This window comes from Carassius carassius, chromosome 10, assembly GCF_963082965.1.
Source record: "Carassius carassius chromosome 10, fCarCar2.1, whole genome shotgun sequence".
Classification (NCBI taxonomy): domain Eukaryota; kingdom Metazoa; phylum Chordata; class Actinopteri; order Cypriniformes; family Cyprinidae; genus Carassius; species Carassius carassius.
Window position 1 is genome coordinate 28,236,209 of NC_081764.1, and position 144,179 is coordinate 28,380,387.

The 144,179-nt window shown below is 38.5% G+C and overlaps 6 protein-coding genes and 1 non-coding gene across 10 annotated transcripts in view; 4 read left to right on the forward strand and 3 right to left on the reverse strand.

Annotated features, from left to right (window-relative positions):
- LOC132152071 (collagen alpha-2(V) chain-like) overlaps positions 1-889 on the reverse strand; it is a 19,113-nt gene extending 18,224 nt beyond the window's left edge. Inside the window, exons 1-4 of the mRNA XM_059560746.1 lie at positions 790-889; positions 607-639; positions 432-485; positions 117-206 (exon numbers count right to left, since the gene is read on the reverse strand). Coding sequence (XP_059416729.1) covers positions 117-206; positions 432-485; positions 607-609 — 147 coding nt within the window. The 5' untranslated portion in view covers positions 610-639; positions 790-889. The remainder of the gene's footprint in view (positions 1-116; positions 207-431; positions 486-606; positions 640-789) is intronic.
- A 12,998-nt stretch (positions 890-13,887) lies between these two features.
- On the forward strand, positions 13,888-29,667 carry LOC132151357 (pejvakin-like). Of its 2 annotated transcripts, XM_059559456.1 has the most exons (6): positions 13,888-14,098; positions 14,403-14,598; positions 24,756-24,897; positions 25,284-25,401; positions 28,647-28,790; positions 28,893-29,667. In XM_059559456.1, the coding sequence occupies exons 1-6, from the start codon at positions 13,888-13,890 to the stop codon at positions 29,192-29,194; spliced, it is 1,113 nt and encodes a 370-aa protein (XP_059415439.1). In that variant the 3' UTR covers positions 29,195-29,667. The 2 variants fall into 2 exon arrangements, with proteins under 2 accessions (XP_059415439.1, XP_059415440.1); XM_059559457.1 differs by lacking the exon at positions 28,647-28,790.
- An 850-nt stretch (positions 29,668-30,517) lies between these two features.
- Positions 30,518-49,019, reverse strand: LOC132152072 (sentrin-specific protease 2-like). Of its 3 annotated transcripts, none has more exons than XM_059560748.1 (18): positions 48,691-48,829; positions 47,563-47,882; positions 47,379-47,434; positions 47,178-47,284; positions 46,984-47,062; positions 46,358-46,442; positions 45,497-45,653; positions 45,316-45,425; positions 45,143-45,231; positions 40,650-40,701; positions 40,463-40,541; positions 39,372-39,521; positions 38,920-39,051; positions 33,255-33,461; positions 32,943-33,022; positions 32,667-32,751; positions 31,991-32,086; positions 30,518-31,894 (listed from the first exon to the last, which is right to left on the reverse strand). In XM_059560748.1, exons 5-18 carry the CDS (start codon positions 47,042-47,044, stop codon positions 31,829-31,831), a joined length of 1,449 nt encoding a protein of 482 aa, XP_059416731.1. In that variant the 5' UTR covers positions 47,045-47,062; positions 47,178-47,284; positions 47,379-47,434; positions 47,563-47,882; positions 48,691-48,829; the 3' UTR covers positions 30,518-31,828. The 3 variants fall into 3 exon arrangements, with proteins under 3 accessions (XP_059416731.1, XP_059416732.1, XP_059416730.1); XM_059560749.1 differs by having other exon boundaries at positions 47,563-47,593; positions 48,691-48,825; XM_059560747.1 differs by lacking the exon at positions 47,563-47,882 and having other exon boundaries at positions 48,691-49,019.
- A 3,115-nt stretch (positions 49,020-52,134) lies between these two features.
- On the forward strand, positions 52,135-95,296 carry LOC132152074 (pericentrin-like). The gene is made up of 53 exons (XM_059560750.1): positions 52,135-52,360; positions 54,745-54,918; positions 55,882-56,076; positions 57,038-57,187; positions 57,594-57,689; positions 57,778-59,754; positions 59,950-60,138; positions 60,263-60,358; positions 60,476-60,619; positions 61,153-61,408; positions 61,527-61,606; positions 62,513-62,747; positions 66,642-66,742; positions 66,828-66,939; positions 67,138-67,384; positions 67,730-67,808; positions 68,054-68,270; positions 68,742-68,941; positions 69,171-69,604; positions 70,513-71,116; positions 71,225-71,434; positions 71,575-71,727; positions 73,177-73,323; positions 74,187-74,347; positions 74,462-74,652; positions 75,243-75,460; positions 75,754-75,916; positions 76,017-76,208; positions 77,849-78,081; positions 78,184-78,303; positions 79,650-79,886; positions 80,064-80,231; positions 80,340-80,492; positions 80,672-80,833; positions 83,726-84,721; positions 85,478-85,648; positions 85,998-86,498; positions 87,053-87,155; positions 87,268-87,440; positions 87,522-87,716; positions 87,849-88,019; positions 88,107-88,302; positions 88,403-88,625; positions 88,720-88,870; positions 90,635-91,324; positions 91,669-91,839; positions 92,636-92,794; positions 93,101-93,265; positions 93,798-94,024; positions 94,198-94,286; positions 94,394-94,541; positions 94,676-94,806; positions 95,001-95,296. The coding sequence occupies exons 1-53, from the start codon at positions 52,313-52,315 to the stop codon at positions 95,042-95,044; spliced, it is 12,846 nt and encodes a 4,281-aa protein (XP_059416733.1). The 5' UTR covers positions 52,135-52,312; the 3' UTR covers positions 95,045-95,296.
- A 764-nt stretch (positions 95,297-96,060) lies between these two features.
- Positions 96,061-96,133, forward strand: trnak-uuu (transfer RNA lysine (anticodon UUU)). Its single transcript has one exon. It is a non-coding gene; the product is annotated as a tRNA-Lys (tRNA).
- Positions 96,134-97,051: 918 nt separating this feature from the next.
- LOC132152075 (autophagy-related protein 9A-like) lies at positions 97,052-103,976 on the reverse strand. Its single transcript, XM_059560751.1, has 16 exons — positions 103,858-103,976; positions 103,512-103,763; positions 102,900-103,052; positions 102,668-102,710; positions 102,457-102,522; positions 102,179-102,328; positions 101,924-102,065; positions 100,970-101,718; positions 100,702-100,855; positions 100,111-100,290; positions 99,748-99,987; positions 99,251-99,486; positions 98,327-98,444; positions 97,855-98,053; positions 97,620-97,762; positions 97,052-97,533 (listed from the first exon to the last, which is right to left on the reverse strand). Exons 3-16 carry the CDS (start codon positions 103,000-103,002, stop codon positions 97,525-97,527), a joined length of 2,532 nt encoding a protein of 843 aa, XP_059416734.1. The 5' UTR covers positions 103,003-103,052; positions 103,512-103,763; positions 103,858-103,976; the 3' UTR covers positions 97,052-97,524.
- A 10,391-nt stretch (positions 103,977-114,367) lies between these two features.
- Positions 114,368-144,179, forward strand: part of LOC132151427 (unconventional myosin-X-like) — a 64,405-nt gene continuing 34,593 nt past the window's right edge. The window contains exons 1-2 of the mRNA XM_059559533.1: positions 114,368-114,718; positions 134,729-134,827. Coding sequence (XP_059415516.1) covers positions 114,698-114,718; positions 134,729-134,827 — 120 coding nt within the window. The 5' untranslated portion in view covers positions 114,368-114,697. The remainder of the gene's footprint in view (positions 114,719-134,728; positions 134,828-144,179) is intronic.

Genomic DNA, 144,179 nt, shown 5'->3' on the forward strand with positions numbered 1-144,179 from the left:
TAAATAATGAAATTAATTATATATTTAGTAATTAGGAACAGGTTTTACAATTCAATCACTGATTAGGGATGTAACAAATACAGGAAAACAAAACCTTGAAAGATTATATTACTTACCCCAGGCAGTTGAGTGCCTGCAGGACCGGGCTCACCTGGCATGCCTGGGACACCTGGCTCTCCTTCAAACCCAGGCGGACCTGGGACACCCTTTACGAAAAATATTGTATGACACGATTTACCAATTTAGCTGTCATTTACTACATTATGACTCTCCAGTCACTCAAAGTAACATTGATGAGCCATAATTTACAGTACATTCCATGCATCAAAAAGAAAGAAAGCCACTCTTTGTACTTGAATGTGTTTCTGAGATTAAACAGTCACATAACAGAATATAAATTACTATAGAGGCTATTGGTTTATGCCACATACTCTTCTTCCTTTGCTTCCTGGATATCCTGGTCGGCCATCTGTTCCTGGGGGACCCTGTATGATGTGACACACAAGATAATGGACTTCACTTTGACTGACATTTCAAAGAATTGGGATTCTGGGAAAAAATAATAGGTAAGAGGTATATATCTGTGTGTGCGCATTATTTTTTTACCATTGGTCCTGGGCTTCCAGGTATTCCCACAATCTAAAAAAAAAAAGAAATAGAGTATATAAATTAAAAGTAATAAAATATGAATCTGTATATAACATGATTAACACTAATGACATATTCTCACGTGTGGCATAAAATATTGCAAATACGATAGACAGAAGCACAATAAGGAATGCCACTCACATAAGGAATGTCACCAGGTTCACCTTTTTGGCCCTGAAAAACAAAACAAAAAAAACGTGCAGGACTAATCAACTTCACTCATATAAACATCCCCTGTTTTTGTTTTTTTTTATCCACTGGGTGTAGAAAAGGGGAGAGAAGGGGGAAGCAAAGGAGGAAGGAAAGAAAGGGGAAAGAAAAAAAGAGAAAAATATTGTGTCAACTGATATGTTAAATGTATGATCGTAATATGAAAAGTACCACAATAAAAAGTAGATATAAACAAACAAACAAAACTTCACATATTAATTTGTGGGGTGAAAATTATGTATTTAAAAAAATGTCAATCTGTATACCTAATTTTTAAAAGCATTCACGTACCTTAAACACAAATGTTTCTGAAAAAGAAACACAAAATAGAATTGAAATGGGTTCAGGTTAAATTATAATACATGTGTAAAATAAAAAGATAAATAAGCTATGACTCCCACTCATCTAAATTAATTGCCTTTCTGATATTAGTCACGTCTGCCCTCTAGCGGCCGTAGCGTGTGTGTCAGTCTCACCGATCCTTCCACGCGCGCTGGCGAAGGTTTGACAGACAGGGCAGCACTCTCCCTCCGGGATCACGAGTTCTTCGCACCCCTTCAGATCCTCACAGCGGATCTCCTCACAGATCACCTGGCCGTTATCACATACACACATTCTGCACGGCTCTGGCTTCCAAATCTCATTTTCTGAATAATTCTGATCACCATCTTTACAGCTTTTCGTTTCCTCTGTTCCAAGATGAAAATGAAAACAAGCATAAATATATACATAGAATAAGGCATGTATTGCCTAACATGCACAAATATTAAATTCACATTTATCACAAAATAAAAAAATAGCTTATTTATTTATTTATTTTTGTGAGGTGACTCAGGTGAGATTTGTCAGATATATTTTTACAGTTACAGTGGGAAACACAGAAAAGTACCGTCTGTACAAATATAATCCACCAGCAGAGGTCATGCTAGCGTCATTAATTATTTGTTCCAAAGCAAAAGAGCTAGTGATTATGTTTGTTTTCACTCTAAAATGCCACTCGTCTGCATGCTTACTGCCAAGAAAATGCTACATATCTTAATGTGTGCTGTGCTTAAGTGTAACAGTACTCACAAAAACTTACTAAGTTAACCATAATTCCCACTAACACACTACAGTTGCTACAGATATTGTTTTTACAACTGTCACAACGTGGTACCACCACTATCATCAAAGGGTTAACAATCTCGAAGAGAAGTTTCTTAAATTGTTTGAATGAGATGCCAAACTAGAGCTGCTGTGACAACAAAACCCTCCCAATTTCTGCTCAGAAATAGCCAAATTGCCATTAGAGGGGTAGAATACACATTTTTGGCAGGGTTCCCCGATAAATCCTTCGAATAGTGGCAATAGTGTTAAAGTAGCCCAATTCCGTGGGAAAACCGCAGACTTGGCAACACTAGATGTGATGGTTCTGGTTCCCTCTTGAGGCGGTAACTCAACATTATGTCAGCTGGGGACAGCTGGCCAATTGACGCGAAGCATGCAAATACTGACAGGTCAGTGGGCAATATAAAATGCATGGGCGCGAATCTCTTTTTTCACGCTAGAAGTCTTATCTAAGTCATTGTGGAAGTTGCAATGGAACGTTTCTCAGAGAAAGCGCGCCAAGGCGATGAGCCACGTGATGCCCCGTCGCTCACTCCAGTCATCATCTGCGAGGTTCCGCTCTTCTGCACCTCGTCAGGCTCTAAGACCAGCTAAAACAGCCCGCCGTGGCACCCCGCTCCGAACCGGATGCTCGTTTCGGCCGAAACCAGCAGTGGTAAGAGCCTGGGAGGAAACGTAAGGGTCAGCTGTGGACCCCACAACGCGAGAGAGCCAGCGCGCCATCCTTGGCCACCAAGCCGTCTCCCTGACGGACCGATAAAGTGAAAGAGTGAGTACGCGTGAGGCCCCGCCCCCAAGCGCCATGTTCAAATGCATCATGTCCCCCATGTTCCTTCGGGCGACGAATGCTATGTGTGTTTAAATGCTGTTTGTGTGAGTTCCACAATAGAAGCATGTACACAATCAACAAAAGAGCTTTTTCTTTCTCTTACACTCAACACTGTGTCACTCGCCCTGTCTCATAGCAGCGCTGAGCCACAACCCATTGATTATAATGGCCTCGCGAGAGTGCCAACACCACAAAAACACGGTGTCACTCTCCCTGTTCAGATGCATCATGTCCCCCATGTTACTACGGGCGACGATTGCTATGTCTGTTTAAATGCTGTTTGTGTGAGTTCCACAATAAAAGCATGTATACAATCAACAAAAGAGCTTTACTTCCTCTTACACTCAAGACTGTGTCACTCGCCCTGTCTCAGAACAGTGCAGAGCCACAACCCATGATTATAATGGCCTCGCGAGGGCGCGAGAGTGCCAACACCAAAAAAAAACATGCAACATGCATCATGTCCCCCATGTCACTACGGGTGATGATTGCTATATGTGTTTAAATGCTAATTGCGTGAGTAAAATTTTACAATAGAAGCATGTATCCAAATTCTTGCACCCAACACTGTGTCACTTGCCCTGTCTCAAACAGCGCAGAGCCACAACCCATGATTATAATGGCCTCTCGAGGGCGCAAGAGTGCCACACCATTTCATAGCCGCAGCGAACCGCCCTCCCGCCAGTGCTTCTAGCCTCGCGGTGGCGGGGCCCTGGTCAAAACAAGCCATCAGTGGCTGTAGAGCTAACGCGTCCGCGGTGTCATTTCATGGATGGTAGGAAGGCTATCCCGGGCGTTTCACCGTGGATACTGGGAATAATTCACGACGGATAGTCTCTCCAATTCAAACGCAGATCTCCCCGCTTCAATGGCGTGGTCCCGTCACTGACTTTGCCCCAAAACCATCCTGTTCTGCGACAGGAAGTTCTCAGTCTGCTCGAGAGGGAGCGATAGAGCGAAATTTCCCCTCAGATCGAGCGGAATGCGCATGTTGAATTATCTGGACGATTGGCTGATTTTAGCCAACTCAAGAGATGTGCTAAACAGTCACGTGGAAACAATGCTTCGCCGTTTGGATACGCTGGGACTGCGTGTGAATATGCAGAAGAGCGTGTTTTTACCGAGTCGGACTGTAACATATCTGGGAATATGTTTGGACTCGATGGCGATGCAAGCCCATCTCTCTCTAGAGCATTTCATCGACTCTGCGCTGTTTCCGACCGGGCAGGTACGTTTTCACTGAGGGAATTTTAGAGGCTTCTGGGACTGATGGCGGCGGCTTCTTCAGTGTGCCATCTGGGTCTGCTACATTTGCGGCCGCTACAGTTTGGCTGTAACTCGAGTTCCGCTGAGGGCGTGGTCTTCGGTCCACAAGCACATAACGGTCATTCACAGTTGCGTCAGCACTCTGAGACCGTGGAACAGCCCGGATATGTTCAGCCCAGGAGTTCTTTTCTCTACGATCGCGTCTACTTCAGGCTGGGGAGCAGTGCGTCTGGGCGTACCTGCCTCAGGCCTGTGGTCGGAGCCACAGAGAAGGTGGCAAATAAACCATTTGGAATTGGAAGCGGTGTCCTTAGCTCTTAGTCCTTAGACCGACACTTAATCTCCATAAGAGCGTCGCACATCCCCGGCATTCTGAACAGTGGAGTGAACATGCTTTCGAGGAACGGGATTCCTCAAGGAGATGGAGGCTTCACCCAGGATCAGATCAAATGATTTGGGAGGGAGGAAGTGGATTTGTTTGCCACGAGCGAGAACACGCACTGTAAGACGTTCTTCTCGCTATCTCACTCCCCCCTGCCGGGAGATGCTCTGACATCGCGTTGGCCGGAAGCCAGGCTTACACGTTCCCTCCGGTGAAGATTCTGCCTGTGTTGTGCAAAATCAGGGAGGAGAGAGCGTCAGTTATACTCGTAGCCCCGAACTGGCCGAATCAGCCCTGGTTCGCGGACCTTAGAGAGTTAGTGATGGCTCCCCCATGGCAACTCCCCCTCAGGAAGGACCTGCTGTCTCAGCCGAATGGCACGATATGGCACCCCAGCCCCGAGCTGTGGAACCTTCATGTGAGGCCGCTGCGGGGACCCTAATGAGCTGGACGCTCTGCACTCACGAGTGCTAAACACACTTACGAAGACGCGCGCACCATCCACCAGTCGCTGCTACGCTCTGAAGTGGGGAGTTTTCACAAAATGGTACGAAGACATTAATATTGACCCGGGGACCTATTCCGTGTCGGTTGTTTTGCACTTTCTACAAGCACAGTATGGATAGTGGGAGTTTGCCATCCACGCTGAATGTGTGTGCGACTGCTATTGCCGCTTTTCGTTCCCCGGTTGACGGGCAAACGATCGGTAAGCACGATCTGGTAATCAGTTTTCTGAGGGGAGCAAGGAGATTGAGTACTTCATGGCCGCCCTCCGTGCTGCCGTGGGATTTAGCTCTAGTTTTGAGGGCTCTATCTCTACTACCGTTCGAGCCCTTAGCTTTGATTGCGGTTTAGGAGCTTCCCTGAAGTCTGCTTTGCTTCTTGCTCTCGCCTCGGCGAAACGCCTTGGAGACTTTCATGAGTTTTTGGTGAATGATATTGCATCTGTTTCGGACCTGGCGACTGTAATGTCACTCTCCGGCCGAGACCGGGTTTCGTTCCGAAGTCACTCAATACACCGTTTTGTTTCCCTGCCCGCCTTATCTGCTGAGCCGTCAGCCTCGCGTGACGCTAATGCTCAGAGCACCGGGACCCTGTTAGGTTTTTACGGATGTATATGGATCGCTCGGCCGCCTTTCGTCAGTCGGACCAGCTGTTCGTGTGCTTGGTGGATGTAATAAGGGACGTGCTGTTTCTAAACAGAGACTTTCTCACTGGATCGTGGACGCTATCGAATGCCAGGGGAAGGATTATCCCCTCAACATCAGAGCTCATTCTGCGAGGACAAAATAAATGCTTCCTCATGGGACTGGTCTAGAGGTATGTCTATCCAGTATTTATGTTTTGCTGCTGGCTGGTCTTCCCAGAACACATTCACCAGGTTTTACAAGCTGGATGTACCCTCTGTAGCGTCACATGTACTTTTCGGGGACCCTAATGAGCTGGACGCTCTGCACTCACGAGTGCTAAACACACTTACAAAGACGCGCGCACCATCCACCAGTCGCTGCTACGCTCTGAAGTGGGGAGTTTTCACAAAATGGTACGAAGACATTTATATTGACCCGGGGACCTATTCCGTGTCGGTTGTTTTGCGCTTTCTACAAGCACAGTATGGATAGTGGGAGTTTGCCATCCACGCTGAAGGTGTGTGTGACCGATATTGCCGCTTTTCGTTCCCCGGTTGACGGGCAAACGATCGGTAAGCACGCTCTGGTAATCAGTTTTCTGAGGGGAGCAAGGAGATTGAGTACTTCATGGCCGCCCTCCGTGCTGCCGTGGGATTTAGCTCTAGTTTTGAGGGCTCTATCTCTACTACCGTTCGAGCCCTTAGCTTTGATTGCGGTTTAGGAGCTTCCCTGAAGTCTGCTTTGCTTCTTGCTCTCACCTCGGCGAAGCGCCTTGGAGACTTTCATGAGTTTTTGGTGAACGATATTGCATCTGTTTCGGACCTGGCGACTGTAATGTCACTCTCCGGCTGAGACCGGGTTTCGTTTCGAAGTCACTCAATACACCGTTTTGTTTCCCTGCCCGCCTTATCTGCTGAGCCGTCAGCCTCGCGTGACGCTAATGCTCAGAGCGCCGGGAGCCTGTTAGGGTTTTACGGATGTATATGGATCGCTCGGCCGCCTTTCGTCAGTTGGACCAGCTGTTCGTGTGCTTGGTGGATGTAATAAGGGACGTGCTGTTTCTAAACAGAGACTTTCTCACTGGATCGTGGACGCTATCGAATGCCAGGGGAAGGATTATCCCCTCAACATCAGAGCTCATTCTGCGAGGACAAAATAAATGCTTCCTCATGGGACTGGTCTAGAGGTATGTCTATCCAGTATTTATGTTTTGCTGCTGGCTGGTCTTACCAGAACACATTCACCAGGTTTTACAAGCTGGATGTACCCTCTGTAGCGTCACATGTACTTTCGGTGAGTTAAGTTTTATTCATTCTGTTTTAACCAGCTATACAGTAGTTACCATGGCTGCTAACTATGTGTTATGGTTATATGGTTTATGCAGTTGTCACCGCAAACGCCGTCGACTCTGTTTAACTCTCATGCTTTGAGTGCTTATTGCGTTGTGTCTGCCCTGGTTAGTGCAGACTTCGATTTATTGCTTGAAGTTATGCAAATTTTGTTAGGGTCGGAGCAGATGTCTCATTGGTCTAGTTCCGCCTATCAGATGCAAGCACTCTTAGCGACACGGCCATTGGCTAGAACTGTCCTGCTTATGTGTGGGGGTGATTGACTCAGGGCTTCAGGGACTTCAGGGCTTATCTTCACTGCTCTCATGGCGGGATTTTATACAGTTCCCATATACATCTTAGCTGACGTAATGTTGAGTTACCGCCTCGAGAGGGAACGTCTCCGGTTACTATCATAACCTCGGTTCCCTGAGAGGCGGGAACGAGACATTACGTTAGCCGCCGTGGTCGCTGTTTGATCAGCTGTGCTAGCGTTCAGTTGTGATTCTGACGTAATTTTCGCGCCTATGCATTTTATACTGCCCGCTGACCTGTCAGTATTTGCATGCTTCGCGTCAACTGTCCAGCTGTCCCCAGCTGGCGTTAGCCAATAAGATTTCAGCGAAAGTGGAGAAGGGAGGAGTTCCCATATACGTCTTAGCTTACGTAATGTCTCGTTCCCGCTTCTCAGGTAACCGAGGTTACGATAGTAACCGGAGACGATTTCTGCACCACCAGCAGATGGTCCCGCACTATAGACTATATAAAAACAGTCCCGCACCAAACTCCCGCCATTGGCGCGGAACAGTTTCAAGATTTCTGATTGGATAACACACGCGGGCGACAGATTTGAGTTGATGTGACAGACGTTTTTCTTTCTTTTTTTCTTTTTCTTTTACTTTATTGTGTTTACAGAGACAATAAAGCAAATAGAGAAAATGTGGATGTCTCAAAACACATTTCAATTATATCGTTCAGGTACCGTAATAGGAACATGTATGCATAGTAGCCTATTTTAACATATTGCTTACAGCAGGTTTTATTATTTTATAGCCGTAATAACCAATAATTACAATAAAACTTTATGATAATCTATGGTTACCATGCTAATATTTTCAAAGGATTTTTTTTCTCAGTTGCTTAAAACAATGTCCAAACAAGAAATGACACCATATTTATGTAAAACATTTCTAAAGAGATAATAATTTACTATGACTAATATAAAACATAAAAAAAACTGATCAAAGATGTTCAGAAGGCACTTTTAGTGCTGAGTGAAATGCAGAGAATGGATAAAATTATTGATTTCTCTATTTATTTCACATTGTGGCAACAGAGCTGTGTTTGTCCGTCTATGTCAGCTTTACATATAAAGCAACAAGTGTCTACACCGCAAACCCCTCAGATGAGGACCATTGATAATGCACTGGTACTTTCGGCCTGGTCCATAATCTGCACCTGACAAGGACATGTAAGTAACCATAATTATAAGTCAAAGTATAAAAATGAGAGCTAGAGCAAGGCCACCATTCATCCAGTGCTGCTTGCTCTCGTAGCTGGAGATCACTTCATGTGCCACACCCTGTAATTGAGGTCTGCAGCTAGAGCCTTCAGACATCACTCAGTCCACTGAGGATTCACCTCTTGTGTACCAAGCCTTAAGACTTAATTTGGGGGCCGGGGGTGGGGGTCTACCTTCTTGAAACTTTTTTTTCTTCTTTTTAATATAAAATATTGTTACTTGGTTTGCGAGTCAGGGTGGACTGAAGGGAAATGTCGCATTACATCCAGAATAAAATGTATTTATATTCTCTACATTTCAATACAATAATTAAACAAAAACAAGAAAAACTTTAAGGAATGCTTCAATGCCGTGTTTTTTTTTATCCTCCTCACTATTGTGATATGGTATGGCAGGCAAAATCAAAGGTCATCAAAGTAACCAACAGGGTCCATCAAGGCCATCATCTCTGGTCTGTACAGGACATCTTTCTATCTGCCCAACATTCTTTTCTTTAAAATTTTTTGCTGTGCTTGAATGGTTTAAAAATATTCTTCACTACTTTATTATATCTTATCCTGTCAGTTTCTTCTTGATACAAACATTACGTATATTACAGTATGTAAAAAGAAATTAAATTGCATCTTTCTTTTGTACATTTTCCTCATGTCATAAGGAAACTACAGGAGGTTGCTGATAGTATTACAGTAGGAAGCTTGTAGAAATGTGGTGTTAAACTGCATGCTTAAGACTTTACTTAATACTTTAATATAATTGTAGAGTAATGCATGAGAAAATACCTGATATCACCAGTTAGAATAATCTGATGGTAAACACACCCAAGGATGAAAATGCCAATCCATTTTATTTGATGTCTATTTTTAAAAGCTCTCATGTTGTCTGTTATGTTTGTCTCTCAGCGATAGCTCCAGGCTGTGATAACTCTTGATTAGATGCTGTAGCATGACAATGGAGGCAGACAGAGTAAATAGCACTTCTGATGCTCAAAGTCTGCGGCATCAGAGACTATCCTGAGGGCTAGTATTGCTTCCACTGCTGTAATCTGAAAGCCTTTAATGCAGTGCTCTAGTGCAAGAACACAGTGGAAATGCAGACAGCTTTATGCAAGGTAAGCATTATTTTAGGAGACATTTGTCGCTCTTTTTTTTTCATCAAAAGCGCTTGTGATTGCTGTAATTGTTTCAGTAAAGGTCCAAATTATGTCATAACGACATTCCAAGCAATTAAGAAGACAGTAAAAATTCTCTTCACTTTTTCTTTTCAAAATATAGACTTTGTGAGACAAATTAACCAAATATAATTTCTAAATATTTAAAATATAAATGTATAACTTAAGAATAAATAACAATGGTAACGACATTAGAATTCTGTTGAGAATTCAATCACTGATACAGCAACTAATGAGTGCTGAAACTGATTATTTTAATTGGTTTTGCACCAAATTTGTAAATGGACATTTAAAATGAAATACCTAAATATTTGGCTTGGTATCATGAGCATGATGAAAATTGAATTGTGTAACAGGGCCACTCAGTGTGCTTAATGTCTGTCTAGACTTCAATATTTAATAGCAATGAGTCTTACACTCAAAATATTAAATGAAACCCTAGAATAATATTAATTGCACATTATTTTCAGTATTGTCAAAGGAATTGAAGCAGTAAAACTACTAGCAGCAGGACACCTGCTACTGCTCATCTGCATGAAACTGGCCTTTTTTAAAGCACGATTCTGAAAAGAAAGGAAGTACCAATTTAGTGGAAAAGCACATTCGTTATTTGGGGAAACCACAGCGGCCTCTATTATAGGTTATGCTTAACTTTAAGCAAGTCTGTGGGTAACTTTTATTTCTGTCAAAGTAAAAAGGCACACCCTTTGTCTTAAGTTTTTAACAAAAATATCCTCTTTGGAATGTACATTTACTTATTATATACTCATGTATAAAATGCACTTTGTATTTGTCATTGGTGCAGACAAACAATGTTTCTCTACATGTGATCCTGTATTTCAGACCCTGTGAAAACATTACAAGTTGGCTCTCATAAGGGTCATGATGTGTCCCCATGTGGGATAATTACTGTGAGAAGGTCACACAAGTTGTTTTATGTATATTAGTCCATACTGATGTACATTAAAGGGATAGTTCACCTTAAAATGAAATTCTCACTTTTTTCTCACTCTCAAGTTGTTACACACCTGTATGAGCTTCTTTCTTCTATTTAAAGTAGGTATTTGAATAATGTTGGTAACAAAAATTTTACTGTTGTCATCGTCTTCTGTAGTATTTTTTTTCCCCTACTAAGAAAGTCTACCGGCAGCTGTGTGATTACCAACATTCTCCAAAATATATTTTATTTACAACAGAAGAAAGAAAAACATAGTTTGAAACAAATTAAGGGTGAGCAAATGATAATAGAATTTTTATTTTTGGGTGAGCTATCCCTTTTGTTGAGTGTGATTGCATGAATTCACTATGCAAAAGTTCTGAATTTAATGTCATTTTAGACTCTTGAGTCGATTCTATCCAGCAATGCTGATCAATAACTTCACCTGAACTGTATAGTGTAACTAACCTAAATGAATGTGAAAATGTCACTGTTGGATTTCAAGCATTTGCCACATAATTGGGTGTATCTAGCATCTCTTTTGGCAAGAACCTTGACCACAATTGGTGGCCTGCTTTGGTCCAAGAAAACATCACATCCAAACACACAAAGCCATGAATTTATGTCTCCAACTCAGACAGAGCTGAAAAAGCAGAAGATCAGGATAATTCCGCTTACCAGTTAGTTGTGCTAGATAGTAAGTAAGGATGCTATCTGAGTAAAACCTGCTATGAAGGTCTTTCTTAAGAGTATTAACTTGCCTCATATCACCTCATATCCTTTTTCAGAGCTGTTCATAACATAAATAGGTCTAAAACAAAATCTTTACTATGGTGTGTTTCTAACATCCATTATTACTGATCACATTTCATAGGATGAACTGGGAGAAGTTTAACCAAAAATGAAAATTCTGTTATCATTTACTCACACTAATGAGGCTTTTCAAAAAATTAAAGTGCATAGAGACTGAGTCATACAAGTTTAAAACAACATGAAATGAGTAAACGATGACAATCACCTATCATTATAGACATCTTATGAACCACCTATAAACAGTTTGGGCAAAAAAAAAAAAAAAGTTCTCCCTTAAAATCTATAAATAATTTCCACAGACACCCAAGTTGAATGTTTAAGTATCTTGGAGAGAAAAGAAAAAAAAAACAAGAAAGAAAAAAAAAAATGATGTGGTCTTGTTCTCCCAGATATAAAAGTAAAAGGTCAGAACAGCCATTATATTTTAGATTTTTCAGATGTAAACCAGATAAATGGAATTGTTCACCTTTTCCAAGCACATCTTACATATTTATATCTAATACCACTGGTGCGCAAACTGATATACAAAGCATCACTCTTCACCTGTTGTGTCAGGTTGTAAAGTATGAGATGAATTACTCACCGGTCTTGACATCCTGGCATGTGATCAATAACACCTGGGCCAAACAGATCCCCAGCCATACAGGTATCCTGAAGCGATGAGCTGCAGTCATCTTCACAACAGGGAGGCGCAGGCCTTGCCCGTGTCTGCCACGAGTGGTAGACTATGAAAAAAATCACAGCTTCACCATACGCTCCACAAGATGCCCACGCTACCCGAGCCTCTGTTCAGATGCTCCCTGAATGAAGACTCCAGGCAGCCTGTTCGCCCCCGCCCTGTGGTTCTCCAGCCTGTCATCTAGCTGAAGCAAAAATAACTCTAGTCTCTAGTCTGCTTTCAGATGATGCACACTTATGAATTGTGAAGCAGAATGCATCATGTATCACAACACTCAGCAGCATCATTCACCAGACAACAATGGCATTAATTATAGGATAACCACACTGTAATTGATTTGAAGTTGTACATAAAACCAAGATTATTTTAGTAGGTTTTACATGAAAGTGTTATTTCTCTCTCTCTCTCTCTCTCTCTCTCTCTCTCTCACACACACACACACGCGCGATGCGACGCAGAAAATTCAGCATTTGAACATTCAATAGCAAATACTTAAACTAATTTTTAAAAAAAACATAATAACAGTAGATAATTCAGAAGCTCCAGATTGTCATAGCAATGTCCTTTATAAAATGCGTTGCTGTTCTGTTGTAAGTAATCTTAAAGATTTCTAAAATGCATCTACTTTTGGAAGGACAAATAAAGTGCTTTTGCTTTCACCTAGATACACACAGCATATCCCTGACATGGCTGCTTCAACACTCACTGCAGTTACTGAAACCACACCTTCTTTCTTTGCATGGACATTTGGGCGGCTTTACGCAAATATTTCAACATAGTGACGTAGTTATGTGGGGGCGTGTTTGAATAAGTGATCTTCATTATGCACCGAGTTTGTAACACTCCAAAGAGAAAGAAAGAATTTAAATTTCATCATATGACCCCTTTAAATATGTTTATTATTTCTCTGGCTAAAGTTGACCTGGTCAAAATTTAACAAGAAATACCTGAAAACTAAAACAAAATAAAGCAAAACAAAGCAAAACTAAAAAAAAAAAAAAAAACTAAGCTAAAAATAAAATAGTAACACTTTTAAAAATAGTAACACTTTTTATTAAATAGTAAAAAAGTTAAATAGTAAAAGTAAAATATTAAAAAAGTAAAATTTTATTAAAAAAGTGCATTAATGCATTAAGGTTTTTATCAATAATTGTTTACATTGGGTATTTAAAATACAATTGTTCATTGTAAGTTCATGTTAACATTAAATAATGCTAACAAATATAACTTTTAATTGTAAAAATGTTTTAGTACATACTTAAATTAACATTAACTAAGAATAAAAATATCTATATTTATTTCATATTGTTAGCTCATATTAACTATAATGCAGTTAACCAATGTTAACAAATGTAACCTTATTGCAATGTGTTACCAATAAAATAAAATGTATGTCATACAATTAATCCCAAATATTATTAATGCAAACTAGGTTGATCTTATTATGCTATTAAAAAAGGTCATCAGATCTGCAGTGCTGTATACATTAAAAACTTAATGTAAACTAGGTAATTACAGAACAATCAAGCTAATTATAAAATAAAATGAAACAATACTTTTGAGCATTAACGGTAATTATACTCACTATAAACTCAATCAAATAAATGTTGGAGTGAATCACACATAACAGATGTGATGGTGTCTGGCCTATTTATTTGAACCCGATAAGACACTACACATATGGCAGAGAACACCCTGATCAGCTTACACGCACTTTATTATTGATGATCTGGTTGGACAAACCCTAGCAGCACTTCTGCTTCTCATTTAGCCTCGAACAAGTAGCGATGTCATCACAGTCAGTACCAACTCAAATTCAAACTACTTTGAATGAACATACACAGTAACAATACTCTCAAGCTTCAGTGATGTTTGCGGCAGCAACCAAGAATTTTGTGAAGCAGGTAGGGGACACTGGACGCCTCGTCCATGTGTCTAGTCTAAGTGAAGCGGACCGATATCAACCACTCAGCCTGGTGACGACGAAGAGGAGACGACACTTCTGGAAGAAGACCAAATATGCCACAACCCCCTTCTCACTAAAAGACATACTCGTGGGAGAGAAAGAGATTACAGCAGGTGAGTTAGGATAAATAATAATTAGAAAAAAAAATATAGAATATAGAAAAGTATAGATGAACAAACACTTGGTTCTCATGCCTTCAATCAAACATACTTGTAGAACTGTACGTGCATGTTCAATTTTTACTTAAAAATGCATGATAACAGCTGTATATACAATTTTTTTAATATATTTTTTTGCAAACATTAGTGTTATGTTATAACACATAATGTTATAAAAATAAACTATTTTTATTATGAATTAAGTACATATTGTAAGTGGTATCAGCAGAGTGTGTCTGTATTTTCCTCTGGTTGACAGGGGTCTCCTCATATCAGCTCCTAAACTATGAAGACAAGTCGGATGTTGCCCTAAATGGGCGTTTGGGCAACCATCTGATCCACGAGGTGGGGGTAAATGTGAGTGGTTCTGACTCTGTGGCGGTGAAGGCCTCGTTTGGAATTGTGACCAAGCATGAGGTGGAGGTTCCTACACTACTGAGGGAACTCAATTCAAGGTAGAGAACACTGTGTACAATTTTTTTTTCTATATTTTTCTTCAAAACTGTCTGAGAACTGGAATTTTTCCAGCAGCACCAGGACTTTTCACTGTTTGTTTCACTCCACTTTTTGCATTTTACAGACAGGTTGCATTAGTGGTGGACGAAGTACAGAAATCAAGTACTTGAATAAAAGTACAGATTCGTATAATAAAATATTACTCCAGTAAAAGTAAAAGTACTGCTTTTTCAATTTTACTCAAGTGAAAGTACAAAAGTACTTAATTTTTTATGTACTTAAGTAAAAAGTACTGAAAGATAAATGTTTGCAATTTTATATAGGCTTCTTAATTTAATTTTATATTAGCACATATTTTTTTTATAATCCTACTGCTCAAAATACCTGGGATTTTTTCCAAAATAACCACTATATGGAGTCAAGATATATGTTTGTTGTTGATATGGACTATTTTGATGAGAGTAATGTTCACTGTGAAGCTTACACTGTGATGTACCTGAGAGAAAGCGGAGTTGACCATCTGATTTTCACCAGTAAGAAAAAAGTATTTGAAAGTTTGTTGTTTTACAGAACATCAGAGTTATATATGACATGATAATAAGGCCTGAAGTTAGGAAGAACGTTTTAAGGAAAATATAATTATATTTTCATAATGATTTTTTCCTTCTCAAACCTTGTCTGTTGTGTAAAAACACCCCTGGCCAAACAGGGTGCATCTCTTCCCACTTTTGCCGCGTTTCCACCGCAGGAACTTTACCCAGGAACTAGGGACTTTGGCCTGGTACTCGGTGTGTTTCCACTGCAGGAACCAGGAACTAAATAAAGTTCCGGGTAAAAAAATGCCCCTCAGAAAGTCCCAGCTGGCGAGGTGGTACTTTTTCAAAGTTCTGGAACTTTCGGGGGCGGGACTTGGCCCCTAAACATCCTGATTGGTTGAGTTCACGCAGCATTGGTTGAGTTCAACCACCATTTATTCGGATCAACATTTTCAAAATATTACTGTTATTGTGTCATGAAATGTAATTTTAAAAGTATTTCAGACGAGAATGTAGTTGTTTAAAACTCAAATCTGTGGTTTATTTATGAAGACAGCGCCTATTTAAAAATGTGTTTCGCCGATCTCAGAGACGGTCAGCTCCACGCGACCAGCGGGAGATCAGTGATCATCTATCCGCCGAGAAGCAGCCTCACCTCGGCTAGACCTTCTGATGTGTGCCGCTGGCTCTGATGTCTCTTTAGTGGTTAAACATAAAATATAATCCAGCTGCGGGGTAAATCTAACAGGTTTTCTTTGGTCTGTATTCAATTTATCTATGTTAAAATGAAAATAAAAAGGCAAATCTATATAATATTTCATTTCATTGTAATGGCTGTATATATACACATATCCCTGAACTAAGTACATTTCTGCAGCTGTTATTATGCTTAAATGAAAACGAAAGGAGGCAGTGGTATTTGATATCCTATTTCGTTTTATTGTAAATATACAGAGAGGAAAATAGCAGTAACTATGGTCAGCTGACTGAAGTTATCAAGTACGCTGCTGTTTGCAGATTTACTGGACTTGCGTCGTCGTGGACATCACACTCCGGAGTCGAATGCACAAAGTCTGAACTACAAAGAATGCACGTCCAAAATCAGCGTACTTTGTATTGAGAAACGCGGTCAGACCTACGTCACCAGTCTATTTGCCTAATCTTCCCGGTACTTTACACCGTGGTAGAAACGCAGAAAGCAACAGGTCTGGGGGGAAAAAATTTCCTGGGAAAAAAGTTCCTTGTACAAATGTTCCGGGTAATTTCGGTGGAAACGCGGCATTTGATAATTACTGTAGTTACCATGTTCTGAACATCACATCCTTTCTTTTCTACCCAGATATAATCTATATATATAGGGATTGAATAAAAATATTTTGACATTATTTATAAAAATTACCTCAAGTTAGCACCAGCAAGCTTGTTAGCTAGACAGTTAGCATCAGCTAACAATATTTACTTATTTTCAGTATGGTTATGAATAAACATTCATGTCTGTCTACTCGTCTAGTTAATCCAAACAATATAACGTTACTGTTGATAAACAATATAAAAACAGATGTCACATAGGACATGGTAGCATTTTAATAAAACTGTTAATATTACGGCAGCGGGGAATTTGAACATGCATTAGTTATTATATTTAATCTGTGTTAGTTTAATGGTTTTTTTTTTTTACCTAAAACACAGAGACGCTGATTGATGTGTCTGCATCGTCTGCATCGTCTGCACTCGAGCATTTCAGTGGGCTTAAATAGATCACTCTTTACAGCGGATTTAGTTCCCAAACAACGAACAATTTTGACCTAAATAGGATTTTCAGCTACAATAATTAATCCTAAATTTCGACATTAACAACTTACTTTTAGCAACATCAGACGAACGCGCGCTCACAAGATCTCCCAGTTCTTACTTCTGTAGACTCGCACTAAACGGTTCATTTGAATCAGTGAGTGGTCGACTCCAGAACAGCTGTAATCGGATAATTCTAATTCGTAAACGAATCCTTTGGTGCGATTTGCGATCTGATTTAAAAGTTTATTTTGAAAAGACTCAGTTCGTTCATGATGAATCAGACACCGCTTCTGCGTGTCGGAGCACGTGATATATTATAGGGAGTAACGATATGTTATATGAAATGTAGTGAAGTAAAAAGTACGATCTTATGCTTTGGAATGTAGTGAAGTAAAAGTAAAAGTTACTCAAAATAAAACTACTTCAGTAAAGTACAGATACTTGAAAAATGTACTTAAATACAGTAACGAAGTAAATCTACTCCGTTACTGTCCACCACTGAGAACAGAAGGTTCTGTAGGTGACTGTATTTAAGAGATTGATGAATAGAGATTTCTCTAAACAGAGCCCAAGAAATAGCCATGCCTCTAGTAGAGTGTGCTCGTGGTCCTATTGGGGGCTCCAAATTCGAATTATTGTAACATAATACGAGAGCCACCACCACCCAATGAGAAAGGTGTTGATGGGAGATCTGTACAGAGTCCTCTTCCTCTGTAAGATTCAGCCCAAGAGACAAACAGCTGATTGCTCTTACGAAGTGTATGTGTTCTCTGAACATACATATGCAGAGTACGAACAGGACATAAACTGTGTAACCTCTCCTCCTCTGGGGATGCAAAGGGTGGTGGATCAAAAGTTAGCAGGTCCACTGATTGAACTTCACCAGCGTGATCAAACACTTTGTGTATGAACACCGGGTTAGCTCTAAAAGTGACTTTTAGCGAACAACATACATGAGGAGTGAACTGCTAAAGCATGAAGTTTACTCATCCTTTTTGCTGAAATGAGATCGAGTAACAGAGCCATCTTTAGAGCTAGTAGCTTCAAGGCAATTTTACCAATGGGCTCAAAAGGGGCTTTTGAGAGCGCGTTCAGAACCAGGTACCAGGACGGGACCAGTGACTTCAACACTGGGTGTAAGCGACGTGCACCTCTCATAGATTGACAGACGAGAGGGTGCTGGCCAATAGTACCCGAGTTAATACTCACATGACATGCCGAGATAGCGGACAGATAAACCTTAACCGTAGAAAAGGCTCTGCCCTTATCTAGAAGGTCCTGTAAAAAAACAGCACATCCGAAACTGAACACAGGAAAGGAACTATGTTCCTATCTGCCCACCAACCCTCCATTTGAGATTATATAAAGAGCGAGTTGAGGCAGCCCTCGCGTTCTGAATTGTCTCAATCACTTTCGGAGGTAACCCAGCTGCATTCCGATTTAGCCTCTCATGGGCCAGGCACAGAGAGCTGGTTTCTGAGGGGAGGGATGAAATATATCCCCCCGTGCTTGTGAGAGGAGATCCCTGCGTGCTGGTAACGGCCATGGCTGGTCGTAGAGCAGTTGCGCTATCTTCACAACCCAAAGTCTCCCCGGCCTGTATGGTGCGATCAGAATCATTACATGCTTTCGTTCCCGAACCCTTCGTAGTGTCAGCTCGATCAGGCTCAGCGGAGGGAAAGCGTAAAGTAACACGTCTGGCCTCTCGTGGACTAGAGCATCCACACCCAACGATGCATCGTTGCCCACCAGAGAGAAGAGCAGGGGTCATTGCGCATCTTCGCGCGATGCAAAGAGATCTACGGCGGCCTGGCCGAATCTCTGCCACACCATGAGCATAACTATCTTTTCTCAGGAAAGGATGTCCCCTGGGTCCTGTACTATTGAGAAAAGTGGTGACAACAGATGCATCTCTCACGGGCTGGGGGGCATTGTTCGAGGGCAGAACAGTGAGGGGAGTTTGGTCTTCGGCACTGAGAGAGAAGCACATACATTTTCTAGAACTAATGACAGTGTTACTAGTTCTGAGACATTTTGTGCATTTTCTCAAGAATCATCATGTATTGGTCAGGACAGACAATACAACGGTGATAGCCTATATAAACAGACAGGGAGAAGTGCGTTCTCACAAGCTTCACTTGTTGGCAATCCAATGACAGAGAGTACTCGTGCATTCTGGTAAAACACTAACTCTGTGGCTGAGACGGCTCGTGGGGCAAATGCCCTGTGACGCTGTCCAGTTCTGAAAATCCTTCATTCTCAGCAGTCCCAGGGGAACCACTGACACTGTTGAGGCCATCAGACCCAGTAGACGAAGACATAGACTCCAAAAGAGACTAAACTCCCTCGTTGAAAGAGGGAGAGGCAGGTGAGAAATGTTTTGATGCGTTCTTCTGATAGGAACGCTCGAAACCTCACTGAATTCAACCTGAGACCCCAGTAGACTATTTCCTGTGAAGGAATTAGACAACTCTTCATTTGGTTTATCTTGAAACCTAATCTCTCTCTGCTTGATGCGGAGACGGTGTGCAGATGAGCAGATTGTCCAGATATTATGAAACACTGACTCCTCCGTTCCTTAACTGTGTCAGAGCCACTTCCACACATTTTGGCACCCTGGGTGCCAAAGCCATGCCAAAGGGGATCCTCATACACTCGTATGCTGTGCCCTGATAAGCGAACCTCAGATATTTCATATGAGCAGGAAAAATATCTATGTGAAAATATGCATCCTGGAGGTCCACTGAGGTGAACCAATACCCTTGATGAATACTTTGACACAAAGTTCTGAGTGAAAGCATTTTGAATTTGTATTTTCTGAGGGGTTTGCTGAGGACCCTTAAATCTAAAATGGGACAGAGACCTTCCCCTCGTTTGGGAATCACAAAATAATGGGAGTAGAAGCCCGTCTGGCTTTCCTCTGTTGGAATCATTGTTATCACTCATTTTCTCATTAAAGAGGATATTTCTTCCTCTAAAACCTGAGCTGCTTCCCTTGGGCCACTGAAATTACCACTCCATTGAACACAGGAGGTTTTACAGCGAATTGAAGTCTGTATCCTCTGTCTATTGTGGTTAAAACCCAGGGATGAACTGCAATGCGTGCCAGTTCTCTGTTTGAGTAGCGAGTGTGCCCTTACAAGCTTCGGTCTAGTGGCGAAGGGGGGGGAATAATGCTCTGTTGAAGGAGTTATATTCATAATTTTTTGTGATTGTTTTACTTTTTTGTGATATCTTTTTATATGTATCCTGCTCTGTGCCCCCAGCCCTTGGCTTGGATGCAACAGAGAAAACTTTATTTGTGATGGGATCCTTATGTCTTTCATCCCCCAGAACAAACCTCGTAAGTGGATGGAGAGACAATTCTTTGGGGGGCGCCAAGGCAAAAATGGGCCATTTTCCCACGAACACTGGACTTTGAACTGCCCACACGAACACTTTGTACACTTAAATTCCTTCTCCGTTTACCCGTGGGAGGGAGAAAGGAATCGTTTTGAAGGGATGGGACAGAGAAACCCGGAGTGCTGTCTCCAAACCCTTTTTGTTGCCAAACTGATGTCTCAGGTCGACCGCCTCTTTCTGTTCCCTTGAGGGGGGGCCGACTGGTGTTTTACTGCTGCGGCTGCGAATTATTGTTTCGGTTTTATGAAAGCAGGCTTTGACTGAGGGCCGCGCTTCCCGGCTGTTGTGGCGGAGCAGGACGGAAGGTTGACCTCCTCTACCTGAAGGGCTGAAATTCGGACGGCTTGGGTGATAAGGACGAGCTGCCGGCTTTCTGGGGAGACAGACCTTGAATCTTCTCCCTCTTTTTTCCACAGGTCACATTGCTGACACATAGCTGTTACCGTCGTGCCGAACATGGCCTTTGGATCGATAGGGCCATCCAAAAACTCCACTTTTTCTTTGTCAGAGAGGCCTGACAAACCCAGCCATAGTGATCTCTCTCCCACAACCGCTAAGCCCATACCCCGAACACAGCTTTGAACTGCTCCGCGGGACGTGCACAGGTTTAAATCTGCAATGATGCATATCTCCTCCCAGAGCGCTGGGTTGGGAGAACCGGAGTCCAGCTGATGCCCCATCTCCGCTAATAACTCCGCTTGATAGGCTGTAAGGAGGGACGTCGCATTCAAAGTACATACGGCCAGTGCAGAAGATTTATAAATCTTTTGAAAAACGGAGCCGGCAAAGCACTCTGTTTTCCCTGGCAATGAGGCCCCAGTTGAAGAGATCACTGCCCTGTGGCTCGGCTTCAAATGATTCGCCACAGATGATTCTACAGGGCCTCCCTGTCATCTGCCATCCCCAAATCCTCCATTCCCTGGACATCTAGCCTGGAGAAGCCCTTAACAGGTACTCGGTGGGAAAAAGGCTTATCCCAAAACCTCTTCATTTCAGCCACACAAGCCAGGACGACTGGAATAAACTGCCTCACTGGAGGGAGACGTGACGGAAGTCTCTTTCCGCTCCTTTGTCTGCTGATTGGGATGGCCAGTCGATCGACAGTCTAGCCTTGGCCCTGTGACAGACCTCGAGAAGATCTGTATCCGTCTGCATCTGGGAGGGTGAGCTCTCATCCTGTGCACTCGGTGGCGCGACTGCATCGGGGGAAGAATAGCATCTTCAACATCATCATCATCATCCTCGTCCTCGATGATGGCCGATAACACTTCATCGTCATCTTCCTCTCCCACTAACAGATCTTCAAACAGCGGGGGAAGGACGGGTGACACCTTCTCCATTATCTCACCCCAGGAGCTGGAGGCCTGTGGACAATCCATCATTTCCACTCTGGGTTGAGCAGAGAGGCATGGGTCTGACTTCCCAGCTACTGCAACGCTAAGCTTTCACTCTCGGGTTTTGACCGAGAACGTCGCACAGTGGGGACAGCCCTCGGGGTTGGACAACGCTGCCTGAGCATGTTTAGCACCCAAGCAGGAGATGCAGAGACTGTGTGAATCTTTTGCAGAAATCCACATTCCACACGCACACTGATGAGGAGGACGGTCCTTTCCTCCGGGGCTCTCCGGCTCTTTTGCAGTGGCCATGAAGCCTGCACTCTCTTCGTACGGTAAGCCCACCACAACGTGACAACTAGTACGGAGCTGTGCTGCGACAGAGAGCTCTTTTTCCTACTTTTTGGTGCGTGGTGACAGCGCCCAAAACTTGGGAAAAGAAAAACAAAAACTTCAAGTAGAAAACTCGCCTTAACAAGTTAGTTATCTTTGCAAGTCACTCGACAAATGTTAAGAATCTACTGCATTTGGGATGTTACCTTGCGGCTCCGTTGATAAACTGTTTAGCAATTATTCCCAAAGTCTGCTGAGGACAGCTTCCGAAACCTTCACAGGGAAGAGAGCGAGAATGACGAAATGGCAGGTAGCTGCGGTTTATATACATATATATAGGTAGGACTCCCTGATCACTGCAGCGATTGGTCTTGCCATGGTTGGCAGACGTGGTGTTATTGGTGCTTCCACGATCGGCCACGCCCTGAGGCAGTCCCATAGTGAGATACTGAACGAATGTTAGAAAGAGAACTTTGTGTTCACTCGCAAAAACTTTGGGTTTGCTTGCTTAAATTTTACATTCCTTTGATTCCCAATAAGTTTTTGCATTCATACACAAAAATTTTGTGGGGTGCGGGGGGGGCCCTCTAGGGGTCAGCCAGCTGTTTTTTTCATTGTTTTTGTTTTCCATATATATATATATATATATATATATATATATATATATATATATATATATATATATACAGAAACTGAATTAAAATGTGTTTGATTTAAGCCTACATTTCAAAATTTTGTGTCATAAAATTATTTCGCGCATACAGCTCAACTAACGCGATCGTTAGAAAGGTGTTTATACAACAATAAACTTCCACTTGCATGTTCCAAAATGTTGTGAAAATAGAACCGCTCGCCCTCGTTCATTTCAGGGGTTCTATTTAATTACCATTTGTGCATTTCATTCATTGTGCCTTGACACCAGTTCAAAACTGAGTCCCAAAAGTCTGCGTAAGAAGCATAACATGTACAGACTCCATGTAGGCCTATGATTCGCTCTTTTGTTTTTCTGTTTTCTTTCAGGATAAAAAATACAACAAATGAAAGCATTTATCTGTATTTCCGACTGATGAGAAGTATGTATATAGTACATTCATAAATCAGTCAATTTTGTATTTTATTTTGAGATATTTTATTCTAATGCGATCAGTGACTCAAGCACTGATGGACCAAAGAGCACGCATTTCGACATTTGCAGTAAAAACTTAACATTTAGGTAGCAAAATATTTTTTTGTAATTCTGTCAATTACACTAAGGTTATTACATTGTCTGCTATATATTTGCTTCTTATTTATTAAATACGGGCAATTGATTGATAAAACATTGATCAAAATTAAGATACAATTTATACAAAATGAATATCTTTTAAAAAGAGTTTTCTATAAAACAAAACTTAATGAAGTCGTCAAAATCATGTTTTACCAAAAACAGTGCCGTTGCTAGGAGGGCCCAGCGCCTCTGCCTCGCGAGTGGATGATAGCCCTGAAGATGCCTAGCAATGATATACCTTTAGTGGTAGTATACCTTTAGTTAAGTTATACCTTAAGAGTCTTCGTAGCGTTCTAAGAGACAATGTTATCGGGAAACGCAACCCAGGTATGATGCGTTTCATGCGTAATGGAGATTCCAAAGCGCTCTTCTTTGGTCAGAACCATGGAGAGCGATCGCGGATAGGTCTGTCCTAATTCACAGAAACTTTTAACAGTGCAACAAAATATTTAAAGCAAGCTATTAAAATCTATATTATGTATATGTACAGATAATATAACAGTAGGCTATATTAGTCAATATTTTTTTATTAGGTTAAGCAGTGATTGGATAACGATTGGTCCCACCCACAATTGGTCTGGCCCATCCAAAACTGGAATCCTGGCACCGTGCCTGGGCCACACCAAAGTCCTTTAGGCAAGCCACTTAACTGCCATCTTGGCAACGCCTCCGGGCAGCTATTTCGGACTAACAAGACCAGGCTCCTATCTAAATGAATGGGCAGAGAGTCAGAACTGCACTTTCACTGGTCACCTGGACATAAAAACTGCATGTATAGAAACAGGAGTAAAATATGATAAAAAATCGCTGAAAAATTTTCATGACTTTGCCCAAAAATTTATACTTTTACTATGCATGCGCAAGGGTTCACGACACCAACTTCATTTACGTCTATATCCAGAATGCCGGTGTTGGGCCAAGCACTGAAACAAATGCTCAATGTCATTTGTTTTATTAGTGTACAGTACAATATTTTGAATTATTCTTTTCTTGTGTCTTGTTCTTCTTGTGCGTCAGTGGAACCAGACGATAGGCTTAAATGTTTCCCGGCTCGACTGTTAAAAGCAGATGATTGGCTTTCCAGCGGAAGGGGGGGGACATGTGCATACAACCGCCATCTTTGACGTTACAGGTTTTCCTTATATAGTTGTATTGAGGATTGAGGAAGTGGCATGTGTCTTATAAATTGTCTCTGGCCACACTGAGCTGTGCGTAACGCCCACAGGCGTGAAGTGAATGACACAGAGGCTGTCCTGTACTGTCTGAAATGGTTAACTCTGTGGCGATGCATGTGCAAAACAGATTTAACTAATCATAAAGTCAATCAGGATTCATAACACAGCCTACTATAGGTCTACACTAACACCCCCCCTCCCCCAAGAATCCCGCCTCCCCTCTCACAATATGTTCCCACGTCCCTGACTGAATTATCTCGTTCTTTTTCTCACAAATCTTTCCATCTATTCTCCTCTCACTTCTTTTTCTATCAGGAAAGTAGATCTGGATCACTGTTTGATCCGTCAGTCCAAAGAGAGTAGGCGGACTGTCCTGTGTGTTGTCATGGAGAGCATCCGCACCACACGACAGTGTTCACTCACCGTCCACGCTGGAGTGCGAGGAACTACCATGAGGGTAAATAAATGCAAGTGTGTGTGTGTGTGTCATTTCAGGTGACTACCTCTGGAAGCTCATCAAGAGAATGCCAAGAGTGTGCAAAGCAGTAATCAAAACAAAAGGTGGCTACTTTGAAGAACCTAGAATATGACATATTTTCAGTTGTTTCACACTTTTTTGTTATGTATATATGTATATCATTCCACGTGTGTTAATTCATAGTTTTGATGCCTTCAGTGTGAAAATACAATTTTCATAGTCATGAAAATAAAAAAAGCTCTTTGAATGAGAAGGTGTGTCCAAACATTTGGCCTGTACTGTATATATATATATATATATATATATACATATATATATACAGTATATCTGATATATTCTCTGATACTCTTTATCATCCCACACAGTTCCAGATAGATGATGGTCGAAACCCTAAAGGTCGAGATAAAGCCATTGTAATTCCAGCTCACACGACCATAGCATTCAGTTTGCTAGAGCTTTATGTGCGTCTTGATGGACGTCTCGGTAAGCCTCCAATAATACAGTATTCTGTCATGGGCTCAGAAATATATATATAGAAGAGTTCATTTATTTCATTAATTTAATTCAAATTGTGAAACTTGTGTATTAAATAAATTCAACGCACAAAGATTGAAGTAGTTTAAGTCTTTGGTTATTTTAATTGTGATGATTTTGGCTCACATTTAACAAAAACAGACCAATTCACTATCTCACCAAAAAAGAATATGGTGACATGCCAATCAGCTAATCAACTCAAAACACCTGCAAAGGTTTCCTGAGCCTTCAAAATGGTCTCTCGGTTTGGTTCACTAGGCTACACATGGGGAAGGCTGCTGATTTGACAGTTGTCCAGAAGACCATTATTGACACCCTTCACAAGGAGGGTAAGCCACAAACATTCATTTCCAAAGAAGCTGGCTGTTCACAGAGTGCTGTATCCAAGCATGTTAACAAAAAGTTGAGTGGAAGGGAAAAGTGTGGAAGAAAAAGATGCACAACCAACCGAGAGAACCGGAGCCTTATGAGGATTGTCAAGCAAAACTGATTTAAGAATTTGAGTGAACTTTACAAGGAATGGAATGAGGCTGGGGTCAAGGCATACAGACGTGTCAAGGAATTTGGCTACAGTTGTCGTATTCCTCTTGTTAAGCCACTCCTGAACCACAGACAAAGTCAGAGGCGTCTTACCTGGGCTAAGGAGAAGAAGAACTGGACTGTTGCCCAGGTCCAAAGCCCTCCTTCAGATGAGAGCAAGTTTTGTATATCTTTTGGAAACCAAGGTCCTAGAGTCTGGATGAAGGGTGGAGAAGCTCATAGCCCAAGTTGCTTGAAGTCCAGTGTTAAGTTTCCAGAGTCTGTGATCATTTGAGGTGCAATGTCATCTGCTGGTGTTGGTCCATTGTGTTTTTTGAAAACCAAAGTCACTGCACCCGTTTACCAAGAAATTTAGGAGCACTTCATGCTTCCTTCTGCTGACCAGCTTTTTGAAGATGCTGATTTTATTTTCCAGCAGGATTTGGCACCTGCCCACACTGCCAAAAGTGGGTTAAATGACTATGCTGTTGGTGTGCTTGACTGGCCAGCAAACTCACCAGACCTGAACCCCATAGAGAACCAATGGGGTATTGTCAAGAGGAAAATGAGAAACAAGAGACTAAAAAATGCATATGAACTAAAGGCCACTGTCAAAGAAACCTGGGCTTCCATACCACCTCAGCAGTGCCACAAACTGATCTCCTCCATGCCAGGCCGAATTGAGGCAGTAATTAAAGCAAAACAAGCCCCTACCAAGTATTGAGTAAATTAACATACTTTCCAGAAGGCCAAAAATTCACTAAAAAGTTTTTTTTTTCTATTCTAATTCTATTCTAAGTATTCTAATTTGTTGAGATGGTGGGTTAAATGTGAGCCAAAATCAACACAATTAAAAGAACAGTCTGTGTGCATTGAATTTATTTAATACACAAGTTTCATAAATTGAGTTGAATTACTGAAACAAATGAACTTTTCCACATTATTATTTATTTAGATGCACCACTATGTATATATATAGATATATATACACATATATGTATATATATATATATATATATATATATATATATATGTGTGTGTGTGTGTGTGTGTGTGTGTATATATATATTTTTTTTTTTTTTTTTTTTTTTTTTAAGAAATGTATATTTTTCAGCGTTGGATACAATAAATTGATCAAAAGTAACAGTAAAGACATTTATAATGTTACAAAAATTTCTATTTCAAAAATAAATGCTGTTCTTTTGAACTTTTTATTCATCAAAGAATAAAAAAAAATGCGTATTGCCGCTTCCACGAACATATTAAGCAGCACAATGGTTTTTAGCATTATTAATGTTTCTTGAACACCAAATCAACATATTAAAGGGATTTCTGAAGGATCATGTTACACTGAAGACAGGAGTAATGGCTGCTGAAAATTCTGCGTTATTACAGAAATAAATTACATTTGGAAATATATTAAAATTGAAATTTTAAACTTTAAATCAAATTTTAAATCAAACTCAATCAGAAGAGCCACACAGGAACAAATAAATATAGACCTTTTTTTCTTCAAGTCAGAATTTAAGCACTTTTTGATCCTGCATTTCTGGATGGAGAGAGGAATATTGCAGAAATTAACCACTGAAATGTCCGTTTGGCACTACTTCACTGTTCCACATTTCCAGTTCAGTATGAACATCTAATACAGCCATTGGGATTATGAATATTTCATTCAGAACCTAAAAAAAGACCAATGCATCCCCCTCCCTGTCACCCAACTCTGGTTTTACTTTAAGCTCTTTTGCTTTCCTACACAGACAACTATAAAACAAGCATGTCAGATGCTCCAGAAACAGGTGTGAAGCCATAACATTCAACATATTTTAATGGCTTTAAAATATGAGATGTTCTCGGATCAAGGCACTTGGAGGCCAGGATTATTTAGACAGAGAAGAAACAAGCGACCCACTGAATACTGTTGCTTTTAGTGCAAGTATACCATCATTGCCATGCACATCAAACCTCACCATTGATGCTCTGAGACTAATGGGTAACATTGGAGGTTTTAAAACGCACAAGTCTTGACATATAAGCTGACATCACTGCATCTCATTCAAACAAAATAAATATGTATATTATTCCTTATTAATGCATTTAAGAAATGTATATTTTTCAGCGTTGGATACAATAAATTGATCAAAAGTAACAGTAAAGACATTTATAATGTTACAAAAATTTCTATTTCAAAAATAAATGCTGTTCTTTTGAACTTTTTATTCATCAAAGAATACAAAAAAATGCGTATTGCTGCTTCCACGAACATATTAAGCAGCACAATGGTTTTTAGCATTATTAATGTTTCTTGAACACCAAATCAACATATTAAAGGGATTTCTGAAGGATCATGTTACACTGAAGACAGGAGTAATGGCTGCTGAAAATTCTGCGTTATTACAGAAATAAATTACATTTGGAAATATATTCAAATTGATTATTTTAAAATAATGAATAATAATAATAATTTCACAATATTAGTTTTTTTTTATCAAATAAATGCAGCCTTGGTAAGCATAAGATCCTTTTTTAAAATATATAAAAAAATCATTAACTCCACACTTCTAACAGTATAGCCTATATATCTATATCTATGGTGTTATATATGGAGCCAATTTTTTTAAGATTTGAAAATGTTTACTGTTTTATCTAATGACCTTTGGTTGAACTTTGGTCAGACATATGTGTGGCACCAGAGTCAGTAGGAGGGTTTGAGAGGGAACAGATCCGTGAGCAGCTTGGGGGATTCATTGGCCGTTTTTCCTTTGGAAGACTCAGGAGATTCCTGTCGGGAATCATCTATGGAAATCCTTTCAGAGCAGGTGATTTAAATTCTGTTGTCATCGCTGTATCTGCAATATTTAAAATGATCTTGAAGAAATATTCCAAATATGACTTGACATGTCACTCTGTGCTTGCTGTAGATGACAGGACATTTGAAGAGCTCACTCACTCGGATATGTACATGAATGATGTTGTGACGGACTACTATGAGAAGGCTGCCAGCATGACTGACCTGTCCACAGCCTACCTGCGAGATGAAAAGCATGCACGTGTAAATCTGCTCAACCATAACATACCTAAAGGACCGTGTGCTTTGTGTGGCATGGGCCACCAGAAGCGTGAGACTGTCTATGGCTGCCTGGAATGCTCTTCAGGGGGAAACAAATATGTCCGTCTCCATGCTGTTCCATGTTTTGACCTCTGGCATAAAACTATGAGGTGAGGAATGGCCTGGAGGAACTCTCAGGGTGATTTTCGTGCAAATGTTGTGCAATATGACCGCAATATGTAAAACCCTCCGCTTTCATTTTGGCAAACACACATTTTTATGAAAGAAAGAATCTTCTCTGCTCATTCAAAAACATAATAAAAAAATCTAAATAATTCCCAACTTTTTATTGGTGTACACATTGAGACTCTCTTAATTGGTGCTAATTGTGTATTGCCCTGTTTACATATTTGTACATAATGTTCATTTATATCAGTTTTAAGATTGTGTTTCTTACCTATCCAGATACAAATGGACAAAATAACATACATTAGGGCAAAAAGCTAGAGCAGATATTTATTTCATCATGTGAAGACCAGCTGATGTTTACGAACACACTGTGCAGTCTGAATAATTCAGGCCTATCAATAAATTAGCCTGTAGATCACATGATGGCAGAGCAGGAAGTGCTCCGCTGACTGATGTCTCCTGTGAACAGTACACCATGGAACTGTTTCCAGACAATGTGTGAACCGAAGGCCAGCATAGTGCAAGGTTACATTTGTATGCTTATTTGACACCTGTTGGCCCCAGTGCATTCAGAATAGTGAATGGATAATGAATGGAAAAAAATATATCTTAAACTGTTGATGTGTAGCATGGAATGTCAAGAGCTTGAATGACAAATATTTGAATGTCAAGAGCAAAAATTTAAAGATTTGCCTTCACAAATTCATGGACTGACTTAAATATTTTCCCATGATTATAAATTAAAAAAATATCCATTTTAAAGTTTTGAATATTACAGCAATTTAATTTACAGTATAATTTAGGGCTAGTAAGATTTTTTTTAATGTTTTTGGAAGATTTGACCAAATTCAGTATAAACAGTAATATTGTGAAATATTATTATATATACACACAACCAAATTGTTAATCAAATATATATAATTTATTTCTTTATTTGCTGCATATGGTCCTTTTGGGGAAGTTGTGGCCTAGAGGTAAGAGAGTTTGACTCCTAACCCTAGGGTTGTGAGTTCGAGTCCCTTGAGCAAGGCACTGAACCCCAAACTGCTCCCCGGGCACTGCAGCATAAATGGCTGCCCACTGCTCCGGGTGTGTGTTCACTGCTGTGTGTGTGCACTTTGGATGGGATAAATGCAGAGCACGAATTCTGAGTATGGGTCACCATACTTGGCTGAATGTTACTTCACTTTCACTTTTTTTAATTACTATCAATTAAACATATGTTTCACAACTTCTTGTCACAAGAATTTGACCTTAGTTACTGTATTAGTGGGTACAGTAACTTCTCACTGGAAGACAGAAGACATGTTTCTTATTCACATTTTTATTAATTACAAAAATAATGACCAACATTCTGCATTTAATGACAAAAACAGCTCATTTGCAGTGGGCCTTTTCATCTTCTGCATTAAAGCTTGTATCAGAACTCAGCCAGCTCATCCACTGCCAATCCAAACACTCTCCATTCTCACAATAACAACAAAACAAATATCCACTCCAGGATATGCACTCAAGCTCAAACTCAATCAGAAGAGCCACATAGGAACAAATAAATATAGACCTTTTTTTCTTCAAGTCAGAATTTAAGCACTTTTTGATCCTGCATTTCTGGATGGAGAGAGGAATATTGCAGAAATTAACCACTGAAATGTCCGTTTGGCACTACTTCACTGTTCCACATTTCCAGTTCAGTATGAACATCTAATACAGCAATTGGGATTATGAATATTTCATTCAGAACCTAAAAAAAGACCAATGCATCCCCCTCCCTGTCACCCAACTCTGGTTTTACTTTAAGCTCTTTTGCTTTCCTACACAGACAACTATAAAACAAGCATGTCATATGCTCCAGAAACAGGTGTGAAGCCATAACATTCAACATATTTTAATGGCTTTAAAATATGAGATGTTCTCGGATCAAGGCACTTGGAGGCCAGGATTATTTAGACAGAGAAGAAACAAGCGACCCACTGAATACTGTTGCTTTTAGTGCAAGTATACCATCATTGCCATGCACATCAAACCTCACCATTGATGCTCTGAGACTAATGGGTAACATTGGAGGTTTTAAAACGCACAAGTCTTGACATATAAGCTGACATCACTGCATCTCATTCAAACAAAATAAATATGTATATTATTCCTTATTAATGCAAATATGATGTAAAAAGAGATACGTAACTGCTAAAACATCCCCACTCTTACTGAAAATAAGATCCATTTTGTAACTTTAGTCCCCCAGAGTAACTAACCACGGGAACATCAACAGCTGCTTCTGTGAGTTGGGAAAGGCTCACATTATAACCAGTAGGGGTCAATAAGACTACATTCCTGGAATAAGAATGATTCCAGCTTCACAATGAATGCTAATGAGGCTTCCACCTGCTCAAATCTATTCACACCCCAGTCCAGTGTTCTGCTCATATTTGAGCTTTTAGTGTTTGGATTCATACAGTAGGGATTGGATATTTGTGCAAACAAACCCAGCCTGGAACCAGCAATCCACTGTCTGTTAGGAAAATTGGGTGGAATTTTGCAACAGTCAAATATAAAGCCAAATGTCTCTAGAAAAGAATGGTGGTCCTGTGCTTTGGTCAGTCTGACTTCCCAACGGTCCTACTACAGCAGCAGCTTTTGGTTGAGGATCTCCCAGATCATAGCTTTCCTGAAGTATGGCATATGATTCTAGAGAAAGAGATAGGGATATGCATGCATTATTGAAACATGTATGATTCTGCCTGTATTAGAGTGTGTGTGTGTGTGTGTATACACACAACGTACCTGTCTGAATGTGAGGCTGCGTCCTCGGGATATATAATCAGCATATTTGCATACGAACACACCACAATCACTACCATTCTTCTGCTGAGGGATCTCCTACAAATAATAATTAGAACTGAGCTGAGCTCTTAGACAAAATGAAACTCTCCTATAGCAGTAAAATGTAAAATTTGAATTAGGAATTTTGGTTGGATTTCATTTAAAAAAAATGCAATTAAATGCAGAGAAGTGCTTGGCATCAGTCATATTTAACTAAAACTAAAAGAACAAACAAAAACGCTATAATCTGTTACTTGAAATAAAATAGCCATTAACTAAAATAGAAAAAATACCTTGAAGAAAATAAAACAAAAAAAAATCAGACAAAAGCAACAAAATTACTAAAACTAAAATTAAAGTAGAAAGAGAAAACCAATAAATAAAATCTAATTCAAAATACACATCTAAAACCGAATGCAGACTTCTACTTGTTATTTGCAAAACAACATGGTTTCATTTATACTTATTTGTTGCGCCCTCTTGTGGACTTAAAAATCTGGTGACCACTGAGGTCTTTTGAGCTTTTACTCTGAAATAATAAATCCATTTAGAATTTTGGTAATACTGAAAACATTGAATGGAATTTCTCAGTCCTGCTGACCTTGTAAGATATTTTTATAATTATACATGTGCTTACAGAAGGCCGTAGACTGCTCAAGGTCCACTTCGACGTGTCCAAATCTTTGTCTTTCTTCACCTTGAACTCCTCTTTCAGATAAAGCCTAATGGACAGATGGAATCATTAGTTAATAATATAAACAAATAGAAAAAGAAACGCATTGAAAAACAAACCATGAGCACAAACTTAACCTAATCAGCACAAAAATCTAAATTAAACATCCCCTTTTTGCTACACAGTACATTCAGTATGATCATTATTATACATATTTAGGTATATAACATTATCACTTACAAAATCATGTTGCAGATGTCATCATGCCGTTGACCCATAGAGTCGTATGACCGTACAGACTTGGATTTGAAGTCAACAACCTACCATGGTAAAAGAAAGAAACATATCCAAACCTCATAACACATACACTAAATTTATTATAAAATAAACTTGTTTTTAATATGCTAATGAAAGCCAATAAACAATCCAATAGCTATTCATCAGACACCAAACAATACATGCTTGTTTGCCTTTTTCATTGTGCTAACAGACTGCTAAAATTATGAGGGTTTCTAATGTTTGAACTCATAATACATGGAGTTAATTACTCACAGCAAGGGACCAGTGAACGCCCAGGTGAAGGGGGACCAGAATGATGTCATACAGGAAGAGGTCTACAGCCTTTGTCCACCGCCGTACTGCAGCATGTCCACCGCTATGCAACTTGGGAAAGAGGAAGGTACTGAAAGAGTAGACCTTCCTGCCGCCTACTTCCTGCTCACTGCGGGACATTACGAGATTCATGTAGAAGTTGATCACCTGAGAACGACAGGGTTAACATGATCAATCAAATGTAATGTGAATACTCATGCATATTTTTTGTCTGAGAAAAAAAATAATAATTTGAAGGAAAATGATAATTATTGGATTAGAGAAGTCACACCTGACATGCATTCTGATTTTTGACTTTGAAAAACAAAAATAAAGGAAACAACAATAATTCTATGTTATGACCCAGGGGTAGGCAAGTTCGGTCCTAGAGAGTGTGTATTGTAGACCTGCAGAGTTCAGCTTCAACCTTAATCAAACACACCTGAACAAGATTATCAATCCACTCAGGATTACTACGGTACAGGCAGGTGAGGATTTTCTTTTTTCAGGGTTGGAGCTGAACTGTGCAGGACTGCTGCTCTCTAGGACCGAACTTGCCTACCCCTGTTATGACCAATAACTGATAAAATGGTTGATTAAAAATCTTAACCTTAGTTAAAACTTTTTTTGCCTAAATAAATAAAAAAAAAATGCTAAAAATGCAATATTTTAAAAACAGAGAAAAAAATAATGAGTAAACAAATATTATAATGCACACTTTCAGAGCTCCGGACTCATTCTTGCCATAGGTCGCTCTTTTGCGACTTACTTTCTCAGTTTTCGGGTGCGTTCACTTTCGAATTCGCAATCTTGTCACTTTTACAAGAAAAGATAATTGTCGGTCTTGCTTACATACATCTACACAACTTTCACTGTTTAAGACTAAATCAAAAGATGGATGAATTGTTATTTCTAAATTAAAAAGCACAACAACAATAAAACAGTAAAATACAATGACAAACTAGCTTAACTAGTTATTAAGAAAAATGAATAAGATGAGGCATGGCATACACTGCATGCTGTATTATATATGGACTAATAAATTACAGAACATTTAGCAAACACTGAGGAATCAGATAAAAAAAAATTAAAGAGCCTCCACAGCGTAACGCGAGGTCGCAGCATAGATAAGCTTTTCAAAATGTAAACAAAAAGAAAAGTAAAACTACACTTGCTGTTGGTGACAGTAATGCATGTTTTCCCCCAGAAAACCAATTTAGGGATGGGCAAAAATATTGATTTTTCGAATTATCGATTCTTAAATGACGTTGATTAGATATCAATTCTCAAAAGTCACGAATCGATATTTTCCGGTATTTATTTCAGCAAACATTTAAAACAAGATCTGATTAATGTGAAACTCATAATTCATTTTCTCCACTAGATGTTACCCTCTTATTTACTTTGTGTGATGTTACAACAGAAAGCCTGTCATTCATTCATTCAATACCTATCATGGCAGAGATACCATTGTCAAGAACAAAGCAATATGCGTCATTTGCAATGCTCAGGTAAAATTCTAAGTAATACTGCAGATTTCCAGAAGCATGACATCACAGGTAAAGGCAAAATGATTTCAACAATGAATTAATGAATGGCGTATTGCGCAGAATTTTTGTTTACTACACATACTAAAGCACAGACGATGCTTGCAGTGTTTTCCCACGGTAACCCGCGGGTCGGGTCGGGTTAAGAAATTGGCACTTTATTGTGGGGCGGGTTGGAGCAGGCCACTAAAAACAAATTTTTTTTAAATCCATTTATGTTGCATGGAATTTAGTGGTGGAAATTTTGATTCTTTCAAGAGCTTTGTTGATTTTCAGTTCTTTCACCAAAATGATTCGTTCAGTGACCATTTCTTATTATTACACAAATACGCCAGCATTTGGTGAAAAGGAGTGTCTTATGTGTTGTCTTAAGTCAACGAACGTATTTACTAGTGACAAAAACTGATTTGGCTTTATTAAAGTGTGTGCATGATCGCATTAAATAGTCTTAATAAATTGTTCAGATTAACAAAGCACGAGGTTTTATCGGGGTTTAAAAACCCCTAAAAAAAACGGGACCCGCGCATCACTAGTGTACAAGCCTACACTGTGGGTGGGTGGGGGGTTTGGGGGGCCGCGATAACCTACCCATGCTGGGTTGCATCGTATCATGTGTCGACTATAGCCAGAGATATTGAGTGCATTTATGTGCACGTTCTTAAGCCGATTATGCTCAATAAATCAGAAAAGCACTTGGTCATGTAACCGCGGTAACCCATTTTCTTTTATTGGAGTAAGGTCATAAACAGTGTAAACATAAACCGGTCGCAACAGGTAGTGTTTGCCTCTTACTCCGATGTCGCACGCCATTTAAACGCAATAACCCGCTTTCTGTTGGCTTATTGGCTAATTGCCTTATTTTCAGTGAGAGTGGGGATGTTTTAGCAGTTATGCATCTCTTTTTACATCATATTTGCATTAAGGAATAATATACAGATTTATTTTGTTTGAATGAGATGCAGTGATGTCAGCTTAGTATGTCAAGACTTGTGCGTTTTAAAACCTCCAATGTTACCCCTCAGTCTCAGAGCATCAATGGTGAGGTTTGGCAATGATGGTATACTTGCACTAAAAGCAACAGTATTCAGTGGGTCGCTTGTTTCTTCTCTCTCTAAATAATCCTGGCCTCCAAGTGCCTTGATCCGAGAACATCTCATATTTATTGGCTTAGTGCGCATGTGTGATACGTGACAGGAACGCATCGTTACTGCAGATTTAAGTGCATCTAGACCGAGCAAACATCTTGCAGTAAAGAAGGAAGGAAATACACCAAAGACTTTTTCCATGACTAAGAAAATGATAAAATTGTGTTCTCATCTCGTGCAGCAGAAGTGGTTCAGTAATGCGGTGTTTATAACTGCATGAGAGGATAATACACGAGTTGTAAATTTCCCGACATGTTGCAAGTTTAATTTAACATCAACAACTGACAAATGTATGGAAATACTCTGAGTCAGATATGCATGATTACAATGATTATATTTTGATGTCACTACAGGAAAATAACCCGATTTATTAATGAAGTCATGTAAACACACCTTACTTTTGTTTTCAGGTTACTGATGTGCATGTAAACTAGGGCTGAACGATATGGACAAAATTTCATATCTCGATTTTCATGCCAGATATCTCGATATCGATACAATACGATATGACTACGTGTTCTTTTGCTAAGCACGACCTGCACAACACGTCACTCTGGTTTACATCGTCCTTTCTGAATCCAAAATACTTCCAAATTATGGAAGATGATTTATGGTTTGGTACCAAGTCAGATTCTGCATAAGTAAGTAAATAAATAAGTTTTTATTTATTTATATATATATATATAAATAAATACAGAATCTGAATTAAAATGTGTTCGAGTTAAGCCTACAATTCAAAATTTTGTGTCAGAAAATGTATTGTTTTTAAGCCTTTCGCACGTATGATCACACACGTGTGTACTCAGTCTAGGCTGGTCCCTGGAGCGTACGATCAAGTGCATCACATGATCAACTGCTAAATTCAAATGTTGAATTTAGCCAGAGACAGGCGCGCTCAGAGCTGTCATATATCACAACTTTACAGTGTTTTCAACCACATACTGTTTATTTTAGGTTTCAAACATATAAATTCACATAAGTACTAAAAAAACAATACATTTACTCACACATTGTGTAAGTAACTTCAATGTTTACTCTATTCTATTCCCAGTTCACCAGCCACTTACTTTTAAGTATTTCGGGAGAAGTGGATGAATTCACGTGTTGTAAACATAGAGGTTGTAAATCCAACAGATCCGATTCTCTGAACTGCGTCTGCGGCACAAACTAACACGGCGGCGCCCATCGCGCATAGAGCTCAACTAACGCGATCATTATAAAGGTGTTTAAACAACAATATACTTCCACTTGCATGTATTTGACAATCGGAATATCAGATATTATGGCATAAAAGCAGATCATCATTCATTCAGCACTGTTGCTGCTGTGGTGTGTCATGTGACAAGCAATGACGCGTCACCATGGAAACGCCGCCCCCCTTCTCACAATATAGTTCCCACGTCCCTGGTAGTGTGTGCGCACTGGCTTTAGCAGTGCATTCAAGGGCACTCGTAAAACTGATGTTTGTTGTGACTGCCAGAGTTGTATGCAGGGCGAGAGCGGAAAGGGGAAATCTATATCGTCTATATCGTTGCTTATTTCGATAGTAATATCTTGAAAGTTCATATCTAGATATAGATACGATAACGATATATCGTTCAGCCCTAATGTAAACAAGGATATTTATGAGTTATCAGCTTACTAGTGTGCATGTAAACGTGCTCGCTCTCAAAAGCAACAGATATTGGCAATATGAAGAGGATTTGGCTTTTCCAATTAATGTAGGCCTGTTACATTCTTATCATTATTGGGCTTGTTATTAGGTTTCCGTATTTCCCGCATTATAAGGCGCACCGGATTATAAGGAGCACCTTAAATGAATGGCCTATTTTAGAACTGTTTTCATATATAGGGCGCACCGGATTATAAGGCGCATAGAATAGAAGATACTGCAGTCAAATGTTTGACTGGGTTTTCAACATTTTGACAGAGCGCCTTGATCCATATACAAGGCGCTCCAGATTATAAAGCGCACTGCCGTTTTTTGAGAAAATTAAAGGCTTTTAAGTGCGCCTTGTAGTGCGGAAAATACGGTACTTTTATTATAAAATTACAATTATTTGCCCCCCAATAATTTCACAGCGCATCACCACATAACTGACACATTGTGAGGATAATAAAAGATTAGGCTATAAGCTTACTCCTCACTGAAAATGTTTTTAAAGAGGGATTTTAAAACAGGTTTATTAATTTATACAAAGATGTATAGGACCGTAATTAAAATTACATTAATACTGCAGCAACTCTTGCACAAAGTTTGCACGTTGCCTAACAATAATGCTAGTAATCTGATATTTTTTAGTAACACAAATAGACCCAAGCAAAAACCAGGCTTGAGTATGACTATTTATATATAAACTAAAGATGAAGCAATAATTGGCTCAAATAAAATATCAAAACCAATTACATGGTTTTATTGAACACTGTTAAAATACTTAATGTAAAATTCCTGTACATAATATGAAGATAACCAACTTAAAGGATTAGTTCACCCAAAAATGGAAATTAGCCCACAAATGACTCAACCTCAATTTATAATGGTAAATTACCATTAAGAGATCATGTGTGAACAGGACCTCTTCAAAAATCCCAGTAAATTTGCTCTGGCGATCATTTTCGTTCTTATGGGAATGACATGATTACTCGGAGCCGTTTACAAAGCTCCGCTGCTTTTTCATTTGTTTTCCTATATAAATATGCCTATAAGTCCCACTAATATAAGCATTCATGTTTTAAAACACAAATATTTTCAATATTGTGGAATAACAAACAGCATAGTAAAAGTATCATTAAAAAAACAAGAAAAAGCAAAAAAAAAGAAAAGTGAACTAAATACCCAATACCAGCCAATACTGAGAAAAAAAAAAAAAAGGGTTATCAAATATGGTATCAATATATTGTGCATTCCTAAAAAGCCTTTTCAAATGATGCTACCTCATCGTTGAGCCAGCTGCCCTCTTGCAGGGTTGCCAAATCCCTCTGTGTGATACGCAGTTTGAAAGCACTGCACAGAACCAGGTTTGGATCAATTTGAGCAAGAGCAGCACTCACTTCCTGCTGCATCTCCTGTTACATGATACAAAGACAACACTGTTACTCAAACCACATGAAAATGAACCAACTGTAAGTGGAAATGAATAAGCAAGTTTACATAGACATCATTGTTCATACTCTGATCAAATCTTTATTCCAAAATAGAGGTTTACACTAATATATTCACTAATATTAAAGCAAACAGGACATTATTTCATCCTCATCCTTCATCCCCTTATTTCAATGTGTTTGTGACATTTGTAATCAGAATATTCCAAATGAATACAGAAATATTTCTGTGCACGTAACAACCAGACAGTTAAGGACCTGATTTTTGTTTTTGAGACACTGACCTTGGTCAGTCTGGGAATCTCTTCCTCACTGCGCCTCACTGTATCTATAATCGGTTCAGATCTGGATGGTAGCGAGGATCCTGCAGCCGTCTCTTTCTCCTTAAGATTCAACCTTGCTTCAACCTCAGCTGACAGATCCACATCTAAAGGCTGGACAGAGTGTGAGGATGAAAAGAAAAGAACTTTCAAAACAAAATAATAATAATACATACATACAATAATAGTATACAAGCAGTTAAAAAAATAATAAATTCCATCTTGGATTTAAAAAAAACTAAACTTCATAAATCTCCAGATTAAGGAAATGGTTAAACCAAAATGGAAAAATTACCCCATAATTTAATCACCCTAAAGTCATCATCGGTGTATTTAACTTTCTTCTTTCAGACAAATCCAGTCGGAGTTATATTAAGAAATATCCTGGCTTTTCCAACCAAACTTTATAATGGCAGTGAGTGGGTGTTTTTTGTCAATAGTCCAAATAAAGTGCATCCATCCACAATAAAAAGTGCCTCACATGGCTCTGGGGTGTGGGTGAATAAAGGCCTTCTATAGTGAATCAATGTTGTTTTTTTTGAGAAAAGTATCCATATTAAAAAACTTTATAAACAGTTATCTCTAGTTTCCACTAGCTGTCATATGCATGTTCACTCCAGCGGATGATGTAGGACATAGTGTAAGGTCCAGTGAGAAGTCACAAATGCACAAGCGCAGCGGTAAGAGCAAAACAAAACACTGGTCATGAATTAGATGTTCTTTTAAATATGCATATTTTTCTTACAAAAATGCATCAATTCACTACAGTAGGACTTTATTCACCCCCAGAGCTGTGTGGGACACTTTTTATGATGATGGATGCTTTATTGGACTACTGACAAAAAACACCCTTGGTAGAGCCTGGATATTTTTCAATATAACTCCGATTGGATTCGTCTGAAAGAAAAAAGTCATATACACCTAGGATGACTTGGGGGTGAGTAAATCATGAAGTAATTTTCATTTATGGCTGAACTATCCCTTTAATATTTTAATACTCTTTCATCTGTAGACATCAAGACTTCCATGACATGAAAAAGGCAATAAGCACTTACGATTTTTCTTGCAGTCTGATTATCCAAGGCTCCTTCCTTGACATAACTTGCTGGTGTGCTTCGATTAACATCTACAGTTCTACAGCAGATTTAAAAATAAATAAATATATATGTAAAAAAAAATATCAATAAATGCAGATAATAATTTATTAATCAATAATGCTTATGAATCATGCTGAAGTGTTACTTGTCTTTAGTCTGCATTAGAGGATCCCGCCACACAGATATATTAGGTATGGCTGGAGGCAAAAACAGAAAATTTTATTTGACTGTTAAAAATTATCATGGAAGCTATTTATCAAAAGTTCATTATTTCAGATAGTTTAAGACATAGTTCACCCAAAAACAAAATTCTGTCATTACTTACTCACCCTCATTTTGTTCCAAACCCGCAAGACCTCCGTTCGTCTTTGGAACACAAATTAAGTTATTTTCGATGGAATCTGAGAGCTCTCTGACCCTCCCATAGACAGCAAGGATAACTTGATCAACATTCAGAAACATAGCAAGGAGATTGGTAAAATAATACATGTGACATCAGGCTTCTACCATCATATTACGAAGCTATTATAGATGTCACATGGATTATTTTACCAGTCTCCATGCTACGTTTCTGGATGCTGATTGTGTAAGGACCATTGCTGTCTATGGAAGGATCAGAGAGCTGTCAGAATTAAAGGTCGACCGATATGGGTTTTTCACTGGCCGATGATCATATTTAGAAATCAGGGTAGCCGATGGCTGATATATGATGCCGATTTTTTGGCTGATATGTTTGGCCGATCTTCTTTTTTATTTCTTTTAATTAATCTCAAAAGTGAGTTTGAGCAAATTACTATTGCAGGGTACAAGATAGTAATATTAGTAGTAGCCCAATTTAGAGTAATAATACATGGCTCGATGAAATCAACCAGTTTCACCGGAAAGATGAAATCAAAATGACAAAGCTTTTCTGAAGACAGTCGTTTTTTTCAACGATACTTTCATATAAAAACACCCGTGCTGCATTTTAATTTTGAAACGTGAAGCGCTCGTTTTATCCAACGAAGTATAAGCCATTTGGAAAAATTATTTGTGGCTGTCACAAATAATTATAATGTAATGGGCAACACTGGAGACTGCTAGAAGTCAAATGGCCATAGTGATAACAAAAATAAAAGATTTCACACATATTACACAGCCTGCTGCTCATAACTGCTTAAGAGTGCACTGACCATGAGCGATGACATCATGAAGGATGTATTTGGACCTACAAACACATTTCATGAGGAAAGTTAACATGCACGTTATAATCAGCTAGGGCTGGAGGATTATGGCCTAAAATCAAAACCTCGATTAATTTAACATTTTACCTCGATTACGATTAATGAACGATTATTGTGTTTCGTTTTTTTTTTTTGCCCTCATAGTTCACTGACAAGGTTTGTACTGTAAATATGATTGACTATCAGCGGTTATTTTATCTATGTTCGTAAAATTTCTTACTAGGATTGGGTATCGTTTGAATTTTATCGATTCCGATTCGTATCGATTCATAGTTTCAATTCCAATAAGATAAAAAATCCAATATAAAAAAAATTAAGTCAAACATTTAGATGTTAACATTTTTACAAAGTATTATGTTGCAGCTGAATAACATGAGCAAAAATAAGCAGCCTACAAAACACTGCAAGAGGAATTTTGCCTGTGATTAAAATCATAGCAAAAACAACTAGATTAATATAAATTTCAAATATTAAAGTGTTAAAGACAAGTAATAAGATATGTCAGTAATAAGAAAGGAACAAACAAATCAATTAGCAATATCATAAATAAAATACAACTAAACTACATTTCAGGCACAGAAACTAATTAAAAGTTTAAAAACACTGCATAGTTTTCTTTTTATAAATAAAATAAAGATTAATCAAGTAAAGTTATTAAATATATTCAGTCAAGATCAGTGAATGATTGATTTTCTTTTGTTCTTTGATTAACATTAATGACAGGTAGCGAGTTTATTAGGCTGTTGTCTCTTAAAGCAAAGAAACTGCACGTGTGTTTTCTTTCTCATCTGTTTATGTTCACGTAAGACAAAAACGTCTGCGTTTATGATGATATACTGATGTAGTTTTCTGTATCGTAGTTTTGACTCGGAACAACCTTTTCTACAGTAAAAATACACAGAACAGTCCGAGAACGGACACAAACCAGTCAGGGAACCCGCAGCGCAACTGCAGACTGCTGCTCTTGATGCACGCGCTCGTGCTTCATGTGCACTGCACACAAACGTGCTATAATAAGTTTTGAGATTCTAAGCTAATTTAGTGATAAATCACAGGACAGCGCTGACAACAAGTTTCTGTGTTCCTCTGTGCGCGATGTTTATAGTAGGGCTGGACGATTATGGCCTAAAGTCAAAACCTCGATTAATTAAACATTTTACCTCGATTACGATTAATGAACGATTATTTTATGTTTTTTTTTTTGCCCTCATAGTTCACTTACAAGGTTTGTACTGTAAACAGGGCCATAGTTGGGGTTTGCGGGGCCCCGGTTCAGGTTGTACCAGTGGGCCCTGTTTGAAAGTGTTTAATTTGTATGTTCGTTCTGTTTATTTGTTCATCAACATGCCCGCCACATCCCAGAATGCAACGCGCCGCCCAAGCCCTATTAGGCACGGTCACTTTAAGAGACAATGTATGCATCCAATATAATACACATACATACCCTGAACACCAGAACACCGCGGTGCTGAAGTGGGCTCTTACACATCCTTTTCGGTTTGTTTAAACTGCGATTTGTTTTTGTTCGTTGAGGTGCAGGAGTAACTTAAAGGAGAACTTTGCAAACGAGAGGTCGGTTCAGTGTTGCTGTCTGTGAGACGCGGCTCTCTCTCCGGGTGTGCACCGAGCACAGCGTGGGAGTAACCAGATACTCAGTTCAGCTTTTCCGCGTCTTGTGTTTTAAACATCTGAATGATTTAAACATCTTTTGAATGGTTACATTTGCAAGTGGCAAGGCTTAATAACACGTGAAAATATGCTTTCGTGTCGACACGCAGCAGCGTTCTGTCAACTCTCCTGAAATCTTTTTAGACTGACCTCAGCCAGACGGTTGAAATCGACTATTAAAGGTGGGATATTTTTTCCTATTGAAAGAGCGATCATAGCTCACTATCAGCAGTTATTTTATCTATGTTTGTAACATTTCTTACATATTATTGCTCGGTGTAAGAGATAAATAAAGATTAAAGGTAAACAGTACCTGTACGAGTGACTGCGTGTGTGAATTAGTCATACCGTGAAGCTGGGGGTTGTAAATAGCCTAGTTCCTTCAAAAGTAGAAAAATATCCTATAATAAATTTTGAGATTAAGTGATAAATCACAGGACAGCGCTGACAACTGCGTTCCTCTGTGCGCGCGATCTTCACAGCTATGAGTTTTCATGCCACAATGCAGCTGCGTGAACGATGGTAGCGCGATATAATAATACACATCCGATCGTCTAATCGCTTGAACGTCTAAACCATAAAACAAATAAAACTGACAAAGTTTAGTGAAGACTCTAGGCTCAGCGCTCGTGCGCCATCACTATGTGTTGAACCAGCGTTCACGTCCGTGTTTTGCTTTTATGACACTGACTGGCAGAATCATGTGGCTACACACGCTTTTAAGGGGGAAGTATTAACAGGAAATAACCGAAATAACCGACATGGGAAAATTACGCCGGTTAGAGGTTCTAAATTTCGGTTCCGATTACTTTTCAATTAATCGTCCAGCCCTACTTCATAGCTACTGTTTATATGAGTGTTCGTGCCACAATGCAGCTGCACTAACATGGTAGCTCGATATAAGAATACACATCCATTCATCTAATCGCTTGAATGTCCAAACCATAAAACAAATACAACTGACAAAGTTTAGTGAAGACGCAAGGCTCACCGCTCACGCGCCATCAGTATGTGTTGAACCGGCGTTCACCTTCTTGTTTTGCTTTTATGCCACTGACTGGAGAGCAGAGTCATGTGGCTACACACGCGCTAGTATGCTTTTAAGGGGGAAGTATTAGGATTAAAAAAACGAAATAACCGACATGGGAAAATTATGTCGGTTAGAGGTTATGAATTTCGGTTTTGATTATTTTTTGATTAATCGTCCAGCCCTATAATCAGTACAGAAGTTTCATCTGAATCCAACGTGTTTCTACTTTCACATGCAAATTACTTGTTGGACTTACAGTATGAATATGATTTCTGGCATCAATTCTAGTAGGGTAAAACGTAATTACGCTTTGGAAACAGGCTGTGTTGCCCTGCTATTAGCTGAAGCTGTGTGTGAACAAGCCGCTGCTGCAGAGTATGAGCTGCTCCGTGTCTCATTCAGCTTCAGAGAGAGCTCAGCTACAACGCTTAGCTACCCCCATGCGCCAGCCTATTAATTGGCCTAATCTGCAGCACAATCAGCCGATGGCGATTAACTAAAAAAATGCCAAAAATAGTCTGCTTAATTGGCCGGCCAATCAATTGGTCGATCTCCAGTCAGAATGCATCAAAAATATCTTAATTTGTGTTCGAAGGTCTAACGGGTTTGGAACGACATAAGGGCGAGTAATTAATGACAGAATTTTCCTTTTTGGGTGAACTAACCCTTTAAAGGAAAACAAAAGCAGTGGGTGCAGCTGGGTGTAATTAAGCTCACCTCTGACTGGAGCAGGTCTGCTTATGTCAGTAGTGCGACTGACTGAGGCGTGCCCTTTTACCTTGGGTCCATCAAGCAAGAAAGTTGTGCTAAAAAAATTATGAACACAGCATTAACATCCTCCAGCCACGCTACACTGATTTCAAAAAAGTTCTAAGGACTCATGCACTTACATTGGAGGCTTCATTCGTCCAAATGGCAATGGTTTGCTCTTTCCTGAGTATTTCCCTGATGCCATCTCTACAAGCTTCCTGTAATGCTCTCGGTCGCGCTCTCTCAGTGCCTACTCAAAAGAGAGATGGTCAGGAAATCACAGACATAAAAGGTATTAAGTTTCCAGTACAGTTTCCCTACCTCCTCCACAGTCAGGCAAGATTTGTGTGTGCGGCTTGGATGCTCCATCTCAGCTGGTTTTGCGCTTGGCCCGTGGGTGGTGCAAAACGGCACTAGCTTCAGTGATCTGCACATCTCCCTGCCTTTGTCCTGACTTCCCCTGTACAGCATTGCATCACTGCTCAAGAGATAAATACACACTGTTATACAATTTCTAAAGGACAAATCATTTTATTATCACCAACCACCCAAAACATGGTTTACAGTTACAAAATAGAAGTACATATCCCTGGTACTGGTTATAATACAGTTACAATACTGGTTACAATGGTTACAGTAGTTACTGTACAGTATATTTTGTTTGATACTTTATTTAATAGGCAAGTTTCATTTGCTTATTAAAGTCAGAAATAAATGCTTTTTGATTATTTATTTGTAAAGATGCATTTATAAAATGAATTTCAGCTAATCATTAAAAAAAAGGTTTAGAGGCAGTTCAATCTTTGCTTACTGGCAGAAATGTACAAACTAGTAAACAAGTTAACAAAGAAAGATGCTGCTGTTAGTATTTTTGGACCAGTTTGTTTCCTTCATAAAACTGATAGAGAAGAACACTAAATGTTGTGGAGGTTTCATGAACATTTCCTATTGTTTGCATAAAGCATGATTATCCATAATCGCTGAGTGTTTGTTGCTTGGCTGAAGTTAAGTCCATATTCTGTGCATCATGGGATGTGGGAATATTGAGGATCATGTGTTGCTCTTTTTAAAAGAACAGATATTTACAATCTCTCCTTTAATCACATAAAAATGTAAAGTCATTACAACTTTATAATTTACAACTTTACAAAACAGTGAAAAATATGCCTAAACGATACTTACTCTGGTTTCCATAAAGCCTGGGGGTTGTGGTGGACATTAGCTGCTGTTCTTTCTTTATTTTTAACTCCCAGTTCTATCTGTTTATCTGAAGAGAGATAATTGTAAACCATTACTAAACTGACAGGGTGTAGATGGGTATAAAATAAGCTTTATGCACAGTGCTCTACCATTCAAAAGTTTAGGGTTGGTAAATTTAAAAAAAAAAATCAAATTATCTTATGCTCACCACGGCAGTTTTTATTTAATCAAAAATACAATAAAAATTTTAATATTGTGAACTATTATTATTATTATTATTATTTAAAATTTTAAGATATTTCAATATGTAATTTATTCTTTTGATGACAATCTGTATTTTTAGCAGCCATTACTCCAGTATCATATGACCCATTGGAAATCATAGTAAAACGCTGATTTGGTGCTTGAGAAACATTTCTAATTATTACAAATGTTGAAAAAAAAATGCTTAATATTTTTCTGGAAACAAATATTTTTGTTCAGGATCCTTCGATGAATATAAAGTCCCAAAGAACAAACAAATTAGAATTGAGTGTTGAGTGGTAACGCATGTCTGTCAAATTATTTGCCAGATCAGAGACACGTGGGGACAGTTAGATCACACTCACCCATTCCGTCACTCTCAATCCATGACCTCAGGCTGTTGCTGTGTATGTCATCAATACCCATAAAAGCAACCCTGCTAATCTAAACCACCAGTGATCAAAACAAGAAACAAGACAATGTACACAATGCATGAAACCAAGGCTGCACAAGCAATGCATGTTTTTGCAATCACTTACTGGTGATTTTATGAACATACCTCCGTAAAGGCTTTCTGCTTTTCATGTTCTGCCTTTCTGTGTTGTCTGGATCGGAACAGCCCTACAATCCCTGCAAAAGTCTTCTTGACAACCCTGGTGATTACATCTGTAGAAAGATGAATAAAAGCCTTGATGATAGGTGACTGAGCACGTCAATACGGCACTGTTGTTTACGTGAAAGTGCTCATCTAAATATTCACCATGTCTTGCTCTTTTGACCTCTGGATATTCTGGCACACACTCAGCGGAGTACACACTGCAACCCAGCAGAAAATGAAACACTTCAGGTCAGTTCATCAGATGCATCAAAGGAGTAGTCCACTCAAAATTAAAAAAATTTTAATAAAAAAAAAAAGAAATGAAAATAAACATAAATTTACTCACCCTCAGGCCATCCAAGATGTAGTTTGTTTATCTGAACAAATTTTGAGAAATTTAGCATTACATCACTTACTAACCAATGGATCCTTTGCAGTGAATGGGTGCCGTCAGAATGAGAGTCAAAACGGTTCATAAAAATATCACAGTAATCCACAAGTAATCCACACCACTCAAGCCCATCAATTAATTTCTTGTTAAGTGAAAAGCTGTGTGTTTGTAAGAAACAAATCCATCAAGACACTTTCAACGTCAAACTCTTGCTTCTAGGTAACACAAGTCCTCTGTCCATAGTACTGCTTTCTCCAGTGAAAACGTCATCTCGCCTGAATCAGGAGAGAAATATGCACAGATAAAGCAACATTTACAAGTTAAAACAGTCCTAAATAAATATGTCTGTATTTTGATGTGAGAGGACAACAGGGGATGGATTTTTTTTCCACTGGAGGAAGCGTTATTATGGACTCCTTTTCTGGCCAGAAGCAACAGTTTAAAGTTAAAACGTCTTGATGATGAATTTGTTTCTTACAAACACAGCTTCTCACTTCACAAGACATTAAGATGGACACAAGATGAACAAGTGATGTAACCCTAAATTTCTTCCAATGAAGAAACAAATTCATCTACATATTGGATGGTCTGAAGGTGATTACATTTTCAGCTTTTTTTAAAACTAAACTATGCCTTTAATTACAAAATAAATAAAAATAAAAGCAATAAAATGAAAATCACTAAACCTTTAGACTCAGAGGTAAACTGAAAACACCACGTCTTTGTTAAAGAAAGAACATTATCTATACTTTCCATTTAACGACATCTTATCTGTAATAATTCTAAATCACAACAAACATTTCATAAATTATGTTAGACAGTATCCTATTAATGTAATGTCAAAGATGGTGACTGATTGATTGCTGTTAAGTAACGTTTGTCTATTGACGAATTGTTTACATTGGACTGATTCCTGCCCCTGAAGACAAATGTAATGTACTACACTGCCTATTGTTTATGTAACGTTAAATGAACAAGGAACAAACTGACATCAGACAAAACAAGGCACTGTGTTAATTGAAACAGAAACCAATAGTAATTAGTTTTTTTTTCATAAACGAGGGATACAGACTAATACCACACCTCTGATAGTTGCGTTTGGCGGGCCTGCTGTTCTCCAGCCGCTGCGCGTCTGTGCCCGCGGCTCGCGCTACTCCGTTACCGTTCTCACTAGGCCAGGCTGCGTATTTCTCACCAGAAAAAGGCACGAAGAGCGACGATAATCCGTCAACTATCCATTCATACATCACAAACCACCACGATGAATAAGACTCCGCTATGTATTTTAGTGCCAGGTCTAAATTGCAGATTTTTAAACCCAAAATGTGGCCGACTCTTCTTTCAAAAGCCTTCCGTGGCCGTACGTTTTACAGCGTCACTGATAGGTCAACTGCGTCAAGCTCCACTGCTCGTCGGTTAGGCCCCCCCCACTCTCCACTGCCGCCGCCAGTTAAGGCGCTGCAGAGCAGCAAATATAAAGTACTTGGCTATGGTACTTGGTAATAATCTGGGTTCAGTGGAAGAAACAGTTTATAAAATGGAACAAACAAAACGAAATAATGTTTTATTAAAAACTGCACACAATTTAATTAACGTTACTTAAATTTTAATCCGTATATTCTGTGTATATTCATACCAGGTGATAAAAAACCCATTAATATTAAACTGAGCACTTATTTTGCTATTTAATATTATAATATTTAAGTAATCCTTCCGTAAATACAACAAAATTAAAAATCCCTATGAATAACAAAATGATTAAAATTTTTAATTAATGTCAGACATAAACAAATAAGTTAAACAAATAGTGTTTAAGTTATGTGTTTAAGTTTTACGGGACCGATCAAATGCTGCACTGTTGGCTGATGAGTCCCGCCTTGTCCTGCTGGCATCAAAGAGGGTCAAAAAGAGTAGCCTATTGGAGGAAGAGTTGGTACATGGGAGTAATGGTGGTGATGATGGACAGCCCCTCCCCTCACTATTGAATGAAGTTCAACAACATCAAATTAGCATTTGATGAAAACGTATTTCTACATATTGTAAAACGTACAAGTATCAACTTGGTTTATGCTGAACACAACATCTCTTGATGGTTAACTGCCCTGAATGTGAGGCTAGAGGTGTGATTTGACTGTTGCTTCTTCCAGGGACCACAGCCGTTGGCGGAAAAGCCTTCAGCTTCATATCGTGCATGATGATCTGATGCATCTGTGAATTCTGCATGAGCATCAACTCCACCATGTCTGTTATCAGAATAATAAAGTAGAGAACTTTTGTCCTAGCTTAAATCTTGAAGTGTTGTTAAAAGTCTATGTAGTACTTTATTCTTATTGGCTATGTTTCAGGCATGCAACCTGAACCACTAGCTACACTACTGTTCAAAAGTGTGGGGTCAGTAAAAATGGCTGTTTTAAAAAAAAAGATTTTTATTTTCACTAAGGCTACATTTATTAAAAATAATTTATTCTAAAAATGCAGTTAAAATAGTAATACTGTCAAATATAATTGTAAAAAAATATGGAAAATATGATTATATTTTAATCATAACAAACTATTATCAATAAAAAATATTTTAATAATTTGCTAAAAAAAAACTTCCTTGCTAATTATATAATTATATATAATTATAAAATATATATAATTATCTTTCTGACCCCAACACTTTGACCAGCAGTGTATTTGTTAAAAAAACAAAATACAATCTTATGAAAGTGATGTGCCATACAGCCAAGTATGGTGACCCATACTGCTCTGCATTTAACCCATCCAAAGTGCACACACACAGCAGTGAACACACACACACCCAGAGCAGCACCCGGGGAGCAGTTGGGGGTTCGGTGCCTTGCTTACCCACAACCCCAGGGTTTAGAGTCAAACTCACTAACCACAATAGGCCTGTACCTGTAGGCAAGTTTAAATGTCCTAATATCACTATTACTAATTGCTTTTTTTGGCTTAGTATACAACAACAGTTTTTCTTTTTCTGTATTTGATATACCTTCTTTAATACTTCCTGTTCTGTAGGGAACGGTTTGTGGGGGTGTAATTTGTGCCATGAGAGGCTGTTGCTGTGGTAACTGTAGAGGAACCTTGTTGAAGGAGAAATATAAGTTATCAGAAGAGGGCCAGCAACATATCATTGTAACAGACACATGCACACACAAATTATTTACTAAAATAAATTATTTTTTATGTACTATATTTTAGAACCGCTATAAAGCCATTATTTGAACTGGAATAGTAATATGTAGATATTCTGTGTATGATCAAACCAGTATAACTAAAGGTGTGTACTTTTCATACAGTGTGTTGGATGATTTGATGGGGCTGGGGGCCAGGAGGAGGTGGAGGTGGTGCATTTTGGTGGATATGAAGGCACAGGCTGGAGTGGCCATAAGGTCCAGCCCATGTGTGTGGCCTTCCCAGATCCTCCATCATATGCTGATCCTGTTGCACACTCATAAACATACTCAAATGCACACAAATATTTGTGATTAAAGTGCTAAAAAGTTTTACTATTTACATGACACTTCAAGATTGCCTTTGTTTTAATAATTTTAATAAGATACTCTTCTTAGAGTGCAAAGAAAAATCATTTTAATAATCTCTGTGAAACACTACCCTCAATCTCTGTAAGAGGTTCCTCTTCCGTCTCAGAGCTCTGTGTAATGCATCTGCTTGCCCATCATAACTTCCGTGGAATCACAATATAAGCAATCAGTCATATATGCTGTATTCTGTATTTTCAGTAACCTCGTCTGCTTTTGTTTTTATTCTATGATAGTTTTTTTTAGGCTTGGAATAATCCGACATTATGTCTGGCAACTTTTATTTTTCAGGACAGAATTTTAGTCAGAGAGACAAAACACAGATAATTTCAATCATGTAATATTGTACCTAAACTACCTTAAATTTTCTAAAAATACAACAGCGCAGTACACACACACACACACACACACACACAAAACAATTACTGTCTGTGTACTTGTGGAAAATGCAACAATTATAATAATTACTTTTTATGTAGAATTGAAATGTCAATTTTATACCTTTATACTCAAAATAAAAGGTAATGATTATATTTTTCATCTTTGTTTATTATTCCATACTTATAATATTATATTCTCAAAGTGTGTTATATTACACTGGCATAACATTTACAATTTCTGAGACTGGGCCTTATTAGTGGTTAACTGGTTAATCTAAAATATTCACCCGGGCTTTTACCCGCGTCTCTCATTTGTCAATCACAACCACTATCGGAAACACTACTACCACAACAAATACACAGCCTACGGAGGATGGCGTTTCTGTCTATCCTGCACCGCAATAGGCTCTAGACGCTGTCAATCAAAGGGTCATGCTTGCACTCGATTTCTAATTGGTCATTCAGGCCCAATGCATTAAAAGGAGGGAGTTTTAAAAAGAGCAGGTGTATTTCTGCAACAAGAAATGTCATTGGCTGACAGGTTCACATCCTTTGTTTTAATAGGTTCTCGCTGACTGTCAATCTGATAAGGGCGGGGATAAACACTCGCCGCGGCCATGTTGAAAATTACACTGACAGTTACTCCTTAGGAAGATCTCTGAACTCACAAAACATTGCGAAAAATTCGTTTAAGGAGTTTTAGAGAAACGCAGTTTCAGTCTGACTGGCGTCCCTTGAGTGTTTCCTTCACTCCCATGAAATTCCTCGATCCAGGAAATGGATCAGGATGAAAGGCAGAGAAAATTAGAGGCCGGACGAGCAAAGGTAAGCGCTAACATTAGCAGAATAACTTTACATAGGCTAGTTGTGAATTTGAATATTATTTTGTTATCCTTTTTGTCTGTAATTATAAGAACTACCACATTTATTTTGATGTTTTTTCTTGCTTCTATTTGAGATTGGCTTGTATTTCAGATTGTGCCACAGATATCATAGCCACTCCCATTGTTCATGGTGCACAATGTCTTAATATAAAACTTAAGCCATAACCTACTCAATTTATCAGTGTATCTGTGCCCACTGTGCTGAGTTTTTAATTAATGTCATGCCATAGTCATAATGGACAAAATGAAGCATGTAACGTTATGTCGTTTCGTTTGCACTGGTTTACAAAATCAGAACGATTTTCCTCAGCTGAAATGTTTGCACTTTGCGCTTATGTATTTTTGATTGTGTGTTTAGTTTGTTTAAATTTGGGGTAAATGTGTGTTTGCGTTCCAGCAAATGCTTTCTTTTATGCTTATGATGCTGTCTTATGTTGCAAATAAAGTTCAATTTGCTGAGGGGAACGGATACAGCTCTGTCTCTAGGCAGGATCAGTGCAGCTCACAGGTACATATTCAGCCCTTTACGGGAACTTCACTTTGAGAGGACAACAAAAATTAAGTGGCATCTTCTCGTTTTTGTTAGGCGTTTCTTTGCCTCATTTTGAAGGACAAACGCTTCAAATGATGTTAACAACACGATATCGGCTACAGTCATTAATCAAATACTATCTCATTGTTGGATGATTATATTCAGTCCCTAGGAGAATATTGCTTGTTATTTATAAAGAGACCTGCAGGAGGCACCACACGATTAAAGTCTCAACATTGCAAGGATGCATTTCAGGACTCAAAAATGAATTTTGTAGTCATTCGCTCACCCCAATGTTGTTTTATGCCCATATTGTATTTATTTTGTGTGGGGCACACTGCACACAAAAATTTACTTTTAATCTTTTATGGTCTATGGAAGTCAGTCATTACTTATTTGTAGTATGTACTTGAGTATTGACAAAATTCAAATCTTGTTTTACTGCAGCTTTTTTTTTGTCACTTTTTTTTTTAAGTTTATTTTAATGTAATGAAACACTACTTGTTTCTTTTTAATATTCAACTCCGCTTTAAACCAAACTGTCTCTTGCAATTTCAACATCTTGCACTTGCAATACTCGGCATACAGTCAAACTCTGAATTTCATCTTGTAACTTCAGCCACATGAAGTGGATTAATATTCAAGCATTTAACATTTATTAATGGGAACTTTCTGGATTGTTGTGTGTTGGTGGATTAAGACAAAGATTAACCAGTTCTAGAATGGCTAGCTGGTTGCCATGACTTTTGTTAACTGGTCAGCAATCAACTGCCCATAACACAGCTTTGCTAACTTCAGTTACGAATTTCTTTTAAAGTTGACACAAAAATCGATATTCTATTTAGATCATATTTAATTCTGATATGCTCACCATTTTAGTTACCAGTGGATGCTGCATAGAGTTGCCCGAATATTGCATGTTAGCTGCTGTTCTAGATGCCATTTGTGGCTTGTGGTCCCCCAGGCTCTCTTCATATCAACATCTGATGTGATTTGACAGTGGGCGCAACACAAACTGATTCCCTACACGTTTTTGAAAGCAGGTCAAATATAATCTAGTGGAATAGCTTGCTCTAGTGTTTTTTCAGGTTTATTCATACTGCGATCTGGGTTAGAGGGTTAGTCCAGAGGGCAGCTTCAAGTTTGCTCACGGTATACATTTGTGCATTCGCTCCTCCTACTTAATTTTTTACTTGGTTTTCAATGGCTTCTGCAGAGCACATCTCTCCACTTGGTGGTCTTAATGTTTTCGTAGTTGTAGACCTGCTCAGGAATCATATGGCGTTCTGTTTGGTTGATGGATTGCTGTCATGTGACTTATTTAACAGCCTTAGGGGTTGTGCTGATGCTTGTTCATGGAAGCACTATTGTCATATTTGGTCCAGCAGGGCTCGTTTGAGCTTGCTTTTAATCTGGTATAAGCTTCTTAAGGCAGCTGTGAGAAGCATCTCTTGCAGTATTGTGCGTGTTTCAAGCATCACCATGTTTCCACGCTCGACGATCATGAATTCTCCCCAAAAAATGAAGAGGATGATGAAGAACCCATCGTTTTGGATGTCAGCTTTTTAAACCTGTTTTTCTTCCTGTTGTCTTTCACATTTATGGACTAAGATGAAGATGAATTTGCCTTATTTGGTTTGGATTAATTGTGAGATGTCAGTCATGCAGGAGACGCATCCATTTGACTTCTGACATGGCTCATGTTTAAAGTCCAGCACAATGCTGATTCTATGTTCTTGCTATCTCATCCTGATGTACGTTTCCCTCTACCTGTCTCTCAACCTCTGGCGCAGCTTGCTCACTTTAGACAGCGCCGGGCAAAAAGCGAAAGTTCGAGCACGCAGAAAAAGACGCCGAAGAGGAAGGGCCAAACTGTCCAGACGAATGACCTGTCAGCGCATGAGCGCCACCTAGAGGAACCAGAGACAGTCGATCGTCATGGAGAGATCAACAAGGAATACTCAGAGGTTTGCTTTTAATTTTAAAGAGTCTATATCTAAGAATTATGTCTTAATCACTAAATCTTAATTAAATTTTGCCAGTGTGTGAACTACTTGTAACAAAACTTAAACAAGACCTTAAACAGGATTTTACAGGGAAAAATCTAAACGTTTTGACATGTACAAGCACATCGGAGAGCCTCTCTTCTGTTCTGACATATTATTTAAATATTTATATGATGATCAGATTACTGCCAAAAATGGTTTTCTATGCAAAGACTATAGTCTCACGTAACCACATCTAAATAGTCTGTATTCTTAAGTATACTTTGATAAAACTATCATAAGTGTAATTTTATTTACCTCATCTGTCGACATGATGCTGGTGAATTGTGTAAACATTGTCATCGATATGATCAGATGCTTTCTTAACCACAGTTTTCTCACCGCTGTCATTTTCATTAACAATTTATATAAGTAATTTCTGACCACTTTTTTTTTTTTTTTTTTTACTTTCCTTCACTTTCTTTACATTTACTAAGCTGCAAAAGCTTCTGTAGCATTGTGGCACCAGTCAGATGCAACAAGGAGGAAATATTAAAATTTCTGAGTTTATTTTTTTTTTTATCAAGGTTTATGATCTTTGAAAAACTGTTTATTTATAAGGGTTTTAGAGATGTAGAAAACGGTCATTATAAACCGAAATATGGCACACATTTTACTAGCATACATGTACGATATGTCTTCTATTAGAAATGGGTCAGTTTATGCTTTCACTTCATTGATTTGAAGGGCTTGGCTGCTTCTTTACATGCCATTTAGACATTACAAAGTCACATGCAAATAGCATGTGAATACAACTACAGCAAATTTCTAATCTATAGCATGTATATCTGTGTTCCCACCCCATCTGGAAATAGGCCATAACATGGCTGGGGCAATGTAGTCATGGTAACTGTAGAAAATCTGCATTTTTGTCTGAATGTTTAGGCATCACTCAGACCTGATGGCACAGAGAGCAGTATTTCAGAGGTCCATCAGTGCAGCAGAGAGGATGATGAAACTGATGCCCCTGAACAGAGGTCCTCTTCTGAGTCTCTGGCAGAGTCGGAGCTGCCCGATCAAGCAGAGGATGAACTTGCAGAAATGAATATAGTTGCACATACTGGCAAAGAACAACTGAAAGTAAGTGCACCACACATAGAGTTGTCAACATGATGTTTATATTAAACGCATGGAACTTTGTCACTCTGAATGTACAAGAAGTGTTCGAAGGCTGGGTACTGAGCTACTGCCATTTATATCCTCGTGGCTAGGTCTGTGTCATGATGCGACACATTTTCTCGACCTATCTAGCTGATACTGTGATTATCCACTAGTGCTTAGTTCATCTGGAATTCACAGAACCACAGTTGCATATGTAACTAGCATTTTCCATTGCTTTTATGCACGTTTATTACATTTCTGCACATCCATGAGATCAGAAGCTGAACAGACATAGCCAAAGATAAAAAAAAAAATATTTTTTTTGGCAATATGTATTTTTGTTTGCCAGTAATTTAGTTATTTATTTGTAGTAATCCCAGCTGTGTTGCGACCATGTCTAACACTCTTTTCTCAGGTAATGTTGTATTGAATGGTTCACTTGAAATGTAAAGTGTGTGTGTCTGTGTTTGCAGCAATATGCTTTTTTTTTTCTTTTCTTTTTTCATGAAACTGCCATTATGCTGAAATAGAACGGAGAAAGATTCTCTCCAAACTGGGTTGCTTCTGTCCGTTTGAATGGACTAATTCTTGGTCATGTTTACACATACATCTAGAAACCTGAGGCAGAGTTCTGCTTTCTGGAGCGTAGTATTTATCATAATTGGTTTGCTTGAATGTTCGAGAATTCATTTTTTAAAGCCTCTTTTGATGGTGCAGAGGGAAAGGTAAAACCAATTAGATTTCTGGTTAAACGTATCTTATGGATTTAAAAATTATGATTTTGTGCTCCAAGAAGCCTAGATTTTTAAATCGCAAAAAGTATTTGCACTTATTCAGTATAGTGTAACTCATTGGCTGGAGTCCAGTTTAAAAATATTGTTTATTAATAGATGCTTATAATGATTTCAATAATGTTGAAATTACTTAATTTATCACACAGCAATTACAGGCGGCAGTAGAAAAACGGAATGAGATCATATCACAGCTTAGTAAGAACCTGCAGGTGGCGCTGCAGAGCAGAGACCAGGTACAGCTGGAGGCACAGCAGCTCACGGGTCAGATTCAGGAACTACAACAGCAACTACAGCAGGTAAAAGAAAAGTCTGTCAGTTTCTCAGTCTTGCCTGAAGTCCTCAGCAGTGATTCATTCAAACAGACACGGTTTAATTTTAATGGAGCGCTTTATAATTTAAAGTGATTGTCAGATTTGTGTTCTTAAGAATGTATAATGTTTAGGTTGTAAAGATTAAAATGGAAAAATGCTGGTCCTTGTTAGACATGAAAAATGATGACTTATTATTGACTTCTGCTAACAATACTTTTGATCCTCTTAATATGGAGACTCTAAAATGACTTGGCCTCCCTAGTGGTCAGATGAACAAATCCTGTTATTCATAGTCGCCAATGTGCAACAAATTAGTTATTTTAGTTCTTGTTGTGCATAATTGAATACAACAGTAGGTGTCTAAATGAATGAAATGTAATACTACTTGCAGGCTAAAGAATATCTACGTAGTAAAAGTCAAGGCTGTGTGGATCTGACCCAGGCTGTTCAAAATCAGCTGCATGTACAATTGGAGGAGTCGCAACAGGTTAGTGTCTTTTTAAGAGTCAAGCTTGTCATTGAAGCAACATGCAGTTTTGCTTTATCAACATGTATGTGTTCCATTTGTTTTATAGATGACTAAGGAGCAACAGTACCTTTTGGCCCAAAAAGAAACTGAGATCACAAACCTGCAGCAGAAATTGTGTGTCATGGAAGAATCCCTCTCTCAGCTTCAACATGCCTTTACACAGAGAAGTGGTGATCAAAAAGATCTAAGACTTCACCAACATGGTAGTTTAGAGTTATCCACTGTCAGCTCTCTATTTCCAGATAACAGTCCTGACTCAGACTCTGAAACTTTAACGCAAAGCCTAAGAGCTGAGCTAGAGGAAGAGCGTAAGAACAGCCAGCGAGCTCAAGAACAAGTAGAAGCATTTCAGAAAACGATACGGAGTCTGGAGAGTGAGAAGACCCTGATGGAAGCTCATCTGGCTGCAGTAAATGAAACACAAGCCCAGGAAGCCCAGAAATATAAAGCAGAGAAAGATGAACTGAATCAAGAAACGGTTAGATTAGATAACCTTGTAAAGGAGCTTCAAAATCGTCTTCATGAAGAGGAGGAGACGGGACGCCATATGCGTTCCAAATATGAAGCCGATATTTCCAATTATGATCTCAGGCTTCAGACTCTTGAGGAGGAAAGGGAATTGAATGTAGTCCAGCTAACCGAAGCTCATGAGGCTGCTCTTATTCACCTGCGGAAGGAGCACTCTGATGAGATCCATCGCATACAGGAGCTACTGAACCAGGCCCAGAGTCAGCATACTAATTCTCATCATAATGTTTCCAAAAACTTTGGTGCAGACGTATCCTGGAAAAAAGTCTCCAAAGAGCAATACAATGAGGAGACAGCCACTGAGAGTGCAGTCAGAGACGCCTATAGTTTTGACGTCTCTGCAGGGGGTTTCCAGGATGTTCTGATGGAACGTTACTTGGCCTCTGAAGGGCCTCAAGAAAGCTGGTTAATTGAAGGGAGTATGGAGGAACAACATAGCCTGATGGAAAACTCTGAGACGTCTAGGTTTGAGCTAGACAGTGAGATCATATTTCACACTACAGATTTCCCTAACAATGTCACATCTGACGGTGATAAGTCCGATCCAGGACTGTCTGTGGTTCATAGCATTGATGTGCCCCAACCTGATGAAATGTCCTTCACTGATGCCCAGTGGCAAAACTCAACCTCAGTTGTTGAAGAGCTGAATGAGAGCGCTGGCACTGTGGACTTGGCGAAGGAGCTGCTAATCCAGCAGTGCCGAGACCTGGCAGAACAGTTAGAAGAGCGGGAACGTCAGCTTGAGGTTCTTCAAGAGGAGGTTCGACAATCTGCTGAAGAGGTTGAGGAGGCACGGGAGCGTTGGAGCAAAGCTTCAGAGGAGCTTGAGGAAGCTAAGTGGGAGCTGGAGATGGAACGTGAGAAAAGAATTCAGCATGAGGAAGTTATCAGCCAGAAAATGCATGAAGAAGACAACCTCAAGAACATTCTAAGTCACCTGCAGATCCAGAAACAGCCGCAGCTTCAGGACAATGAAAGGTTAGTGTCTGACAACATGGACTCCAATAAGACCTCAATATTTTCATCTATTGAAGAGTTGTTAAAGGAACTAAAGGAGGAAAATGTCCAATTGCTGCTACAGCTCAAATGTCCGGAGCAGCTAGTGAAGGATGTCCATGAGCAGAAACCAGCACAGGACTCTATAAATAGTGAGCTGTCCTCTTTGGAAGCTGAGAGAGATGAATTTCTACTTCGGCTGGAGCAACAAAGGGAAAAAAACCAAGCTACTTCAGTGCTGCTTGGTCAAAGGACCTTGCAGGTGGAACAAGCCAATAGAGAGCTTCAGCAGCTTAAAGCTGAAGTGGAAGAGAAGGTTGGAAGGTTGCAGAACTTGGAGAAAGAGAAGACCGACCTGGAAACTAAGCTAATGTGCCTTAAAGAGAACCTCAACAACATGGAAGAGGAGAAAGCTGCCCTTGAAAGACGTCTCCAAGCTTTGGAGGATGAAACAAAAAGCATGGAGATGGTTCTAGAATCAGAACTGAGGAACTTTGAGGTTTGAAGCTTAATTGCTCTTTTGAAATGAAGTTTATATTTAATGTATAAACCACAGTATGTGCTGCTGGTTCAAGTATAGTAATAAGAACTAACAAATGCATACACTTGTGTGCCCTGTTTGTGGAAAACCTGAAAAATGTTTTATGTATTTGACACACAATTATGGTCCTCAAAGTAGCACTTTTCTCTCTAGCACCAACTTGAATCAAAGGATGCAGAGCTCAAGGAAGTTAGGGAAGCACAAGAGAAGGCAGAAGAGGAATACATGGAAAAGCAAAGCTCCTTAAAAAAAGAACTCATCACAGTCAAGCAGGATCTAGAAGAAAGACAGAAGCAACACAAGGAGGAGAAGAGAATTCTGGAAGAGAAACACCAGAAAGAGGCGAGAACCATTTATTGAAAGTGACTGGGAAGAATGTCCATTTTAAAAGGAAAACATGTGAAAAAGACAAGTTGAGTAAAGACGGTTGAAAAATAAACTAACATCTCATGTTTCCTACCTTTAGGTTAAATACTTGAATGTGCGTTTTGAGCGGGAACTTTCTGAACAGTCTGCTCATCTGGAAGATGAGCAGAAAAGACAGATCAGCTTGATTAAACAGGTTAAACAGCCTATTTAACTTTATTTACCATAGCAATGTGTATTCCGCACTTTTATGTGAATCATGTGGCTCTCTTAAGTTGTGTACACTGGTCTTTTTCAATTCTGCTGGTCTTAGGTCTATGAACGAGAGCACGAGAGGGAGCTGATGCAGCTGGCAGCCCAACATAGTGAGGAAATCTGCAGACTTAAAGATGAGCTCTCCAGGGAGCTGCAAGACGGCCTGGAGACTGCACACCAGGCTGAGATGCTCCAAACACAGGTACGTGTTTAATCTCAGAATTTTCAAAGTCCTTGGGTATGTTTTGGAATGTAATGCTGACATGCTCCTCAATACATATAAAGTTAAAAAGTAAGATTTTGAAAGAAAGAAATTAATACTTTTTTTTTTCAGCAAGTATGCATTAACTTGAAGGAAAGTGAAAGGAAAGAAATGTTTCAGAAGATTTCTATTTCAAATAGATACCATTCTTTTGAACTTTCTATTCACTAAAAGTCCTAAAAAAAAAGGTTCATGTCCCACTGAAGACCGGACTAATAGCTGCTGAAAATGTAGCTTTGCCAAGCATTTTTAACATTTATTAAAATGGAGTACAGATTTCTTATTGTGTTGTGATAATATTTCACAATTTAACATGTTTTTATTGTATTTTTGATCAAATAAATGCCTTGGTGTAATAGCAGTACAGCAATATGCCATTCTAAACATACCCATATTTTAACTGCTTTCCTTCTGTTAACCCTTGACAATAATTCCTGTTAGTCATGTTGGTTGATTTTACTGTTTTTAATCAGAGTCACCACAACCTGGAGCTGGAAGCCTTGCGTCTGAGCTTGACCAACTTGCACACTGCTCAGCTGGAGCTTTCTCAAACCAACATGCAGAAAGATAAGGAAGTGGCCCTCAGCGAGCTGCAGACCATGTTACGAGAGAAATGGGCACAGGAAAGTGCCATGCTGCAGACACGCCAACAGTTTGAGCTGCAGAGAATCCGGGAGCAGAGCCAAGAGCAGGAACAAAGAAACCAGCAACTGCACCAACAAGAGATTGGTGAGGGTTTGGCCTGTGGTTTAAAATCAAAACGTTATTCTTTGTAATATTATTTTAGTACTGTGTCAGTGCAGTGGGATGTGTGTTTGCTTGAAGTATATGTTCTGTCACTGTATAGATGATCTGAACCGAGAATGGGAGAAGAGAGTTTTGGAAGAGAAGAGCACAGTGGAACAGTTGCAGGCCCTTAAACTAGAGGTAAACTAGAACTTTTTTTCCTTTTTTCTTCAGTGAACAAACATCTTGACCCACTGAAATATTGTTTGCCTGGGATTAGCAGGGATGTGATTCTTCAGGATTTTTCTCCGGGTTTACAGCATGATGATTGAAATTGTGCAAATGAACTAGATAAACTTCAAAAAGATTGATTTCTGAAAGATCATGGCCAAAATGGTCCTGAGAGCGCTGAACAAGCTTGCGTCACCATCTGCAGGATCGTTAAAAGGATTTAAAGCACCAAATGAGAGTAGAAGCAGTGCTGAAAGGTGTTACTTGCACAGAAACTTTTATGAATGGTGGTGAGAATTTTAGATTGCTTAGTACAGTCATAAAATTTGCAACATTCTGCTTTGCATCACAGGAATAAATTACTTTTTATTTTATATATATATAATTGGTAGAGCATTGCGCTATCAAGCGCAAGGTTGGGGGTTCGATTCCCCGGGAACACATGATAGGTAAAAATTTATAGCCTGAATGCACTGTAAGACGCTTTGGATAAAATACATTTTTAATATTTCACAATATTGCTGTTTTCACTTTATTTTCATCAAATAAATGCATGAGCAGAGGAATTTTATTTCAAAATGATTTATTATTGTAATGTTTCCAAACATTTAGGAGATATTTTAATGATAACAATTCTATTAATACTTATATTATATTATTTACTGCTGCATTTTATTTTACAGGATAATAGTATGTGTTATTACAATATAAGAGATTTCTTTTAATGTGAATAAATATATATATTTTTAAATAATAAGTTCTGGGGGGGGGGTGTCTTGGGGGTGCTCAGATTTTCTGCCTTTTTGTCTCTAGCTGATCACATGCCTAGATTAGGTGTGAAACGGGCTTCTGCAGTTTGTTTTCTTTTCTCCATAGGATCTAAAGGCTGAGTTGCTCTTGGAGGCTGAAAAGGTCAAGACAGAACTCCAGAGTCAGTTAAATGATGCACATCATAAACTGAGTGAGACCCAGGCAGCTTTCACTGAGGCTAAAGTAGCACTGTCTGAGACACAGGGTAGGCTAGAAGAACTGCAGCGTTCCAGAGATCAAGACCTCAAGAATCTGGAGAAAGAGCTCAAACAGGCCTTGACTGACAGAGATGCTTCTGCACGTGAGTGTCATTTAAACAGCTGTGTGAGCTAAGCCATATTGACAGTGATCTAGTTTACTGGGTGTTTTCACACCTGGATTGTTTGGAGTGATTGCTTTAGAACCTGGTGCATTTTCTCTCTTAGTTCGGTTTAAACGTATACAGTATGAATACACCACTATAACAGTTGGCTCGAGTTCACCTGAACGATGTGGTCTTGGCTCATTTGAAAACTCTGTAGTGGTTCAGATGTGGTGAAAGCATTGCAACCCAACAGACCAATAAACCAGTCGGCATTATATTCCATATAGGCAGCTGCATATATGAAAATAAAACACCTAACCCTAAAAAATTCTAACAAAAGGTTTCTCAGCTGTTTTTTGTAGTATTAGGTGTCCTTAATAACATACTAAATGTTTACCAAAGTTTGACCACTAGAAAGGTGTAATTTTCAAGATTGTCTCCAAGATGGGCAGGAAGTCCTTAAAATATCCTAACTCTTTCATTATTTGACTTAGTAAAGTAATCTTGGTGTCTAACCTCATGTTTTCTGGTTCTATGAATCCATTGGACTTGTCTAAATTGCACTGACATGATTACATACTTATGGAATACATGATTTTGTGAGAATACTGTAAGGTTTTATCATTGTTTGGGGTGAACCAGAGATGTAAACAATTTAGCCTGTCATGTAACTCCTACTCAGTACCTGTTTTTTTGCTAAAACAGACTTTACATTCGATGTAAAAGTTATTGCACCCAAAAGTAACTTAAATTGGGAGTTTTATAACTTTGATCATATCTTTGATCATAAACAACCCTGAATTAGCCCGAACAGAGGCCTGTGTGTGAAACCTCTAAATTGGCCAATCATTTCAACGGTAATAAGGTAATACATATGTAATGCATCCTCTATATATGTTTGAGTATAAAGGTGGCATTATACGAAACCCAACAAAACTAAATTCACAATTTTCAGCAATTCAGAAGATGGTAGAAGAGAATATTGAAATTTGATTTTGCTTATTGTAATGTTGTTGGCAGCACAGTGTATACCATTTAGCTCAAACAAAATTCATCCTTGACTACTTAAAAAAAAAAAAAAAAAAAAAAAAAAAAGTTCTTTTATTTTTTGTAATTTAATTCAAAAAAGTAAACTTTTGTATATCCTAGATTAATTGCACAGAAATATTTCAAGAGTTTTTTTTTAATTCTGTTTGTTACGACTTACAGCTTAGGAAAATAAAAATTTCAGTATCTCAAAAAATTTGAATATTCCATTTTGAGCATGATTAGTTTTATTAATTATGAGTATAAATACTGGGTACCTCCTGGGCTAGTTCAGAACATGCAACCACAATTATGGGACAGAATACTGACTTGACAGTTGTCCAGAAGACAATCATCAACATCCTCCACAAGGACGGTAAGCCACAGAAGGTCATTGTTGAAAGGACTGGCTGTTCACAGAGTGCTGTATTAAAATATATTTATAGAAAGTTGACTGGAAGGAAAAAGTGTGGTAGGAAAAGGTGCACAAGCAACAGGGATGACCACAGCCTTGGAAAGATTGTCAGGAAAAGCCAATTCAAGAACTTGGGAGAGCTTCACAAGGAGTAGACTGAAGCCGGAGTCAGCGCATCAAGAGTCATCACGCATCACGACATCTTCAAGAAAAGGGCTACAGCTGTAACATTCCTAAAACCAAGCCACTCCTGAACCAGAAAAAAAAAAACACCAGAAGCATTTCACCTGGGGTAAGGAGGAAAAGAACTAGACTGTTGCTCAGTGGTTCACAGTCCTCTTTTCAGATGAAAGTAAATTTCGCATTTCCCTTGGAAATCAAGGTTTGGAGTCTGGAGGAAGAATGGAGAGGCACAGAATCCAAAGTCCAGTGCGAAGTTTCTGAAGACAGTGATGATTTGAGTGCCGTGACGTCTGCTGGTGTTGGTTCATTAGGTTTTAATAAGTCCAAAGTCAATCCAGCCATCTACCAGGAGATTTTGTAGCACTTTATGCTTCCATCTACTGACAAGCTTAATGATGCTGATTTAATTTTGCAGCAGGAATTTAGCACCTATATCAGGGATCTAGGACCAATTGCAGTGTGAGGTAGTAAGGTTTTATTGACAAAACAGACTGATACAAGAAGGTAGTGAAGTGAACAATAGATACCACAACAGGAAAACAGTAAAAGCTAGGGGAGGCCACTGGGAAAGCTTCCGGAAACAACTGGCAGAATACTTGACAACAGAGGGGGCAGCAAAACCAGGCTGATGGAGAAGACCACACAAGGCACCATAGAGCAGAGCTCAGACACATGTTGACCACTGACTCTGAAACAGACCAGGTGCCAGGTTGGTAGATCCAGGGCAGGACACACGGGAACAGGTCAGGAACTCAAACACAAGACTAGACAGGACAAAGCTCCACAAAAAAACAAAGACAAGGAAAGATATAAGACAATGAACTAATAAAAAGGTTAAGTAACAAAATAAGAAATTACCAATTTAACCAACTTAAAGAATAATCAAACAAAACAAAGAATCAAGACTAGAAAAACTATTAAATATTAAAAATAAAACCCAAAAGCAAGAACAAACAAATTACTAAAATGAGGAGCAAGACAAAAACATAGAACTACAAGGACTAGACAAGGGCACAAGACCAATCAGACAAGGAGACACGTACACATATTCAGCCACAGACAGAGGGGGTGAGAATGACCATGAACCAGCAAACACAAAATGGTAAGTGGCACTATAAATAGGGAGGAAAATACATGAGGGACAGGTGAGCACAATAAGACTAACCCGGCTAACAAAAGGGTGTGGTAAAAAGGAAACAAAAAGGAGGGGCTAAAGGAGCACATGGCCGAGAAAACAATTATCAAGGCCATGTGCTGACACTAGACACATAAAACAAAGTGACAGTGCAAAACCCTGACAACCTACCCACAGTGCCAAAACCACTTCCAAGTGATTTGCTGACCATGATATTACTGTGCTTGATTGGCCAGCCAACTCACCTGACCTGAACCTCAAAGAGAATCTATGGGGTATTGTGAAGAGGAAGATAAGTAACATCTGACAAACAATACAGAGGAGCTGAAGACCGCTATCAAAACAACCTGCAGTGCCACAGACAGTAATTGCAAAAGGAGCCCCAACCAATTATTGAGTTTATAATTAAACCTACTTTGGAGATCTTGAACATTTCTGTTTTGTAAATCTTTTTTTGATTCATCTTTGAGAAAATATTCTAATTTTTTGAGATACTGAAGCTGTAAGTCGTAACCATCAGAACTCAAACAAAAAAATCTTTAAATATTTCAGTTTGTGTGCAATGAATCTAGAATATAAAAAAGTTTGCTTTTTTAAATTCAATTACAAAAAAATAAAGAACTTTTCCATGATATTCTATTTTTTTTATTTTATTTACATGTACCTGTACTTAAGGGAAAGAAATTGTACACATTTTTCCCATAAATATGCTTGTAACCAGTTGCTTTAATATATAATTGGACTTAGAATATTTGCATGATAGATAAATGATTACAATTAGAATATTACATGGCCAAAACATGTATCAGGCACCAATATTTCTGGTCTAGGAGGAATACAAAGGAGTAATGGTCATTTTAAGGACATTTTGAAAATGGGGCCTTTCTTGGAGTCAAACTTTGGTAAACTTTTAGTATGTTTTTAAGTACATCTGATACTACTGTAAACCACTGAGAAACGTTTTGTTAAAAAATTTTTGGGGTCAAGACATGTTTGCAGCTGACTAATAATGGAAAATGCAAATTAACCAAACCAAGAAGAACATTGTAACGATGCAACATTGTAACAATTCAAGTCTGCAAACGATCAGCAGGTCTGAAAATGCCCCGAATTCCCCTCCTTTTCCATTCAGGTGCAGTTGAGGAGTTGGTTGCATGTCACAAGGCAGCACTACAGGAGCAACAGGAACATTCCCATGCCCTGGAGGAGAGAGAAAAAGAGCTCAAACAAGAGGTACCATGCACATCTCCTATTTGTTGCAATTAAATTGCAATGCAGATTTTTTTCTGTTTGTACTGAGACAACATCTTTGTGAAAGGTTGACCGTCTACAGTCAGAAAAGGAGGAACTGAAGACCAGTTCAGAGCAGGAGATCTCAAACCTCTGGTCCCAGCTGGAGAGCATAAGAACCGACAGACAGGATCTCGGAGGCAAAATATCCCTTTAAAATGTTCTGCTTTTGAATATCATCTCTGTGGGATTAGACTGCTGTATTGTTGTACTCATTTATTATTTATAACAAAACCAGTTTTATTTCTTCTGAATTGATGATTTATTTTTCTTTCAGTAAAGTTCCTATTGTTTAGTGTTGATGTGAATTACAAAGACCTGTAATTCTTTCTCTTTAGAGCTGAAAGAGCAGTTGCTAGCACGCTCTGCACGGGTTGATGACATTGAGCTACTAAAACAAGAATTCACTCAGCAGCGGCAGGAAATCAAAGAGCAGAATGAGATCGAGCTGGAAAACCTCCGTACCTATTTCGAGCAGAGGCTCCGGGTCACAGAAGAGAGTCATCGGGAAGAAATCGCACTCCTGCAGCTGCGCCTTGTTGAGGGAGCCCTGGAGGACTCGGTGCTCAAGACTGCAGATGCAAGGTTTGCTTGGATTTCCTGGTTCTGGGGTTATAGACTGTTAAAGCCAGCCCAAGACTTTATTTTTAGTTGTCGTTAGTGATTCTGTCATTTGAAATCTTGCTTTGAGTTTGTGCTTTCATTTACATTATTATATAATTGAGAATCATAGGCCCTATTTATACACAGTCTACCTGATCTGATCACTTCAGATTGTTATCCATATCAGGTGGAAACATTGGCACTTGTATCCTGCATCCTGTTTTAATATAGCTAAATAAAGGCCCGACATTTACTTTTCAGCCCAAGTGAGTGCAGTGAGTTTGTTTGTTAAAACTAGATTCAGAGTAACAAAATGTTGTTCTGTAGCTTTCTTTCAGAAGGGAAGAGTGACGATGACAGGAGTGATGCTATGGAAGAAATCACGAGACAACTAGAGAAAAACAAGGTGAATTGTTTTCAGTTGGTGGTGTTGAATTTTATTGAGATGGACTTCATAAAATCAAAGTTACCCATAATTTACTAATTGTCAGCGTTGCAGCAGTTCACAATATTCCAAAAAAAGGTTCTCCTAATCTTTCTGCAATTTTAAATGACTACCATTGACCAATTTATTAGTATTATAGTACGCTGAGTCATGCTAATGTGTTTGTGTTCATTGCATGTACTGTAACGGTGTTGGTGTGTTTGCAGGAGGAGCTGGATTCCCTGCGGCTGAAGTTAGAGGAGAGACACCAGCAGGAACTGGAGCAGCTGCGGTCCAGCATGGCTCTGACTTATAAAGAAGAGCTCCTCCAGGCTCGCACTGAGCTCACTGACCGATACTACAAAGACATTGACCAGCTCAACACCAAACATGCCCATGAACTAGAACAGCTCCGTGCCAAACTCTCAGACAACCATATTAAAGGTTAAACTTTGTTCAGTGTGCTCCAAGCTTTGCATTTTCAGTCTGTTTAATGTTCTTTTTTTTTTGAACACTCTAGCAACCACACAGCACCATGGTAAAAGCCACTCTGAAAACCACCTCCGCAACCACATTTGCACACCTTTAATTGCACATTTTAAATTATTAAAAAAAATTCAGTCAGGATGCTTTCGATCAAAAGACTTTAAAATTGTTAGAAAAAAATAAAATTTCAAAGAACTTTGTTCATCAAAGTATCCTGAAAAATGTATCCCGGTTTCCACAAATTGTATTTAATTTAATTTAAATTTTCCTTTCAATTCAATTAAAAAAAACACTTAATTATAATCATTCATAATATTACGGTTTGTTTTCTGTATTTTTGATTAATAAATGCAGCATCGGTAATTTTAAAAACCTCCTTAAACTTATATATAAAAAAATTGTTTTAAATAATTTTCTCTTTCTCATCAGAAATAAACAAGCTACGGCTACAGTCCACACAGGGAGTAGAGAAGCAGGTGGAGGCTGAGGTGAAGGAGAGGACTCATGAGCACCAGGCCAGGGTGACCCAGCTGGAGACCCAGCTGTCTCAGCTCTCCATAATGCACTCCGAGGAACTGGAAAAAGTGGCGGCGCAACACCGAGAGCAGCTCAGACAAATGGAGGAGACCGTAAGTGTGTGCATAACAGCAGACCTTTATACTGGATACGAAAGGGCTTTGGTGATGATTGTTGCCAAAGGCTGGTACCAAGCACTGTCTTTATTTGAGAAATAGTGGCCATGCTGTAGATAGATGAAACTCATGCTGATTATTCTGGAGACCCTTTAGCAATACTGTAACATTATCCATAACAATGGTATCTATTTATTTATTGAGCACTGATATTTTCCTTTTAAAGCATCAGAAAGACCCTACTGAGGAGATGAGGGTGTACCTTGAAGAGGTAACAAAGACAGAGAGGAATCGTGTGAGTGAGGAGTTCACTAAAGAGTGTGCCCAGCTGAGGGAGCAACTCCAAATTCAGGCTGAGGAGCGCTTGGCATCCCAAAGAGAGGAGCTTCAGAGATCTGCTCTTAAAGAGAAAGGGGCGTTGGAGCAGAGGCTTCTAGAGGTCCAACAGCTCCTTGATGTGGAAAAGGAGAAGCTTCAAGCCCTGCAAAGGAGTTTGGAGTGTGAAGAGAGCCCTCAGGTGGTGGTGTTGAAGCAGAAACTCCAGGCTCAACATGACCTAGAGATGTGCACTGCTAATAGCGCCATGGCAGCAGAGGTGAAAGAGTTGAATGTTCTACTTCAGGATCAGGTGCAGAGCAAGCTACAAGAGGCCCTCTGCAGGTCAGAGACTGCATTACACTAAAACCACATGCATGTTAATATATCATTGGCAAATGCAATCCACAGGTGCTTAAAAGTTGCTTGTACCTTTTTTTTTTTTTTACAACATACGGTTGCCAATATGAGGGAAAATATCATTGCATGCATATATATATATATGTATGTTTGTTTATACGTTTTTATGATTTAAAAATTAATTTGCAGTTTTAAATGGGTTTTATTTTTATTGTCTGCACATTTTTGGACTATAATTAATTGTTGCTATTATTATGTACTAAATACAAATAAACAATAAATTACTATTGTTATAATTCACTAAGAAAGATTCAATACTTCAGAAGAATATAATAATAATGTACAACTGTAAAATAAAAGTACTCTTATTATTTGTGGATGTCTTTAATCTCTTCATTCAAAGTTAAACCATCAGGATTTTATTTTGGCAGAAAACCTCAGGGAGCTCTAAGAGCTTCTCTTTTGTTGAAAACAGCCAGTGAATAAGCACTTCTCATAACATCACATTTGGGACACAATATGCACCAAATATCTTCCCAAACTTGTATTAAGAGACCTAAACTCAGCACATGAAAATATGAAGTTTGTGTGGAGCATCATTTACTGTTTACCCAGCTGCTTGCATGTAAAAGAAACATGCTGTTTCTTACCCTAATATATATATATATATATATATAAATTAGCAGCCTTTGCTATTTGATTTTTCTTTTTTTTTTTTTCATACAGCACTAGAACAACCCTTTACGTTTTATAGTTTTCGTAGCATGGTGGTGCCAGCTTTTTCTTGTGCACTAAAAATATAATTTTTTTTAATAATTTTGTCAGAACAATGTACGACAAAATGGGGAATTAGAGTAAATGTGTTCATTATCATCTGTGTGTCATACATGTAGGCACCAAGAAGAGCAGAAACAACTGGAAGAGAAGTTGACCCTTCAGAGAGATGCTGCCCTGGATCAACAGAGAGCACAGCATGCTGTGGAGCTGCAGGCCCAGAAAATGCTCCTGGATGAGAGAGCTGCACAATTAGAGCGTCTTGAAAAGGACTGTCAGGAACTCAAAATACACCAATGGGAGGAAATGGAATCCCTGAGGACCAGTCACAAAATGGCCTTAGAGACCTTGGAGATGGAGCTTGCAAATAAACACGAGGTAGAGCTCGACAGATTGGAGGTGGTCCTTCAGGAGGCCAACCTGGCACAGCTTGAAGCTCAAGAGGCGGAGCTTCAGGCACGACACACACAGGAGAGGGAGGAGCTTGAGGAGAGGCTGTTGGCGAACATGGATACACTTGAGAGCACGTTCTTGAAAGAAATTCAGGCAGTACGGGAGGAAAAGGAAAGAGAACTGCGTGACCTTGTAGAACACTATTCTGGTGAGATTGAAAGGGTGAGAAAGGAGGAGCAAACCATCAGAGAGGACCTCAGAAGTGAGCTTGCTAAGGTCCATATGGATAAATTCAGCGCCATGGCAGCAGAATTGAATCAAGTCCATCAGGTAAGCACAGTAATGGAGGGATTTATTTATTTATTTAGCCAAGTTTAGTCCATTGGCCACAAAGTTTATTGCAGGAGCAACATCTAATGTGTTACCTTACACATGCAGGCAGAAATCTCTGAAGCGGTCTACTCTCAGAGGGCTGCTCTGGAGGATGAGCATAGATCTGCTCTGGAAGCTCTTCAGCAACAAGTAGTTGCATTAGAGGAGCAGCATAGCGCCGCCCTTCTGGAGATCACTGATCTTGCCGCTGCAATGGAAAAGCAACATGAGCAACAACAAGATGTGCTGGCTACTCAACATCAGCAACAGCTGCAGGTATGTGTTCAGGAGGACAAGAAAAATAAGAGCCTGAGTGTCATTTTCATTTAGATGTGTTCAGCCTTTTGCATGGAGTTAGCGTGTTTAAAGTGTAAGAAGATAAGAGCTTTTTTCATTAACTCTCCTCTCTACCTCAGGAGTTAAGAGGAGTGTCTGCCAGGGAGCTGGAGGATCTCCGTAGGGAATTAGAGGAAGAAGCGTCAAGGCAACGCCTCCACTTCCTGGAAGAGGCAGAGCTTGTCAAATCCAAGTCAGAGGAACTGTTGCAGCAGAAAATTGCTCAGTTAAAGGTGAGAGAAAGAGGTAATAGTTTTAAAGTAGCCGTATTCTATCAGTGTTTCTTGCAGTTAGAAGTTTTGGGGGAAATTACTTTTAAAAGTGCATTACAATATTTAGTTACTATCTAAAAAAGTAATCTGATTATGTGACTTGCGTTTCTTGTAATGCGTTACGCCACCAACACTGGCAGTTTATTTGTTTTTCCTCTCTCTTATTCTAAAGAACTATCTCTGTGACCCTTTTTAGTAGGCTGGCAGGGTCCCTGTTGGTCTCTAAAAACCCTGGCCTGGGCCAAGCTGAATACTGAATAGATATATGAAAATATGAAAAAAAGTCTAGAATCAACATTGATTGCACATTGACTAGCTGAAAGCATGCCATTAAAAACACTGGCACTCACCCTTTTTAAAAAGCTTTTCAAACACACAGTTTACAAATACTTGCTCCTCAAGCTAGCTTCACAAACATGGGAAACTGCTAGATGGACCGATGCCGAAGTCCAGTTACTTCCTCCAGTTGATTACGCGGCTAGCTTACATCACTTCAGAGTTCTGAATCCTGCTGTGAATGCAACCAGAAAATGGCCCTTGGGGAAAATGTATTTCTCGGGGGACCAACCTAGTGGTTAGTTCTTGTAACTGAGTTGCTGTAACTTTTAATAGACCATCTAATTGTAAACACTGGCACCAAATTCGACTTAAAGAGTTTAGCTGCTTTTATAGACCGTCGCGTCTAGCCTGCTTCTCTTGCCATCTCATTGAATAAGACTTCATTCATCATATTTAATTTGACTGATAAAACTTAATTTTTATAATCTCTCTCTTTTTTTTTTTTTTACTTGTCTAATGTTGTCAGTTTTGCTGGGTTCAGTATATTAACATTTGTGCATATGATACTCTCATAGACATGGTTATGCACAATAGCTAATCTTATTGGGGGAGGGAGTTAACATCTGGAGCAGGGCGACGGTCCACTCTAAACTCTGATGGAAGCTACTGAATAATAATGTACAGCACATTCATAGTAAACCTTTTATTTAGATCGAATACTATCAGACGTTAGCATTTGTAGAGCAGTCCTCTAGGCTCTAGCTGAAATCTGTCTGCAAAAGGGCTTTCTGAGATTTTACCCTGGTTGGTTTGTCACTAAGGCCATTTTCCCATTGGGGCATTAGAGAGGTCCTCTTTCAGTATTAATCCTACAGATGGGAGAAAGTGTAGGGACACGTGACTGATTGAGGATTTCAGGTTTGTGTGAGGCTTTTTTTTTTTTTTTTTTTTTATATGTGATTTTGGCAATGCTCTTAATTCTCTATAGCAATCACTAGGTAAATTTTGAGTTAGATTCCAACCATTTGGCTTATGTCCATTTTGGAGGTGGGAATGTAAAGCTGAGGAGTGATACAGGAGTCTCTACATGTTTCTTCAGTGTTGCCTGTGACGTGCATGTGTGTCTTCCAGGAGGAGAGTAACCAGGACAAGGCTGCTGCTCTTGAAGAGCTGGAAAGTACTTTAAGACAGCAGCACGAGCAAACTGAACTCGCCTACAGTGACAAGATGAGCCAACTCAATGCACAGTTACAGCAGCTGGACACTGTTGTGTCACAGGTACAACACACAGTCTGTCATCTTGCCACACAGGCCCTGTTTATAGCTGGTATTAAGATGCTTTTGTGTCGATCCAAGCACAAGTCAGTGTTTCTCACAGACTTACACTTTATTTGTGGCAGCACTTCCCCCAGGGGAAATAAAGGCTATAAAACAGCAGAAGGCCTGATGGATTGAAAATGCAAATTAATTCTCTGCCAGCAGGAGGCACTTTAAGAATGGCAGAAATAGCAGTTTCACTGGTAACTGTAATAATGAAAAAAGAAAATTATAAACAATTACACTTCTAGAAGAATTTTGCATTTTATTTAGTATTAGCATTGGTTGGGATAGCAACAGTGGGTCTTGATTACATAACCTTCAAACAAAAAGAGATTTTAAGGAATCCAAAATTTGTTTTCCTCTGTCTTTCCAGACAGTTGAGTTGCTATTTTAAGGGGGTGTTTAGAATGCTGGTGCATAAGAAGTGGTGGGAATGGTAACAAAGGGTCTAGCTAAGCTTTGGTAGAGCTGGTTATGGTTACATTTTTGCATGCCTCTTCCTGGTGAAATGCACCACACATCCTTACAGGAGCCTTATTTAAATGCACGCTACATTGTCTCGTCTGCTTTTGCAGCCATCTTTCCACCTCTTTTTGGCTTTGTTTCCTTTAGGCTCAAAACAAGCCATAGAACTGTTGGACCGTCCACAGACAGACAAGTTCTCTGTTTACTTTGGCAGCAGTCTTATTTTACGAGGCCTCTAGAAGTTAACCTCTTATTTTTTTAGTTGCATTGACACCTCTTGAGCAAATGCTTATGTCTTTCTTGCCTGTGTGATGACTGGTTTCCTGTCTGTGGCATCTCTTTTGCCTCTCTCTCAGCTGCGAGCAGAAGTGAGGGGGCTACAGGTGGAGCTAGAGGGCAAGCGGGCAGAGATGGAGACGCTGGAGACGCTCCTGCAGCGCAGAGACCGGGAGAACCAGGAGGGAGACAATCTACTGGCCATGCTCAGAGCAGACCTCAGCACGGCCACACAGCAAAGGTCAGCTGACCTGCAGAAAGAGTGATTTCACACAGACTGATATTCTGTTTTAGAGAACAACCTTGTTTTCACACTTTGAGTCGATAATTAAAACTTTTGTTTTGTCCCTGTCAGACAAGACCTGCAAACAGCACGTGACAAACTACAGCGGATGATCATAGAGATGCTTCGAATCACTATGGCAACGGAAGAGCACATCAGCCACAAGTTAGGGGCTTGTGTGTCAGGTGGTCGGGCTGGAGACAAAACGCTCTGCTCTATGACAGCCAGCAGCAGCAGCAGTAACCGTGATTCTCGTGAAACGGGTAGGTTTCTGTTAGTCTGCTGCATTATATCTACATTGATCAACCACTATTAAAAATGGTGTCCAATTATTTAATATATAAAATGTATATATATATATATATATATATATATATATATATATATATATATATATATATATCTATATCTATATCGGGATAGTTTACACAAAAAATGAAAATTAGCTTAATTTACTCACCCTCCACTTGTTTTTTCAGTTGAAGAATGTTGGTAACCAAACTGTTGCTGGCAGCCATTGATTTCTAGAGTTCTTTTTTCTCCATACTATACAAGTCAATGGCTAAAGAAACTCCTGTTGATTTTGAACAACTTGAAAGTGAATAAATGATGAAAGAATTGTATTTTTTATTTTTTTTTGGGTGGACCCGTCCCTTTAATGATCGCAAACGTGACCATGGATAAATCCCTTTATTTTGCCCTATTTTTTTCTTACATAATATTTTACAACTAATTTAAAAAAAAATATTTGGCTGATTATCTCAGTTTTGAATGCTGTTTAATATGTTTGGTTGACTTTCAGATGGATTTTAATAATGAATTTATCATTCCTTTTTTTGTTTTGTTTTTTCAGGAGATGTGATTGGCGCAGAGGGAGATGCTGATTGTAGCGTGTGGTCTTCAGCTGTGGACGAGGGGTTGGAATTGTCTCAGAGGCTGTGTGAGAGTGTGTTCTCTGGGCCGGAGGGAGAGATGGAGGCAGAAGGCGAGGAGCTCATGCTGGGGGCCTGTACACGTCTACGCACTGCTGTAGATAAACTACTGGAGCTGCTCTCTGAGTCCTCACAGCAGGTACCACGCTTATATTAAACACACACACACACACACACACACACACAAGCCCCTGACTCCTGTCTTCAGTGGTACATCATCTAATTCTAATATACTGATCTGGTGCTCAAGAAACGTTTCTTCTTATAATAGATGAAAACAGATGTTCTGCTTAATGTTTGTGTATTTTGTTTAGACTTTTTTTTTTGTGAGTTTGTTAGTTTCTTTTTTTGTGTAGGAACTGTTTCACCCTATATTCCTCTCTTAATTCTCTTAATTTTTTTTCTCTCTCTTCCCATCGTTTTCTCCTGTAGTTGGAGCAGATGTGTGGTCTACAGGCCATGCTAAATGAGCGGTTCAGAGATGGAGGTGAGGCCGGAGCGTCTCTGCTGTTTCAGAACTCTCAGCTCCTGGAGCAGCTGGATCATGAGGCCAGTCTGAAGAGCCAGTTACAACTGGAGCTGCACAAGGCCGAAGGTCAGAATACCTATATATGGTCTGTTGTTATCCATCGTATTCGTGTCTCTGTTTCATACTCCTATGACTTCTCATTTGCCATTTGCATGTGTGGCTCCAGGTCTGATGGAAGGCTATGTAGCTGAGAAAGCCGCTTTGGAGGAGGCCCTTCAGCAGAAAGAGACGCAGCAGCAGCGTCTGGCAGAGGAGCTGGAGAGCACACGCATTCAACTGCAGGAGCTCAGTGAAAATCACACCCTCCTCCTGCGTCAGAGAGAAGCCCTTACGACTGGCCTCGGAGACACTGAGAAGGGTGAGAGGCTGAAAGGCTTAAGGGCCATGATTTAAGCTGACATGCTTTAGTTTAATTCTCCGATTGAGTTATGCCACATGCAATTATGTAACATTAGTTTTGTCATTAGGTCAAGTCATTACCTGTTACAGATGTTTCTGTGGATTTGCACGCAGAGTAGGGGGTGTGCGATTATGTATCATCTGTGATAATATCATAATTATAGTTTTAAACTAAACTGACAATGTAGAGCATAACACTTGCTAAACCAAACTGAATTGCATTGAGGTCACACTTTGATTCTGTGACGCAGCCTATTTTAGCTAGAGCTGTTTTTCCCCAATATCAGCACAAATGTGAACGTCATTTGATTTTCGAAAAATGCAGTAAACAATAAGGAAACATTTTGAGTAACATTTTTTCACCATGTGCTGTTGCCTCTTTTAGTTTTTGTCGAAACAATTTCCAAACCACAGCAGAACATTTTATCTCTGACCAGCACAGTAGGGTTTTTATTTATTATTTATTTGTTTTTTTTGTTTTTTACTGCATGCATCTGCGTTTTGACCAAATCAGTTTAACAAAAGATTCAATATAATCAGTCATTTGAACAAATACCTACTGGCGGTTTTAGTTTCATATTTAATTATGACATAATTTTTATAAATGAAATTATACTTTTAATATTAATGTTAAAAAAACAATCCTGTAGGATTATTTATGCAATTGTAAATACAATTCAAGCCACCTCTGCATTAAACAGTCGGTGTAAATACATTTAAATGCCACTTTAGAAATTCAGATGCAGCTTCTGTTCCTCTTCTGCAATGCGAAGATGAATTTTGTTGATAGAGTTTATTTGATTTGATTTGATCTTATTCATACAATTAGGAATTTGAAGATGGTGCATATATCTAATAAAGTTTGAAAAAAAAAAAAAAAAGTTTAAGGTGGGAAAATATTGCCTTGTAGTGGAAAAATTCGAAGTAACCACTGCACAGAATATGTACAATTTCTGGTTTCGGCTGTCCACGACATGCCCGACCCAGCAAAGGTACCAGCACCAAAACACACTTGGCAAAATATTCACTAATTGTTTTCAAATGCCGTAAAATATGGAGGTAATTTTTGTCAATATTACACACCTAACATGGAGTGACATTTTTAAGATTGTGTGATTTGTGATGAAGGGTTTAGTTTCATGCTACAAATTCTTTCTGCTCTGTAGGCTTCCTCAACGCACAGAAGGAGACAGGTTTGTAATTAAAATCTGCGACTGAAGCAAATGTTTTGAGTTGAAAAATTACTTGTACAGTTTGACACTAAATGCATCCATTACAGATGAAGTTTGCAATGTTTTTTTATTTTTTTTATTTGTTGTTTATTAACATTTTTGCTTTTTCTGTCATGGTTTTTTTGCAGTTGAACTTTTGGCTTTGAAGGTCCAAATACTGGTTAATTTCTCTTAAGAGTCTTTCTTTGCCAATTTCTTCTTGATCCAGTTTGCTGTGCTTTTATTTGTGCATTGAGAATGCATAAAGATCAGGAGCTCCTGTGCTTGTTTGCATCTTAATTTGCATTTGCAGTTTGTGTGTTTTGTTGACATGAACTCTTCTGTCACTCATTCATTATATTCATTGGTCCTCCTGGGTTCTGTGCAGCTCTGCTAGCGGAGGCTGAGCGTTTGGGGCAGGAGCGTGTGGAGGTGCAGCGGCAGGCGGAGAAGGATTGTGGTGGTTTGGCGTCTCGTCTGCAGAAGCTGGAACAGGCCCTGGAGGAGCAGGAAAGTCGTGCGCATCAGCTGGAGGAACAGCACCGCCTGCAAACTGAGGACCTGCAGCAGCACATTGATGCTCTGGAGAAACAGCTCAAACATAACCGCCAGTTCATAGATGTGAGGGATTCCAAGAGTTTATTCAAGTGTCTGAAATTCAGCAGGTGAATATAAGCTAAGGGAAATAAATGACTGTGCCTTTTTTTTTTTTCTCATGTACAGGAACAAGCAGTGGAGCGGGAGCATGAGAGAGATGAATTCCAGCAAGAAATAAAGAATCTGGAAGCTCAGCTGAGACATCCATCTAAAGGACATGCTGGAGGGGACAGCAAGGGTCAGAGGGTAAGGGTCAATGTCAATGTCTTAACAGTCTGACACCCTTTCTGTGACAAGTATGTGAGCAGAATAAACTCAGCAATTTCTCGTCCCTGCTCAAAACATTCCACAGTCACTTCACTCCGTCTCCACTCTGGGTTTATATACCGTATTTTCCAGACTATAAGTCGCACTTTTTTTCATAGTTTGGCTGGTCCTGACTTATAGTCTAATGCGACATATTTATTAAAATTAATTTGACATGAACCAAGAGAACATTACCATCTCCAGCCGCGAGAGGGCGCTCTATGCTGATCAGTGCTCCTGTAGTCTATCACTGAAAACATAGAGCGCCCTCTCGCGGCTGGAGACGGTAATGTTTTCTCTTGGTTCTTGGTTCTAAATAAATAGTGCAGTGCGACTTATGTTTTTTTTCCTCGTCATGACGTATTTTTGGACTGATGCGACTTATACTTAGGTGCGACTTATAGTCCGAAAATACGGTGTGTGTGTGTATATATATATTCATAAAAATGAAGTCTTTACCTTCACTTTTGATCTAAATTAATGCATATATTTTTTTTATTTTATGATTTGAAGCCATTTGTGCATTTAGAGGGTTAAAGCGAGAGAGCATGCAGTGAATTCACTCTTGCTGTTTGTAAAATTGTCTCTCAGAAAATTGTCAAATTACTTTGTCAGTTATTTATTAAAGAAATGTGAATTGTATCTCACCTTCAGCATTATTCAAATCATTCAGAGCTGGGGTAAAATAATTATGTTCATCAAGGTGCTTTTTTTTTTCTCTCTAACTGAATATTGTAGATTGAGGACTTGGTTCTTCAGGTATGTTATCCAGCTGTAGTCGTTATTGTGCTTGTAGAAAAATTGCATGGCTTATGCGGCATTCCAATTAGTAGAGCATGTGATCGATCTTGTCCATCTTGTCTTTTTTGCCAAACCTTTTTTTCAGCAGGTAAACATCAGTCATGTCTGTAATGTTGTTTTTTTTTCCTCTTCCATCATCCTACTCAAACACACACATTCACACACTTATTCTCTTTCTTCTGAAATGTCTTTGCTTGCTACTATAGAGGCTTCTGAAAGCTTTATTTAATAGCTTTACTACCTAAACTGTACATTTGTGTCTGTTCATTTTAGGATTGTCGTCTTATAACCCTAATCCTTTGCAAAACTGTTGCTTTAATAATTTAAGGCAAATTTGTGCTGCTGTTTGGCATGTTTTCCCACATGGTTCAGTATTGGAATATTTGTATTCCAATACTTACACATTCACTTTTCTTAGGACTGTGGCCTGTTCCTGTCCCTTGTTATGGATACATGTGACACTTTCTTTGTCTAATTTTGTACAGGCGGAAAGTCTTCAGGCTCTGATCAAAGACAAGATAGAAGACTATATTGTACTGTTGTCAGCAAAAGAGCAGTGTGAGCGTGATGTGGAAGAGCGTAATGAAGAGATTGAAAAATTGACCGCTCGTAACCGAGAGTTGGAGCAGGCATTGCTAAGCTGTGCAGAGTCCAGCCGAACGGTCACACAACTGGAGCAAGAACTTCAGAAAGCACTCAAGAACATTCAGGAACTCACACAGGTGCACAAAAATACACTTACAAGAGCAAATGTGTATTTAGAGATGACAAAACCCCTAACATGCATATTTTTTACTGCTTTAGTTAGGTGTTAGTGTTTGGGTAGAATTGGAATTATTTTGTAGCATGAATATCTACATGGTTCTAACCAGTAGTGGTCTGTGTCTTTTTATTTTCAGGATAAAGAAGCTTTGCAGCAGCAGCAGTATGCTAATAAGCTCCAGATCTCTGCCCTACAGTCCAAACTTGATGAGACCAGACACCGTTTCCCTGATATGACCCCTGAGCTCAACCTCCGGGAGCAGCTAGAGGCCACACAACAGGATCTGCAGACTAAAGAACAACAGGTGTGTATAAAAAGGGAGTCATAGAGATAAGCAATTTAGCTTAACAGGTAGTTTTGTTTCTAGTTAGGACATGTTACATGGTAATTTAAGACTTTCCATCTCTCTTAGGTGGAATTGCTTTCAGAGCGTATAAGTGAGCTTGAGAAGGATTTGGTTGTGAGAGAGGAAGGGTTTGGACAACTAACACTACAGCTGGAGCTCAAAAACCGAGAAAGCAGAGCTACAGAAGATCAGCTCCATGCACACATCACGCACCTGCAGGTAAGGATGTGGTCTTGGTGTAGTCTGGCAATCCTATTGTGATAGGATGGCCAGCATGTTGACATTCTTGGAAATGTTTTATTTATAGCACAACTTTCATTGAATAGTGTAGGGTATTTAGTTGATGATTTTCTGGATGATATTAAAAAACCAGCTGGACCTCATTGTGTGTCCTTCAGGAGACTGTGGATGCTTTGACAAGGCGACTAGAACAGGACAGCGACGAATCCATCCTTCAGCTGCCTTCTGCCCTTCTGGAGGAGAAGAATCTGGAGATCGACCACTTAAACCAGCAGATCCTCCAGCTGCAGCAGGAGCTTGATATGACCAATGATAATAAGGTAAAACAAGCACGTCCACGTATGTTTTTGATCTCCCCAAATCTCTTATTCAGAAGTACGAAAAGAAACATTAACGGAACCGTAAGAATCGGAATAGTTACAATCCTTTTTAAAGGGGTCATGAACTGCCTTTTCTTTTTTATTTTGTACTGTTCTCTGAGGTCTACTTATAATGTCATAAAGTTTTTAAATCAAAAAAGCATAATTAAAAGAAATAACCTATTTTCTGTTTTGACCCGTTCATCAGAACGCTCCTGTGTGGTGGGTTGTAGACTCAGAAGTAAAAGCCCAATGCTATGATTGGCTAAAAGTTGTGTGTTTGACAGCCTACATCCTTCATAGATGGACGCTACTGTGATTTAGGTTAAAAATGCATAAATACTCGGTATATATCAAATGATCTGTAATAACACACAAAGCAGTGATTACATAATAAAAACAGGGACTCACACTTGTGTGGTGCGACATTACTGTCGGATCCAATATAGTCGACACAGCATCATCTTTTAGTTTCAAGGTTTCTGAAGTTCTCGCGTCGAATTGTGCCTTGTCTGTAAATGAAACCATGGTAAAATGAAGTGAACAAAGGACCAATTTTATACTCATGAGGTCCGGATCTTCATTGGAAGTAAAGTTCATACACCTTTTTTTTTTTTCCTAATGGTCGGATCAGAATTAAGGCAATGCAAAGACAGTTTTTTTTTTTTCACATCTTGGCACAAAATGCGTTTGCACAGCATTTTGTTCTCATCTTTATCATTTGGTTTCTATGTAGACCTGTGTTCGTCTCTCGCTATTTAAACTACATGGGCAAATCGGTGGGCAGGGCTAAACGGGCTTATGTAGAAGCAGGAGTTGATGATTTTCTGCGGAGGCGAGGATTAGCCACACTATTACGTCATAAAGTGGCACAGTCTTTTTGGCAGATTGGCTTCAATATAATTTGTTACGAGAGTTTTGAGTTCTGAAACTTACAGGATGTTTTTATTTTACAATGACCACCATATGTCAAAAGATCACTGGAATTTAGATTTCTCAGTTCATGACCTCTTTAAAGGCCGTGTTGCAGGGTAATTTTTTTTACGAATTTGTGCAATTTGCTTGATGGTAATAAACATTTAAACTGTTATCCATTGTATTTTATGTTGTTGGGTAACACAAAACGGAATATAATACAAAAAAGTAGGTACTATCTTACAGCGGTCTCCTTTCCCCCATAATGCATTGCATCACGTCACGTTGGGGAGAGAATTTACCAAAGCCCGCCTTGAGAGCATTGAGAGCGACTAGAGAGAGACGAGTAGTAGACGAGAGTATTCAGATAGCGCAGATTATAGATAAATAGATAAATACATAGATATATATATAGACTACATATATAGATAAATAGACAGACAGACAGATAGATAGATATCGACCAACAGCGACCCAAACACACTCACTTCCCTACAGCACAAGCTTTTCAGCGCAGTTTCCATGGGACAGCACCGCCCACACAAGCACCTGCCAAACACAGCGACACATACGCGGCTACGTTTGCAACAACATTTTCACCGGAGGAAGAGATAAACGCTTAGAAACGTCCATATAGCTAGCATGATGCCTTCTATTTCTAGATGACAAAGACAACGTTTACCAGTTCTACGACACTATGACAAAGGTTACCGGTACTTATCTGAACTAACGTCATGATCACTGCCACTAGATATAAAGAAAACGTTGATTTTTTTCACTCGACGCTACTCAATTACAGTAAAAAATAAATAAATAAATTATATATATATATATATATATATATATATATATATATATATATATGTATATATGTGTGTGTATGTATGTATGTGTGTGTGTGTGTGTGTGTGTGTGTGTGTGTCGTTATTGTGCACTGCTGCTCGTAGACTAGCTCCAGTGCTCATTGCTGCGATGCTTAACGATAGCAACTCACCAGGACACTTCACCAACTCTCCACTCATTCTCTTCGGACCATGCATTTAATAAGCTTTGACAAATCAGTTCTTGGCAATTCCTCATTTGCCCTCTCACGTCTGGCAGGTTCAAAATTACACAGCTGCAGGTCATCATACATGTTGGCTCTTGCCACCTCTTCCTCATCCCAGTCAGTCGCTATAACGTTAGTTCTGATGCTGCGTTCCAGGCAGGTTTTTGAGCTCGTAATCACTATTTCATACCACGACTAACAACTTTGTACCGTTCCAGGCAAGTTACGCCAAACTTTCTGAGTGCAAGGAATTGTAACTAGATTTTTTTTTTTTTATTGCAACGGTACATTGACCTAAAATCGTTTTTTCAACGTGTGCCACTTGCATAAACTGCATCCGTAGGCAGTATTATTCATAGGGGCTGTCATTGTTGTTTCGTGTGCTGTGTGACCTCGGAACTCGGAGTACATCTATCTAGTACGAGACACGAGTTCACGGGTGGGAAGTCACGAGTTTGATTACCGTTCCTGTGCTTTCACGGGTTTAAGGTTGGAAAAACACGGGTTACGGGTTGCCTGGAATGCGGCATCATACTAGACTGAGGCTACCTTTCCTCGACTTCTCCCCAACGTGACGTCATCGCAGAGTTGCATAAAAAAAACATTAATACCAAAAACTAAAAAAATAGGTCTTTAAGACTATTTTTGAGACATTTTAAAAATGATATACATATCTTGAGTGATTTATGTACCCATTAATCGAAAGTGGTGGTTGACCTGCAACATGGCCTTTAAAATCCCATCAATATTATTGAGGAAGATTGGAATACACTTTAGATCTTTCGAAATTAGATCTAAGGTTTGGTGCTTAGCTGAAGGCAATTCTGTAATTTGTTTTGGCTGATTAAGTGTGCTGCTGATTTGTAACTATATCTCATTATTGTTTTCAGGCGCTAGAGGAAAAGCAAGCTGAGATTGAAGAGCTGCGCTCTCTGGTCGAACGTCTTCGTTGTGATCAGGAACGTTTACGGCAGGCAAAGGAAGAAGAGACTGAGCAGCTCCATGAAGTTATTAACAAGCTTCAAGAGGAGTTAAGCCAGCTTGACCCCAACCATCATGAAGTCAGTGACCACAACACTGACAGCCCAGAGTCATCGGACTTCCCTTGGACCCCTCATCCTAACCAGCAGAGGGTCCCCGAGGAAAGCCTGTGCCAGGAGCTCAGCAGCCACACGCTGCAATCGTCCCGCGCTCGCTTGCAGGAGTTACAGATTGAGCTGGAGCAAGCAGCTGGAGAGAAGGACTCCCTTCAGAGACTGTTGCTCTCCCAAGAGAAACAGTATGGAACCCAGATGGAGACACTCGGCCGGAGTCTCGGAGAGGAAAGGGGGAAGGTGGTCATGTTGGAACAGGAGGCAAATGAGCTGAAACTCCAGCTAGAAGAGAAGCGGACCGAAGCTGAGAGATTGGCAGCTCGTGTTGAAGTGTTGGAAAATACAGAGCAAGCTCATCAGTCCAGGCTTCGAGAGTCTGAGCTTCAGTTGAGAATGGTGGAGGAGAGAAGAGACGAGGTCCAACAGGAGCTTGGCAGGCTGCAGGAGGAGGTGAAGAATCAGTGTGCTGAGAAGAAGCTTCTGGAAAACCAAATCTCCAAACTGCAAAGCAAAGAAGAGGAGTATCAGAATGAACTTGCCTCTTCACGGTCCAAACTTGAAGAGTTTGAGGAGAACATAAGAGTAAGCAAAGCCACCATCATTGCCTTGGAGACCAGCAAAAAAGAACTTCTCATTGAGAGAGAGGCTCTGAGAAAACGGGAGGGATGCCACCAGGAGGAAATGGAGAGTTTGAAACAGGAAGTAACATCAAAGACAAACTGCATAAAAGAACTATGTGAGCAACAGGAGGAGACTGTGGCTAAACAAGTTGAAGCTCAGAAAGAAGTACTGGTAAGTACTATATATATAGTTTTCATTTCTTATTGTAGTGGAATTTGAGCAACAGACTTGGGCTATAAACGTGACTGTCTATGAGCTGTGATGTAAACACTGAGTTATGAGTTATTTGGGAAGTTGCCTCAAGGTTTCATGCTTTACTGTAATTAGTTGCAGATCAACCATGTTGTGTGTGCGTTCTGGGAAGTGTCTGAAAATACAGAAGAAAAAAAGGGGAGGGACAAGACTAGAATGATTTAGTCCAACCCTCTGACATGAGAGAACAGCTCACACAGGAAGTAAATTTACAGAAAGAGGAAGTCCATCTGAAGTCTTTTAAACCGTTTACTTTTAAAGCTTAATCTCCACTTGATTAGTCATGAGGTAAAGTGGAGAGCTTCACCGTTCATATTTGCTGTGTTTTACAGTACAATGGAGTAGTATTTTAGCAAATAATATTTATTTCTTAGAACTTTCTAGTGGAAAGTCTATTTCTGTTTTAAATGAGCAGGAAGAGGAACTCTGATTGCTTTTACATGTAATAGCTGTATCATGTCATCTTTGGATTGTTTTGTGTTCACTAATTAGCTGGGAATAGTTTAGATCTTGTGTCATGCTTTTTTACAGGTGACTTGCTGCATATTTGAGCTTGTTCTTCCTGCTCTTTCATCAGAGCATGACCTTAGCTAAAAACAAGGTTTTGTGAATGTTGATAGAACACATTTTGTGTCTGTGGTGTAAAGAACTGACATTGAGTGTTTATTTTTGCAGACATGTGCTGAAGAGACCTTGGCTAAAGCTGAGACTGCTTTACGTGAGAGAGAAGAGCAGCTGATCCACCTGAGGGCGGAGCATGATGCTCTAAGGGCGGAGCTGGCAGCTGTGAAGGAGGGGCTTAGTACCAGCACAGAGAGAGCAGAAAAGCTACAGGAAGAGGGACAGGTATGTGGATTAGTTCTTATATTTATAGACACTCTATCTTGTGACTTGTCTGTTAAATTATTTCTCGGGGCAATCATGAATTATAAAGTAAATTAAGTAAATGCAATACAAATTCAATACAATGGTATATTCAAATAATTCTCATCAATATTAAAATTATTTTGCATTTCTTTTTTTTTTTGGGTGTGGCTTGTGTACCCAGAATGCGTTTTTTTTTTTTTTTTTTTTTTTTTTATATACAGATTTAATACATTATTAGGGTTAACAGAATAAGTAATTCCATAGAGCAAAAGCACCACTCACATTTTTATTAGAAATGTGAAAATTAAATTTGATCTTTCACCATCAGACGAAAGATCGTGCGTTGGCTGATCTCGAGGTCCATAACCAGCACCTGAAGGCGGAGCTGCGGAGTCTGCAGGATGACCTGGCTGTGCAAGAAGAAGAGTTGGCCTATCAGCAGCGGGAGCTAGAGCAGCTCCAACAGCGTCGCAACCTGCAGGACCACTATCCTAAACACGGCCACCGCTTTCTTGAAGGCCTTTCCCGTGACCCATCCCTCTCAGCTTCCCTATCTTCCCCAGAGGTCCTGCGTCGGTTGGACTGTAGTGAAGAGCGCCCCTCTCGTCTGCAGGTATCTCACCTCTCAGAGCTCAGTGTGCTCCACAACACCAGCCTGGAGCTCCACAGCAAGCCTTCACCTATGGAGCGGGACAAAGAGAGACCACACGCCAGACAAACTTTTACCCCACCTTCAGAGGAAGTTCCACCCAGCACACACTCTGCATCCCCATGCTCACTTACTGTGTCTGAACACCTTTCTATGCTCGAATCGCTGGATCCAGATAAGGTAAACATGCATTTTTTTTTTTTTTGGCCCACATGTAAATCCCTTTTCTATTTTTTTCTGGTTTCTGTCTTTTGATAAATTTATCACCATTTTATTAGACGCAATTTCTAAATTCATACATCGTTCATTCATAAATCTCTTAAAATCTAATAAAAATAACACTTTACCACCCAACGTTTGCACACTTTTGTTTTTGTCCTAACAGCACTGCACATCAGAAGTATACTATATACATAAAAACATGGATGAAAAATGGTCCTGGTTGTATGGTAGTGGAAATATAAATAGAAGATTTCTGTAATTTCTTCAAATTAATGAATGTTTATTTTGCTGGTTTCTCATGAAGTATTGATTCATCACCCACAAAATTTGACTGCACCTTTAGTAAATAGTTTATCTATTAGATCTGAAAATTCTCTCACTTTGGATCTTCATGATTTTTTGCTGTATTTGTAGAAAATGCCCTAAACAAATTGCAATAGTTAGAATTGTTGTCACATGGTTCTCTGTTAAAATCATTATTGGCATTAATGGTGTATCGGTTATGTGTTAAGGTTGATGAATTGGACAATTCAGATGTGACACCATCTCGGTCTCCACTTGGTTCCACCTCTCCTGTGTCTGTGCCGGAGTGGGTCAGTGATGGATACGGCAGCAGTGAGTAGTGTACTTATGCATGCTTGCATTTCTGTATAAGAGAGACTGCATGTGTTTAATAAGGTTAAGATCATTTCCCTTGTTAGTTATCTTAATGTGTTTGTGTTTGTAGATGTGAGCTCAGAGTTGGAAGCCATGCTGAAACTTGAGTTGGAGAATACAGAGCGTTTAGATGCTCATTTTGTAGAGTATCTGCGCTGCAGAGGAATGTCACCTGCTGAAAACCCAGATAGCGCTGCAGGCAGTATGCATGAGAGACACGAGGCCCTCACACCTGAGTTACAGGTAAACAGTATTAAAACACTGTCCTCACTCATACATTAAGAAATTATTGATTGTGATTTATATAATTTGTATCATTCAAAGGGTATGTTGAAGCGTGTCTACCAGGAAAGCTGCAGAATCCTGTCTTTATCCCATCGCCCTGCCCCATCTGGCCAGTCCCGCCCAGATTCTGATCCTGCCCCACCCCCCACCTGGCAGAGGGAGAGACGGGCCTTACAGGAGACCATCCTATCTCTCAGAGAGCTGCTCTGCAGAATGGCTGACAGAGAACCCATGGTGAGGTTCATCTGTGCATTGCTTACTCGATAGAGTTTGCACACGGTTGATGGTTTGCATTAGCATGTGTACAATCCAACAGTTCACCTGCATTTTTAATTTTGTGTTTTTGTGTTGCGTATGCATATGAAGACTGATAAGGGGGATGTGGACTGGAGGCGTGAGCTATTTCAGGTGGTCCGCAGTGTGTTTGACAGTGAAAGGGAGTGGCTTCACTCTCAGCTTCAAGCTTTCATGGCAACCACTACTCAGATGGACCTCACCTCTTTGCTGGATCAGTTAAAGAAACTGTTTCAGAAGCAGGTGCTGAGCAGCTCACCTTGTTATGCTGATATTGCCGTATTAAATGCATTAAAGTGCTTTTGTTATTCATTAACTGTTCTCTTTCAGGAGGAGCAGCAGTGGAAATCTCTGGAGCAGCTGTTTAATGCAGACCGTCACAGTCTGTTGGCTGAGGTGCGCAGCCTGCATGCGCAGATGCATGCAAGCACCCAGCAGAGCCAGGAACAGCTACGGCAGCTGCAGGATTCCCTGCACACTGCAAAAGAACAGGGCTTGGACGCGCAACATCAGCTGCGTAGAGGTGGTATATTCTTCACAATTCGATTAAGAAAAAAATTACAGCAAGTATTAAAAAGCCAACAAAAAACCTCCAAAGGCAGATTTTAACTTTGTGCACTGTTTAGCTGAAGAGCTGGAGTTGCAGCTGCAACAGGAAAAGACTGTGTCACATGATCTGCGCACCACTCTGGAAGCTGAGAAAATTGGGGGATTGGAGCGGCAGAGGCAGTTAGAGGCGGAGCTTAAGGCTGTGTCAGTGCTGAAGGCGGAGCTAGAGGAGACCAGGCTACAGCTTCAGTCTACATACAAAAATCTAGATGAAATGAAGAGGCAAATTCAAAAGCTCAGGTACAGCAAACATGTATGCACACCCTTTGAATATGCTAAATGTTGTTACTTTTAATTTTTTTTCTGAAAAATGTAAGGCTTTTTTGTCTTTAAGGCAACAGCTGGAAAATGTTGAGGCTGAACATCGAGACTGTCTACAGGCATTGGAGAAAGAGCAGGCTAGAGTACAGGAACTGCAGGAGGACCTCCAGCAACAGCGACTCATCGACCAGCACGCAGTTGAGCAAAACCACCAAACACAGGAGGTAAAACACAGTTTTGATGCACTAACCTTATATTGGTGACTGTTGTTCGGGTTTAATAATTTTATCAATATGTGGTGGCTCTTTTTGTTGTGTGTGTTTTGTCATTGCAGCATTAGAATTGTTTTGGTCACTGACAACTGAGTAAATGATTCAGTCACACTAGAATTTAAGCATGCAAAATTCCTGTGGGCATTGCGATAGCTCCTATATGACATCACACTCTGTAGCATCTTTTTCAAAAACATAAATTCAAAATCTAAAAAAGGACTGTTTACCGCAATGCTGTAAACATCCAGCTTCTGTTAATTCAGCCAAGAAGTTCCACTGGGATGTATCTTATATGTCTCTTATATCGACCTTCATGTAATATAAATTTGCAAGTCAGAGTTCACTAAACTTAAGTGAAATGTGAAACTTCGCGTAAGCTTATTGGTCTGCTCTTTGTGCGAGTATAATTGAAAGTCAGTGGAAAGAACAGTGTAGTATGGCTGCACCTTTTATTAGTAAATTAAGCAGTTCGATAATGTCTGTCATAATTTTGCATGGTCATTCATCATCTTTTTCTTGTTAATTAGATGTAAATGTTCAGTTTATTTCATTCACAAACCAGAAGTGTTCATTTAGTTTACTTACGAACTAAAGTTTTGCTCCAGCTCCAAAACATGCTTGTTCAGTGAAGAGCACATGCCCATTCAGTAGATTCAACCAATGAAATGCTCTCACAGCCCAACTATAGCTCTCTATAGCCAGTCTATGAAGGCAGGAAAGCAGTTGCAATTAGTGTTGTCACGGTACCAAAATTTCAGTATTCTGTACCAATACCATTGAAAATCCTCGGTTCTCGGTACCAAAGCAAAACACACAAATATGCTAATAAAAAAAAAAAACACACACACACTTAAGTTTCACCCAAATTTAATTTGTCTTTTAATTACGGTAATGAAATTTAAACACATTTTATTTTTTGGTAAATAAAGGTATTTTTGCTATTAAAATTAAAACATGGAAGAAATATTGTGTGATTTATTTCTTTAAAAAAATGAAGTATTATTCATTTTTTCAACAGTAGTAGCAGTATCACATACATTCTACTAAATAATAGTAATATTTCTAGCACAATGCCTTTATGTAAAAATGAACTTATTTTGACGGGTTGCCGTGAATACCTTTAAATTGACACTGGTTTTACTCAAAACAGTAAAATGCTTGTGAAGTGACTCAGAACAGTTCTGGTGATGTTGTTTATGTATTTATGTCCTCGTTGAGATGGCAGATGCTGAAATTACTGCAAGCATCACGCGCTTCAGTCTATGTAGTAAACAAACCTGCACGTCTCTGCCATTCATTCATTCACACAGAGACGCGCAAAACATATATAAGTCGCACTGGACTATAAGTCGCATTTATTTAGAACCAAGAGAAAACATTACTGTCTACAGCCGCAAGAGGGCGCTCTATGCTGTTGAGTGGTAGACTACAGGAGCAATGAGCAGCATAGAGCGCCCTCTCGCGGCTGGAGACAGTAATGTTTTCTCTTGGTTCTTTTCTCTTGGTTCATGTCAAATTAATTTTGATAAATAAGTCGCACCTGACTAGAAGTCTCAGGACCAGCCAAACTATGAAAAAAAGCTGTGACTTATAGTCCGGAAAATACGGTACTAAATTAATTTAATTTAGTTATGTGGTGATATTGAGAATTCTGAAAACTGGTCTTGATTGAGCCTAATTACGATGTAGTAATCCTTTTATTTTTTCTTTAAACAGTCTTTGCACCACGCTTTGAATGAGCAAGCATCCCATGTCAGTCAGCTGAACTCCGCACTGGAACAGGAGCGCATCACATCCAGTAACCTGCGCTCTGAGCTCCAGATTGAGCAGTCTCGTTGTGAGGCCCTGTTGACCAAGGAGCACGAACGCACCGAACTTGCGCTTTCCCGCCTGGAGGAGGAACGCTCCCGATCAGCGGAGCTCTCAGATTTCCTCTCTCGCCAAGCCCAGGAGCACACGCGCCGTTTAGAGGAGGAAGCTCGCAGACAGGAAGCAGCCAGTGCCCATGACCGAAAGTTTATTCAGGACCTACGGGCTCAGTTGGAACAGGAGAGGCGTCAGGGGGAGGACCTGGCAACCATGCTGGAACGTCTGCAAGGACAGGTGCTGGAAGGGAAGTGCAGACAAGCGGAGCAGGCGGAGCAGGAGTCACACAAGGAGCAGGAGGAAGTGAGGAGGCTCCGTGCAGCTCTGGAGGGCCTGCAGACTCAGAAAACAGAGGTCGGACGCACTCTAGAGGCGGAGCGAGAGAGAGCTGCTCAGTTACAAATGGAGTTGGATGTGATGAAGGAAAAGATGAGAGTAGTGAAAGAGAGAGAGAGAGTGAGGGAGGAACAGATGGAGAGGCAGAGGAAACAGGAGCAGGTGGAAAAGGAGCGACGACAGGAACGGACCAATGAGAAACTGGTGAAGAAAAAGATTAATCTTCTTAAAGGGATAGTTCACCCAATAATGACAGTTCTGTCATAATTTACTCATCCTCATTATTCCAAACCCATAAGACCCAAAACCTAAATTAGATCAGTTCATCAAAGCGATTTGTATTTTAATGGGTCAGAAACCGCTCCGGTTTCAAAGAATGTCCTATTTTGTTTTGAATATTAACCAGTCCCATGGGCTTGGAATGAAATTAGGGTTAATAAACAAATAACCGTTTTGATTTTTGGATGAACTAACCCTTTAAATTGATATGTACATGAGCATTATAATGTACATTTAGAGCACTGAAGTTGTATGATAAATTGTCTCAGTTGGAGTTGGAAGTGTTGCGTCAGAAGGATCAGCAGCAGTTGAGGCAGCTGCAGCAGACGCTGGCTGACCTGGAGCAGAAAGAGAAACAGCTCGCATCCGATCGCCTGCAGAGAGACACACACTCCAGTGGCCTGACCTGGGGTCAGAGCGCACTCACTAACATCCCTCAGGTAATATTCTGCAGCCAGAAGTTTTAAATGGGTATTATGTTGTTGTTGTTTCTGTTTGTTTTTTTGTTTTACTTGTACTGTTAAATTATAAACCCAAACCTAACCCCAAAAATGCTGTTTTTGTTTTACAAGCAAATATACCCAGACCTACTGATCCTCAAAAGCTTTCACTCAGATGAAAGTGTTAGTACAGATTTCAAATGACTAGTATGACAATAAAAAAAAAACTGTGTTGTACTGTGTTAGTACAGCATACCTAAGAAAGCCTAAGTGCTAAAGGGATAATTCACCCAAAAATGAAGTGTCTATTTACTCACCCCCATGTCATTGCAAAACTGACTGACTGATTGACTGATAAAAACCTGATATTTTGAAGAATGTTGATAACCAAGTAGTTTCAGTTCTCGGGGACTTCTGTTGTGTTTTTGTATACATTATAGTGGAAGTTAATGGGAATTAAAATCGTTCACACCAGTGTAAATGATTGGCACAAATGCGTTTCCGATTTTTCGCATGTGACTTGTCTGTTCAGAACAGTGTGGGGAAAAAATGGCAGATGCATCAAATGGAAATGAATTCACTCTCTGACCATAGGTGGTACAGAAATAGTTATCCTTGAACATGAAGGCAAGGAAAGCATCTGAATGTTTTTTTTGGCCAAATTGTGCAACCCTTTAGAAAAGCAAAGCAAACCTGGAGATTTTTTTAAATTGCAATTCTGAGGAATCGCAATTATGCTTTTCCCCAAACTGATTTTGATCCTGTAATGTAATGTGATTAATCTTCTGCTCAATAGGATTCTACCTCATCCTCTCCCTCACTAATGGAACGTTTGCTGAAGGAGAACGCCAAGTTCTCAGAGTGTCTCGCTGCTCTGAGTGAGGAGAAGATCTCCCTCAAACACACTATATCCTGTTTGGAGAGAGACCTGCAAAGCCTGCAACGCCAGGAGCAGGTAAGATCATTTTCAATTGGTTTCTTTTTTTATTTTTATGATCCTTTTTTTGAAAGTGAACGTTTTTTAACATCAATCAAGACATAATGCTACCAGTAAATCCACTTGAAAAATGTTTGTAATAATAATATACATATGGACACATTACTATTAATGATAAAAAGGATAATGAAAAAATATGTATATAAAGAAAAAGGAGAGATAAATTAAATATTTGTCATTTGAATGCATGTAAATTTCAAAGTATAGTAAATAGTTTTTGATGCTCCATGTAGATTTGGTTGTGTGTGTTTGTCTGTCCGTCAGGTGAATTCTCCTGCTGTTACGGAGCAGTGCATGTTATCAGAGAAGCTGACCTGGCAGAAGGAAAAAGCAACTCTTCAGGCTGCGCTGCGTAAAGCAGAGACTGAACTGTCAAAAGTCTCTGCTAGTAATGAAAACAGACCCACCTATGACCTCTCCAGCAGCAAGGTTAGCTGGATTACAGTTTCACAATGTATAATATGTCCTTTTCTTTTAATTGTTTGATATACAGTGTTTAGTCTTGACCGAAAATGTGTACTTGAAGTACCATTCTGAGATTTGAACTTATTTCAATAATTTAAGAACACGTTCACTGTTCTCTGATGTTGGCTAATGATCAAATAATATATATATATATATATATATATATATATATATATATATATATATGTATATATGTATATATGTATGTATGTATGTATGTATGTATGTATGTATGTATATATGTATGTATATATGTATGTATATATATATATAATTTTTTTTTTTTTTTTAAATATACACTTATAATTTTATTATTATTTTCCATCAACTCAACCCCCCCTGTAGTTCCCATACAAAGCTGGTTTAGGAAACCCTAGAGCTGTTAATGAGTCTTGTATAAGAGTATCGCATGCTGCTTCAAAGATAAGATGTAAAAGTCCATTTTAAACCGTTTAAGTTCGTTTGAACTTCTTGCTTAATGAACCTGTTCCTGTAGGTGCAGCGACTTTATGAGAGATACCTGCGAGCGGAGAGTTACAGGAAGTCTCTGGTTTATCAGAAGCGTTATCTGCTGTTGCTGCTGGGAGGGTTTCAAGAGTGTGAACAGGCTACTCTTGCGCTCATCGCGCGTATGGGTGCGCGGCCCACATTGAGCCAATCGCAGGTCTCCAGGCCTCTAAACCGATTCAGAACATCTGTCAGAGTAGTCATCGCTATCTCAAGGTAAGACAAATGGCTATGCAGCATGATTGGTATAGCATTTTGAAAATGCTGGCTTGTAACAGTTTTAAGTTTAGACATGTTTTTATTTGAATTTGAGACATTGAGCTGCTTATACCTTTTTTTTTTTTTACCTTAGTTTCTGGGTGGTTACTTAGTTTCTTATTGCTTTTTAGATTAAAGTTCCTCACCAGGAAATGGCAGAGAGCTACAAGGAAAATCTCAGTAGGCAGTGCCACAGTGCGTGGAACAGGACCAAGCACAGGTAAGTGTGTAAATCACATGATCTACTTATTCAGCTTGCACACTTGATTTGGTAGTTCTACGGGTGATTTGAATCCTTAGTCATTTACGTGCTGTCTTCTGTCTTAGTTCATGCTCTGAGGACTGAAGTGCTGAGGCCTCAGCAGTCTGGAGTTGCGTTCAACTCTCCACCCACCCGTGATCATGTCTTGGCTCAAAGGGGCGTGGCCTCGTCTCTGGTGCCGCCAATCAAATCACCCTTCAGACTGAATAACAGGTGAAAAGAATTCTTACTTCTCAAACAGGTGTATGGAATGTTGATCTAGTCCCCCCTTTTAGTCAGTGTTTTTAAAAACAACAGATTTAATAACTTAACTTCCCCTCTTTTCTCTTCTTGTACCATATACCAAGAATGTACCCAAGTCCAGTGTTGGGAGCAGCTGAACGCTCCTTCAGCTCTACCCAAGATCAAGAACGTTCCCTTACAGAGTATATCCAGCATCTGGAGACTGTCCAGCAGCGTCTGGGAGCTGGTTGTCCAGGTAGGATGAGGCCAGCCAGAACTTTTATAACAAGTTTTTAGTGTCACTTTTGATTAGTTTAATGTCTTTGCTGAATATAATTAATTTATATAAAAAACACTGCACACTGTGTGTAAAGTGACTGCAGGTAAGACAGATGCAGGACTGATATTTCTAATCATATTGTTTGTGTATATATTTTTTTTCCCCCACAGGTTCCCCATCAGTGCTTCCATACGCCAGAAAATCTGATCGATGAATGAAGAATTCTGATCACTAGTGCCAGTCTGTTTAAATTAGTTGTTTTTTTTACATTCATACATTTTTATTTGCTATTTTTTTAATGCTTTATCATTTTAGCTGAAACAATGTCACCAATAACGTGTTTTTTTTTGTATACAAAGTTTGAATGGTCTGTAATTGTTCAGTTTATATTTGTTTTTACATGTTGTCCACAATAAGGCATTTGCACTTGTATATGTGTTTGTGTTTGTTTTTGTTTTTTATGGATGCCACCCTTTAAATGCACATGGTTGGACATGTTTTGTAAAATGTTTTATATTCTTTTTTTTATGGACCGTATTTCTATGAAAATACATTTCTTAATTCAATAAATATTTTAGTCTAAATTTATTTTTGGTTTCCGTCATTTCTTGATGGACTTATTTCTTGAGTAGCATTGAGTAACTTAGCTTAGTAGTTTATCAACCGTTAAATGCTACGTAATGCCTGTTAGTAGATGATGTTAGCGTTATGGTGGGATTTAGATGAAGGAAAAAAAGTCCTCAAATTGGAAATATGAATTGCCATTTGGAAATCAGGAAATAATTTTGAAAAGTGTTAAAATATATTGTTGTATTTTAAATACAATACATGGCTACCAAACACGACGTCTGCGTGAAACATAATAATGCGGCCAGCCGGCCACATCTGCGCATGCGCTGAAATTGTGTTGTAAATTAGATTCAGTTCTTTTTGTGCAGTTCACTTGTAAACGAATATGTGAATCGGAGTGCAAAGTTAAGAGTTTATAAAAACATCGTTTCAGATTCTGAAATCTGATTGGATTCATTAGAATGGAAGGAAATCATCGCTCTCTGCCACTTTGCGTGTTGCTGTAGTTCAGCTCAGCTCCCAGCGTTTAATGGTATTCATACTTCACTTTTTGTGAGCCCACCTAAGGAATTATATATTTATGTAGTTTTTATGTAGTACATTGGATATACATGCACATTGATACAACTGAACATATGGAGTGACGCAGTCTAACCTAAAGCCCGGATAGCTCAGTCGGTAGAGCATCAGACTTTTAATCTGAGGGTCCAGGGTTCAAGTCCCTGTTCGGGCGAGACGTTTTACTTTGCTTTTGCGAACTAAAAATGTGCAGTGTATGTGTAATGTAATGTAGTCTGTTGATTTTCAATTCTAATTCACGAACTAATAAAACATTAAGATTATTGTAGTTAGCTTTGAATTTGTTTTAAGAGTTATACACAAACTATTAAATACATTTTATTAATGAATTGAACCTGTACAAAATGTAAATATACAACACCGTCTAGAAAACTTAAAACAAGACATGGAAAATAGATGAGTTAAGGTCACAGAAGCATTATAAAGGTCAAGGGTCATGCAGAATTTGCACCTTGAACACTTTCTAAGAACAATGTATGTGTGAGATATGAGAAATGCTGTCAGTTTATCTGAAATAAAATATATACATTTTGCCATTTTATGCAGTGATGGTCTATGAATGAGATCCAAGATCTTTGCAGTCACACAAACTACACAAAGGTTTGTTACCTCCCCTTTTAATAGTTAATGGTTTGAGGATGGAAGGTGCAGCAGTCTGCAGTCACCCAATAAGTGTCATGCACTTTCTGGGAAACTTCAGTGCTAAAAACAAACCGGTCCTGAGATATATGAAATATGTTTTACATAACCCCATTCATTCTCATAGATGTTTTATTCACCTTAGCCATGGTAAATAAACTGAAAATGTAAGTAGAAAAAAACCAAAACATTTTCATCCCAGAAAAATACAACTTCCTTTAAAACTACTTGTTAATAAAAATAAGTCTGATTTGCCCACTGCATTGGAGTCTTCCTTTGGATATGAATAAAGTGCATTCTTATTTGATGTTGTGCAAATAATATAAATTAAGAGAGCATGCATAATTTTTACAGTACCAGGCTTGAATGATCTTCGGTGGTTTATTCCACCTCACAGAAATCTGTTTGACAAATTTCATAATGGCACATTGCATATTATAAATATTTCTTCCTTTACTCGAAATGACTCAAAGCAGCTCAAAAATACAAAGCACAAATGTCCTACATCAACACCAAGATTTACTTCTCGACAAGAACGGAAATGTCAGGGTCAGCTGAACACAATCCTATTAGAAAGTTTACTCGAAGGACTTGGGGACGCTTTCTGTCAAACAGACTTTCCTATTCACAATGAAGTATTTTACAGAACCAGTTTTGCAGCTTCTCTAAGATGGATCGATATGTGACAACTATGAATAATTGAGTGACTTTGATGAAGTAGTTCATTTGTGTCATTCCCTCAGAAGCTCAAACCATTACAATGCATCTCAAAATTAGTCATGATGCCACTCTGTGACATACAATAAGCTAGGATTCGAGTTTTGTTCACAAGTATACTTTTGTCAGTGTCCAAAAGTAAGTGGATGCTGTGAGTCTCACTTGAGTACTTCCTCTATGATACACCTGTTAAGTCACCTAAAAAAAGACCAGAACACAGAAATGATTATTAGGAATCAAGCACATATCACCGTTGCTTCATATTTACCACTTGCATGTTGTACCTTATGAATTTGTGGTGGTAGCTCATCCTCAGACCCCTCCTCGGGCACTGGGTCGTGATGTCTGCCCATTTGGTTCTCCTCAGACCAGCCGCCCATAGGCATACGAGGAGTTCTCTGGGCCCGAAAGCTTCCAGAAACAGGATCTACAGGAGACAGAATATGTCACCCATGTAAAGACTAAGGGAGGGGTGGCACCTTTACATTCTTATGAATTGCAAACAGATATTTATAGTACCTGAGGCTCCGCCGTAGCACTCTTGGCTGCCGCTCTGCTGTGCTGGCCCCTTCCTGTGTGAAGTGGTTGGGAAAGTACTGGACCGGGGGAAGTTGCGGGCTGCTTCTATGTCCTCACTGACACTCTCACTGCTCTCGTCACTCTCTTGTCTGTGCCAGGTGTGTCGAGACACCTCACCTCGCGACTGCTGCTTGTGCATCTACACATACATTAGATATAGTTTTTAATATTCAGGTGCAGACTAGAGACTGACCTCTTTCAACACATTGTTGATTAAAAGGCTGATTTGGACCAGACAGTGACAGAAAAGCAGCCAAGATGCCCAACATTCGTGGAAAGTGTAGGTAATGATATTCTTGCCATGTGTTGATCATGACAGTCTCCCATTCTTGGATCAGTGCATGTGCATTCACTGATTCCATAATTCTGTAATAAAGGTTTGGTTCTATCAACTGTTCATGTGGTGCTTTACCTCATGCATGTAAAGGGCATGAATGCTCATCTCTGTGGAGGCGTACTCTGATAGGACCAAACTGGTTAGCTGGCCTTCCCAGGCACTACTGCCAGAGCTGATGGTACGGGCATCAGTGCTAGATGAGGACGAGAGTTGAGAAGGAAAAAATAAATAAAAAGAACAAATTAATGATATGGAATAGTTTTAATATTGGCAAGGACATTTTAAAATGAGTCTAGCTGTAAAGATGCAAAGACACATATGTTGCTGTGGATATTACTTTTTTTTTTAATAGTTTTTTTTTAAAAGACGTATAGTGTCTGCAATTAAAATATAGAAAAAAATAGTAATAAAGTGAAATATTCTCATTTATTCTATATATATTTTTATTTAATTTATTTCTGTGATTTCAAAGCTGTTTTCTAGTAGCCATTACTCCAGTCTTCAATGTCACATGATCCTTCTAAAATCATTCTAATATGTTGATTTGGTGCTTAAGTAACATTTCTTAATATTGTCAATGATGAAAACAGTTGTGCTGCTTAACGTTTGTGAAACGGTGATGCATTGTTTTCAGGATTCTTTGATGACGGCATTTATCTGAAATAGAAATCTTTTGCAACATAAATGTCTTTGTTGTTTTGTTTGTTTTAAACTTTGTTTTAATGTTAATGAACACTGCTTCATCCCAATGAGAATGCATGTGCCCAAAGATAATTCTAGTATCATTCTCAATATCTATTAAAATGCAATAGACTTCAGGCACAGAATACAGAAAAAAAAAAAATTATATATATATATATATATATATAATTTATAAAGCTGAAAAATATCATTTTAATGTGATATATGAAAAAATATTTTATGACAACATCATATACTGTATAAGTATATTCTATGAATTATTTTAATGAATGTGTTAAGCTTTTATTCAGTCATTACCCTGAGCCTGTCATCGCTCGTCCAGCCACCACAGCTAGATGATCAGGTCGTGGCAGTCTGGCAGATGGGTAGCTGCCCCGCAGGTGTAGACTCGTGCTGACAGGAGAGATGGAATAGAGGGCGGATGCCCCCTCACTCACTCCAATGGACAAAGGATTGATGGAGCCCTCTCGACCCAGATGCAGCGAGGCCAAGGAAGGGGGTCCCATCAGGAGATTTGCAATAAGACTGCGAGGCTGAAATAAAACAACATCCAAAACCAAACCTCTATTTAAAAAGAACTTAGTTCTCTTTGTAATTATATTGTATCGAACCTTAAAAGTGCGTTTTCTACTTGGTTCACCTTTCATTCATATCTTTTAGGACCCAGTCTAATACTTAAATCTAATAATAATTATTACTATTCCAATTATTGACCAGATTTGCCATTAGAAATATATCATATTAAATGTAGTAATCTGGATGGATGGATGTTGGCAGCTCAGTCATGTGGATACCTCTGAATCAGACTGCAGTGAATGGGTTGAGGTAAATTCAGGATTCTCTGCTATGATTCCCTGCTGTCCTGCGGCGGCCTCACGGTGCACCTTCTCTTTCAGATGGCTGATGAAATGCGTGCTCTCCCGAGGGGGCTGCCAGTGTGGATTTGTGATAGCGAAGTGCATGAGTGACAGTTCAGTCTTCCCATCTTCTGCCTGCTGATAGATAGAGGCCTCCGTTTTCCCAGCAGACATCCACTATAGTGGACCAAAACAGGGCATCAGAGTCAGCAATAAAGAGAGAACTAGGTAGATAGAAAAAAAGCACAATGATAAAAATAATTTGGGGGGGGGGGGGGGGGGGGGGTATTCCGTCCTTACCGCAGGATGACCATGTTGACGGACATCCATCTGTGCAAAAGAGCAAGTATCACCCACTCCGACCACATCCACCGTAAAGTTTCGGAAAAAATCTATGATCTCTAGAGATTTACGCCGCAAGCAAAAAATAAGAATGAAGGGAGTGATGACAGGACTCAACAGCTCCTCAAGAATAAACACCTATAAGAACAGACCAAAAGACAATCAACATGAAATTCTGTTACAGAAATGCATGTTATTGATTGTATTGTCAATGCTCTCTTAATACAAAAAAAAAAAACTGAAACTGCAGATTGGACTTGGGAATTCCCAAAAGATTTGCACTATTTATATGGCACATGTCATTATTATCATTAAAATCCTGTTTTGAATCTGTAATGCATTGTATCTTGTGTATCAAAAATGTAAATTAATTTATGGTCCTTTTTATTTTATGTTAACTTTGAAAAAATGTAAATATAGTTTTGGTTTTCTGATTATCATTTTTATTTCATTTAATGGAAATGTTATGTTAGATTTCATTAACAACAATAATAATATATTAATGTTGGGTACACAAAGAAGTATTTCTTAAGTTACTGCTTTACTTACAGCCTTGTACTGAAAGAGCTGTGCGAACTCGTCTCTGGTCTCATACCGGTGAGCATTACCCTGCCAATGATCAGGCATGTAATGGATAAATGCCAAGATCACTTTAAGCAGCTGCTCCGGGCAGTACACCATATGTTTGTCTGGGATAAAAGACCTAGGGCAAACGAGGATGAAAGAATGAGCACAAAACAGTTCAAAGTTAAGACTCAAAATGGACAACAAATATCCAATGACTCAATTCTAGTGATTTGTTTTATCTTTGTCACACCTGCAGATTGTGATGCAGACCCCAAGTAATGTAATACTGCTGAGCACGTGTTCGACCGCCAATACATCTTCATCATAAATGGTCAATGCAATCAAAACTGCTAGTATGGAGCCCGCAAAGAATGCCACATTCTTGGCCACCACTGTCGGTAATGGGGACATGAAGCAGTTCATGTACTTCGAGGAGGCCTTGTAGCCCTTGCTGAGGCGTGACATCAGCTCATGGTCTAGTTCATTGAAGTGTCGGAGGTAAAAACGGCCATACAGGGACCAACATCGAGCACCCAGGCTTCCCGGCTCCCGCTTGATCAACTCAGTGTAGCTGAAGAACGCATACAGAATCTGCCAAATCAGGATAACTGGACACAAGAGAAGGTTGGCAATTCCAATCCACAAGATCCTTGAGCTCAGACGATCCGCTAGCTCTAAACGGTTCCCTCCACGTTTGTACTCTGGCTTCAGACTCCACTCGTTTTCAAAAAGGGATCCAGGGCCCCAGAAGAAAATCAACTCAAAGTTATACTTGAGGCCACGAGTATAAAAAATAGTGTTGCCCAGCAGAGGCAAGCGAAAGCGCACGGGTAGGAGTGACTTATTGACCATCGCGACCATGTAGTTTTTAAAACGCAGTATGCGGTGGTAGATGTCAAGCTCTGTCAGTTCTTTTTTGTGGATGCAAATCTGGTGCTCCTTCTGTATCTCAATAATCCTTGCCTGCACCTCCTGCCAGGTGAAATAAGGAATGTCCGCCTGCAAAAGAGAAAGGGCTTATTAAACGGTTAGAAATGTAACTTTGCTCTGAAAAATTATCAGTAGTTTGAGTGGCTTACAGGCTTTAAAAACACATAAGAACTAAGAAAAATATAGTATGCTTTCCTCCGCTGCTGACTCAAATGCCTGTCAGAACCCAAAGGTTCTAGTAAATGTGCTACAATGCGTTAGCAGAAAAGCTCACCATGGTCATTTTTAGGGCATTGATGTAAAACGATCTGATCTCCCAGTAGCAACAGATGTTGTAGATAAACTTGATGAGACGGTGGAGCCAAAAGACCCATGATATGATAAGGATGAAGATGACAAAAACATTATCACGTATCCTAAAACAAATGTTAACAAAAGACGGTTTGTGTTATGATGGATCATACTGTAATAGTTAGAAGCAATAACATCAAAGCCACATCATTAATGACATGTAATATAGCAAATATACCTAGCACTGCACACATCCACTGGAAGAAATGCATCAGGGAGAGTAACCTTTGAGGAATCAGTGTGATTAACAAACTTGTTGGCAAAGAGGATGTCATAGTCCACACAATTAGCCAGGAACACTGTGAATGCCACCACAAACACCAGTTGCCTGTAATAATAACGGGGAAAGTACATGAATTTGATCACAGATCCATTGTTTACAGACACTTTTTATGAGCATTATCATATTACACTATCATGTTTAATGAAGGATATAGCAAAATATTTTACACTTACACAAGCTCAAATATTTCTCCCAGCAGCATACACGTGAATCCATTCTTCTGGTGTAGATTATAAACTTACAGAATGTTAAGGAAAATTTTAAGACTTATGTTGACTGTAATCACTATATTGATGTAAATCTACTTGATCTAACTTGATCTATTAAAAAAAAAAACAATTTAACTCAAAATCAAGCAATTCATTTCAGTGCTCAAAGGATATTCTCTGGAAGAAAAGGTCCAGATTTTCAATGTGGTGCCATGGAGCTGCAATAAATAACTAAATTGATTAATTTTATGACAAAATTACATGGAAAATATCAGAGCAAGGTTAAAGGTAAAAAGCATGTTGCATATCCATTGCTCATTTAAGGTAAATGTGCCCAAAGAATAAAAGCATATGGCTCTGACATACAATAGGCACCCAATCTATGTGGGATCTGCTGTAAATCTTACATTTGGATCCCTCTGGAACATGTACCAGCAGATTCTCTTCTCCGGGAGGGGAGTCGCTGTAGGACGCCTCCAGGCGCTGGTACTCTGTATCAAAGTGGGCCATCCCGCTGTCAGGCTCCGAATCACCTTGTCACACACTATCCCTTCTGCTGCCTTTAGATTAAAATTAATACTTACTTCATTATTAGGAACCCACTGGTTGTGATACAAAACAAGATAAGAGTTGTTGTTTAAATTGTGTTTTAAAGACATTTAAATAATATGCATAAACATGACAAATTGTAGTTCAAAATGGTATTTAAAAAATACCCAGCACACAAAAACATGTCAGGACAGTCCACTAGCGACCTCATTGCGCAACCCACGCTCATAAGAAACGTGGACATGACTCACGTCATAAGAACCCGATAACATACTTACCCAAAACAATATTTTTAAACCACTCGAATTTGTTGCCATTACGTTAGTAGTTTTTAAACAAGTGTTTTTCCAGTTTGGCTGGCTTTGTCAAATGCTAGTGTCTGAGAAACAAACAATGCAAGCAATGCTACCTTGAAGGAACGTGTCTGCAATTAAACATAAAACTGCTATTAGAAGATTATTAATTCTTACCTTGAACCTCCCACCATTTCATTTATGAAACCAAAAGGTCCTCGGGACCAATTATGCTCTTCGTCATTAGATGAAACAGCAAAAACATAAGATACAGTCAGTCTTTTATTGAAAAAGACAAAACACAGAGCACAGTCGCGTTGGTTCCTTTTTAAGTCTTCTATATTAACAGTACATGGCCTTTAATACTCAAAATAATTAATGTCTATTACTGTCGCTGGCAGTGGCACCCAGTTATTTATGTCAACAAGCCTGAGGAAAATATGAAATGCGCGTCAATTTGAAAAACACCTACCAACAAACAGACTGTTCGCTATTCATAAAAAAGTTTTGAATGAAATCTTACCTCATTCGAATATAAGGAGCAGTGATTTATGATTCACACTCTGTTATAAATGCCAAACTGTCTCTTTTGTTTTCCCTTTTGAGGCATTTTTGGTTTCGATTCATGATGCACGATACAGAGGCCGCGTCCACTGTGTGACACATTTGCTGTCCAATCAGAGGCTGGTTTTGGGTGTGAACGAGCCAATGGCATCAGGAGGCGGGTCTTCATTCTCTGCAGTGCAAAAGTGGGCGTTTATCACCTTGTGGGTGTTTTCAAACTGCTGGGTGTTTCTAAATCATGCAATCTAAATGACCCCCCTTACCCAACCCACCCCTAAAACTTAACGTCACTATGACGTCAACCAACCAGGTATCATGGTGTAAAAACACCCTGATCTGGTAACTCCCATTACTTTCCTGCAGAGACCTATACTTGGTAAAAGCATAGACTGTATAAAAACAGGGTAAAAGCTGCACACGACATCCATTCCAAAAGCAATCAGATGCTGAATTAACCAGTATACACAGAAAGTTGTAAATTTGCCTGAATATTTAAATCACTCTGTGGGTTAAATAGTAAACATTGATTAATCATAGTTGGCTGTATGTTACAGGACAGCAAATTAAATCCATTTACATAATGTTTTGATAGAACTTTAACAAACAACAGAGATATTCCACATTTCAAAATGACAAAACATTTAAGTATGTAGTCATTACAATAGCTTTTAGTGCTAACAATTCCGTTTTTGTAGACTACAGTTTACACTGGTAATATGTTTTTCATTATAAATTTGGACTGCGGTTTGAAATCACAAAATTTTGTTCGCCATAGCTACCTTTTCATTTCTATGGTTAACATTAAAATAAATCTAATTTAAAAATAGACTGTGTAAACATTGAATGGTCAATAGGGCAACACCTCGCAGCATCTGGCTATACAATAGCTCCCCCTTGTGACTTGTTGTGGCATAAACAATGAATTGACTGTTGGAACTGTCTGTTTCATATGATTTCGGAGAGAAACACGAAATACTACTGTCAAGCTTGTATGCATAATATGCTGAATAATTGTTTACATCTCAAATATGTTTAAATGATATTAAATTAACGATTTATCTCAACTGCTCTCTGTACCAATAAATACACGTGAACTAGATGAAATGACTAGCAATATGGACACTTTCTTCTCTTATACATTAGAAGCTGTTGCCCCCATCAAATGAAAAAAAGGTTAGAGAATAACGTACTGTGCCATGCTACAACAGTAATACCCACTCTCTCAAGAAAGAAACTTAATATTACACGCAAATTGAGAAAAACTAACTTGAAAGTTTTTAGATTTGCATGGAAAAACATGTCTATAGACAGGCTCTAAAAGCTGCCAGGGCCGAGCATATCCACAAACTCATAGAAAACAACCAAAACAATCCAAGGTTTTTATTTAGCACAGCAGCTTAGATAATCAGACGTCACCTGAACTAAATATTCCCTCACAGTTTAGTAGTAATGACTTCATTAATTTCTTCACTGATAAAATAGATAACATCAGAAACACAATAATAAATGTATAATCAACACTGTCTTGTAATTCAGCTTCATTCATTGCACCCACTGCAGTGCTTTACAACTATAGGACAGGAAGATCTAAATAAACTTTTCATTTCATCTAAACCAACGACATTTTGATTAGATCCCCCACCTAATTACTGAAAGAGTTGTTACCAGTAGCAAAAGAACTGCTTCTCAATATTTTTAACTCATCATTATCTCTTGGTCCCGTCCCAAAACCATTCAAGCTGGCATTTATTAAGCAATTTATTAAGAAACCACAACTAGATCCTAGTGACAAGACAAATTACAGACCCATTTCAAATCTTCCATTTATTTCTTAAATTTTTGAAAAAGTTGTGTCTGCTAAATTGTGCTCCTTCCTGCAAAATAAATAAAGAAATAAAAAGGCCCCATCATAGCACAGAACATATCAGACATATAATTTTTTGCTTAGTTTGAACAGCAGCTACACAAATTATTTCTCTATGTCCTTCTCTGTTTGGCATCCCATAGTAAATAGAAATTACATAAATTTCAATCTGGATCCAACCCTTACAAAGACCTGAGGTGACCGAACACCTGAGAAGAGATGATGCCAACCCCTCAGAAGACCTCAAACATACAAAACTACCAACTTTTGCTGTTTGATCGCAACATATAATCATTGCTGTTAATAGTGTTAACTGTCTGTTTGGTTACATGTATTTATCTAACTGCTTGATTTTTACCATACATAACTGTCATGTGGACATCATCTTGAGATAGTCACCACTGATAGGCTATTACTAAATCTAATGTAGAAACTTTAGTTTTCTGTAAAGCTGCTTTGACAAGATTTGCCTCATAAAAAAACGCTATACAAATAAACTTGAATTGAATTGATATGTGAAGCACAAAAGTAAACAGCGAGTGTGTCTAAAGTCAAATTTATACTGCAAATGTGGCACAGAAGCACTTCTGAAGGGGCCTTTAGGTGTCTTTACACAGACTGTTTAATGCTGCTCACAGGTGGCATAAATGCATTTTCGTAGCAATTACAATTGTATGCTTTGATAAACTAAGGGCTGAGTTGGGTCTGAGCAAGCATATAATAGTCTGGCTTTTGTGTGTCATTGCACCTTTACACTGAAATTTGAGCAGGCACAGAGCAACCTTAACTTGGCTGTGTAAGAACAACCTTAATTTAGTCAGGATAGGCTGTGTTATTTTTTAAAGATGTAGTAACACGAGGGAGTGTGTATGTTTCACCTTATTAGCTCACTGCTCTGAAAGTAAGTATAATATAATATAATAAAGGGTAAAATATGAATACATTTTGCACTCTCTTCCATTCAAAAGGACAGAATATAATAAAATAGATATTTTTCCATATTCAGTGGAAAATATTTTTCCACTTTAAAACAACATAAGTATACACCATACACACCATAGCCCATATCTCTCCCTCTCACAGATGATCTTTCAAGTTAATTTGTTTACATATTTAATTTAATTAAATGTGTCTGCAATGTGGCCATAAAACTCCATTATTATAAATAATACAAAAATTAATTCTGATTGAAAATCATGTAAATATTTAGTAAAGGGGCCTATACAATATTCCACACCTAAAGGGATTGTTCACCAATCTCACGTTGGATATTTTGAGGAATATGTGTAACCAAACAATTTACAGTAGCCATTGATTTCCATAGTACAGGTGCTTCTCAATAAATTAGAATGTCGTGAAAAAGTTCATTTATTTCAGTAATTCAACTCAAATTCTGAAACTCATGGATTAAATAAATTAAATGCACACAGACTGCACCCTCCAAATAATATGGTAAATGGTAATAATGGGTAAAAATGCTATACACCAAAGACGTCAGTGTTGTGAGAAATCCTTTAACTGTACACACAAACATTAATTTATAAAAAAAATTAAGATAAAATAAAACTGTAATAATAAATTGTATGAGTGTGTAAGCTGAAAAGCTAACAGTTTACAACAACTTTAATTAAAACGAATATAACCATCTCGCCCATTTCAAATTCACTTTTATAACAACTCAGGGATTCTAATTATGTACATGTGGTTTTATTAAATGATAGATTAATTTACCTCAAATTCAACCTTAATTTATTATTGCATGAGGAAAATTGGATCAGGAAAATTGCATTACCTTTAGAAAAGTGCTATAGTGGTGTTTGCAGCAGCACTAACATTTAACACACTGGATGAGAAACAGGATTTATGATTGTGGTTGTATTTCTGCATGATTGTTCCATGTTGACCTTTGTCCATGCATTAGCGATATTGAGGACTGATTCAGATGAAATTCTGTCATACTGGGATTGACAGGGGGAAGGAAGGGAAACGGAGGTAAGTGGAGACCCCTCTTGCTCAGAGATGAAGTCATTCCTCTTGGGACCCTTAATTAAATTGAAGTCATACAGGCGGGAACCATATGCATCTATACACACATACTCTTACTGTATCTTTCACAACCCGCATTAAGCAGTTTTTTTTAAATATTCAAATTTATAGTACATTAGGAAGAAACTAGAATGTTTAGATTTATTCATTTAAATATATCAGTAATTAATTATTTACTTTAGGCCATGATATGTCTTTGTGTTTTTATGTGGTATTATCGTAATTATATATTACCATATAGAATGGAATTGAACATTTTTGTATCATATGTAGTTAACTAGATATACTGTAACTGTGACATACTTTATAAGGTGCGTAAACACTCAAAGTGCATAAAAAAATCACTGAAAGTGTCATAAAAGTCCCTTCATACAGAAATATTTTAGTCTCATGGGCTGCAACAGTTCTCATATATGTTTTTCTACTTTAGACAGTGGGTTTTATACATATTGGATGACCAAAAAGGATTATAGTTTATTTTAAAAAAATATATTTATGAATATGGTACATACAGAAATAAGGTGTTAATAAGAAAAACAATTTATTTTTCCATATTCAGGAAAAACAACATAAAAGCAAAACAATATATTAAAAAATGTCCAGCCAAAACTAGTTTTAATCAAAAAATAACAAAATGACTCTTTCTAACAAAAAGAGCATTGTCTTCATCAGGATAAAATCAATGGATCAGCTAAAATTTAAAAATAAATAGAAATAAATAAATAAATAAAGCCTTATTAGATTTGAGATATTTATTCCTCTTAGGATGCTTTTGCATCAATATTTAACACATTATTTAAATACTATGCACATATTACAAAAAATGAACCTGTATGTTTTTAACAGTTATTAACACTAACAGTTATTAGAAGTTAAAAAATAATTAGAACTAAAAAAAGAAGTAAACTCTACCTATGAATATGAACTAGTGAAACAAACAAACAACAAAACCTTAATAGCAAGTTAAAAAAAATAATGTTTAATAGCAAGTTACAAAAAATAATGTTAGTAACATGTAAATAGACTCTGGCCCTCCTCTCTAGTGCATGTCTTGAACATTTCCTGTAGTCTGTGGAGAACAGTGTGTGGATGTTTGTGAGGGAGAGATATGCTTTATACAGTATATCACTGGGCTTTACTGTGCTTCAGACATTTTCATATTAAGGATTGAAAAGGATCAAGGTGCATGCATGAATTTATAGGACAAGCATTCATTTCTGTATTGAGGGATAACAGAAGAGAGCGTATGCTGGCGAGCAGATTCCTTTTTTATATATATATAAATTTGAAAGATTGGATAATCTTGGATTTGGGATGGGAATTAAGTAAAGATAGCCTGCATGCTGAAGTGGGTGTTTTTGTCTTTGTAGGTGGTTAATTTGACAGTGCACATGTAGCAGATACACAGATTAGAGGTTTGTTTTTTTCACACCTGAATCACACACTTTCTGTTTTGGTCATAGTGCTTCATAAATTAATTAAATCATAAATCCACTCACTTTCTGTTCACAATCATCTTAAATCCTGTGATGATCCAAGGACTTGATTCCTTCCTCATAGCTCTCTGTAAACACAATAAACATATTAATTTTCCCAAGGATGTTCTTCCTGTGGACCAGTTATAGTTTTAGATAGCCGCATATCCTTTAATGCAAGCCATAATTGAGGATAGACTTTTTGATATTTTATGTTCGTGCAAACAAATCTTAAAAGCACTGCAAAGTTTTTTTACAAATTCACCATGACGATCAATGAAAATACACTACCTGTCTATTGCAGAACCATTATATCTCCAGACACAACACCCAGCACTTAACTATAACATATACAGCCTCATGGCTGTCTAGCTCAATCATTGTTATTGATTTATCCAAGATCAGTGGTGAAGAAGTGCACTGCTTATTTCTCTAAAAGGTTTTTAAAAAATGTTCTACATTTATTTTTTTTTACTTTTGGTTGTCGGTGCTTGGCAAAGCAATTGTCACTATTATAGCTGCTTGGGTTATTGTTCTGAACAAATCCTTAACCCCTATTAAACATTTTCTTTTTCCAAGTGATCAGATCTACCTTGCTGAAGATGAAACAAGTGTTTAATAGACTTGCATTGGAAAGACCCAAACCATATCTAGAGATCAGAAAATGACTTGGGTCTTTTTTGCATGTTAATGTTTTTTTTTTCTGTATTGAATGTTTATTTTAATCATATTTCTGAAAACACCATATTATTTCTCTTAACACAAATAGTATGCTTCGTAATCTGTTTATTCATTGAATCAGAGGGATTTATGGTGATGGCTATTGGCTAGTGCCTTTGATTGACACTAATCTTTTTCTCACCGAATGAAAACCACAGTATTGACAAGTTTTTCTTTACTTTATGATTCAGCACTAAATCATTGGACTGCAGAAAGGAGAGAGCATTTTCAAGTGAGAAGGTTCAAGTCTGAATGGATTTTAAGAGAGCAGGGAAGATTGTGGCTGGTAACTGATTCTCAACTCAGTGCTGGTACCAATTGCTAAGTTGGCTCATTCTTTGGAACGGTGTAAGTAACCCATTGGGTCTTAACTCGACGGGGATGTAAAACTGAAATTAATTCTATAATCCATCCCTGCAGTGAACCTTGGACAGTCAAACGGTAAAACAGAAAGTGCATACTTCCTCATACAGAACTCCCCACTTCATCAACAACCTCTCAAATCTGAAAAATGCCACCTGAAGTCAACACATCACAGCCCCTTTACACCCCGTGTCTTCAAAAACAGATAAACAGACAGATCATTTTCTTCAAAAACATGTCGAGCCTTACATTTGTTTTTCCGCTATGTTTAAGCAAAATTCAGAATTAAACAGTTCTCCCCTTTTTCAGTTAACAAGTTGAAATTTGAATTTAATTGACCACACCTACAAGATGTTGAACGAGAATTTCAATCGGAATGGCAAGAAGAGGAATGTACTGTAATTTAAATAATTTCAAATAAATTCAATCACAAAACATAAGGATTTATGCAACATTTCCTTTAAATAATATACACATGTAAGTTGTCTTACTTGTGTAATGTATACATAAAGTAAAAATTAAAATGGGTGTCATTTTGAAACAATAATTATTAAAATCCTAATGTTTCTGAAAATATGTTAAGTGTATATGTTTTATATTCCATTTTGATTTTAGAAATTCAATTAGAATTCTCAATTTAATTTTTTTTATTTGAACAGGTTTTCCATTAAAAATAAATGTTTTTGCTAATTATATAACACATACAAATTTCTATAGGTGAAATTTAAATGTAAATCATGTAATGAAAATTGGTTGTAAACTGAAATTATGCTGTGTAAAATTCTAGAAATTTAAATTAGAATTCTGCATTCTGTTTACTTTAAATTTCAAATTATTTAGATTTTTTTTAAAAAAGGCATTCTCAATTAAATATACTTGTTAAATATTTAAATTCAGATTATTCCATTTAAAATTCTAATCTAAAATCTGCATTCCATTTTCATAAATGTGAATATATGTGGAATTTAAAAGAATTGTCAGTTAAATTCTAAGTGATGCACAACCCACTAATCCCTGCAAATATAATCTGGTTATTTTGCACAAAACCAGTTGTGCGGAACATTGGTGATGGTCCAACTGCAGGGCTTACATTTAGTGTATCACATTTTTCTCATATGTCTATCCCCTTACAGTGACATCACCCTGAGAGTCTGATTGATGTCACATTAAAATGACATTTGATTCCTAACTACACTTTTGGGATAAGCCTCTCAGTTTTCTAGTTTTCTCTGTCTCTTATCTGAGCTGAGCCCGGAGCACTATTAACCAAGATCCGGTCTTGAACAGGCCTCTTCAGTTTGTGGCTATATTATTTTTATTTGTTTTATCAGACTTTATGAGCATCATGCAACAAATTGTTGTTGAAAGCAAAGCATCAGGTGAATGATTAACAAGTGAAGCCTTTTCATGTCAAATTAAGTTGTCACAGTAGGAGAGTGATGATAGTGGAGAGGGACCCTTGTGGAACTGGCCCCAACACTTAAAAATTAAGCAGCCCCATTTAGTAGGATTAAACAAAAGAGACAAGAGTTCCTCTGAACTGGCCTGTGTCCCATAATGGGAGGCAAGGGATAAAAGGCTGGAGGAGACAAAGAGGAGACTGCATTATGGGCAGTGTGCTGCAGGCTACACCTCTTACTGAGGCCCCTAAGACCTCCAGGGCCTCCATGAGGATACAATAGAGAGGCCTGGGAAGGGGAGGCTCAGACTTGGGTAGAGTAAACCGCATCTGGGTTCTACAGTCTGACTGTCTGGAGCACAGATCTATCTCTCTCTCTCTCTCTCTCTCTCTCTCTCTCTCTAGATATATATAGGTAATAATAGAACACACTGTCACTGCTATCAAAAGTTCCTTGTTCATTAAAAGCAAAAATAAAGTACAAAAAAAAAAAAGGCCAGTAAGCTCTATCAGTGTCAATACTAAACCTATCAGTATGGAAACCCTTTTCTACCACAAAATAAAACAATAAAAATAGTAATTGCAACTTTTTATTTTACAATTCTGCCTTTTTTCACTATTATGAAATTATATTTTACAATTCTAATATAAAAAAAATGTGGCAATATATCTAAACACCTGATATAATGTCGACCCAATTCTCTTTTTTTCCTAAAAGACTGCAGGTTAAAAGCCATAATGGAACAGGTGGTGCCACGCACAGCGTAGTTAATACTCTTTTTGACAAAAGAAAGAAAAATAACCTGAAAAGCGTTTGTGTATGTGTGTGTGCTTTAGGGTGTAAAATTAGCATGTCTTTCATGTATAGTGATGTATATGACCACAGGGATTTCACATTGTTTTCTTGACAGCTTCTGTTTTTCAGATGATACAGACATCATTCTTCAAAGTCTATCTGACTCAAACACGCATGCTACAATGTATGGATCATACTTAAACACTTTTTATTTTCTACTACTGATGATTCACCCTTTCATCTGAGACTTTTTGACTCCTGAATCTGGAAGTTTTCATTCTTTTTAGCCAGCTGATGAGATACAAGTTACATTTATATGGAGGCATTGAATTTTAGCAATACAATGACTCATCTTTATGCAAAAAGAATTAAAGTCTGCATCTACAGGTGAGGTTAGTGTTCAGGAATGTGAAAGAATGCAGGCACATGTATAAAACCACTTACATTTATTATTGACTTCATTTTTTATGAAGATAACTTTAAGCACTTTAAGCAGGGGAACTTTAAGCACTAGAATAATGTTATTATTATTATTATTATTATAATTATTATTATTTTTTATAAATGTTCAGGTACAAGAACAAAAAATTTAGACACTTATACATATACAAACCTGTAAATGCTCTCTATCTTAATGTAACGTCAGCGCTGAAATTACATTAACTTCATCTAGAGTAAGCGAATGGATAAGTTGGTAAATTTGAACAGTTGTTATTCTTCAGAATGTTTCAATTAAGGGACACAAAGAGCAGCTTTTCCTGATGAGTTACGACCCATTTGACTGACACTTTTCATTCAGCATCTAATAGCACACTAACTGCAGGACAGCTTCCCTGGAGCAATGCGGGACTGCATGTCATTCTCAGATGTAAAATACTAAATATATTGAGCAGTTATTATGATTAGTACTGGATTACCTCTTCCAGGATATGAATTTATGACATTTCGCAAGGGGTCCACTAAATACAGTAGTTATGCTATATATCCCCCTACTCTTATATAAATAATTTTGGTATATATTCAGCTTGTATGTCTGAAAGTTTAATGATTATAATGATTATGTGTCCCAAAGTTTCGGCATGTAAATACGTTTTAAAATAGTGAAAAAAATGTCAGTGACTAATAAACAATTTCATGTTTCTTCTTAGGATAGCTCCCTAATGTCTGTTCTGTGTTGGTTACAGAATCCGGATTACATTTTTTATTTCTCAGGCTGAGAGAGATGAGTTTAATGATTTAATACATCCACCATCTGCTTTACTTGACTTTCATGCAGATTGGCACTTTGTAGTCTGAAGATGTTGCAAATATGAACTTGTTTTTCAGAGTAATAAGCCTGCAGACACTGCAACACCTTATATTAATGTGTATTGATGAGTGAATCTGCTTTAGGCTACTCCACCCAATGCACGAGTTTCACTTCAGATGTGCGTGGGGCATACAGAAATATGTCAGAAGTGCTACCGTGAAAACCCATCGGAGTAGCACATCCAGCACATGGGAGTTCAGATCATTCAGATAGTGGAATAAAAAAGCCTATTGCTCTTTATTTGACGTATAGCACATTCGTTTTTCATATAGTTTATCAATAACGTACGCTTGACGCATCCCAAACTCATTATACTATTTGCTTTATTGTATTGTATATTGTGATTCAGAGTGTATAGCTGAAACATGTGTCATATGTCTGCGAAGGCACATTTTTGTCATCTTACTACCGGTATGCACGGTAAAAAAGGCGAACTTGGTGGGCTGTCTTTGCGCGCGGTGCGCCGCCCAACCGGAGATGCGCGAGCGGACACTGGCTCATTCGCTCTGGTGCGGACACCGGAGTCAGTGAGGCATGTCTGGACACCGGCGTTTCGATTAAATAAAAAAGACACGTACAGAAACCAAACACCTGAGCGTATTCTTTTCCAACCACTGGCGCTGTTATTTGCCAACGGCCGTTTCTCGCGCTCGCGCCATCGGTTGTTTGAATTGCCGCCTCACGCGGGATTGCAGCGCCCTGCTCTTCGTAAGCATTCGTGAATGGACAGCAATTGCAGAACAGACATACATCCTGTCAAACGTTTCTCGAATCCTCTGCAGTTTTGTGACTGATCCGCTGGATCGTCTTGCATCGTTTGAGGGAAGATGGAGACCTTCTTCGCTGAGGTGGGCTCATTTTCTAATGAGGGAACGTGTCATTTCATCTGTTGTGCTTTATGTGCAATGCAAAAACAGTAGATAATGTGCTGTATTTGTGAAATAATTCCTCAATAATCTTATGACGTAAAATCCGGTGGATAATTTTCATTGCCTATACCCCAGGTTGTTGCATATTGTTGTCCTCCTATAACAGCGCACTTCCGTTCAAATACAGACGTTTAACTGTTTATCATTTAAAAATGCTTTATTAAAAGGAACCAATGCGTTATTTGACACGTTGACAGTAGTTTATGGTAAGGTCGCGTGCATCGGTGTCGTGTCTCGCGCTCGCCTGGGCTGTGGCGCGCGTGAGGGGGGAAGGGGCACGCGCATTGAAGCAGAGGCAGGGTCTCTATCTGAAATTATGTTTCTGCAGCGATGCTCTGCAAGGATTTCTAAACCTCTAAAATTTTACAGATTGTTTCATGCATATCCATTATTTTTCATTATTGCATTATTGGTTCCAAAACTAATTTCAGAATTCCATATTCAAAGCATTCACCTTGAGTCTGATAGGAACATAAATGCAAGGGCTTATAATGAACATTATAACATGCATTGGTGGTTTTGTTTACATGATCTCTATTCTGCAGAACAGGCCTCACAGCAGCGTTTTCATCCATGTGTTTCTGTCTGCTTCTCTCTCTCTAGGTCATTTGCTTTTCCTCTTTCATTTATAGTACAATTAGATGCTTACAAATGCTTCTTGATTGGATGATTTGCTCATTGTTCTCCTCTCTGTCTGTTAAATGCACACAGAAACACCTGCATTTAATCTAATACTGAATTACAGCATCCCCTTTAAGCCATTTATACTCTTGAGCAAATGCTATGTGTCTCAAATGGTTTTAAACAGTTAGCATTTAATCTGTATCAGAGTAGACAGCCCACCAAAGGCTTAGTAAGTAAATGACAGTAATTGATGATGCAGACACTCTGGATATTGTATTTATCAGGTTAGAAGAGAAAGAAATTGCAAAAAAATAAAAATTGTGATGGCCTATAGAAATAGAGCAGGAGAACCTGATCTTTGGATCTTCACAGACTACTATCTGGAAGGGCCATTAATTTAATTTATGGGGCATTTACAGTGAAATCTGTCTCTGTGTAGGTTCTAATTGCTGGTTTTTCCAAGTGGTTGCGATAGCAAAGATGCTTGTGATACACCAGCTAGAATGAGTACAGCTCGATGGTTCTTGACCAAGCAAAAATGACTGTCTAATTGGGAGTTGAAGATGGCTGGCAGGTGGTTCTAAGGTGTTTTGAGTGGTTTATAATGTATTGCTGTGTACTAAGTCAACAGACATCACTCTCTTTTGACATTATATATGATGTAAATATCAAAGATTTTAATAATAATGCTTGCCTTAGTCAGTGATAGTGTAGGGGTCAGAAGTCAAACTTTCCCCTAAAAGAGTTGTAAGGCTTACACTTTTAAATGGGGTAATATGTGTTAGATGCAGTTGAGTACACAAGTCCCAAAAATACAGACTTGACCCCCTTACTAATATCCTTGTCTCTACCTGACATCCTAATGTGTTATCACCCAACATCGTCTCAGAAGCCCAGGGGTGTTTCTTGACTTCCTGAAAGCTCAGTGACCCTTTAAAGCACAACACACATGCGCAAACTGCTCTCGTTTCCATTTTATTCTCCCTTTTTCTTTCTATCTCTCTTTTAGCAACTGGTGTTTACTCTGTGTTGACAGTTCAGGTTATCATTTTGGTGACTCAACAGTCCACACCTCCAGTCCCCCACAGCAACATTGGAAGGGAGGCATGTTTTGGGTCATCCCATGATCCTAGTTCTGGGTGTTTACGTTTTTGAATCTCGAGCAGATGGCTCTGAATTAACTAGATTTTCAAAATCAGAGAGGACTGAGATTTCGTAGAAAAATCTGAATGTTTATGATTAAAACATGTTATGAGATGTATCACTGATTTACAAAAGATTACAAAACCCTAGGCTAATTATATTGTGGACCCACTTTTCAAGGCAATTTTCTATTGTAGGCCAGAGATTAAATATAAGTCTCAGTGCTGACCATTGTAATAGCTCTGTACAGATGAGGATTTGATGTGAAGGTCTACATCTTTACAGGAGGTTCTTTTTTTATGCACCAGTTTTTAAAATCTCAGTTCAAAAAACATCCTCAAACTCTATCTATTTGAACTCATATAGAAAATTTTATTAATAAAGCATATCTAACATTCAAAAGAGTGTCCATTTAAGTGTGTGTGGGTTGTTTTTTCTTAGGTAAAATGTAAGGGTTTAGATGTGTTTTTTAATAATTGAAGGGAAAAATATTCTAAATAGCATTCATTTTGTTTTAAAATGGACATTTTCATTCAATTTTAATTTATTTTTATTTTTAATATGTCTCATTTTATGTAGATTTAAACACACTCACACCTTCGTGGTAAATAAAAAGAGAGTGATTCAAAACATGTTCAGTCTTAATTTAATTAAATGTGTCAGGTCAGGTTCTGAAAAAAGGATAGGAAGTAAGAGAAAGGAGTGCTGAAAGATGGAAGAAACTAATGAAGGAATAAAAGGAGAAATCATATTGACTGTCTCTGAATTTCTGAATGGAATCAATGTTTCAAGCCAGTTACAATTTTTTTTATGGCTTTTAGCTGTTACTGTATAGTATAGAAAATCTAATATAGGACTTCATGATGTATTGGTACCATATTAACAGTAAATGTTTTATCTGTATTGGCCATCATGCTCAACTTTGACATCATCCAACACCTAATAATCTAGTTATTTTGGATTAATAATAATATGGATTCTTGTGAAGTTCGTGGTAGATAAAGTGTGCGAAAGTCTGTGATTTGCTGACAGGTGGCAGGATCTTCAGCAGGTTTCACAAAGCAGAAACTTAAGATCATTTGAAGTCTCGGTTGAGAAATCTGTATCATCCTTTATTACATCCATTCCAGGTCAGAGCAGAATTCACATTGGCAACCTTTCCTCCTCATGGTGAAATGAATGGGGTGTCCTCTCCTGGTCTCTGTAGTTCTGTCGCTGCATGGTTCTCAGAAAATCTGCCACTGGAGATGTGTGACCTATATTTCTTAACAGCTTCATTTGAAGCGAGTGCCCTGATTCGTTCCAGTGTGAATCTCCCTCTTTTCCCTATCTGTGTATATCATTCTCTCTTCATCATTGCTGTCTCACTGCTGTCTCCCTGTCTTTTGATCCATCCATTTCCACAATGCACTAATTTCACAGGTTGTTGGATGTATGGGGCTGTAACATTGAATTTCTTCTGTAAATTATCTTTTGTTATCACAGACTGTAAGGCTGTGGAAAAGATTGGTACCATCAGTTTTCATTCCCCTTTTATTTATCATTCTTGCTTTACATTTTAATTTTCTTTACCCTGTTTGGAGGGTTCTGTGTTTTCAAAGTAGTGAAGGAAGCTCTTAGAAAAATGTTCTCTGTCTTGTTAGATTTTTTTCCCCCTGCACCTGTTTGGTTGCTTTTGAATAGCCTAAATGAGGTATGATTGTTGTACTGTGTGCATTACAGCTACATTGTGTTTATAGTATGTGTTTGTGTGTTGTTTACCAGCTCTTTTACTGGAAAGTATTTCCTTCCTTCAAGGAGATCACTATTGATCACTAAGTGTCAGATTCTCATTCGCGGATTAGAAATTGCATTCCTTATGGATTCTTGTGAGATTTCAGTTGAAAGTTGACCTCTTTATATTGGTCTAATTAAAAAAGTCATGATGTCTGGTTTTGTTCAGTTTGGCTAAAAGCAAATAACACTCCCCATATACAAAATAAAAAGTGAACTATTTTGTTTAAATAGTATTTTCTCGGATTGCTGTTGTGCAGTACGCTGGCTAGCTTTACTGACTGCTTTACTACTTTTTCAGTGTTTAGTGAATAATCCTGTCTATATTTATAGGAAGTAAACAAAATTAAAAATGGACAAAAATATTTTTAGTTGTATCTTAAGTCAACATTTTACTTAAATCTTATAGAAAATATAACTTTTGTTTGATAAAATTAAGTTTTAAGAGGTCAAAAAAATATTCATATCATATTCACCTACATCAAGTAACATTTTTGAGTATATTTTTTTGCAGCCATACTTGGTTCCAGTTCACCCGCATAACCGTATCATAAACAGGATATACAGTTACTATGATGGCTCTCAAAATCAGGATGGAGACAGAGATTTAACTGCATGTGTGTGTGCTTGTGTTTCATTTAGAGAGACCAGCAGAGAGAACCATTGAGCAAAGTTCTCTCTCTTGACCCAGATCAGCTACCTCCGCCTGCCTGTGAAGAGCAGATCTGACAGACTGCTCCAGGAAAAAGTGCAAATCTCTTTCTACCACAGCTGATGCACGTGTGCCCCTTCCTGTGTCCCCATTCCATTTTCCGCTCTCTCTCTGTACATTCATGGCATCAGTATATAGTCTTTTAATTGTTACGTTCCCTGGAGTATAATTACAAACCCGAATCCAAAAAGGTTGGGATACCGTACAAATTGTGAGTAAAAAAGGAATGGAATAATTTACAAATCTTATAAACTTATATGTTATTCACAATAGAATATAGATAACATATCAAATGTTGAAAGTGAGACATTTTGAAATGTCATGCCAAATATTGGCTCATTTAGGATTTCATGAGAGTTACACATTATAAAAAGTTGGGACAGGTAGCAATAAGATGCAGGAAAAGTGAAATTTACATATAAGGAACAGCTGGAGGACCAAATTCGCAACTTATTAGGTCAATTGGCAACATGATTGGTATAAAAAGAGCCTCTCAGAGTGGCAGTGTTTCTCAGAAGTCAAGATGGGCAGAGGATCACCAATTCCCCCCAATGCTGTGGTGAAAAATAGTGGAGCAATATCAGAAAGGAGTTTCTCAGAGAAAAATTGCAAAGAGTTTGAAGTTATCATCATCTACAGTGCATAATATCCAAAGATTCAGAGAATCTGGAACAATCTCTGTGTGTAAGGGTCAAGGCTGGAAAACCATACTGGATGCCCATGATCTTCGGGCCCTTAGACCGCACTGCATCACATACAGGATTGCTGCTGTAATGGAAATCACAACATAGGCTCAGGAATATTTTCAGAAAACATTGTCGGTGAACACAACCCACCGTGCAATTCACCGCTGCCAGCTAAAACTCTATAGGTCAAAAAAGAAGCCATATATAAACATGATCCAGAAGCACAGGCATTTTCTCTGGGCCAAGGCTCATTTAAAATGGACTGTGGCAAAGTGGAAAACGGTTCTGTGGTCAGACCAATCAAAATTTGAAGTTCTTTTTGGAAAACTAGGACGCCATGTCATCCGGACTAAAGAGGACAAGGACAACTCAAGTTGTTATCAGAGCTCAGTTCAGAAGCCTGCATCTCTGATGGTATGGGGTTGCATGAGTGCGTGTGGCATGGACAGCTAACACATCTGGAAAGGCACCATCAATGCTGAAAGGTATATCCAAGTTCTAGAACAACATATGCTCCCATCCAGACGTTGTCTCTTTCAAGGAAGACTTTGCATTTTCCAACATGACAATGCTAGACCACATGCTGTATCAATAACAACATCTTGGCTGCGTAGAAGAAGGATTTGGGTACTGAAATGGCCAGCCTGCAGTCCAGATCTTTCACCCATAGAAAACATTTGGTGCATCATAAAGAGGAAGATGCGACAAAGAAGACCTAAGACAGTTGAGCAACTAGAAGCCTGTATTAGACAAGAATGGGACAACATTCCAATTGCTAAACTTGAGCAACTTGTCTCCTCATTCCCCAGATGTTTGCAGACTGTTATAAAAAGAAGAGGGATGCCACACAGTGGTAAACATGGCCTTGTCCCACCTTTTTTTAAAGTGACGTGACATTCAGCCAAGTATGGTGACCTATACTCAGAATTCGTGCTCTGCATCTAACCCATCCAAAGTGCACACACACAGAGCAGTGAACACACACACACTGTGAACACACACCCAGAGCAGTGGGCAGCCATTTATGCTGCAGCGCCCGGGGAGCAGTTGGGGGTTCGATGCCTTGCTCAAGGGCACCTAAGTCGTGGTATTGAGGGTGGAGAGAGCACTGTACATGCACCCCCCCCCCCACCTACAATTCCTGCCGGCCCGAGACTTGAACTCACAACCCTTCGATTGCGAGTCCAACTCTCTAACCATTAGGCCACGACTTCCCGTGTTGATGCCATGAAATTTAGAAATAAACTTATTTTTCCCTTAAAATGATGTTGTCTTATGTTGTATTCTGAATAAAATCTTGACATTTGAAACTTCCACTTCATTGCATTCATTTTTTATTCACAATTTGTACAGTGACCCAACATTTTTGGATAGGGTTTGTAGAATGGTCTCTCATGAAGTCTCACTCGTCTGGAGTGATAGCTTTTTCTTTTACTCAAGTCATTGTCTTTGAAACTGTCAAAATATGAACTAAACCCCATGTGGAGAGGAACCAAGGTGTCTCAATCCCAACATTAAGTCTCATCCTCTGATCATTTTTATTTTATTATTATTTTATTTTTTTGATTTATCCTTTATTTAACCAGGAGAAGCCCATTGAGATTAAAAATCTCTTTTGCAAGGGAGACCTGGCCAAGATAGGCAGCTGAATTACATTACATATGTACAAAGACACACAAAAAACATGAACATAAAGACAAATAAATTAATAGAAACAGTTTGAAAGCCAATTATACACTTACAATGAAATCTCAGTTAAAAACATTGACATGTGAGGGAGTCCAACTCAAAACATCTCATTCTTAACTTAAAAACACTCAAAGGAATCAATTTACTAAGTTTTAAGTTGTTCTGCAGCAAATTCCATGTAAAGGGAGCAGAATAAACAAAGGCCTTTTTACCCAGCTCAGTACTGACATGTGGGACAGAAAGCAAGACAACAGCCTGAGAACGGAGAGAGTAATGACCAGCACTTTTTTTCATAAGAAGTGAACATAAATAGGATGGAAGCACACCAAGAATAGCCTTATATATAAATGTGTACCAATGACAAAGCTCCCGTTTGGCCAGAGCAGACCACCCTACACGAGAGTACAGCTCACAGTGGTGGCTGCGAGCTTTACAATTAGTGATAAATCTCATCGATGCATGATAGGCTGCGTCAATCATTTGAAGGCATTGAGCAGATGAATGCATATATAATATATCACCATAGTCCACTACAGATAAAAAAGTGGATGCCACTAACCGTTTTTTAACATTAAAAGAAAAACATAGCTTATTTCGAAAGTAAAAACCCAATTTTAGCCTCAACTTTCTCACTAGACAGTGAACATGAGGCTTAAATGATAGGCAATCATCAATAACAATACCAAGATACTTATAAGTTTTAACAGTCTGTATTTCACGTCCGTCAAGAGTAATCACTGGTCTATTCCGAGGGCCCGTGAAGAGCATACATTTGGTTTTTTCTGCATTGAGCACAAGTTTCAGCTGTAGCAACGTGTTTTAGACCACAGTGAAGGCATTCTGTAAATGTGCAATGGCTTGTTTAAGAGAGGGTGCACAACAGTAAATAACTGTGTCATCTGCATAAAAATGAAAGTTTGCATCAGACACATGCTGACTAAGGTTATTTATATAAATAGTAAATAAAAGAGGGCCTAACACAGAGCCTTGTGGAACTTAAGGATTGGAAAGATACCAGATTGAACACCATCATACTTAATGCACTGGGTTCTGTCACTATGATAGTTTGAGAACCAAGAGACATTATTCTCTGAAAACCCCGAATTAAGAAGCCTAATCTTTAAAACATCATGATCAACCGTGTCAAAAGCTTTTGACAAATCAATAAAAAGTGATGCACAGTGCTGCTTCTTGTCACGAGCAACAGAGATGTCATTTATCACCTTCATTGCAGCTGTGATAGTACTGTTTTTTTTCTAAAACCTGACTGAACTGGGGATAAAATGTCCTGTACATGCAAGAAATCTTTCATCTGATCACTCACCAGGGATTCAAGCGTTTTGGCCAAAACAGACAAATTAGAAATTGGCCTGTAATTATTTAAATTTGACGGGTCACCCCCTTTCAATAATGGACAAACAAATGCAGATTTCCATATTTTGGGAATAGTATTGCTCTCTAAAGTAAGATTAAAAAGGTACGTTAGAAGCTGTGCTACACAATCAGCAGCTATTTTTAAGAAGTAGGGCTCTATAAGATCAGGTCCTGGAGGTTTTTAGGAGCCAGCCCTTTTAGGGCTTTTTGAACGTCACCCACTAAGAATGGAGTGAGATTGAAGACACTTGTAGAGACTGGTACATCTCTACAAGGACACGTCACAGTGTAAGGACAAGCAGTGTCAAACAAAGAACCAGACTGAATAAAATGCTCATTAAAATGGTTCAATATCTCCAGCTTGTCATGAACTAGGCTACTACAGATTCTTTCATAATAAAAGAAGGAACATTAATACTATCTTTGTTTAAAGAAATTAATTTTATAGCCTTCCAAAATTTTCTGGGATCATTTAAGGTATTAGTAGTGGCTGACAGATAAAAGTCAGATTTTGCTTTCAAAAGAAGAACATTTATTTCTTAACTGCCTAAAAACAAGCCAATCAGACGAAGAGCCCGTTTTTCTTGCTTTGGCCCAAGCTAAATTGCGGTCATGAAGAATATCTCCAAGCTCAGAGGAAAACCAGGGATTGACTCCCGCCCCTTAACTCTGAATCTCTTTAGTGGGGCGTGTCTATTTATTACTTGCAAAAAACGATCCCGGAAAAAGATCCAGGCTGACTCCACATCGGGAATCAGCTCTATTCTACTCCAATCACAATTAAACAAATCATGGCAAAAGCCCTGTTCATTAAATATTTTGAGATTCCTCTTACATATTACGCAAGGTTTACATTTAGGCATCTTAGTATTCCTTACAGCAGCAACAACACAGTGGTCACTTAGGTCATTGCAAAAAACACCAACAGCAGAAAATTTGTGTGGGACATTAGTCAAAATTAAATCAATTAAGGTGGATTTCTCATGGCACTTAAGATTTAAACGAGTGGGAAAATTGATTAACTGTGTAAAATTGACAGAATCACAAAATGACTTAAATTCATCTGAACAAGGTTTCAGCCAGTCCCAATTTAGATCACCTGCTAAAATAATTTCGGAGTAGTCCAATCTGGATAAGAGTTGAATAAGAGTCTGCAATGCAGTACTCAGGGCAGAAGGAGGCCTATAACACCCAACAACAGTAACATAAGGGCCCTTGGCCAACTCCACCTTCACTGCCAAAAATTCCAGCTGCTTACCGATTGATTCTGAATAGACTAACTTCACATTAAATTTAGATTTGACATAAATAGCAACCCCAACACCCTTCCTTGGTCTGTCAGCACGAAACACGTTATAACCACCCATTCCAATATCCATATCAGTGATTGATTTTGTCAGCCAGGTTTCAGATAGCACAACAATATCTCCATCTGTTAAATTCACCCAAATTCTAAGCAGATCCATTTTGGGTAACAAACTGCAAACATTAAGGTGAATTACACTCAAACCAGACATGGATTTCACATCAGATGGCAATGGAATACACTGCAACTCAGGGCCTGGATTTGGCTGCACATTGCCAGATAAAAGCAGCAATAAAAATATTATCCATCTCTGTTTACCATCAGTATATGAAGAATCTGTAGAGTTTTTAAAATGAGAGTCCCAGTAATGTCTGCCATCAAATGCAAAATAGTCATTTAAGAGCAAAAGATTTTGAAGCTGAAGAATATCCCTGGGTAGCAACCAGGCTGCATTTAAGTCCTCTGCCAACTCTTTTGGCATTTGAGGGGAATGCACAAAGGCTGAACAGTTAAATCCATAGGCTATGTCCAAAGAGCCACAAATGTTGTAAGATGTACTCACCCAGTATAAATCACTTGATCTTAGATTCTGCACAAACAATGAACAAAGCAGCATTAAGAGAAAAGCCATGTTAGCAGAAGATGTTAGCAAAACCAGGAGGAGCTGACAGGGCCTCAGGATCCACGCAGAGCCTGGAGATGTTGGCTGGGCTGCTAGGGCCTAGAGAAGCTAGCATAACCTCAAGATCCAAGTAAAGCCTGGAAAGACTAGCAGGGCCTCAGGATCCAAACAGAGCCTAGAGACGGTAGCTGGGCTATAGGGCCTGGAGCCTAGAGATGGTAGCTGGGCTGCTAGGGCCTGGAGCCTAGAGATGGTAGCTGGGCTGCTAGGGCCTGGAGCCTAGAGATGGTAGCTGGGCTGCTAGGGCCTGGAGCCTAGAGATGATAGCTGGGCTGAAGCTGGGCTAGAGAAGGAAGATGGTAGCTAGGCTGCTAGTGCCTGGAGCCTAGAAATGGTAACTGGGCTGCTAAGGCCTAGAGAGGCTAACAGGGCCTCAGGATCCAAGTAGAGCCTGGAGATGGAAGCTTTTCTGCAGCAAAGTAGTCCATAATCCAATAAAAATTATTTTATCTAAAAACCAAAGAGCTCAATCATAGAATCTGCTAAAATTTTTACTCCATATATGAGCATAAAAGCAAACAAATGAGTATAGATAAGAGGACAAACACACATCAGACCATACATGCCGCCATCTTGGATTTGGATATCAATTGCTAGGATATATCAATTGATAGGATATCATTGCTAGGTTTTTACCTCTGCACATTTTAAACTGGAGGTTACTGAGGATGCAGGGTTACTTCAGTCAAGGAAAATAAGGTCTCTCTGTGAAAATGTAGGAAAATATAGGTTTGAAGTGTCTGACCGCACAACAATAAAATTAAAGGGATAGTTCACCCATAAATGAAAATTCTGTCATCATTTACTCACATAATTTATTTACATGTAAAAACATACATACAGCACACATAAGCTTCTGTGTCTACAGTATGTTTATGTATGTGTTGATCATTGTTTAAAAGTTAATAAAAGCCTAAATTATATCTATTATTTATAGCAACCATATTCATATCTCTTCACAGGACTTTTCCCACATTTTCCTCTTTATCCCTCTGAAGCTGCTTTAAAACAATTTGTATTGTATAAAGCACTATATAAATAAAGGTGACTTGACTTAATTTGTGTTTCAAAATTAACCAAAGTGTTTGGAATGACAAGGTAAGTAAACAATGACAGATTTTTTATTTTTTTATTTTCTTTTATTAACTCTTTTGGCATTTGAGGGGAATGCACAAAGGCTGAACAGTTAAATCCATAGGCTATGTCCAAAGAGCCACAAATGTTGTAAGATGTACTCACCCAGTATAAATCACTTGATCTTAGATTCTGCACAAACAATGAACAAAGCAGCATTAAGAGAAAAGCCATGTTAGCAGAAGATGTTAGCAAAACCAGGAGGAGCTGACAGGGCCTCAGGATCCACGCAGAGCCTGGAGATGTTGGCTGGGCTGCTAGGGCCTAGAGAAGCTAGCATAACCTCAAGATCCAAGTAAAGCCTGGAAAGACTAGCAGGGCCTCAGGATCCAAACAGAGCCTAGAGACGGTAGCTGGGCTATAGGGCCTGGAGCCTAGAGATGGTAGCTGGGCTGCTAGGGCCTGGAGCCTAGAGATGGTAGCTGGGCTGCTAGGGCCTGGAGCCTAGAGATGATAGCTGGGCTGAAGCTGGGCTAGAGAAGGAAGATGGTAGCTAGGCTGCTAGTGCCTGGAGCCTAGAAATGGTAACTGGGCTGCTAAGGCCTAGAGAGGCTAACAGGGCCTCAGGATCCAAGTAGAGCCTGGAGATGGAAGCTTTTCTGCAGCAAAGTAGTCCATAATCCAATAAAAATTATTTTATCTAAAAACCAAAGAGCTCAATCATAGAATCTGCTAAAATTTTTACTCCATATATGAGCATAAAAGCAAACAAATGAGTATAGATAAGAGGACAAACACACATCAGACCATACATGCCGCCATCTTGGATTTGGATATCAATTGCTAGGATATATCAATTGATAGGATATCATTGCTAGGTTTTTACCTCTGCACATTTTAAACTGGAGGTTACTGAGGATGCAGGGTTACTTCAGTCAAGGAAAATAAGGTCTCTCTGTGAAAATGTAGGAAAATATAGGTTTGAAGTGTCTGACCGCACAACAATAAAATTAAAGGGATAGTTCACCCATAAATGAAAATTCTGTCATCATTTACTCACATAATTTATTTACATGTAAAAACATACATACAGCACACATAAGCTTCTGTGTCTACAGTATGTTTATGCATGTGTTGATCATTGTTTAAAAGTTAATAAAAGCCTAAATTATATCTATTATTTATAGCAACCATATTCATATCTCTTCACAGGACTTTTCCCACATTTTCCTCTTTATCCCTCTGAAGCTGCTTTAAAACAATTTGTATTGTATAAAGCACTATATAAATAAAGGTGACTTGACTTAATTTGTGTTTCAAAATTAACCAAAGTGTTTGGAATGACAAGGTAAGTAAACAATGACAGATTTTTTCTTTTTTTATTTTCTTTTTAACTATCTATTTAAGATTTAGATTTTTCAAGCATTTTTTATCATGAAATATTTTTGTGTTTTTACTGAGAAATTTGATGGACAGACATAAAAACAAAATATATTTTTTTAATTACTAAGTGGTACTTAGTCAATATACAAAATACATCCACTAGATATGGAGAGAGATTGGAATGGACTCAATGTTTATTTTTGTTTGACTTGTGAGGGTACAGAAACTGTTTCTGTAGTTAAGTGACATTGGGTCAGGTCATGGCTTATGCATAATGTATCAGTTTCAATTTGGTCTCACATGTTGAAATCTAAAAGGTTTATGATTTATGCATTTATTCAACAGCTGAAGTATGAGTCTTCTAGATACCATTTGAAAAGCACACTTTGTGTGTGTGTGTGTGTGTGTGTGTGTGTGTGCTTTGTGTTTGTGAAGGTTTATTATTTGTGTTGATATACAACAGTCCTAACCTGAGACTCATTGCCATCTGTTCATACCAAGACAAAAAAAAATTAAATGGGAAAGGTAAAATATCGATGACATTATAAGTGGAATAATTGTAAGTGGAAGCATATTAGGGGTACAGTTTAATTCCACTTGTTTTACTGAGATACATATAGTCCACCATTTGGAATTTGTCTTCTGTGTCAAAAGGGTAAAAGGCTTTCTCAACTTAAAAACTCTTACCTACAACTTAAGTGGTTTGTTGCAACCAGCTGCTGGTCCACATTACAGCTTATTCTGCTCAAGACTTAAACAGGAAGAGACAGTCTGACCTGATGTGGCCATGCCGTCTGAGGCTGAGGCTAGTTGGCATATGCTGACAGTACTGACACGGTGACTTTCAACTTTTTCCAGCATTGATAATAATCATAAATGTTTCTAGAGCAGCAAATCAGCATATTAGAGTTATTTCTATATGATCAGGTGACACTGAAGACTGGAGTAATGGCTGATGAAAAGTCAGCTTCGCGTCACAGGAATAAATTGCATTTTTAAAAATGTTAAATTGTAATATTTCACAATGTTACTGTCTTTACTTAATTTGGTGAGCATAAGAGACTTTTTGAAAAATCTTACCAATCCCAAAATTTTAACAGAAGTGTGTATGATACTTTCTGTATGTTCAAGATGATGAGCTGAGTAAGGTGAGAGGAAAGCCTCAGAATATATGCAGAAGAATATATGTGTGTGTAAATGAGAGAGAGATGTACCCATCATAAATGAGGTGAGGTGGCTTACACTGACCTTTCCATACAACATGCACTATAATATTGTTTGATCCGCTGCAAAGGCATTCAAAAATCAGTCCAGTTTTTGTCTTTATTTATCTGTGTATTAAATCAGTCCAATTCCCCAATGCAATATTTAAACTTTAATTTACAACCTACTGCCCTGTCCAGTCCACTATTGCCCTAGTTCACACCCAACACCTGCTGCCACAACCCTTCCCCTCTGTTGCCTTGGCAGCCGTGAGCTTGTGCTAAACCCTTTGATGGGGAGGTGGCAGCCCGAGCTCTGTGGGATTACTGTGACGCAGTGGGTTATTATAGTGATTATAGTGCCCTTATAACACTCACAAAGGCCAGGGTCATCTAGCTGAATCTTCATAAGGAAATCTAGTGGGAAATCACTCTTGTGTTATGTCTGTGAAACTGGACAAATCGCACAAGCCTCCATGCAGCCCTTTGGTAGATTATCAGCTTGTGTTTTCTCTTTCTTGCTGGCTGTAGTAGCCTATAATTATCAGAGCGCAAACAGCTAGGTCCACGATGTAATTAACTCCTTTTGTCATTAAAACTGCAGCTTTAGCTTTCCTGATTTAGCATCGCTCGTTTCCCCTGTGATGTCACCCTGCTGTGATTAGAGTCAAAATAAATGACTTACCGAGTGTAGCATGTTAACCCAGCACTTTTTCGGGTCACTTATTATGAGAGACTTACCTGAATCTCATAATGCCCGTGTCACATTTTATAGCAAAATCAAAAGGAAAAATTGTTTGCATCAAGACAGTTAACCATATTCTATAACAGTGGGTTTAATTTTGATATTATTTGATGTCAATTCTATAAAATCCTGTGAATATAATCTACGTATACAGACATGTTAATTTTTTGTAATTTCAATTATACTCAATGGGGATTCTCATTATACTGTAATCTCATTACTGTAATACTGTAATTTTTAGATGTTTTAAATCCACAAATTAGGTACAGAGTACAAACACAAACATTATGTATAATACTAAACAGTTTTTTTGCATTACCTAATGAGGATTGAGGAGAAATTGTGGAGAAACTGTCAAAATAATTTCACTTTAAAAATAATTTTACTTTTTACAATTTGGCTTGGCTTTTAAAATAATTGTCCAAAAACGAAAATTCTATCATCATTTCCTCGCCCTCCTTCACCTTGTTCCCCATGGTCTCAAGCATTCACTCATGAATTACACTGACCTGGTTCTCAAGTTTTCAAATTCAACTTACAACTGACTTATGTGATTAAGCGGCAGTAAAAGTAGGTCGATTGTTTGGCACTGTATAGACATAATGCAGCACTGAGGGACTTGCAGAAATACTGCATACAGTAACATCTGCTCTGTTCTGTACCTGTAGTCCATAAACACATATTCACACCCTGTCCAGCACAGAAACATATATCTTCCTTTGATGGACAATTAACTCCTCTACTGCCATGGTGAACCGCTTGACCGTTTAGATCTCTGTCTCGCTCTTTTTCCAGATGCATAAATCTGTTAGAGGGTCGTAAAAAAAGACATACAGGCATGACAGAGAGGGGGTCTCCAGACAGGTGTCTTATTTCTTGGTCTTCATTATTACTGTTTTTAAATCAGATTGGGGCAGAGGGGAGAGAGGGAGGAATGGAGAGGATAAAGAGAAAAGAGTGTGAAGATTGGGACTAAAAAACAGCTCAGGACCCATACCAGCCCATCTCAACCCATAGCGGATCATCCTGCATTGTATAAATCACATATTGTATGCGTATTTAATACCTGATATTTATTTATTTGAAAACAATAACATTTCAGACAAATTGATTAGCTTTTTTTGATTCGCTTTAGCGAATAAAATGCTTTATAAAACCAGTGTGTATGTGTGTGTCTTTAGTGAGCGTTGGTATGTAGGCCATAAATTAAAGAAGGAGGGGAGAGGTGTAGCAATGTGTGACAAAGTCTAGCCTCCTCATCGACTCTAATTTCTTCAGTATGGTGGGAATCTCTCAGGCACCACTTTAAGCATAACAGCTTCATCTATCATTTATTACTCTCACTCTCGTTCTCTGTCCTCTCTCGCACTCCCTCTCCTTCTGTCATGTATATTTGATAGCTGCACAGGAAGTGCAGTGTAACGGCATTTTCACACTGTTATATTTGAACATACATGAAGCTAGGAGACGAGAGGGAGATAAAGGAAATAAGAGAGGAGGAAAGAAGAAAGGAAAGAAGTGGAAAGTTGAGGAAGAGGAAAGTATACTGATGTATAGCTAATCATTAGTTTCATTGAGCAACTGTACATCAAAAAAAGAAATTGTGGTAGTCTTAGTCTGTTTATGTGGTCTACATTAAATCTATAAATTTGGACCACTTTATTTTAAATATCTCAACTTGTTTATATTGAGAAGTTCTAAAGTATTTCATGTTACATAAATGTAGAAAGCTTATTTATTTGGGAATAAAATTATCATTTAAATTTAACTTTGCTGTGTAATTAATTTTTAGTGTTTTAAAAGCAGCAGAAAAAAAGAACCAGGAAATATTTTGGATCAGCAGATGTTATAAATAATTGGATATTGGTATTTCATAATTTCTTTTTTTATATATAAATGTAATTTTTAAATACATTTTTGGCCTTTGCTTGAATATTATATATTTTTATTTAATCCACTAAAATGTGTGAAATGTAAAAAAAATAAATAAAAATAAAACATTTATAAAATAATAATCTTTGAAAGTGAACCCAAGGTAGAAACTTTATTTATTAATTAATGTATTTATTAATTTATTTTTTGCCTTTGTTTGAAAAACTAGTTTAGGTACCAAAATATCTGTTATATATAACTCTTATTTCTTCAAAATTAAAAAGGGTACCCAAGAAGCTTATTTGTTTGAGTAGTATAGTTTTGTAGTCTTCAATTTTATGCACTAAATTTGCCTTACCTGTAAAATTAATTGTAAATTAAATGTCTGAGCTGTAAAAATGTCTTTGAAATTAAAAGGGGAACCCAAGCTTCTGGGATTTAATTCTGGAAATGAAGTATAAATGTGGTTATTACACTAGCTTTTGCATTCCTTCAGACTTAATTTTAGTGTGCATAGCAGCAGGAATGAAATCCTGACAGGAACTCACAGAGTGAATCATAGTCATTTGTCTCTTCAGGACAGGGTGCCAACAGTATGGAAAGAAGCTGCTTTTCAGATCACCTGAGCAGCTAAAATTCTCCCTACAGGGCAGAAAGATAGGCAGAGTGTCGGCATAATAACTGAGTGATGTCTAAAACGGAGCAAAAATATCTCAGAAGGTCATGTTGCAGTAACTGAGACTCCAATGATGAACACTGAAATGTCAGCATGTTAAGGGAAATAGAGGTGGGTGATGGGATGCAGCATTTTTCCTGGGCTAGTGTGTTTATTTTCCCTTTACAGTCAATAGACTCCTTCCTTCTTTCTTTTGCCATTTGTCTCTCTCCCTCTCTCTTTGTCCAGCTGTATCATGCTTGATTCATGATATCTACACATATGCTTCTATTCTGCATTTTAAATACATTGCCAAGTGTGCCACAATGCTATATTAATCTTCACAGAATCATTCAGGCACTGTTCCACACACCCTCTGTTTCTCATTGTCAATGTTGTTGTCTGATGGAACTGGTAAATTCCCCCACTGATGGGTGGTAAGAGGTTGAGGCTGTCTGGTCATTAGATGAAGGTTAATTTTAATAATGGCAAGTATCTGTACAGAGAGACTTTTCTAGGTTGTGAAGACTTTACATAAAAGTTACTTATTTTTAAGTTTAATGAATCTTTGTGCTGTGTTTTACGTAGTGGTGGAAGACGAAAATGCTTTTCCTGATAAATGTTGCAATTGCAATTTAAAATGCATTTCAAATGGAAAAATCCTAGATTTTCTGTGCTTGTTTGTAAGGCTAACAATTTGGGCATTTTTTATGATTATATATTAGTATGGCTATAAAATAATATAATGTAATAGGAATTCATATAATATAATAATATTAAATAATAATAATAATCGGTAGTAGTAATATTAGAAAAAATAATAATTCTTATTACAAAAATATAAAAACGAAATAAAAACTATAATAATTGTTACAATAATTGTACTAGTCCATATCACAATTCTGGGTTTGTTTAGATTAATCGTGCAGCCCTGTGGTCAGGCTGTTAATGTCGCTGCTTCCTTAGGGTCTGCATCTTTTATATTGACCCTCTTCCACTAAGAGCATGCTTTCCTTATTCCCTCGCTTGCATGTGGTTGGATATTTCTTTTATATTTTTCAGCAAATGAAGTCGTTTTCTACTGACAGCTGTGCAAGAGCAACAGCAGAGTTATCTGTTGATGAAGACGTTGAATTCTTTCATCTCTGTTGTGTTTATGCGTGATTACCCACTCCTGCTCTCTATATATGGCCTGAGCTCTCATTAATGTTTTGTTCGTTCAGCTCTACACAAATGGCACAAACCAACAGCCTCTGCATCTGTGCTAATTAGCAGCTCCTGGTCCCTGTTAGAGATGCTATCTGCGGCTGTGTAAATCCAGGAGTTCCTGATAAGAGCATGAAGAATGCTTGAGAAAGAGACAAGTCAAACATCAAAGTCATTTTTAATTTCTGAATTTCTTCCCATGCACACAATGCACATAGTGCCATGCATGTGGAGGGCTGCATAATGAATCGAAATTAAACTGAAATCGCGATATGGCTTTTATCAAATTGTGATTTTTAAATTGCTATGACTGTAATTTAATTGAATAAATTCATGCACTGTGTGTTCCAGAGTGTAGTGTGGCACTGTGTTCATTTGCTCGCATTTAATTCATCATCCAAGTCTTGAGTGATGTGGTTTTAAGTAAATGCTGTTCCATACGAAATTATCCCTGCATCTGCTCTGAGTTTTGGTTTCTATATGATGTGCATTTAGGATGCAACATGCGCCAACCATCTTCCCAAACATTTTATGAGAAATTGTGCAGCACTATATTTTTACTGCTGTCACTTGTCATAGTTTCTTCCAGAACAATTGCTGTTTTTGGTACTGTACCGTGTATATGTAAATGACCTTTGCATCTGCTTCAGAATCAATATGGCTAATGTCCATGTCTGGAAAACTCACATTCATTTTGGGGCTTGGGGTGGATTCACAAATGATTCTGTGTTCGTTTGTGGGCAGGAGTGAGTTAATGTATGTCCAATGATTCAATTTCAGTTACATGCTTGTGTTGTCTAGCATTGGTTTTCTAGGTTGGTTTCAAAGACTTATTCAAAATCCTCTTTAATAAAGTAAAATAATATTTGTGAATACCGGCAATCTGGCATTTTACCATTGCGACAACTTACATCTTATACGGTGAGTATTATTAGAATGTTGTTACAAAATAATACTGTAAATGTAAATGGATGTGTCTTCTGGACCATTTAATGCTTCGGAAGTAATATGTGATTTTCTGTTGGAGCTGGTGATAGTGTATTGAGTTTCCTCTTTGAAGCTAAGGGCTTATCGATCCGTTTCCCAATTATTAGTAGTTAACATCATACAGCTGGCCATAATTCACTCCAGCGCTCACATGAAATGGCACTTTACTGCTATGGAGAAGAACAGGAGGACACAGCTGAAATGACATCATTGCTCACTCTGCTGTGTGTTATTGCATTAACAAATTATAATGTGGCAAAATTCAGTAAAGCACAAACCTCCCATGATAAATCTGCTTAGTCGGAAAACATTTCATACTTCATTTGTGATTGTTTATTCCATTATACTGTGTTAGTAATGTAGTTGGGTCATTCTATTAAACATGTGCCTTGCCCAGTCTGATGGTGAGAAGTATACTCTTTGAAGAATACATTTGGAAAGTTTTAAACATTCCTTTAGTCATGTATTTTTTAAGTGTAAGCAAATTGGCTTGTGTAATTTTTGATTAATTGAATATACGGTATTTTAATGTCAGAATATAATGTACACAACGGTGTAGGATTTACTTGAAACAATCTTTTTTTTAAAGTTGGTGACTTTAAAATTCCTTTGTGTCTAAGCTTTGTGTGTGGGCATCTATGAGTGTTTGGAAATGAAAAACCACCCACCGGTCACCCTGAAAGTCATACATTTCGACAGGGAATGACTACATGAAGATTTAATGTTTTATTGTTCTGTGGCTCTTACAATCAACTGGGAAATATAATCTGGGACTGTGCTGATTTGTGTCTGACTGCTTTTGTGTCTGTTTTGCAGGGTTCTCGAGTATGGGTGAATCATAAAGATCAGCTGGTTCCGTCTACAGTGAACTCATGTGAAGATGGAACCCTGGTGCTCACCACCGACTACGGGGAGGTACGTTTCGGCAGTCTGTCATAAACACACACACATGCAAACACACAGATGTTGCCCTTTATGGCTGAATGGGTGTTGTGTGAGTCAGAAATTACGCTGGGTTGATATTGTGCTCTGAATGTCATCATAACAGGGCTGAGGAGTTGTGTGTGTGCATATGCATTTTTGTGTGTGTATGTCGGCCATCTGCACATCAGACTCTAAATCAATGCGTTCCCCTCCCATAAATGTCCATGTGAAAAGCACTATATCATATGACCGACCATAATGCCCACCAACAATCTACATGAGCTTTTGGCCTGTTCTGGTGCAATGTGATATATGCAGAGAAAAAATCACAGAAAAAAACATGATCAGAGAGACAGTGGAAGAGAGAGAACACTCTTATTTTAGTGCAGAGATATCCACTAATATATACTTTCACGTGATGCAGCTGGAAAAAAAATTATCAGACCTTTCGTACGAAACCCAACAAGCCATTGCTTATAACCAGCTGGCATACCTGCACAAGCAACAATGTCATTTAAAGACTGAAAAACTTCTGTTGTATTGTCATATCACTTTCACACAGAATTGCAAGGTGGTCCAGTTAAAGCTTTGATTTGCACTGAACACTGAAGAAAGACTTCTGTTGTGAGGGTCTGTGCATAGTTTTAATATGTGCCTCATTCTGTCATCTCAATGTAGAACTAAAATTAGCAGCTCCTTTTTATGTCATGACCATTAAATGGTAGCCTATTTGCACTTTGCAGTATTGAGAATACTGTTAATCTGCCATGAATTGCACTGCATAAATGTCCCACTGGTCTTTCACTGTATTCCATGTACGTGGCACTATTCTGAAATCTCAAAATGGAAAATGTGGATTAAATTATCTCATGTAAAACACACCTCAGAGAGTTTTAAATAGTTCCTAAATAGTTTTGTCAATGTTTTGGAGTCTGTTCAACAAACTTTTAGTGTTTTTTCCTTACAATTCAGTGAGCAGAACTGCCTCTGTTTCAAGGTTTAATTGTAATCAAATGGTTGTATTAGCAGTTAAACTCCCCACACACAGTGCTGATAGAGGTAAGTAGTTTGTGATGACTGTGGGTTGTTGGAACTGGCAGAGCTGTGATGTCAGGCTAATAATAACAGCTGTGCTGGCCTGGATTCAGCTCAGAGAGAGAGAGACTGCACAGCAGGGAAGGGTTATCTGGATGTACAGATGCATACCGGAAGCCTGTTTGAATATGTGTTTTTGTCTACAAACCTTTGTGTTTGCATCTGTGTGGTACATATATGTTCATTCATGTGTGTGCTTGCTATGGATGGGAAAGATGGCAAGAATATAATATCACAGCTTTTTTCAGGCAATTTCACCACTATTCTTTTTCATCTTGGTTTAAAGACTATTTTGTAATACTGAGCAGTATAGCCAAACTAAATTCCAATATTGCCCTACAAGGTAACAAAACATAAAAGATAAAAGAATGACTGACCACTTGGTTGATATGACCAGTGGTGGACTGTGCTGAAGTCCTACATCGGTCATCTAGAATTACTCTTCTAATGACTCTTAAACAGACATTAAGGATAGATTTTCAGCCGACTAACAATTAAACTCAGTGATTTATGATTATACTTTTTTAATGATTTCCAGTGTCTTTGGAAATCACAAAAGGGGAATTCACACTTGAATTTGCAGCAACAAATGTGATTTAATTTCAGTGAGATTTGGGTTGACATGAGCTGTTGGCAATTTGATCAAAGTGCTCGATCAACTTTAGGCAAATGGAAGTGATGTCTACTAATGGAAAATCATGTTATCTGCTACAGTGGACACTGCATTTGAGACTGATGGAACTTAACGCTTAATACTTTCTCCAATCCCAGTTTAGTATACAGAGGCAACAATATAATTTCTTAATTGATTTCACCCATTTCGACCCGCTTGATATATTAACATTAACTTAATCAAGTTTGGGGCAGGACTTCCAGTTGACCAACCAAATATAAATGGAGGGAGTGTTGTAAAAAAAACTTTTTTCACAATTACACTACATTTGGACATGCCAGTGATTTAAAAGTTACACATTTCAGCTTTAAGGAGACAGTTAATCAAAAAATATTAAATTCAACCAAAATTTTCTCACCCTCATTGCATTTCTTTATTCTGTGGAACAAAAAATATATTTTGAAAAAAAAAGAAACTTACAGTGTAAGTCAGTAGGGTCCAGTGACTTTCATTATATGGGCATAAACAGTTGTAACATTCTTCAAAATATCTTCTTTTGTGTTTCACAGAATAAAGCCAGTCATTGAAACAACGTAAGAGTAAATAAATTATGACAGGCAGAACTTCCACTTTCAAAATAAATTACTCAAAAACATAGTAATAAGCAGTTAGGTTTTATCTAAGTCTGCATTCCCCCAAATATTTCCTCTGTGCTGGTATGATTTATGCCCTGAACAAGAGAGCTTTCTCTGACATGAGAATATTCATTCTCTACAGTAGTCCAAACCCTCCTCCATAAATCAATACACCAATCCAACGTTCTTCTGGGTCTCAGACAACCTCTCCAGGAAACGCCAACATCTTCCTGGAGGTCTTCTCACCCATTGTTTTGGGCCAGAGCTAATTCTAAAGTCTTGGTCCAAAGGGGTAGAGAATTTTTTTTTCATGTGTAGGAGATTCGTTTAGATTAGGGCTGGGATAAACGATTATTTTTTAAATGATTAATCTAGCGATTATTTTTTCCGATGCATCGATTAATCTAACGATTAATTTTTCAGACCGATTTGATTTCGATTATCTCCCCATTAATTGACTACTAACAATTTATACATGTTGATTTACATATCTGAATGAAAAAAACATGAATTCCTTAACATTGCAATATATGTTTATTGCTCTTAAAATTACAAAATAAAAGACTGACTAAGAATGCATTACTTTGCACTTGTATAGACATAGCATTCAATAAAACCTTGAAGCCTTGAAAACACATAGCTTACTGAAACAAGCTTACTGAACACATAGGGTCTAGCTTACTGAAAAAAGTTCTTCTTTCAGATGAAAATAACAACAACTTGATGTCTAGCATTCAATAAAAAAGTTCACCCAAAATACTTGTTTAGAGCAATTGAAAGTATACAGTAACCAATGTAAACTTTAGGGCTTTAAGCTAATACAGAGAGTGCTTTTCCAAAAAATAAAAATTAACAGTGGGAGGCAACAGCCTGTCATGGAGAAAAAAAAATCACCGAATGCTCCACGTGAAACTTTGGCGTTCCGCCCTTTTTCTATCTAATGTCTAATGATTTTGGTTAATATGCACGAGGGAGAGAGAGAGACTGAGAGAGCGAGAGAGAGAGAGAGAGAGAGAGAGAGAGAGAGAGAGAGAGAGAGAGAGAGAGAGAGAGAGAGAGAGAGCAAGACAGCGCTCGTGTAGTTTGAAGACTGTGAGTGAAACTGCGCGTGAAACTTGGGTGTTTCGCCCTTTTTCTATCGTGTTTAATGATTTTGATTAATATGCACAAGGGAGGGAGAGAGCAAGAAGCGCGTGTTGTTTGAAGACTGTGAGTGCGCGCGCAGCCGGGGCTCTCTCTCGTACGCGCTCTGTCACTGTCACTCACCGATCAAATAACGCTTTGACAGCCGCCAAAAAAAAGATCAATGCAGAAAAACCCCTGGATTGGTTATATAACGTTGGACAGAATGTTGATCCGGCCATCGCGTATATTCAGCGCACATAAGGTAAACGTTTTCCAAAAGTTTTTTAGAGAAATAAAAACAGGTCGACGAATCGATGCGCATATTTTGCGTCGTCGTATTTTTTGCGTCGACGTCATCGATGACCTCGACGCATTGTCCCAGCCCTAGTTTAGATGTGGCAACCCTGTTGGAGACAGCTGAATTTTTTATGTGGGTTTTAAGGAATGCTATAGTGTAGGGCTGGATGCAAACCGACATCTCTCTCGCAATTTCACTCGCTTTATTTCTCTCTCGCTCTCTTGTTTCTGATTTGGTTAATAATTTAGTTAAGGTTGGGTGTGACCCCATTCCTGCAGTGGTTCTGACCGAGTTACTGGGACAGGATGCGTGTTAAGCATGCATGCTTGTGTGGATTGTACATGTGAATTGAAACATTTTAGAAATGTACTAGAAACAACAACTAAGATATACAAATGTAACCAAGACCAAAATTCAACCAGATGCAACCTGCAGTTTCTGTTAAACTATATGAAAAATGAACATAATAAAAAATAAAAAAAAAACATGTATAATACAAAAATATGTTTTTATCAGCTGTTTGGGCTCTCATTCTGACGGCACCCATTCACGGCAGAGGATTTATTAGAAGAAGCCAACCCATCCACATGTCTAATGACCTGTGGGTGAGTACATTTTCAGAGAACTTACATTTTCGGGTGAAAAAAAAAATTCCTTTAAGAGTATAGGGAAAAATTGTTATCATAACCTTCTCATGATTTAACTGTCATTAATACATAAATGTCATGACTTAAAATGACATAAAAAGTTTTTGTAGTGTAATAATGCTAGCAGGGTTATTCTGACTTGATAGAGTTTAATTCCATCATATAAGATTGCATTGTCAGCCTTGTCCTTTCAGGTTGAATTTGAGGATGTGAAAAAGGTCACATAATGTCGGTGGTCATAATGTTAGGCTTCTCCTTTCAGGTTGAATTTGAATTCAAGTCAATGTGTTTGTATATTTTGTCAGCATATCAGCAAATCTGGTGTGTTTTCCCATAGTCCCCAGCTTGAATAAATGTGTGTGGGTTCTTTTTTTTGGTGAGTGTGTATTTGTGTGTGTGCCCTCCGGAGCATTAGTCAGTGAGTATCTCCTTCCTACCATTGACGCTGAGGTTATTCTTCTGCTTCATTGCTTCAGTGTGTGTGTGTGCACCTAAAGTTCACCTAAAGCGTTCACAGGTTCGTTATAGGATTTAAGAACTCTGTGGCACAAATATAGACGTGACCTAAATTACTGAAGTTAACTATATGAGTTCACATGCAACTCTGAGCTTCAGTGCTCGAAGGCAACTCACCAACCCCCTCCTGAGATGGCCTTTCTGTGTGTCGTCATGTATGTGAAAGCTATTTCTAACTCACTTCACACTGAGAAACATCAGCAGATGCTGAATCTAAGCTCAGGGGATGAGATGGGATGAAAATGGAAAATTATTGATTAATGAATGCTTAATTAATGGACATCAATCAAATAAAAGTGTCAATATGTTGAATATGTTAATAGTTTATTGCATTTAATGACATATACACACACCATTCTAAAACCTTGTGGTCAGTACAATTTTTTTTTCAAAAGACTTGATCACATATGACAGTTAAGATATTTATGATGTTATGAAAGATTTCTATTTCAAATAAATACAGTTATTTTAAACTTTACGCCTGCCCATACCATAACCCCACCGCCACCATGGGCCACTTGATCCTCAACGTTGACATCAGCAAACCGCTCACCCACACGCCATACACGCTGTCTGCCATCTGCCCTGTACAGTGAAAACCGGGATTCATCCGTGAAGAGAACAGCTCTCTAAAGTGCCAGATGCCATCGAATGTGAGCATTTGCCCACTCAAGTCAGTTACGACGACGAACTGCTGTCAGGTCGAGACCCCGATGAGAACAACGAGCATGCAGATGAGCTTCCCTGAGACCTAACCAACCTAAGGCACACCTGTGCAATAATAATGCTGTCCAATCAGCATCTTGATATACCACACCTGTGAGGTGGATGGATTACCTCGACAAAGGAGAAGTGCTCACTAACACAGATTTAGACAGATTTGTGACCAATATTTGAGAGAAATAGCCCTTTTGTGTACATAGAAAAAGTCTTAGATCTTTGAGTTCAGCTCATAAAAAATAGGGCAAAAACAAAAGTTTTGCGTTTATAATTTTATTCAGTGTATAATAAAATATTTTACATTTGTTTGTGAATTGTACTAATATTGCACTATATTACTGTTTTACTGTCTTTTTTGTTCAAATAAATATAACCTAAGCATAAGAGATTTTTGAGCAGTAGTGTAATTATTTGCAGTTGCAGTAAGGCCAAAATTAAAATAATTCAAACAATACATTATTGTGACAGGTGAATGCACTGAATATACATGTCAAAAATGGCTTTAAAATCCATATATTGTTTGTTTTATTTCCAAATCACTGAACATAATATGGCTAAACACATCAGTCCCAAGCAATCCAGCTGTTTATCCGATTATCTAAAGGTAGACTCAGAGATTATTCACACAGGACACGTTCTTTTATTTCTTCTTAGATATCACTTTTGGTCTGTATGCACAGACAGACAGATGTCTTTAACCATCATGTCAAACCTAATTTTTTTCAGTGTCTCACTCCATGTGGGCCTTGTATTTAATTCAAAATTAAACATGCATCTCTGGACCCCCACATTCTGTTGCATTTCTATTTCTCTAAACGTGAGAATGTAGGTCATTGGTGCTTATAATCTTTCTCTCTCGTGCTCTTTTTCAGCTTTCGTCTGAATCATGCAAAGCAGCTTCAAACATCAAACAGATTTGCAGGAATATCCATGCACTGAGGGGAGAGAGATGGAGCGGCTGTGTGTGTGTGTGTGTGTGTGGGTGGGTGGGTGGTTGGAGAAAATGGAGCATGAACACCTTCTCATCTCCTCTTTTCAGCTTCTAAACTTACAGTCATCACAGACTCACAGCAAAACACAAACACACACTCTTTTACTTTTTAAACAAATGAGGATGACCTGAAAAAGAGGTTTTAAGAGATTTTGTCAGGTTTAGTTCACTTCTGGGTAAAATTCTGTCCTCAAAATAAGTAGTTTTTTTAAACATTCAGTTTATTATTTTGCATATATGAATGTTACTTTTGAATGTTTTTTGAACAATCTAAAACAAGTAGTAACATTTATAAAACAGTGAATGTCCAACTTTAATGTTTCCGGGGAAGAAAAGTTCCATAAAAAATGTATAAATCATGTTTTTCTGTTAATGTTTTTAAAGACAAGATTTATAAAAGAGAACATTATTAATTAGAACTAGAACCACAACTTTTTATTCCTTTGCCAAAATTCAGAGTATGTTTCCTGTTTGCTTGGTGTATGTTAGTTATGTATGATAGTTACTGTCAAGCTCCAAAAAAAAATACCGTAAAAGTAAAGTAAAAGTAGTAAGTAGTAGATTTTGTGCTATATTTCAGGTCTTCAGTAGCTTTGACTGAATGTTGGAAGTGGCCCTCAAATGTTATTTAAGATGCATGTTAGATAAGCATCATAAGCTATATGATCAGACACAAAGGTATGAATACTAGCAAATTATCTAAAGCATACACAAGTGATATAGAGATTTGACAATAGTACATACAGTATGTCTCTTAGTTCTGTGCTCTCTCTTCAAAACACACTCAAATACACTGAAATTATGTGTTATTTCATTCTAAATCAGGTTTGTTTCTTTATTTCTAATAGGGGTGTGCACGGATAGTCGAACATTTGAATATTCGTTCTGCTCTAATTATTCGATAAAAAAAATATTCGAATTTCGCAAAAAAAAAAAAAAAGTTCACACTAAAACCTAATTTGGTCACTTTCTGTGATTCTCCACGGCATATTTGAAGATTTATGCAAGCAAAAAATAATTAATGAATGAATAAGGGGCCGTTTACATATCGCGCCTAAAACGCGTGGAAAACGATAGGCGCGCCGCTTTCTCTTTGCTTTCCAAGGCGCTCGGGCAGAAACGCTCCTGAGGCGTCTGCCATTGCTAAGCAACAATGACGCGCTCTCTCCATGAAGACACGGAAATTTCAGTAAAGGATAAATGGATTTGCAGCACAAAAAATCACTTTCAGTAGCTCTGCTACTAAATTTATTTCAAAATGGCAATCCATATACAGCTATGTTCAGCTGTTCCTTCATCTTGCCTGAGCTTTCAACGTTGTTACGGGAAAGGATGAATCTGAATGTTTAGTTCTTGACACATGACCTGCGGTGCGCTTGCGGCATTCTGAAAAGTTGAGATGTTTTTAACTCGATGCGGTGCAGACTGGAAAAAACGGGCGCGTCGCATTCAAATATGCCGTGGAGAATCACAGAAAGTGACCTAATTGAAGAACATTGTTGCGGCATCTCTCAAGCAATGAATAAACACTGCTAATTTGGAGAATGCAGTGAAAACTCCTCTTCTCGCGTCTGCCCTAGACCCTCGGCACAAACATCTCAGGTTTCTCGATGAAAACATGAGAGAAGTAAGAAAAAAAAACTTTTTTGAACATTATCAGAACATTTTCCTTGATGCGAGTGGTGCGGATGCAGTCGCCACGATGGAGAAGATGCAATGCCCACTCGTCGGAAAAGGCTGAGCCAGTTCTTCAGCGATGATTACAGAGAGTCCAGCCGAGACGAGTGGGAACAGTTCTTGCTGGAGCCATGTATTCCACCAGATGAGGATCCCATTCAGTGGTGAAACGAAAACACGAAGCGTTTCACAAAGCTTATTCGCTTAGCACACCGTTATTTGTGAGTCTCGCCAACGTCTGTGCCCTCAGAGGGCGTTTTCTCCGCGGCCGGCCTTATTGTTAACATACTAAGGAGCCGACTTTCCCCCGATCATGTTTACATGCCCGTATTTCTTAACAAGAACATGTAAAACAATAAAAAAAGCAAAAAAGCAAAAAGCTAAATTTGCTGACAGTTTAAAAGTTTAAAAGTTAAGTCTACGTTCTACATTAGCCGTATTGCTGCAGGCTGCTTTACGTTTTTTCTTTGTTCACTTTTTTTTTTTGCTTTTAATCTGTACTTTTATTTGTTTGCACGCATTGTTAAAGGTTTTCAGCACAAAACACGATGTGTAATGTTCAAGCTTATTGTGTGTAAGCTTGTTCAAAATGACGGAAACAATAAATGTTGCTGAAAAATAACGTCTCTCTCATTAAACTTAAATTTAAATAAACGAATATTCGAATATTCTTTTTTGTGAGCTCAAATATTCGAATGTGATATTTGCGGAAAACGCCCATCCCTAATTTCTAACTAAGGTTTGATTCTGATAAGGATTCTGGAAGAACATTGTCATTACCGTCAGTTGTATTGATTAGCAGCAACTTGTCTCAGCTCATAAACTTTGACCTTTCCTTCTCTTCAGTCTGTCAACCCCAATTTAACAGCATGTAACAAAGGCAAACATCATTTTCATTCTGTCTTGCCCTTCAGTGCTGTATACATGTGTGTGCACTTAAAAAAATTGTGGCTAATTTAATGGGTTTGAATGGAAAGAGATCATAAATCCATAACTGAAGTAAACGTCACACACACACACACACAC

What these genes read in the sequence shown, in the direction of transcription:
- LOC132151357 (XM_059559456.1), top strand. Translation starts at nt 13,888, where the DNA reads ATGTTTGCGGCAGCAACCAAGAATTTTGTGAAGCAGGTAGGGGACACT. An exon ending in TGCGAGGAACTACCATGAGG is followed by an intron (nt 24,898 to 25,283) that starts GTAAATAAATGC and finishes CATCCCACACAG; the next exon opens with TTCCAGATAGATGATGGTCG. An exon ending in TGGAAATCCTTTCAGAGCAG is followed by an intron (nt 28,791 to 28,892) that starts GTGATTTAAATT and finishes TGCTTGCTGTAG; the next exon opens with ATGACAGGACATTTGAAGAG.
- LOC132152072 (XM_059560747.1), bottom strand. Translation starts at nt 48,854, where the DNA reads ATGTATGAATGGATAGTTGACGGATTATCGTCGCTCTTCGTGCCTTTT. An exon ending in CAGGCTTTATGGAAACCAGA is followed by an intron (nt 45,654 to 46,357) that starts GTAAGTATCGTT and finishes TCTCTTGAGCAG; the next exon opens with TGATGCAATGCTGTACAGGG. An exon ending in GCAGCCTCACATTCAGACAG is followed by an intron (nt 31,895 to 31,990) that starts GTACGTTGTGTG and finishes CTCTTTCTCTAG; the next exon opens with AATCATATGCCATACTTCAG.
- LOC132152074 (XM_059560750.1), top strand. Translation starts at nt 52,313, where the DNA reads ATGGATCAGGATGAAAGGCAGAGAAAATTAGAGGCCGGACGAGCAAAG. An exon ending in TCAACAAGGAATACTCAGAG is followed by an intron (nt 54,919 to 55,881) that starts GTTTGCTTTTAA and finishes CTGAATGTTTAG; the next exon opens with GCATCACTCAGACCTGATGG. An exon ending in AATTGGAGGAGTCGCAACAG is followed by an intron (nt 57,690 to 57,777) that starts GTTAGTGTCTTT and finishes TTTGTTTTATAG; the next exon opens with ATGACTAAGGAGCAACAGTA.
- LOC132152075 (XM_059560751.1), bottom strand. Translation starts at nt 103,002, where the DNA reads ATGGCCCACTTTGATACAGAGTACCAGCGCCTGGAGGCGTCCTACAGC. An exon ending in GTGGATGTGTGCAGTGCTAG is followed by an intron (nt 102,066 to 102,178) that starts GTATATTTGCTA and finishes CATTTGTTTTAG; the next exon opens with GATACGTGATAATGTTTTTG. An exon ending in CACTGCAGTCTGATTCAGAG is followed by an intron (nt 99,487 to 99,747) that starts GTATCCACATGA and finishes GTTTTATTTCAG; the next exon opens with CCTCGCAGTCTTATTGCAAA.